The sequence below is a fragment of the Grampus griseus genome, assembly GCF_964374135.1.
Source record: "Grampus griseus genome assembly, chromosome: 5".
NCBI classification, from domain to species: Eukaryota; Metazoa; Chordata; class Mammalia; order Artiodactyla; family Delphinidae; genus Grampus; species Grampus griseus.
Genome location: NC_138998.1, coordinates 57,704,466 through 57,848,644, shown reverse-complemented (window position 1 = coordinate 57,848,644; position 144,179 = coordinate 57,704,466). Strand labels below are relative to the sequence as shown.

The following is a 144,179-nucleotide window of genomic DNA, read 5'->3' as shown; positions in this document are numbered from 1 at the left end:
TTGCCTTTCAGGTCTTGACTGGGGGTGCAAGAGGAATGAGTCCTTAAGATTCCACAGTGTACAGTGCTTTCTTAAGCTCACCCTTGTTTCCCTCCACAGCAGTGAACAATTGCCAGCAGCCCTCCCTCTCAATGTCTTTGTGCCCATATTCATCCATAAAAAGAACAGGACGAGAAAAAGACCCACAAAAGCACTTTGAAAAGAGAAAACTGCTACATGCATGCAAAAGATACAATAGAATAACAATCACAATTTTTGGGGTACCTACTAAGTGCTGCAATGTTTAAATACTTTACATACATTATTTCTAATCCTTACAAACCGCAGACAAGGTAGGCATTTTAATCTTTATTTTATAGATGAGGAAATTGAGTTTCCCCAGAAGTTAAGTAACTTACCATGATCTATGATTTGAATTAAAATGTCTGAGTCTAAAGCCCATAATTTAAATCACTGAACTATGCTGGCTCTAATTATTTAAATATCTCTATTTATATAATCATCATTATTTTAAAAATGTGTATTAAAATGAATGTTCCAAATTACGTGGACCGTATGTTATGTTATGAATTATGAAAACCAGGATTTTTAATCAATTCCCTGCCTTTCCAAAGGAATAAGATTTGAGAGATATTTATCTCTTGACCATATTAATTGGGAAAAGAGGGAAAGATGCAGAGGGCTGGAGTTCTCAAAATCACTCAGAGACATAATGGCTTTGGTATGATGTAGTGGTTGAATTTGCTGTTTTAGGTAGCTTCAAACAGACTTTTTTGAGTACAATATGTATTAATGATGTTTTCATCGAAAGTAGCACTGTCTTCCCTATGAATTTAGCAGTTCCAAGAGTAAATGGGCAGGTAGGGTACATCTGGATCCCTTGATACCATTACTTATAATGGCTTAGGAAATTTAGGAAGAGTACTATCTTTGAAGACTTGCCTTACCAGCAGCAAATGAATATATGCTACAGATATGCTAGCTAATATGCAAGGGGTAGTGATACAGGGATAGAACAAGTGATCTTGGGGACAGAATACAAAGTCTAGAAAAAGATCAAGGTACACATTGATGTAGTTATGATAAAAGCACATTTCAAATCAGTGGAATAGATGAACCATTCAATTCACGTGTTGAGCCAGTTGGGTTGCTCATTTAAAAAAAGATGCAATTAGATCTTTACTTTACATGAAAATATTCAAGGGAAGTAATAAAAATCCTAGAAGAAAATATAGGAGAATGTTTTTTATGATCTTTAACCAGGGAAGAAGTTTCTAAGCAATACATAAAGCTGCCAAGTCATAAACGAAAAGAAGTTTAACTACATAAAAGTAAAAAATTGTTTTACCCATTTAAAAATGTTAAAAGGCAAGCAATAAATTGAAAGAAAATATCTGCAATACATATAATATTCAAAGGAGTAATATCTACAATATGTAAAGTTCTCCTTCAAATCCAACAGTAAAAAGAAAAATATTCCAATGGAAAACTGAACAAAGGATATGGAGAGGCAAATAATTTTTGGAAGATGAAATACAACTAGGTAGTCAACACAAATGCATAATCTCATTAGCACTCAGGGAAATGCAAATGAGAGCAAGTTATCATTTTTCCTCCATTAAACTAGCATAAATGTAAAAGCCTGCTCATGTCTAGTTTTGGTAAAGATGTAGAGAGCACACATATACTATGGTGGAATGTGAATTAATACAATACCCATCAAAATTAAAAGTATACACACTCCCTGACCCAGCAAACCACTTCTAAAAACAATTCTATAGAAATATTTTGTACATGTGCTCAAAGATATAGGTATAAAGGTGTTCATGATAACATTTCTTGTAATAACTGAAAATTAGAAACATACTGAGTCCATTAACATTAAGATAATAAAGACGGTACATATATACAATGAAATATTAGACTTTAAAAAGAATGAAATAATGCCATTTGCAGCAATGTGGATGGACATGGAGATTATCATACTAAGTGAAGTAAGTCAGACAGAGAAAGACAAATATCATATGATATCACTTATATGCAGAATCTAAAAAAAATGATACAAATAAACTTATTTACAAAACAGAAACAGACTCACAAACTTAGAGAATGAACTTATGGTTACCATGGGGGACAGGTGGGGAGGAGGGATAGTTAGGGAGTTTGGGATTGGCATGTACTCACTGCTGTATTTCAAATAGGTAACCAACAAGGACCTACTGTATAGCACAGGGAACTCTGCTCAATATTCTGTAATAACCTAAATGGGAAAAGAATTTGAAAAAGAATAGATACATGTATATGTATAAGTGAATCACTTTGCTGTACACCTGAAACTAACACAACATTGTTAATCAACTTCCTCCAATATAAAAGTAAAAATTAAAAAAAAAATATGGTACATCCACACATGGAATATTATGCAGATTGAAAGAGGTCCATTGATTAGTGAAAAAAGGCAAATCTCAGAATAATATGTGTAGGGTAGTCCTATTGATGTAAAATCTCTCTATATATGTATATGTGTAGTGCATAGAAAAGTTCTGGAAAGATACAATTCCAAATTTTCAATAATGGGAGGTAGAGCAAGACTGAGATTGGCAGGTTGGGCAGTGTGTGTGTGTGTGTGTGTGAGTGTGTGTCTGTGTGTGTGTGTGTGAAGTTTTTACTCATTACACTCTGTGTTGTTTGAAAATTTTCTTACAATATGCTTTTTTTTTCTTTTGCAGTGAAATAGTAACAAGAAACCCACCATCAAATTCATATAAACAAGGCATATTGTAGGGAAGACAAAAATCCTTATTAATATTTCCTTTCATGTGCTTACATAAGAACTCTAGTTGCTGATCCTTTCCCACAGTTTAGAGAAAGTGTTTTAGAGCCAGATACATGCAGATTAAAGTTCTAGTGGAAAATTGCTGAACCTTTGGAAGCCTCAGTTTCATCATCTGGAAAATGGGGATAATGGGTTCTTATCTAACAGGACTGTTGTGAGGATTTAGGAGATAATGTACCTAAATCGCAGAGCTCGAAGTCTGGCCTAGAGTCAGAGTTTGATGAATGGTAGCTTTTATTTTTGTAGCTTCACAGCAACTTTGTGATGTGGTGAAACGTATTTTAACTCTAATTTTTTACAGATGGAGAAATTCAGGCTCGGAGAGGTTAAACAGCTTTTTCAAGTTGACAGAATCTGGGGCTAGCATCTGAATTTAATTATCATTATTCTGCCTTATGGTTCTTTTTCTTAGAAGCTGAAGAAATTGAAGGTTGGATAATTTTTACTTCAAAAATTGCCAATTTTTATCCATATTTTAGAAATGACTACTTTCACCTGTGAAACGAAAAAAACTAATTTGCGATGGAAATTGGTACTGAAGGAACAACAACAGAAAAACCCCTAGTAGCTCTACATAATTTCCTATGAATTGCCTGGCCTCTGATGTAGAAATATCTTTCATTTCTGGGACCCTAGGGACATGACAGAGACAGATTCCTGCTCCATTCTGATTCTAAAGATTTCTTCTCCCAGTCTCCCATTTCACTCCTTCTGGTCTGCCCCATTCTCAACCTCAGCTTTTCCCTGAAGTTGACAGAATCCTCTGGCCTCCAGCTTGCTGCTCTGTCACCCTGACTCCTGGGCAACTGTAATTCAGTGCCTGCTACTGTGTTCATGGAATGAATGGATGATTATGAAGTTTCATACGCTCTTTGTTTCCATCTTTCATTAATGAACAGAACGTTTAGTGCTACGGATTCCAGTTCAATAGAAAGAGGAAATAGCTGACAATGGGACAGGTTGTCTGGAAAGGTTTGAGGATCAACTATCAAGGATGTCTGCAGTTGAGTAGGAAGCTACAAGGTCACATATATGATCTCTCCTTGATTCCGGGATTCTGAGATTTTAAAATAAATGTTGAATATCTGCTATTGTGTGTTGGTTGGTTGGTTTTTGTTTTGTTTTGTTTTTGTACCAGATGCTTGAATCCTGAAGTAAGATAGAGATAACAGCTTTTCATTTTTTCCTTCCTATAACTAAAAACCTAAAATTGACAAGCTGATGGACATGGGAAAAACATGATCTTAAGGAGTCAGTGTGAGCACTAGAGGTTGGTGGGTAGCTGAGAGTCTGGCAAGGCAGGGCAGAGAGGATCTGGGAAATCTACATGCCTTTTGGGGTGTGCAGTGTCCTGGAGGAGTCTAGGTGGATGGATGACAATATCCAGCGAGAATGGAGACATACATCTGTGGTAGTCTGGTTAGAGAGCAACATTAGCTGATGCGGCAAGAGCTAGCTGTTCTCAAAGATCAGCAGAGAATCCCAGACTCGGAATTATGTGGACATTTAGAAAGAGAAGGTTGAGGCAAAAGTGGAAGTGGGTAGCTGGGCCCCCATCTCCAGACTGGCATTCAGGGATAAGCCTCCAGAGCTATGGACAACTGGGGAGAACCAAGCAGGTGTCAAGGTCAGAAAACAGTTCAGGGCAGGAAGTCAGGACCCAGTTCAAGGGTACAAGGGTAAGGCCTGTTCAAGGATGAAGGCTAGCTACTAGAAATGGGGCCCAAGGTCAGAGCACACAATTCTAAAGACAATGAACTAAGATTGCTCCTACCTAGACCAAACTTAGGGTGAGTTCTAATACAGGCTGAGCCCAATCCTGACCTTGGCCAGGAAGCATGTAAGCAACAAAATTTCTATAGTTGATAGCCAGGTGGGGCACTATATTGAGTGATAAAATAAACTAATACAAAGGCTGTGTTTTAAAAAATTGAAAGACACACAGTATGTCACTTAAAAATGCTTTGCTCGAACACCCCCTGCCCCATATTTGTTTATTAGGAGTATTTTTTTTTGCTGCTCCATGTGGCTTGCAGGATCTCAGTTCCCTGACCGGGGATTGAACTTGAGCCACGGCAGTGAAAGCGCCGAATCCTAACCACTAGACCACCAAGGAACTTGCTATTAGGAGGATTTTGGCAGGTAACATTTAATTTAGTTTTATGTTGAGAAAATTCAGAGAAGCAGCAGTAGCATTCCTTCTGGGTGTTCTGTTTGTTTGTTCATTTGGTTTTGTTTTGTTTTGCAGGAATTACATTCCAACTATTTTTTTTACTATGAAACTACTTATTTTCACGGAGAGTGATTTGCTCAAAAGTTATACTTATGCAGATAGAGAAAAAAATGACCCATTGGTTAGTAGTCACAAAATTGCCACTAGCATTATGCAGTTTTTATGAGCCATCATCTATTTTAAGTTAATATTCTTGTGATGTGAACCTAACAATACTATCATCACAGACGGGCCACTGATCAGGGTGGTTTGATCAGTGCAGAAAATAAAAATAAGATAGGGGTCTTCAGACCTTGCCTTTGGTCAGGCGACTAAAACTGGGTCTCTAATAAAAACATTTTGAAAGACCCAGAGGTGGTATGAGTTTTCCTTTGGTTGACCACCATGAGACTTCAAGGACTTGCCTCCCCTATGGAGACAGTTTTCTTCAAGACTGTGGTCCAGGCGGCCTCTCCAGGAAGCCAGCAGGTAGCATACAAGTTTTATGAGGGCTTTGATTTGCATTAAGTGTCCCGCACACTTCTGAGCAAAGGACAGGAGGGGGGATTTTCCACGAGGAGATCCATTGAGTTTTTGTGTCAGTTGAAGACTATGAATTAATGCTTTTATGATATTCCTAAAATTAAAACCCCATGAACTAACCATTTTAGGGTATTAAGCTTTGCTTCAAAATGCATTCTCCACAGATGAATCAAAGGGCCTAATGCATTTGCTATTTGGGAATAATAAAGCATGAAATGGGGTGCAGGACATATATTTACATAAGAAGAAAGAGCTGGAGAAATTTAGGAAAAACAACAACAGAGGAAGGTGCCACTGTGACACTTGTTCTGAAAAAGCAGACATGTAAACCGCTTCTCTTCAAACCACTACCCAGTTTATGACAATTCAGGTGCATAGAGGCTTCTGGAGACCTCACCCCTTCCTTTCCCTTGGTTTTCCCTGAACTTCCTCTAGATTTTGGCATTTCCCTTGCCTTGCTGTGCACTTCTGGGAGAAACAAAGGGCAAGGGGAAACAAAGAAAAAGAAAAACATTGGTGTTTTCCAAATTTTCCGTGGTGATCAGGTATCACAGTTAGGAAAATATATTTAAAATGCAAGAGAGAAAGTCAAGATATATGAACTTTAGGAATAGCAGTGATCTAGTTTTCTTTGAAAATTGAGTCAATCTAGACATTACACTTTACACAAGAAAAAGTTTTGTGAATCCCAGACACCCAGCCTCTTTTGCAATCTCCCATATCACCTTGAGAGCCTCGAGGTAATTCCATCAAAGAATCATGGAATCACATAGCTTTGTAGCAGCGAGTTGAATATCCTGTTAAGATAACTAGAATTTAAAAATTTTTAAACAAAAATATTAGTACAAATGGCATCTCTTTTATTTTATTTACTCACATGAAAATAAATTCAGGACCAGAGCCATGCTGTAGGCAGTCCCTGTGGGAATAGAGGCTGTGTCAGTTAGCCTAGGCTGGGCTGCATGTGATGGCGAGCCCAAAGTTATGGAGCCTTAAACCAGGTCAAAAGTTTCTCTTTCACGTGAAATTAATGTGGAGTTAATGATTCCAGGGCTGACGTGGTAACTCCATGGCCCTCAGAGACCACAACTCCTTTGTTCTTGCTGCTTTGCCTTCAGAGTTTACCTCATGTCGAAAACAGCAATTCTAGCTCTAGTCATCACATTTGCATTCCAGGGGATATAGAAGACTGAGGGCCAAAGAGATTCCCAGAAACTGCCACACAGCTCCTCCAGTTGTATTTCAAAAGCCATTGCTTAAACACATGGCTACGCCTGGCTGCAAGGAAGGCAGGGACTGTCTTCCTTATTCTGGGCAGTAGAGTGCTGGAGTTGTATTAATAAGGAAGAAGGTGAGAATGGATATCAGGGCAGAGAGCCATCAATCTGTGTCAGTATGTCAACAAGATGCCTATTCTAATAACTGTTCTCATCCTGGTTACTACATTTTCCTTCACTTTTATCTTCACCTAATATCTCCTGGATGAAAGTACAGAGCAATGAAACATCAGTTACGTTATGTGATGCCTGTAACAATAGTAATGAACTGGGAAGACAAGAGGTAAAGTAGAGATGGTTTCTAACTTAGAAACAAAAAGACAAGGGGGAAGAAGGACCTATTTACTCTCCTCCTCTCTCTCTCTCTCACCCCTGCCCCCTCCACACAAATTTGTACACACTCTAGCTATTTTTTCTTATTTCTTGGCCAGAGCACATCACTGTAGAGTTGAAATATTTCACATGATCCAGTGAAGAGAAAATGACAGTTACTTGACCTTTTTGTACTTAATGGCAGATCATTTAACAGAAAGGACTGCTGGTTTGTCTAGGGAATTAGTAAAGAGGAATATACTAATATATAAAAGGCATCAGCAATAAAAGAAGCAAAACCTTTTATAAATCACTCAGGAGAAGAAAGTCAAAAGCCCTGAGTTTCTTTGGTTATTTCAAACACTGCCTTTCTTTGGGTATCTTTTGCTCTCAAATTTTCGCCAATTGAGATTTGTTATTTCACTGGGATAGCCAGTTGAAGTGGGGAGTGCCTACATCATCAACAAAAACAATGCATTCAAAGTGAGAAGATCCATTTGTTGTCTCTTTCAGCTTCAGGGGATGGGTTGCCTTACTCAGGGAAAGCTATATGGTAATATTCAAAGACAATGTAGGATGGAGACTTGATTGGGCTGGACTTGAGAGTACAGCAATGTGAGTCAAGACCAACATTATAATGTGTTGATTGGTTAATTAGTTGGATGATGGTAGTGCAATGTGGTAAAAATAATATATAGCTAGAACTGTGGTTCTCAAACTTTAGTGTTAATAAACTGAGTAATAATCAACTGAGGAGCTTGTTAAAACCACCTGGTCCTTGTCCAGCCACAAAACTCTAATTTATTACATCTGGATAGGTCCCAGGAATCTGAATTTTTTTTTTTGGTCGCGCCTCGCAGCATGCCCTGCAGTAGAACATTTCCCTGCAGTGGAAAAGTTGAGTCTTAACCACTGGACCACCAGGGAAGTCCCCCAGGAATCTGGATTTTTGCTAAGCATCCTAGGACCAAGCTTTGAGAAATACTGACCTAGAAATTCAGGTAGTGTGAAAATGATAGAATATGAGATTTAATACTATAAGAACTGGATTTGACTCACCTTCGCCGTTTATAAACTGTGTGATATTGGACAAACTACTTAACCTCTGAGATCAGTTTCCTCATTTTTAAAATGGTAAACATATAACTACCTCATAGGATTGTTTTTTGAATTAACTGGAAAAAGATACTTGAAAACATATAGTATGTTGCTTGGCACAAAATAAAGATATAAAAAAGTTTCTCCATCATGACATAATCTGAAGCACTCCACAGAGACTCTTTACCCACAAGGTCTACCACAAGTAATCACCTGAAATTCCTACCAAAGCCTCTGGGTTAAAACACAGTCTTTAGAAAATACCTGTTTTGTTTTTTTTTTTTAATCAGGTGTAAGGCTCATAGGTTTTTCTTTTATTTTAACATTTTATTTTATATTGGAGTATAGCCGACTGACAATATTGTGATGGTTTCAGGTGCACAGCACAGTGACTCATCCATACATATACATGTATTGATTCTCCCCCAGACTCCCCTCCCATCCAAGATGCCACATCATTGAGCAGTAGGTCCTTGCTGGTTATCCTTTTTAAATATAGCACTGTGTACATGTCAATCCCAAACTCCCTAACTATCCCTTCCCTCCACCCTTCCCCCACCTGGTAACCATTTCTCTAAGTCTGTGAGTCCATTTCTGTTTTGTAAATACGATCATCTATATCATTTCTTTTTAGATTCCACATATAAGCAATATCATATGATATTTGTCTTTCTCTGACTTACTTCACTCAGTATGACAATCTCTAGGTCCATCCATGCTGCTGCAAATGGCATTATTTCATTCTTTTTTATGGCTGAGTAATATTCCATTGTATATATGTACCACATCTGCTTCATCCATTCCTCTGTCAATGGACATTCAGGTTGCTTCCATGTCTTGGCTATCGTAAACAGTGCTGCACTGAACACTGGGGTGCATGTATCCCTTCGGACCATGTTAGAAAATAACTGTTGTGATTCAAGTAAGTCGCTTGAACTGCTAATCCTTACCTGGTGCTTCCTTGGGTGTGTTCTGTGGAACAGGAGTCCTGTGGGACATTAAGAGGTGGTATTAAAAAAGCTTTCATTGACAAATAATTTTGGAAAATGCAGGATTAAAAAAATCAATATAGTTTTCCAGTGTAAGACTTCTCTAAGCCTTTAATATGTTAATGCACATTTTGTCCTCAAGGGTGAGGTTGTGTATAAACATTTCCTAAATTTAACAGGAAAATTCTTTTGAATGAAGCATCTCAGGGGAACACACTTGGGATACATAATGACATATTTCCACACATTGAAGTTTTAGGTTTGCTAGCAGAGAGCAGTAAGCTAAGAGAGAAACTAGAATGATGGATTTGGGGAAGAGGAAATAGGAAAAGGCGTGGGATATAGGATGAAGCCTGGGGAGGGCAAATCCAAGTGAAAAGCTCACAGCAGCTGAGGACATCATGGGGGAACCAGTGGTCCTAGAGGCTAGGCCCTAATACGAAGCCTTTAGGGACCTCCCTGGTGGCGCAGTGGTTAAGACTCCACTTTTCCACTGCAGGGAAACGTTCCACTGCAGGGCATGCTGCGACGTGGACATGGGTTCAAGCCCTGGTCCGGGAAGATCCCACATACCACGGAGCAACTAAGCCCGTGTACCACAACTACTGAGCCTGTGCTCTAGAGCCTGCAAGCCACATCTACTGAAGCCCACATGCCCTGGGCCCACACTCTGCAACTACTGAAGCCCACGTGCTCTAGGGCCTGTGTGCCAGAACTACTGAGCTTGTGTGCTGCAACTACTGAAACCGGCGTGCCTAGAGCCTGTGCTCCACAACAGGAGAAGCCACTGCAGTGAGAAGCCGGCGCACCGCAACAAAGAGTAGCCCCCACTCGCCGCAACTAAAGAAAGCCTGCGTGCAGCAACGAAGACCCAAAGCAGCCAAAAATAAATAAAATTAAAAAAAAAGAAAAGAAGAAACCATTAAAGCCAAAATGCCTTAGTCACGATTTAGTCTAGTACTGCTCCTCTAGGGGAAAAAATTTTGTGCTTCCTTTCTCTGTTCTTATTTTTACCTTCATAGCTTCTGATCTGCCTAATTGAGGTCACCTTGGTACTCACAGTGGAAGTTCATTCCTCTTCTCTTCCAAAAAACAGAAACTTTATTTAGATATTTAACATATGTCAGGCATTGGACTTGGAGCTAAGAATCAAAAGGTGAATAAGATATTGTTTATGTCCTTGAAGAACAATCATCTGGTACGGGAGAGATATAGGTAAACAGATGATTATAGTTGTGTGATAATGTTAATTAGGTTACTGTAAGGCCAACTGGCCCGAGGCAGGGGAACGCAATCAGACTCACAGGTTGCATCAGACCGAAACTTTCCGGACCACCCAGTTATAGAAACTGACCTGGAGACTTTCCGGACCACCCAGTTCCAGGAACTGACCTGGGGACTTTCCACCCAGCCCAGTCTTCCCGCCTTTCGAGGGGCGGGACTAATGGTCCCAAGACTGATGCGACCCGCACCAGATATTGCCACGATACCCGAAAAGACCACCAAATAAGGAATACCCTGCGCCCTCCCGGATTCACCACACCCCTTTCCCTTCTTCCCCTATAAATTCTGCCCAAACCCTTGCCCGGGCGCGACTTCTCTGGCCCCTTTCTCTCGGACCAGTGAACCTTGCCCGGGAGCGTTCCCAAATAAAGCTTGTTTAAGCTCTCCTCCGTTTCTTGGTGCCGTTCCTTACAGTTACATTATAATTAACATAGTGAATGTTATAGTGAATGAGGGGTAGTGTTTCAGAAATTGGAGGTATCACAAATATTTCAGGTATAAAGTTATGGTTGAGCTAATTCTTGAGGGGTAAGGGTTCCATGAAATGCAAAGGCTTAGGAGGATGAAGGATAATAGAGTTCTAAAGGACAGATTTTCAGCTGGAAGCAGGGAGCACACATATTTGATGGAGTTCATCGCTCTTTTATGGTGTAAAGGACTGGAGGTAAATTCGTAAAACAATGATGCTAAATCCAGCCTATAATTAAGAGCTATTTTCCGGGACTTCCCTGGCGGTCCAGAGATTAACTCCTTGCTTTCACTGCAGGGGGCACTGGGTTGGATCCTTGGTCAGGGAACTAAGATCCCACGTGCTGCGCCACACGGCCAAAAACAAACAAACAAACAAAAAGAGCGATTTTCCATCCATGACACAGTGATGTTTATGAAAGAAGTCAGCACTTAAAACACTATGGGTAAGGGCATATAATGGGCTTTGTGGTCATCCTGATAGATTCCCACTCAGGTGGGCTTTCCTGGGAACCTACATGATCACGGCTAAATCTTTCTTTTTTAATTGAAGTATAGTTGATTAACAATGTTGTGTTAAGTCACTGCTGAATCTTGAGTGTATCATCTATGCTCTTTGCTTACACTAGTTCTTGAATCAGATAACCAATCTATTTTCATCTGAAATTAACCCATCCTTCAAGGAGAAATTCACATCTCAGGCATACCCAGGGTGAAAATTTCCCTGACTACTGTAGTACATAGCACCATCTTTTTCTGAATTTATGAAGTGTTTATGGTCTAATGAGAACATTAGACACACAACTCAACTCATTCACTAGAGTTTCCTCTTATATGGAAATGATCCCTGAGAATTTCTTAAATCACCATTTAAATTGATAAGGTCTGACCTGCTCACGCTGAAATTCAAGAATTAGCTAGTTTTTTCTTTGCTATTTTTTTTTGCTGTGTCCTCTCTTCTGTGGAGCAGTCCACAGACCCCAACCTTGAAGGGGTCCAAGGTTTCAATTTGCACATTGACAAGAGAAAATGGAAATTTCTCCCTAAGCAGGGGAGACTATATGAAATTTGAGGTCAGGGGACATGTCTAATATTTCTTTTTATCCTCCCTGGTTTCCAATATTATTATTATTATTATTATTGGCCACACTGTGCGGCATGCGGGATCCTGGGATCGAACCTGTGCCCCCTGCAGTGGAAGTGCAAGGCCCTAACCCCTGGACCGCCAGGGAATTCCCTCCAGTATTATTCTTTGTTGGTTTGTTGATGAGCCTGGGGAGAGAAACACCTATATGGCATTAGAACTATGAAGATACTTTCCTGGACAAAAATGGCTACTCATTGTGGAGGGAGCCAGACAGAGAAGCTATCTCTCTGCCTGGAGGCAAGTGTCCCTGATAAACACCTACTTCTTTTCTGCAAGGCTCTATGTATTTAAATATTTCGTAAAAGAAAACCTCAATTTTATGAAATAAAACTGTTTTCCTCTAAAATTCAGGAATTAAGAGTTTTAAAATATGTATAGATAAAAATCTGTAGACATATTGATCATTTTAAGTTCTGGCAGAAAAAAAAAACAACTATGTTGTTAAAGAAATAACAATGTTAAGAGCCACTAACGTATATGCCTCCAGTGCTTTTTGACAAAACGTAGAAGAGAAAAGCAGAATGCTGTCTCCTTCAAAACTGCTATTACTTTAGGCAATACTTTGGCCACAAGGTCTGCTGCCTTGCCTCTCTGATTTTCTTATTTCAACAATTGCACTAAATTCTGGGTAAATTAATTTTCCCTCAAAGTGAAAGGTCCTTTTAATAATTTCTTGAATGTTCACATCATTGTCATTAATGGGCTTTGTTCTGTTCACTGTAGGATAACTTCTTTATATGCTTGTCTTTTCAAAGGCTTTCTTCCCATGAATAGACATCATAGTAAGTCACTTGAAAACAATCTCCTGTAAATATGGATTTTTTCAATATTATCAACCATTGTCTCATAATTTTCTTTCATAACTCTGACTTGGAATTACAGAAACCCTGGTCATGAATACCAGGTCAAATTCTATACTTCTAGCTTGAAAAAGCAGTTTAATAATAAATACAAAGCTTATTGTAGTTTAAAAAACAATAGTAAAGCATCAATATAGGTTAGGATTCTGAAGAACTTACTTTTTAAGTATCTTTTGTTCTCTATACTTTGAAGTTGAAACTGAGAATTCAAGATAAAAATATGAATAGTTAAGTGTTCAAGGAAATGTCACTTGGAGACCATATTCTTTTTTTTTTTTTACTTTTTTTTTTATATTGGGGGTATAGTTGTTTTACAATGTTGTGTTAGTTTCTACTGTACAGCGAAGTGACTCAGCCATATGTACATATATCTCCTCTTTTTTGGATTTCCTTCCCATTTAGGTCACCACAGAGCACTAAATAGAGTTCCCTGTGCTATACAGCAGGTTCTCATGAGTTATCTGTTTTATACATGTTAGTGTATATATGTCAATCCCAATCTCCCAATTCATCCCACCTCCCCTTTCCCACCTTGGTGTCCATACATTTGTTCTCTATGTCTGTGTGGAGAACATATTCTTGAGAAGATTTTTTTTTTTTTTAATTACCAAGAGAGGGATTCAGGGTAGTGCATTTTTAAGACCTGTAGGCTCCAATGAGTGACACACTAGACTGTGTGAGCCTCTTGGTTCTTCCACTAGTTAGCTGTGTGACTTTGGTGTCCTCATCTATAAATTGGGGATTACAGCAGCTATTTCAAAGGACTTTCATGAAAATAAATAAGGCAACACATATAAAGTGCTTAGCAGTGTCTTACACTTATTAAAATAACTATTATTTTAACAGATCGAGGTAGCGTTTGTTGTAAGATATGTGTAATCTAACGTTAACTTTGTGGTCTGAAGTGTTTAGCTATCAAACGGATTCTTTTTTTCTTGAATCCGTTTCAAGAAAAAACGGTGGAGGCGACACCCAGAAGAAGATTCTTTAGTAGATCAAATCTTTTGTCACTGAAATATATCTTGATGTTTAAAAAAACAGATTATTATTATTGTATATGTTTGCCTGTTATTTTAGCATTATATGAAATTTACAACTGGGAAACCAAATAACTCCAGGAATGAGAATTTAGAAACTTTCTTTTTTATAGGGCCCAAGGGGACCATTTTCAGGGGTGATAGTACTTTCATTTGGGACACTCAGGTAAGAACACAACTCTTCCAGGAAATCTATGTGATTGAATATTATTTTTGTGTCCTCCACGAGGGCGGCCAGCCGTGTAGAGCAGGTCAAACCCACAGGCCCAGTTCTCCACAAATCAAGTGGATTGAGAATAAACTTACAGGCCACACACCCAGGTGTGTCAAAAAGCACTTTATTCTTCTACAGGTAAAATTAATATCTATCTCTAGCTCTTATTCCTCTGAGATGCAGAGATTCAATTTCAATTTAATTCAGGTTTGCATCTAATCCTGGAAGGTTTAAATGGAACTCACCAAGAATTTCTGGGGCTTGGCTGAAAGAGTTGGGTGCAGGATCCACTCTCCAATCCATTTAAAACATCTAGCACAATTTCTTTCTTGTCTATCCCCTCCCCCTGCTTTACCTTCCCCCAGTCTGGACAACCTATGTTTAGCCTTCAGAGTAGATGTTATGTCTCCTCACCTAGTCTCCTTCCAATTTTTTTTAAATGGATAAACCTTATGTCCTGAATCCTCCAGAGACTGGATTTTTGAAATGCTTTAAGCCCAGATTTTGCAAGTAAAAAGTTGTGTGTTTCATTTAAGAGCCATCAGAGAAATGTGACTGACAAGATATTTGATGATATTAAAGAATTACTGTTTAATTTTTAAATGTGATAATGGTATTTATTGTGGTTATATTTTCTTTAAAAAATGAGTCTTTTCCAGCTAATATATCTTGTAGAACAAACAAACAGGTGCGGAAAAAGGGAATCACAAAAAAGTCTTTATCTTGGAGATATGTACTTAATATTTGTGAGTGAAATTATATGGTGTCCAGAATTTGCCTCTGAAACTTCAAGGCAGAAGCGGAGTGGGTAAGGGTTTAGATTAATTAGAACTGGCCTTGAGTTGATAATAGTTGAAACTGGGTGGTGCATAGGTAGGAGTTTATTGTATTAGTCTCTCTGCCTTTGTATTTTGTTTGAGAATTCCCATAATAGAAATGGTTTTTTATTTTGTTTTGTTTTGTTTTTTTTTAAAGCCATAAGTTCTAAGAGCCTCTTACAGCAATCAGAAAACAAGAATTGAACGTCTGTGTATTCTGAATTCTGGTCATCCCTCCTTCCCTGAGTAATGCCTAGCTCTGATCAATTGAGAAGAGTCACAGAATAACATAATATTCTTGGAAAGGGGAAATCTTGTTAATATATCAAAGTTTCATCCTATTACACAAACCAATCAGTCAATTCAGACTTTGGATATGGTCATATTTAATGATTAAAAATATGAATGACTGATACTTCCCTAATATCCTTTGGTTATATATTCACCACGTTAGATGTGCAAATTGATGCAGAAAGTTTGGAACTGTGAAAATATTTTGTAGGCTTGATGATTTATCAACCAGTTAGCCAGCTGGTTGGGGGGCAGGAGTAGGGAAGAGATTATACCACATGAGTTATTCTGCACAGTTCAGCTAATGGAAAATGTTTTCCAAATTATGGCCTCCATTGCTGAGAGTTTGTGTAAATTGATCTAACCACACTCCTGAAAATGTAACAAGCTCCTATAAGAGAAAGAAGTTAGTATGAGTAAAACATTGTATTAAAATAAAGTAGTGGTAACGTTCATGTCAATATAAAAAAAATGACGAAGGTAGCTACTGTGCAGGCTATAGAATATTTAGCAATATAATGGCTGATTTCATCCCTGATTTGTCCCCTATGGTAGAGAATTTATTCATAAAACATTTATTGAGCACCTACGCTATGCAAAGAACTGGACATGAGAAGACAAATAATACACAGACCCCAACGTGGAGCTCATGGTATGGTAGGTAGCTGGGGGTACAGCCTGGACTACTTCTGATTACCCTCTCATCCTCTCACTCTCCCAGCTTCTTTTAATAAGTATAAGATTAATACAAGTATTAAGATCAGAATTTAGAAAATTCTGCAAAACGATTACTTATAATTAGTTTGAAATATTTAGAAACACATAGATTTATTCTCCTTAAATGGCAAAGAGTAGCTAAGATGAACAACTACTGAATATTATAATTTAGTGCAATACTTTTCTTTGATAATCTTGAAATTCGGAGCTAGATGTCAGAGAAAAGGTGTTTTTCTTCTCAACTCATTTATTCTCCCACCCATTTCTTCTTTTCTTCACTCCCTATATCCCTGCTAGAGCCACAGTGAAAATTATTTTAATTTCTAAAAGGCACTTCTGTGGGAGAGAGGAAAAAAAATGTTACAGTGAAATAAATGTTGGAACAGGCAGAGTGTCCTCTATGAAGGACATTGAAGTAGCTAATAGTTCCCCTAAGAGATTACCAGTGAAGTGGTCTTGCATGAAAGAAAGGTGGCATGAAAGATCATTGCTTCAGTTATTATTAATGGAATGCTATTCCCACAAAGATCATCTGGGGAATGGTTCTGATTGGTCATCTGGTACCATCAAAGGTAGTTTGTTTAGCTGTGTGACTAATGCCACTGTTTTCAAGGTCTCCTCATGGCACTTCAATTAAATGGAAGCTGTGGCAGTTAGAGAAGCTTTCTTGAACTCTTTGCAGAGTTTCGGGAAAGGAAAACTTTTCCACTAACTGTGAAGTTAAAAAAAAAAATCCTATAATGTATTTCTTAACCAGATTAGAAACCAGAACCCTGGTAGGCTTTTGTTTAGCTATTTTGCTGAGGGTGTTCTGCTAAGGCCATGCAAAGAATGAATAATTCAGATTGAAAACCTTGGCATTTTACTTAAAAGCCTTATTTTCATTTTTGGAAAATGTGACAGCAAGAATTAGTACTGGCACTTCTGTTTCAATAATGGTGGTGATGTTTAAATGACAACAAATACATAATTGGACTTACATGCACATCTATGGACACAAAAAAAATGTCATTACCTATTTTGGTGGAACATTTTACTATATTATTCTATAAGCGACAAAAATCAGCTTAAGTTGTTTTTATCGATAAGCAATGAATCAATGTGAGAAACCCTTGTGGCATTCATACTTTGAGAAAAATATCTTTTTTCCATTCCCTGATTTTGAAAGGATGAAATTGTTTGTTTTAAATAAGATCCTTGATGAATCCTCCTTAAATAAATGTTAACCCATTTTCATAACATTCCTTAAAGTCCTGTGGAGATCAATAATTAGACTCCTCAAATTAAACTCCTCAAATTAGAAGATAGATTAGAGACAAACTGTAGCAGAATAATTCTATGCTTCCCTCAGTTTGATTGAGCTGAAACTGTCTAAATATCATAGGGTATGAGATTTAGCATTTTATGGTGAGAACAGAGAAAAGAGATTAGGAAATAGCATGTTGTGGGAAGAATCGGGGAACTCATTGATAGCACTTTGGGTACCAATCATTTCACCCATGGAAGACACAGGATAAATAATGATATAAAACAACAAAGAAAAATAACTACTCTTCTCTCAACTACTGCATAGATATTCATTTTAAGATTAAGAATGAAATAAATTTATGTATTAATAAGAAATATGGCTTTGAGCTCAAAGACTTGCTGTGAATTCCTGGTTTACTAAATCCCAACAGTGAGGTCTGAGTATTTCCACGCCTCCTTGAAGTTTCTGAGACACACAGAGTCACAAATAGTTTTTTTTTAAACCAATTTTTAATTGAAGTATAGTTGCTGTACAGTATTACATGTTAAGGTGTACAACATAGTGATTCACAATTTTTAAAGGTTATACTCCATTTATAGTTATTATAACAAATACTCATTACTTTTTGTCTGCCAATCTCTTGGCATTATACTGTATGATCCATTTGTTAACTTGAATTAAATTTCTTTTAAATATATGGTGCCTTGGTAGGTGTTTTCCCAGATGTCGCTAACCTTAAAAATTACACATGCATTCAACTTTGGAGTAGCCATTAAACATTGCTAGGTTTCTACTAGAGACCACTTTAGCCCACCTATTAGTCGGGACATATGGGTAAACTCTGAGAATTAAATATATAAAACAACGAGCTATAGATGTATTAAGATGACTGTCCTGTCTTTAGCATTTTTATAGGATTAATCTGTGTCTTCTCTTTTGCAGCGGCTCAATAAAAATGTGGCTGCTGCTGTTTGCTATTTTCGTTCCCTGCTCCTTTCCCTGGCTCAGGTAATTCTCCATACCTGTTATTTGACCAGGCTGCTCCACAATTCACCAGCCCTCCGTGGTTCTTGCATCAAATACAACTCACACTTCACCAACAGATGGTTCAGTACAATTTCTGTTTGTCTCAGATTCTGCCCAGGAATGCAAGCTGTTTCTAATGCAGTCCACAGTAGAATCCTGAGAGCTGGCTTCCCATCCCTCTCCAGTCTTATCCCTGCTTGGTCATTTAGTGCCCTCATTCCCTTTTTCTTCCTGACAAATCTAATCCCAAGGAAGATTTAAAACCCACAATTCATTCTAAATCAATGATATTGTTTAAAGGGTTAGATCTGTCAGGCACATCTACATTTACTAGCTGACATGAGTTTTAGATAATAAAATTATTCTTTATTGGTAGAATTTTAGGTCTCAGAAGACATATTGGAAAAGGTTTCTTGGGGGGTGCCGGGGGTGCAGGTGAGTCAAAGGGTCTCATCCAGCACCTCAGAAAATACTCCCAGTCTTTTACTTTGCTTACTTATGAGATTAGTTCTGGTGAGGCATAGCGTCCCTTCTCCAAACCATCTCTTTCCCCACCCTTATACTGCATATCAGGGAAACCTCTACTAAGAAGCTTTTCTTGATTAGTCTCACCATGCTTCATCCAGCCTGTTTAAATTCTGGCCTACTCTTGCACTGTTATCAGGCTGTTAAAGACCTCCAAGGTCCTGGGCCTAACACTTTTATAGACCCTACCCAACATCATATCATATCGAATTGTACTGACATCCCACTTCAACTATATATTTTTTTCCTGCAACAATAATTTAAAAGGATTGTAATACTTTTATGTCCAAAAATTTTTAGCTATGTATAGCTTGTTTATTTTAAGATTGACTATAGTTTCTCGGTAATCATTGTGCATCCTCAGAAATTTTGGTGATAAGAAAATATACCTTACTCTTTTTTTAATGTAATGATGTTTTATGAATATTAAATTTTACAGGTAGTGAAGAAGATATGATGGTGACAGTTTGTGGAAATTTAATTCAGCACTTAATTTACTTTTAAAGTTTTTTGTAATGACATTTATTTTCAGGTTTCAAACATTTTTACAAGTGCTCAAAAGGCTCATTGTTAAAAAATAAATTTATTTATTTATGGTTGTGTTGGGTCTCAGTTGCTGTGCGTGGGCTTTCTCTAGTTGCAGCAAGTGGGGGCTTCTCTTCGTTGTGGTGCACGGGATTCTCATTGCGGTGGCTTCTCTTGTTGCAGAGCACAGGCTCTAGGTGCATAGGCTCAGTAGTTGTGGCTCGCAGGCCCTAGAGTGCAGGCTCAGTAGTTGTGGCGCACGGGCTCAGTTGCCATGACGCATGTGGGATCAGGACCAGGGACCAGGGATCGAACCCATGTCCCCTGCACTGGCAGGCAGATTCTTAACCCTGCACCACCAGGGAAGTCCTTGAAGGCTCATTTTTTAAAAAATTTATTTTATTGAAGTATAGTTGATTTACAATGTTGTATTAATTTCTGCTGTACAGCAAAGTGATTCAGTTGTACATATATATATTCTTTTTCATATTCTTTTCCATTATGGTTTATTACAGTATATTGAATATAGTTCCCTGTGCTATACAGTAGGACCTTGTTGTTTATCCATCCTATATATAATAGCTTATATCTGCTAATCCCAAATTCCCAGTCCTTCCCTCCCCCTGCCCCCTTTGGCAACCACAAGTCTGTTCTCTATGTCTGTGAGTCTGTTTCTTCATAGACACTCATTTTAATGACATCTATATATTGAGTAATGCACTGGCAGAGAAAGTTAAGAAGTTGAAAAGACAGTCCCTGCCCTCAAAGAGCTCAGAGGAACATATTTAAGGAAATAATAGCCATGCAGGGTGATAAGTGCGCTAATTAAAATAGCATTAGGGACACACAGACGGCTGTGACTAACTCAACTCAACCCAGTTCTCAGAAGAGGTGACTTTTGAGCGTAACAGTGACTGACTTCAGTCATTCCTAGATTGAAGAGTCAGGATCATTCATGGAGGACTGTCTCATTAATTATTTTCACATTCTATTTTTTAACTAATACAATCTTGAGTTCTTGTAAAAATCTGGAACATCTACCAGAATTGGTCTGATAGGATTCTCAACCCATTGGGTCATCCTCTTTGCAGGAGCCTCCCTTCCACTGTAGAGATAGAATATGAATAGGAGGGTGATCCAGTTGCATGTGATCTTCAGAGAGAAACTTTGAGGTCAGTGCTATCGTGATCCCATCAAATAGGTGAGGAAATAAAAACTCAGAGAAGGGAAGGCATTTGCCTAAAGTCAGACGGGTAGTAAAGTAGCAGAGGTGGGGATCAACCTCCCATTGGTGTGACTCCACAACACTTAACCTCACCACTCTATAGACCGGGACACTGAACGCATACTCCCACCTCATTCCTATGGCTGCTCTTCTCTAGGTAACTTGGTGTGCAGTACATTTTTCTCAATTTCCTTCTCTGATGATGAAATGTAAAAGAACTTTTAGAAAGAAGGGGTAAAAAACCCTCTCCATATTCAGGAAGAGGTAAAAACTTATATCAGGAAAAGATAACTCAGAAAGGAAAAAATATTGAGCACAAAATCATTCTCCTGATACCCCCAGCTTTTCCCAAAGCTTCTTTTATAAAGTGACAAGCATTTCCGTCTTCACCCTACATTTCTGCCTACCTTAGCAAGAAATATTTTGCTTGATACATAATTTTTGATAAGGGAAGATGCATCAGAATAAAAAGGTGATAATATTTCATATACTTGAATGAATTTTAGGATGGAAGTTAAACAGAACAATAGGTGTAGTCATATTATAACCATTTTTAATGATCCCATTTTAAGATCTTGTTAGAGGCTAAGAATAGAACCCACACAAGCATTGAGTTAGTGAAAGGTACTAATAGCAAAAATTCCTCAGAGCCATGAAGATTAGTCTTTGCTGTAAGTTAGGATAATATTCTGTTAGAGGAGTTCTGATTTTAGTATTGTGTAAGCTGTTTTCTTAATACATATCTACCCTCTGCCTAGGTGATATTCATGAAATAAGGCATAGATAATGCATTTAGTAACACTGAGCTGAATCATGCAAAACATAATTTGTGTGCAATTTTGGGGAGTGTAAAATAAAAGTTGTTTTAAGTGTCAGAAAAAAAATCCATAAAAATAAAGCATTCTAATCAGAGAAAAAATTCAAAAGCTTGTGTCATAAAGGAAAACAATTTACTTGTGCCGGTACCCTTAATAAGTGCCCCAAAGCGTTCCAGTGCTGTTACATTCTCTAATGATATTACAGTATGTGGCACATCTCATCTAATCTGTTAGTAAAATCCTAAAGTCACTTATGTCAGTCTCTAATGCAAGCCAAATGAGTCTTTCCAGTAATAAGAAGCTTCGCAGAATTAGTTTTCGTTTTGCAGAAAATTGCCATTGGGGCTGGCACTTTTATCTAAAAATTTCACTCGTGCATAAGCAAAAAACTCATATATTATTTGGTTACATTCCATCAGTATGAGAAATAACATTGTGAGAATTCTATGCATGCTAATGATATATAGAAATCCACCTGCTTTCAGATAAAATGAGTTTAATTTTCTGTTGCCCACTGCCTGGTTGGCCTTTCATAAATTACTTATGCACAGCTATTATTAAAATAGAGGGAAAGCAAATTAGAAAGTCCTCCTATCTCTCCACTGGATTTAGCCAAGGCAGGACTGTGACAGCTAGAGTCAGCGTTTTTGAAAAAATTCTGCTCTCTTGAAAAATTTTGCATCTCTATACAATTCTATACCACTGTTGTAAACGTTCTGACCTGCCTTCTTACCAAATTAACCTAAATCCTTTCTATTTTTCAACATTAATGGAATCCTCTAGAGTCCTGCTGATATATATTAAAATATATTTATTGGTTAATTTGAATTCCAGCATTTTGTACCTCATTTCCAGCACTCCTGTTAAATCTGAACAGCTTTGAGCTTTAGCATTAAAAACTTACAAATTAAGATACATACAGTACATCTTACAATTATCAGATCAAAACAACTTAACTTTTATTGGAGTATAGAATGGTAAATTTAACTTTCTGATAAAATAGAAAATGAAGGTTGTCTGTGTGAAAGAGTTAATTGGATTTCAATGAGTGTTTTCTAGCTGATGAGGGGACGTCTTTATTGGCCAATGAATACTTGACCTCTTGGTTTTAAGGACAGGTGAAAAGTTTTTATTTCTAGAGGGTTTTGAAGTCCAAAGTTCCCAGTAACTGAAGACTAATTTCTGTTAATATTACTTTGCTCAAGTAAAGTAGATCACTAGTTTCTTAGAACATCTGGCTACCATGTCTTTGAAGCCTGAGTAAGTATTGATGAGGCTCTACCCTTTCATGCCATGGTGTTAAGAGAGTTATCAAAGCACTATTTTGAAAAGCAACTTCAACCACAGCTCATATTGTAAAAGATAAAATAAAGAACACTCCCAAGCCATTTCATAAAATATATTGATAAACAGATTTTTTTTTTTAAAGAGAATTGCATCCTGTGTTGGGGAGGATTGGTTATCATACTCAAATAGCATTTAACTTAGTTCTGAAAAATTAAATATGCTCTTTAGTTTCTGTTGTTAAGATCTTCATAGTGTTTTGATATAAGTTTTGTACATAACTAAATGGAGTTTTAAAAACAGCGTCTTGATAGTATAAGTTATTAACACAAATAAAATTACAAATAAGTATTTGTGGTGTATGTGTGGGGTGAAAGTGGAGCTGTCTTAGGAAAGTATGGTGGAATGGGGAAAGGAGACACATACCTCTTTTTTGCCCTCATCTTTGCCCTGAATCCAAACTAGCCATTTTTCTTTCTCTTTGGGAGAAATCTTTCAAAGTTAACAAACATACTTATGCTCACGTTCAAAATGGATGTTGGAAAAGAATACCAAGCAAACAAAACCTAGCATCACAACTAAAAGGCATACAAATGATTTTGGAAATTTGCTGCTGTAAGATACCAGAGGAAAGTATTATTTTCAGGTCCGTCCACAGCGATTTTCAAATGGGGTCATCTCTCCTCCTGTCAAAGTTTAATGACAAAGTGTTGTTCTCTCCTTGAGAGAACTGGATGAAAAATACTATTTGTGTATCCAGCATTATTAATTTTAAAATTCAGTGTGTAATTATATGGTGTTATGACGCCTTTAAAATAAATCTATTCGTAAACTTGCAAGGTGGAATTCACTAGTGAGGTGGAATTCACTAGCAATAGAGTTTTGTCAAATGTATCAAAAAGAATGCAGAGTTTGAGCTTTTGCCCTCCCTCACCAGCTGCAAAGCCGAGGACATGTGGAGCCACTGGGTTTGGCGGCTCCTGCGTTCATGAAGGCCTCCGGGTTTCAACTCCCCGCGGGCCTATTTCCCCGGCCCTGCGGAGAGATTTCTTCACCGCCACAACCAAAGAAGGATAATATATGAGGCGAGTGGACATAACTCCTTTAGGACAAAGGTAATTAACTTTTGATACCCGTGCATTGGTTCAGGACTTGGAAACTCATGGATTTGACAAAGCACAAGCAGAAACAATTGTATCAGCTTTAACCACTTTATCAAATGTCAGCCCCATACTATCTATAAGGAGATGGTCACTCAAGTTCAACAGGAAATAACAGTACAACAGTTAATGGCTCATTTGGACTCCATCAGGAAAGACATGGTCGTCCTAGAGAAAAGTGAATTTGCAAATCTGTGAGCAGAGAACCAGAAAATAAAAATTAAATTAGAACAAGTTAAGCAACAACTGATAAATAAAACCAGTCGAATCAGAGCAGATAATAAACTGGATATCAACCTAGGAAGGAGCAGAGTAACAGATATGTTTACAGATCAAGAAAAGAAACTTATGGAAGCAACCACAGAATTTACCAAAAATGAAACCAAAACCAGAATTATATTTCAGAGACCGGTAACAAAATTGACACTGAAATTGCTTATTTAAAAACCCTAATGGAGTCTAACAAGCTTGAGACAATTCGTTACCTTGCAGCCTCAGTGTTCACTTGCCTGGCAATAGCACTGGGACTTTATAGACTCTGGAAGTAACAGTGAAACTACTATATTATGCTCCTACTGCTGCTGCTGTTGACTTAGAACAAACACTGTGCCAGGATGGATTTACTCTGAACATTGAAAGTTGCAGTAGAAACTTAATACAAGATTATTTAAAGTACATATGGACTAAAGGAAATGTTTTAGAATGGGAAGGTGTATTTTGTCTTTGTTTTTTATATATGTCTTTATTGTATTATGTTGAAAAGATGCCGTTCAAAACCTGATGGATTTGAGATAGACCTTTTGTCTTTATCCTTTAGATAGCTCATAGAAACTGAAGCAGAGTTTTCTTGTTTGCTTGAACAACTGTAAATCATACAGGATTTCTTTGGTATGTGCTGCAAATTTGTTTAGTTATAAATAGGGAATCTAAAGTACAGAGTAGTCAAAAGACTGACCTTGTATGGTCCAGCAAGTGAGAATCAGAGGCTCTCCAACTAAATTTTTTTCAAAGAGCTAACAGCTGGGTTGTTTTCAAAACAAAACTTTCTGTATTTTGATTCAAAATATCTCAGAATCCTCTTGCCTAAGAAAATTCTTGGCACACTGTAGATAAATTTGTGTTGGATTAATAAATAAAGACCATATAGATTCCACGGTAAAAAAAAAAAATATAGAGTTTGAGATCAGTGAGCTACTTGAATCATGATAGTTAATCCTGTTTATAAAATACTTAACTAGCTGAAGTTTCTTAGATGTCTTGTTTTTTACCTTGGCAATGGTGGTTTAAGCCAAGAAATCCCACGGAAGACAAATAATTAGTGTGCCATTACTCCCCAGGCATCTGCATAAAGTCTAACACCTGCATGAAAAAAGAAGCATCTATTCTTTCAGACAGTTTAAGGTAACAGCATGGTTGGCATTTTGTAGACACAGCTTCCTATCAGTTCTAAGGGTTGTAGGCTGAGAAGAAACTTAAATTGAAAATAGAAGATGAATTAAATTATCAGGATAATTCAGGCAAAAAAGTAAAATAAAGTTTTGCAAATAAATCGGTCACATGCTATTCCTCAAAAACTATAGCTTGCTTTTCCTACAGACTGTTTTGAATTAACTCATCATTTAATTGATCAGTTGTTTCCCTGTAAATTGCTTGAAGAGCAGCATGAATAGAGTTGTGAAAAGCTAGGAACTTTTGAGTCTAACAGACTTAGATTTGAAACTTGGCTATAACATTACCTAGCTGGGTAGGTACATAACCTTGCTTAAGCCTCAGTTTCTTCTTTTGTAAAAATGGAATAATACCTTACTCACATTTATCAGGAGGATTGAATAAGGTCGTGTATGAAAAAGATTGACTTTTGAGTATGTAGGTGCTCAGTAAACATTAGGATTTCTTTAGTGCATTTAATCAGCTACAGGTATGTAAGACTTTTTTTTTTTTTTTTTTTTTTTTTGTGGTACGCGGGCCTCTCACCGCCGCGGCCCCTCCCGTTGCGGAGCACAGGCTCCGGACGCGCAGGCTCAGCAGCCATGGCTCACGGGCCCAGCAGCTCCGCGGCACGTGGGATCCTCCAGGACCGGGGCACGAACCCGCGTCCCCCGCATCGGCAGGCGGACTCTCAACCACTGCGCCACCAGGGAAGCCCTGTAAGACTTTTTAAAACAGGCTTCAGATCTTATACAGTTTTGGTAGTATTATAGGTATGATTTCCATATATAACTTCTCTTTAGTCAGTTGTAGGTATGTAAAAATTTTGTTGTTGTACTTTAGATATAATATATATCTTTGTAGTGTATTCTTATGATCTCCATAAAACTCTTCAGTATGTACATCCATGAATGAAGCAGAGAAGAGTTTGTTTCTTACAAAAGGACAAGAATTTTGAAAATACAAAAGATTTCAAAACATTCTTAAATAAGAAAATAATTGAGTTGCTCAATGTAGAATATTTGAGAATTATACAGTGATATAAATTGAAAAGTGAAAATATTCTTTCTTTCCATATTCCAAAGACATTTGAATATTTCTATACATATCCATATTTTTTAATAAAACTGAGATCATATTGTATTTGCTAAGATTTGATAAACATTTCATTTAATAACATATTAGTCCTTCCTCATGACAAATATTTTTATAAGCATAATTTTTAATGACTGCAAAATATTCAGGTGAATGATCTTACAATAATTTATCAAACCATTTACTATTTTTGGATGCTTAGGTTGTTTCTAACTTACGGCTATTACATAATTTTATTTAACTAACAAATTTTTGTCTACATTTTTTTGTTGTCTTCTTTGGTAACCTAGTTGTCAATGAATATAGGCATTTTTGACCTGTTTAGAATTTAATTCCAAATTCTGCAAGAGTTGTAGCACTTTATACTTCCACAAATAAAATGCAAGAATATACTTCTCAAATCCCCTTTGCATAAGTTGAGCATGTTATTTTTTAAAACTTTTGTGAATTTAATAAATGAAAAATTGAATTTCTATCAAAAGTGTATGAGTACCGGTTTCTGGTAAACCGAATCAGCACTGGATATTATCAACAAAACAAGGTATTTTATTTGTTTTGGCGAAATTTATTTTTTAAATTAAAGGACTTTTTAAATTGGTAGTGGGATTGGACATTTTTTTTCTATGTTTATTGGAATTTGAATTGTCTTCTTTGGTGAATCATCTTCTCTCATCCTTTTATCATTTATCTATTGGTGTGTTTATCTTATTCTTATTGACTTATAAGAACTATTTATATATTAAAATAAAAACCACTTAGTATTTTGCATTTATTTTTGGCCTTTTAACATTATGATGTTTTAAAATTAATATAGTTTTATGTTTTTATATTAAAAAATAAATGCTTTCCTTTATAATATTATAAACTTCAATACTTATATTACTTTCAAATATTTTACTCATAGAGTAGTAAAATTATTGCTTAAAATTAATTCTCCTTTTATAGTTTTTTTTACATTTATACAAACTGTCTGAAATTTATTTCTGTATTTATGAAGAGATAGGGTGTTAGTTTTATTTTTTTCCATACAGTAGGCCAACCTACTATCAGAGAGTTGGTCTTTTCCAGTCTCCTATATTGGTTAAGTCTCGTGGATTTATGACAGTTTTTGACTTACTTCTCAGTTATCGATTAGATCTATTTATCTGTAGATAGTTTTTCCCTAATATTATGCTCTTTTATGCAATACAAATCTTCATCATTTTATCATTGTTTTGGCAATAATAAAATAATAATTGCAATAAATGATAATTATGATTAGGACAAGAATGATCACTTTACTCAAGTCAGTGACTCATATGCAAGGTAACCTTGGGTAAGCTACTTATTTACCCATTGGGGTAAGTAAAGTGGGAAGCATCTGTAAAATGGGCAGAATAGTATCTAGTGAACATTATGGTTTACTCTTCAAAAGGCATTCCACTCCAACTCTTTAGTGGCCAGTTATGATAGTCTTTTCATGCTAAACAGTGATTGCTTTAGATAAGGTCTTGTCTAAGCCAATTGGGCCAATAAAACTTGAGAAAAGTCTTAGGGCTTCTGGGCAAGAAGCTTCCTGCACTTTAACAGTTGGGTAAAAGTGGTTTTGGTCTGTCTGTATCTCTCTCTGACACACATGCACATTTCCCTTACACATGAACAAGGAGTTCCATTTCCCTGTCTACTACTGGCAGTCGTCTTGAGATTATGAGGCAAGCAGCCTGAGGACTACAGCTGACTCAGAGAGAGGGAAAAGTTAAGAAAATAACAGAAGGTGGAGCCTGGAGCCCGTATCTCCCTTTGTCTGAAGCCCACACTACTTCTGGCAGGTTACTGTTACTTGCAACTGAAAGCATCCTGATTGATACATATTATCTCTTCCTAGTTTAGTGTGCTCAGCGAATACAAGCATGATTCCATAGTGCTTTAGAATATCACCAGGAATGCAGCAATATGTGGTTGTCAGGTATGAAATGTTGCTGTCATTATGCATGAGTTAGTTGATCACACATCTCTGTTAGCAGAAATGTTTGAGCATGCAGCTTCAATATATTTGTTTACCAGATGCATTACTGTAAATACCTATGTGATATATAAATAAAAATATATATTAGACATAATATATGTAACATTGAATATTATATACATTATAAAAATTCACAAAACAGGAAGGAACTCGGAAGAGATAAAGATGAAGTAAGTAATTTAAAAATAATTTTTTGTTCACTTATTAATGTTACAGAAAACCCTTCCCCACTAACAGCATCATTATTAAATATATTTATTTTATAAAAATATATACTGGATTGGGCTTCCCTGGTGGCGCAGTGGTTGAGAGTCCACCTGCCGATGCAGGGGACACGGGTTCGTGCCCCGGTCCGGGAAGATCCCACATGCCGCCGAGCGGCTGGGCCTGTGAGCCATGGCTACTGAGCCTGCGCGTCTGGAGCCTGTGCTCCGCAACTGGAGAGGCCACAACAGTGAGAGGCCTGCGTACCGCAAGAAAAAAAAATCTACTGGATCACACACTATTACCTAACCCTTATCATCTCAGAAAGGTCAATAAATCATGAACAGTTGTCTTAAAAAAAATGTCACAACTGTACTTTAAATTCAACCACTCTTTTAAGTACTTTTTGAAGAAGTTACCAGCAAAATCTGTAATATACCAGGCTTCTCTCCCAATCTAATGTCAGGTATTGTAAAGACTCTATTCTTTAAAGTAATATATGTAGGTATGTTTAGCCTCATGCACAAACTGCAATAGGCCATAATATGCTGAAAGCTGGTCGATGAATTAAGGCTTTTCTGTTGACCCTCGGCATTGCTAAAACCACATACCTCCCTCAGCCAAACTGACAAACCTTTTATGGTAGGTTGACCAATTTAGGGTGTCAGTGTCAACTGTGTATTAAATATTATAGGGTTCTTTTATTCCTTTTTAAAGATAAAGATAAACTCATTATTTCTCCCATATGTCAATAAATTGGCATGTCCTCCTGGCATATGAATGCCCTTCACTGGAATACATCGGTTAGATATCAACTGTGAGCCGCTAAAAAAAAAAAAAAATCTAATTTTTTTTTGGAAAGAGCCATCATGAGGTTACATGTCAAAACAATTAAAAACCAACCCTAAGAAATAGAATATTCTAGTTGATAAACTGCTATGAATGTAGAGGCTCTTGTTTTTATTGTGGCCCCAGTATTGATTATAAACCTTATAATCACAGTCAGAAGCACAAAACTAGAGTTGTTGGTGCTAATGTGGAAATTGAGGAATAGCAGTGTTAAATCAATGAGACCACTTCGCCAGTGAAGGGGGGTAGAACTAGGAATTTATCATAGTATAACAAAACCACATGAAGTATTGCCTTAAATGCTTTCAGCATCCAAAGAGAACCAGTAATATTATCATTTATTTGTATAAAGATTCAGATGGTTTTGAAAAAGGTTAAAATATAGTTATATCTGGGTACTCTGAACTCTTGGAAAGTGAGTTGTACTATATAGCCAAACTGTACTGCTTCTTAAGGATTAAACCCTCAACAATCAACACTTTTATTATATTTTAATTTTTCTAGTATGAGTTTCAGTCATTTATGTACTAAGCAAACATTTCCAAGAGTCTTCTGTAAATTCCTATAGACTGTTCCTGTGACGTGTGTAAGACCATTTGCCACATCTGTAAAGAGCTCTGCACCGCTGCCCTTTTTAAATTCGTGCTTTGCTTTTTATGGTGTTTCTATCTTTTCTTTTTCTTCTATACTGTCACATCTTGTTAATATACTAAGTTCTGCTTGTGGGAAATACCCTTCTACAGCCCTTCTCTCCCTTCCTAATTTGCTGCTTCAAATCGGTTTTGGTCCTGAAACAAGTTAGAAATGTTCATTAACAACTAAGTTGGCTTGAATTACTGACATAAGTTCTCTCCTATGAGCAGAGTGTGTCAGTTTTACTGCCTGTGTGTTATAATATACATTTCAATTACTTGATATTCTTTTCTTGGCTTTGAGATTGGTGAGGAAGCCACAGACCCATGCTTCAGAATGGGTAAATTGTTACTCTGGTGCTCAGTGTTTTCTGCTTTTGACCTGATGGCAGTGGATTCCTTGAAACCTGTCATGTCTCTGTGTTGATTGTTAAGCCTTCACTCATGAAGAATGATTATAATGCATTTCCTGTTACTTCAACTTCTTAAATGAGGTTTTCTCAGAATATAGGATATGAAAAAACATATAAACATCCTTAGAAATACCAGAAAAGAATTCTGCACTGAACACTAGTGACACCCTACTGAATTTTTAAAAATTCCTTTAATCTAAGACCAAATTGCAATGTATTAATTGACTTTGGATTGTTTCTTTTTGACTTCTGGGAACTCAGAGTCATTGTCTCAATTTTTGACTGAAATAAAGTAAGAAGTAAATAAATGGAAAATAAAATGTTTTTATTGTTTGTCCCACAATAAAATTTAATTTATTTGACTATTTACCAGAATTAGAATTGACGGTGTTCACTTGATATTTGAAGTGCATTTTATGATGGTGTTCACTTGATATTTGAAGTGCATTTTATGATAGATTTTTTTTGCAGTTTTAAAATTATTTAAGACCCTTTTTTGAGAAGTTACAGAAATGCATAAATCACACAGAATGAAGTCCAATAATACTACTTTCTGTATGCTTTGTATTTTACAATTTCCAAAGCATTCTCTCCATAACTTAATTTTTTAGTTCTCATGAACCATGTCAAGAGGTAAACGGGGCAGTTATTACAACTGTTTTACAGATGAGAAAACTGAGCCACGTTTGCAGCTAAGGGACTGACCAAGGAGGTCACATAGCTAGCTTGTAATTGACAGAACTTGGATGTGAATGTGAATATAGTCAGTGCTTTTTGCCCTTCAGATGTTGCCTGGGTGTGGTTCATAGAAGTACTGATATGAAAATGAATGCTTAATAAAAACCTGTTGACTGATGGATCGGTATGGAAGCAAGTCATGTCTAATGGAAGTGAGAAGAGGCTGACAAGAATGTCGGAATCGGCCTGGAGAGGGCCTGGCACGTGCCTGTGCATTTTGTTCTCAGTCACTGCTAGATCCTATTCCTACTGTCCATGAAATGACCCAGGAATCCTTCTTCCCTGGCAGCGTCTGCAGCTGCTATATGTGGACCAGCTCTCCACGGAACTAGGATTAAGGAAGGGCCATAGAAGAGTGATCTCCCCACTAAATAGGCTGATAAAATGTTCAAGAGTCACAGCTGTTAGAAACAGCAGGTCTTTTGTTCCCTGTGCATGTGGAAAAAGATCACTGGAACAAAGTTCCAGTTCTTCAAAATTCAAAGTTCTAGGACTTCAAAGTTTTGTGGGTTTTTTTTTGTTTTCTTTAATCTTGGGAGAGCACTTTAGAATGATGTGCCACATTATCAATACATACAGTATTTTACAAAAATCAGTCCTTTGTCCCCAGAAGCTCATTTCCTTTTTTATTTAGCTCAGGACATATCCTAGGAACTTAGTAAAGGGCATGCTACAATATTAAGAATTCTATAATTAATGTTGGCCAGGATTTGAATTTAAATCCTTTACTTTTCAGAGTCTAATTAAACTGAGACATTATTGTGAGTGGAATGAGACATTTTCCTGACCAACCGTATATTAATGGTTTAATGTGTAAGGATTTTATGTTAAAAGTTTAAAACATATTTGGAATAATGCGTTTTCCTTTGAAGTCAGGAAGAGTGAAAAGTTATCTTGCCTTAACATAAAAGGAAATCACCTTTGATAAAAGTGGCCTTATTAGGGCAAATATTATTTTATCTCTTTACAATTCTTAGTAGCTCTAAAATATACCACAAAATTGTAAATATAATTACAAACACTATACCAACATAACTGCTGTAGTTCAGTAGGTTTGGGTTCTAAATAACTAATTCATTTTAGATCAGGTTTTTAGCTGTGAAATTGAACTCTTTGGGGAATGATGTTAATATTTGCAGGTAGCTTAACTGCAAAACTGTCAATATAACAGAATAGTGTATTCAAGTGCTTAATTTCAGGTTTTACTTGGGCTGTAAAAGGTAGTTTAATATATGTCCTAGAAAGTCAGCTATAAGAAAATAATCATCTGTTGATGTTTACAATGTATTCTAGAAAGGAAATACTGTTCATTTTCTGGCAATCATTTTTCCCCCCAGAATTATAAATTATATGCATTAAGAGCATTAACATCTTAGATGTCCATAGCAACTTTTCTCTAATAATTCAAGTGCTTTTACTTCTATTATTTCATTGTATGTTAACATCACTATATATATGTACTTCATTCACAAATCAAACTCACAAATCAATATACTATATGTACTTCATTCACAAATCAATGTTAATTGAAAATAGCATTATAAAATTTAAACTTAAAAGAGAAATGCATAACCTGAAATCTATAAACTATAAAAATTATAAAAAGACAAACCTCCAAAAATGCTCTGTTCCAAAATAATATTCTTCAAATTTCACAAAGATGAAAATATTAGTTGGATTATTTAAAATACAACTAATATTGAATAAAATCATCAGGCATAAATAAAACAGTAAGAATTGGTGTAAAATAAGCCTTCAGTTTTTATGTAAAAATAAAAGTGTGTTTTCATGCTCATACAAGCTTATAATCTTTTTCTGCCCCACTTCTCTGATCTTAGGAAGAAAGGATCAAATTCTTTTGCTTTTTTCTCCGTTTCATCGAAATAGAAATCATAGATCTTAGGAGAAGGGGACAAGAAAGCGAAACAAAGGGCAAAGCTAAGGGCGAAGTGGACTGAAAAGAAGGCTTCATACATTTCCCCAAATCTGACTGCTCTCTGGAGTTGGCTTATCAATGTCTTGTGTAGTAGTAGTAATAATAGTGGCAGTGGTATAATTGTCACTCACATAGATATTCTTCCTGAAAATAGAGAAATAGCCTATTAATTTTAGGAAGAGTATAACTTTCACAAAGCCCTCAGATTTAGGCCCAGGGCACTGAAAAGAATGTCTGAGCACTAGGAAATGTTTAATTTAAGATTGAACTTGGACCATTTACCTTTTTTTTTTAAATTTATTTTTGGCTGCATTGGGTCTTTGTTGCTGCACGCGGGCTTTCTCTAGTTGCGGCGAGCGGGGGCTACTCTTCCTTGCGGCGTGCAGGCTCCTCATTGCGGTGGCTTCTCTTGTTGTGGAGCACGGGCTCTAGGTGTGCGGGCTTCAGTAGTTGTGGCGCGCGGGCTTACTTGCTTCACCGCATGTGAGATCTCCCCGGACCAGGGATTGAACCCATGTCCCCTGCACTGGCAGGCGGATTCTTAACCACTGTGCCACCAGGGAAGTCCCGGACCATTTACCTTTGATTGTCACCACCAGCAAATCCTGAAGTTGAATCTCTTGAAACTTACTATGGTTTCAGCAGCACAGGGGTTAAATTTCCTTCCAACCTGCCCTAGATTCTTCTCAGGAGCTGGGAAGGCAGTTCTCCCAATTCCCAAGTAAGTTATTCAACACAGCATAAGGCAGAGCTCAAATTCTTCTGTTGAGAACTTATCACTACTCAAACCAAAAGGAAATCTAAAGAAGGCTGCCAAAATGCTTCTCTGCTGCCCTCCCCCACCAAGGGAGATATAAAAATGGCAGAGTTACAAAGCAAACTACAGTGTATGGAACATATATATATATATATATATATATATATATATATATATATAAAAATATATATATATAAATTTAAAAAGCCCACCACTTTGTCTTATTTGCATGAGCACAAATCGCTTTCAACTTAATGCCAGAGAAAAAGGCAACATTCCCTGTGATGACTTGCTGAAAAGCTCACTGTATTTGTTTGATAATGGATTTTCGTTCATTGTCATGTACTTCACTCTTCATCAGCAGGAGCACTTCAGGGTAAAGAAACAGGCTTTTACCACACTGGAACAAAAGCTATATAAGGAAAAAAAAGTCCTGAGCAGATGGAATATTATTTGCATTTGCACAAATAGTGGTTTTTATCACAATTCATATTACTCCATTGTGAGCTAAAGTAAGCCAGATGTGTCTACAGCACGCTGCAGATGTAGAATCGGCTTTTTGTTTGTCAGACTCAGAGGTCCCAACCTTATGATCTTTGTACTTGTATATCCATTAGTTTTATTTCAGTTACTTATCAGGAGGGAAAAGAAGAAAATGGCACTATGTATTTAAGAGGACCATTGCAGAGAGGGCCAAATTAACTATTTTTTATTTTCATGAGTGAGGATCAAATAGGTTTCAGTTATCTGAATGTCCATCTAGAGGTCTAGATGATGATGTAAAATTAAAAAGCAGAATGTTAAGTGTAATAAAAATTTAGTTCTCTATGATTACATTAAATAATCCTTGACATATATTTTGTTCTTAAGTATCTCTTATGCAAAGTAGAAAGACAAGTTATTTGACATGATTGAAATAGAATTTTAGGTGTGAAAGGAATCTTTGACACTATCTAGACCAACTTCCTCATTTTACAAGTCAGGGAACTGAGGCTCTGGCACTGAAGTGAGTTGTCAGAACTGGTACAGATAGAACTGGAGCCTGGTCTCCTGACCTTGAATCCCATCATCTATCCATATATCAGCATTTTCTAAAATGTTTTAGTTGGGCTACAAGCTTGAACAGGTTTGATAATTCAGGCTTCTAAAAAAGTTAAGCTAACAATTTTTTCTCAGCCTTTAGTATATGTCATCTCTGTTGTACCTTTCTAAGAGCAGGAAATAATAAACAGTGTTTCCCAAAGTCTCTTGGCCCAGACCCCCATTTTCCAAAATACATAACAAGGGTCACTTGTGTAGAATGTTCTTTGGGGGGTTGCAGCAATGGAGTATTACATCTCCTTTTCCCTTCATTACAATGAAAAGACATTGAACAAGTTTAAAGAAATCACAAGGGAAAAAATCCTCGATGACATCAAATTCTGGTAAAGATAAAATAAAGGTATTCAGTTTAATTAAAAACAAGTGATATATTTAAAGCTAGCTAGACATTTTTGATCAGTTAACATTCATTTATTTCATTTCTTAAACAAACCTCTGCTTTCCATGTTATTCACTATGTCTTATTTAAAAAGAGTGTGCTCGTCCATCCATGCTGATAGTGGAATAGTGGCTGCTTTCCATCTGCGTTAACTCAGGGTCTAGTTGGTAACCCAAGAGCCATTTTTATCTGGCTTTGAGATGTTCTCATTCATTTGTCCATTTAATCATGTAATGATATGATTGAGCCCCTAGTATATATCAGGCACTGTGCTAGGCATTGAGACTGTTGAAGTAAATAAGTAGAGCACTTCTCCTCAAGGAGCTTACAGTCTAGTCAGGGAGAACCAAATAACAAACAAATAAACAATTATGAACAAGTTAACAAACATACAAAGAAAAAATAGTTACAATAAAATACATTATACTATATTCCATACCACATATTATCGTAGCATATTTTCTGATAGCATAATACACAAAAGTGCTTATAACAGGATGCCATGGATGCAAGTGGAAGGGCATATTACACAGACCAAGAGGTCAAGGAAAGCCTCCTGATAGAAAGAACTATCTCAACTACGACCTGGAGGATATAACCAGATGTCAGCTATTGTTAAGCACGATGGGAAAGGGAGAAAGAAAAAACATTCTAAGCATAGAGACTAGAATGTACAAAGACCAAGAGTTGAATGAGGACATGACATGTTCTAGGGATTCTGGTGCTACTGTTTGCATGTGCCGGGGCATAGAGTGTGACAAGGAGGCTAGAAGATATAAGGCTGGAGAATTAAGTAGACACCAGAAGATGAGGCTGTCCTGAACTGTGTTAAAGAGTTGAGACTTCATCCCCTGAACAGTGGGTATGGGAAGCCTCTGAAGGATTTTACTTTGTCAGACAAGTTAAAAGGCTGTGAAATAATCTAGGAGAAAAATGGTGGTGAACTGAACATAGTAGTGGTGGAGATGAAAACAAGTGGACAGTTTGAAGAACACTAAGGAGGCAGCATATACAGTTCTTAGGGATGGAAGACTTGTGTGGACTGGGAAGAGAGATGACTGTAGATGACTCATGTGGCTGGGGCATCGGTAGGCTACTTTACTTAGTTATATTTGGTTTAGGTTATTTCTTTAACTACCTGACAGCAAAGAAGAAAAAGTACCTTAACTTAGATTTGAAATGATATAGAGTCACAGGGATGCAGTGACCTTCTAAAAGCTGAGGTTAGAAGAAAAATGCTTTTAATCTCTTCTTATTGTAAAAATAGAAATGTTTGTATCATAATAACTTTTTAGCTATAAAGAAATCTTTTTTTTTTTTCTTCTGTACGCGGGCCTCTCACTGTTGTGGCCTCTCCCGTTGTGGAGCACAGGCTCTGGACGCACAGGCTCAGTAGCTGTGGCTCACGGGCCCAGCCGCTCCGCGGCATGTGGTATCTTCCCGGACCGGGGCACGAACCCGTGTCCCCTGAATCGGCAGGCAGACCCTCAACCACGGAGCCACTAGGGAAGCCCAAGAAAGCATTTTAATTTAGTAAATGTGCATAATCTGCAAAAGTAGATGAAGAAAATAATGTCATTTCTCACTTAGAGGTAGTTGCTACTCTAATATACGGATATTTCTAACTGTCTGAAAGCTTATTATCTGAATTCAGGAACTGAATTTTTATAGCATGAAATATTTGTATTTCTTTACAATCTTCTTATGTGTACATGTCACAAAATTGGCTTCATATTATATGTGTAACTGTGTCCCAATTTTTTATTTAACATTTTGTTGTATACATTTGTCTTGTGTCATCATATAATCTTTAAAAATGTGATTGTACTGACAGGACAATAATCCACTGTACTATAATTTTTTAACCATTTCCCTATTGAAGAACATTAGGGGTTTTTTTTTCACCATAATAAATGCTGTGGCAATGAACATTTTTAAATGTAATATTAGCCTTTGATTGTTTTTTAGGATACTTTCCTAGAAGTGGAATTGCTTAATCAAAAGTTACTCACATCTTGAAGTCTCTTAATAGATAATGCCAAATTGACCTTATACTTTATAACAATATTTTGAGTGTTCCCTGTGTTCCGGGAACATTGTGTTTGAGTGTTCCCAGAAAGCAGAAACATTTCAGAAAAAAATGTCTTTAAATCAGGAGTACATAACAGATATTTGAGTTATGGGAAAATGGGTTTTGTTATTCATTTGAAAAGCAGCAGTAGATATACCTGCCATAAAAAACAAGTACTTAGTGTCTCTTCACACCAACTGAACGTAGAGCATTTACCACAGCCTAACAAAAGTGGAGACAGTGAAAGAGCTCTAGTATGAAATGATCTTATCATTTTGTTATATGGTCAGTGGAGAGTAAATTAGACAATACATGATCAAATGTTTGACTTATATACTTCCACCAAGAAATAAGTCAGACAGAGAAAGACAAATACTGTACGATATCACTTATATGTGGAATCTAAAAAATATAACAAACTCATGAACATAACAACATCTCTCTGTTAGAGGATGAAGAATGGAAGAGCCAACCAAACCTCGAAGAGGTATTATGATTGTGTAATGTTGTTACAGATGACTATACATACACAAGGTACACAAAGGAGAAGAGCACTCCAGAGGGAGGTAGCAGGAACAAAGCCCTACTCTTTAAATGCTGATGTTTTCAAATCTAGAGGGTTCACCTTCTGCTATCTTTTATTTCTCACTTTATGGGCTATCTGCCAAGTCTTATCCACCCAGAGGCAAACACTGGTATAGATATACTAGTCTCAAGCCTATATATCTATTGGATCACCAGAACTATATTCTTAACTCACTGGATGGCTCCACTTGGATATTCAGCACACACTTTATTTTATTTTTAAAGTATTGTTTAATTGAATTATAGTTGATATACAATATTATATGTTACAGGTGTACAATATAGTGATTCACAATATTTAAAGGTCACGCTCCATTTATAGCTATTATAAAATATTGGCTATATTCCCTGTGCTGTGCAATATAACCTTGTAGCTTAGTTTATACATAATAGTTTGTACCTCTTTATCTCCTACCACTCTGTTGCCCCTCCCCCCTTCCCTCTCCCCATGGGTAGCCACTAGTTTTTTCTCTATATCTGTGAGTCTGCTTCTTTTTTGTTATATCCACTAGTTTGTTGTATTTTTTAGATTTCACATATAAGTGATATCCTATAGTATTTGTCTTTCTCTGTCTGATTATTTCACTTAATAACTCCAAGTCCTTCCATGTTGCTGCAAATGGCAAAATTTCTTCTTTTATGGCAGAATAGTATTCCATTTGTGTATATATATACCACATCTTCTTTATCTATTCATCTGTTGATGGTCACTTTGGTTGCTTCCGTATCTTGACTATTGTGAATAGTGCTGCTATGAACATTGGGGTGCATGTATCTCTTCGAATTAGTGTTTTCGTTTTTTTTCAGATATATACCCAGGAGTGGAATTGCTCGGTCATGTGGTAGTTCTATTTTTAGTTTTCTGAGAAACCGCCATACTGTTTTCCACAGTGGCTGCACCAGTTTATGTTTCCACCAACAGTCAACATACACTTTAAATGAAACATGATTTGTTCCCTTCCAATCAGCCTTTACTCCTATATGTACTTAGATTAACTGGATTCCAGAATCTTCTTAGATTTCTTACTGTTCCTCAACATTTAAAATTCTTTGAAAAAAAAAATCAATAGGAACTATTTTTTCTCTTTCTTGAATGTCTCTTGAATCTGCCTTTTCCTCCTATTCTTGCTGCTATTGCCTCAGTTCACGCCTTTATTATTTCTTATTGAGAATATTGCTCTCTAATGCTACAGAGCAATGTAGCATAGATATGGTAAAGTAAAAAGAATATAGGCTTTGGAGTTGAACAAACCTTTAGAATATCATTTCCAACTCTTAATATTTAAATAAAGTTTTTGAAGTTACTTAATTTATTTGGGTCATGATTTTTCCCTCTGTAAAATGAGGAATCATATTTACTTTCAGGGTTATTGTAAAGATTTAATATTATAATATACATAAAGTACCCAGTACCATGCCTAGTATGTAATAGCTGTTTAATAAATGACAGGTACCTTTTGTATGCAGTTGTAGTATGAAATAAATGCAATTAAGAGACAAACAAAAGAAGAATGATACTGACACATGTAACTGGGAATTTCAGGACACTGTCACCCAGGGCTGACACAATGTTGTAGAGCTCTTTTTTCCCTTTCACCTCTGTTTTTTCTCATATGTTGGCTTCTATTTTATACAGACTCTTTCTGTGTAATGGCAGGATGGCTGTTGGGAACTCTCAGCCTGCATCTTTAGACTATGTTTACTGAAAGGATCCATGGCTTAACCTCAGGAAAGAACTCAGATTGGCTCTGCTTGAATCACATGCTTATCCATGAACCAACTGTGCGTCCCAGGAAATGCAGCACTAAAATTGACCCAACCTTGTGGTTCTGTGGGACACTGATTGACAGTCCCACCAAGACTGCCCAGAGTGGAGAGGAAGTTCTCACGAGGAAATGAACACTTTCAGACAAAACAACATGCCCACCATACCTTCCCTACCCAATCTCCTTGTCTCCAGTATTTCTATCCAGCGTATCCTCCATGAGATAAGATTATTTTTCGAAAATGTAGAATGTACTATGTAACTCTCAAAACCTTAAAAAACTATACTCTGCTTAGAGAACATAGCACCAACTTCTTTACAGGGCTTCAAATATGCACACTATTTGACCTCAGCAACCTTCCATTCTTTCCCACTGTGTACCACCAATACCACCCAGTCCCTCAACATGCACTGAGTTTTCCCTCTTCTTGCTTTTGCTCAAGGTCTCTGCTTGGAATGACTTTAGTTTCCATCTTAGCATGGGGGTAGCCAATTTGTTTTTCTAGACTTCAATGGATTTAATTCTTCTGGTTTACCCAGAACTCCTCTTTCTAGGAGAACCTGCTTCTCTCCCTTTGCAATGATGCGTTTCTGAAAGCCTTGCCAATCACCGACCTAGGCCGTATACATCATCATGCTTGTGACCCCAATGATTGATCCAAGGGTGAGCAAGTAACCCCAGCTGGGCCAGTTGGAGTCCTTCCAAGGTTGAAGGTAGGTAAGGGACACCCTTTCCTTCTGAATCATTACTTTGGAATGACGTTTAGCCCAAAGCTGCCAGTGACCATGTTCCCTATGACAAGGAGAAAGCTCACATGTAGTAGGAGACAATGAGGCCAACATGCAAAAAGAATCAGATAAGAGAGCTGGGAGACTAAGGGAGTCAAGGTGGTCCAGCCCTTGTTCTAATAGTGGTAAACCATAATCTCCTTTTTCCCCTTAAACCACTTTGAATTGAGTCTCTGTCACTTGAAAGGAATAGTCTTCAGGTCCACATTAAATATTTCTTCCTCTATGCAGCCTTTCTAGACTGTAACCTTATAGACCTGCTTTATTATACAATTACCATCTGCTTTTTCCAAAGGTATAGTTAAGTATTTACTTATTCCACTAGGTTCAATCATTCAGTAACATTTGCCAAGTGTTACTGTGTTTCCCACTGGGCTAGACTGGGAGCTTGTCTTATACCCCACTCAGCACAGTGCCTAGTACACAGTAGAATTTTAAAAAATGTTTATTACTTTGAATTGCTAAATGTTGTTCAAAGAAGGGTTTTCTTCCCATTGTGTCTGATGACATGTATTTCTCTCTCCATTCAGGTTCTGCACTGGTAATAGAATCACAAATGATCTACAATATTTCACTGAAAATGTAATTTTTGAAAAATACGTGAACAAGTGGAGAACATAAGCTACATTCGAAGTAGAAAAGGTTAGTTTTCAAATAATGAACTTAAGCCATTTCTGTGTCTTACCTCTAAATAGCAGGTACAAATTGGTTTATTTGCATTTTCTTGGTTAATCACACATTTTGGAATAATCTTTCCATGTGGAAGTCATTGATAACAGGATCTAATGCCAGAGACCAAAGTGCCATTAGCTTCATTGAATTGAAGCATTTTCAGAGGTTGGAGTCAAAGCCTGGGAATTAGAAATTGTGGGTCTTAGTTACATCTTGGTCACAGATTGGTTGTTTTCTTAGAAGCATACAACCTCAAAAAATTCAAGTGCCTGTAAAATGAAGATGAGAATCTTTGCCTCCTTCAACATCAGGCTTCTACGTGGTTTAATGAAATATTACCTGTACACGCCTTTGATTTCCGAGGATGGTGTGCCTTACTTTCCTGAGCTCTTAAATAGAGTGGCCATGTAGCATCGTGGACGAACAGGTAAATTAAGGCCTCTGGCGTGGTGGAAAGCAAAGTCTAGGTGTTTGTAAGAAAGGCTCAGAAACAGGAGAGGGAAGGGAGCCACCCTGAATTGGTGGCTCCTCTCCACGAACTGCGTGTTAAGCAAGGGTCTTTACTTATCTGTAATCCTTCGAAAATTTTATGAGATAAATAGAGAACACATTTTACCCATAATGAGACCAAACTTCAGATACCTTAAATAATTTTCTTCAGGGTCACACAAACAACAACTGGATGATGGTCTGTGTGCTGGTCTTTGTAGAATTAATTATGCTGTCGGAAGGCTGTGCTTTTGGTGCTGGCATATTAAGCCATTTACTCATAACAGTTAATAAAAACTAGGCGCCTGTTTCGGACATTTTTTCAAAAGTAGTGCTATACATTTTATTATTGATTACTGTCAGCAATAAGAGGAACTTTGAGCTTCAGCATGTTTTGCTGTATCAGAATGGCTCATAAATTTAAAAAGTTAGCCCTTGAGTTTGTCTCTAGATGGGACTATAGGAATGCTGTGGGCATTCTTTCTCAAAGTACAGATTAGGCATCAGATTCACTTGTGAAGCTTGCTGAAAAAAAACAACCCCGGAGCCATTTCATGTAGATTCTCACTCTGAACAATGTGTGTGTGTGTGTGTGTGTGTGTGTGTGTGTGTGTGTGTGTGTGTGTGTGTGTGTGTGTGTGTGTGTGTGTGTGTGTGTGTGTGTGTGTGTGTGTGTGTGTGTGTGTGTGTGTGTGTGTGTTTACACGCTCTTCTCTGAGATAGGAAGATAGTGATCCAAGAATGACAGGTTTCCCTGGGAGAAGACTCAAGCCAGTCCAGGGGAGGTGCATGAGTGTGGGAAACTCTATGAAATCTAGGTTATCTGTAAGGTATCCTGGAGTCCCTAAACTCTCCCTCCAGATGTACACATTTCTAAATTGGCTTTGGAATTGACCCGTTCTTCATAAAACTTGTGTGGCAGAGACAACACCTGGTCCTGACAGGTTATCCTCTCTCATCCGGGAGCATGTTCAAGTCAAAACAGCTAACAGAGGGGAGGAGAGAGCACTCTGGGTGAACATGGGAAGCAGGGAAAGTGAGAATCCTTTGGCAACAAGCCCAAAACCTTACCATTAAGGAGGCTGCACCCCTTTCAACCACCAGATAAGACGGGATAATACCTTCATGTTTCACTTGGCCAGTTTATAATGTGGCACTCAAAGGGAAGCAAGAGTGTCAAGCTGGTGTCTGCATTATCTGATTTCCCCCACACTGCCCCTGCTGTCCCCCATTGTGTCAGAAGTGCATTACTTGTTGGAGCAGTGAGGCTCAGCAAACCTGGAGAGTGGGGCTGGGAGGATTATGGGGAAGAGCAGTGAGGCTCAACTAATGTGGGGGAGTGGAGAGAGGCAGGGACACATATAACAGCACAAGCTCTGCTTTGACTCACATGACCAAATCCAGCTGAAAAGCCGGTTCAGATTTTAGTGTAACAACTCTATTGGCAAAAGACAGCAAGGGTTTTCCCCAAGCTGTTTCTTCAGAATTCAGAGGAAACAGTGCTAGAAGGATGTAAATACTACTCTCTTAATTTATTTTATTAAAAAGAAGTTTAAGTGTGTGCATGTGTGTGTGTATATACACGTGTGTGCACTCATTCATTCCTCCCTACACTGGCATGGAAACATGGAAGGAGTCTCTCTTGGAAATGGCCATACAGTGCTATAGGATAAAGCTATTTCACTGATATTTTTCTTGTCCATAACACACAGAATTTAATCTGATGTTCCTTCCCCATGGAAACTGGCAATATTCAAACCATATAGCATGGGTGTCTGATGAGGATTAGGGTGTATGAGGGTCCACAGCTTAATTTGAGACTATATGCAAAATTCTATATGCAAAAATAAACAGTCTGTGGCATAGCCAAAACAAGTATAGATTGACTATGAATTCTGAACAGTTCATACACTCATTCTTAATCAATATAGGTATAGTAATCACATTGATTATGAAAACTGATCTTAGGGACTTCCCTGGTGGCACAGTCGTTAAGAATCCGCCTGCCAAAAAAAAAAAAAAAGAATACACCTGCTAATGCAAGGGACACAGGTTCCATCCCTGGTCCGGGAAGATCCCACATGAGGCGGGGCAACTAAGCCCATGTGCCTGCGTGCCTAGCGCCCATGCTCTGCAACAAGAGAAGCCACCGCAATGAGAAGCCTGCGCACCACAACGAAGAGTAGCTCTCACTCGCCGCGACCAGAGAAAGCCCGTGTGCAGCAACAAAAAGATCCAATGCAGCCAAATAAATAAATAAATAAAATTTTAGAAAAAGAAAACTGATCTTAGAAAACCATAGGGATCATTTAAAATATTGACGTTTAACAAGTCTAAATAGATCAGATCATAAGTGATGCCCTTTTCCTCATCTCCTTATGAAAGAAAAATTTAAATTCTTCAGGTGAGCATACCCGAAGAAAGTGCACAGTAACTTTTACTAGAGAATTCAACTGTACTTTTAAAATGAACATTAAGCAATAATAAACAGTAATAATAAAACAGCTACCCTTTACTGACTGACTACTGTGTACCTGACATAGTGGTGTTTTACATATATTATCTTAATTAATTCTCTCAAAAGCCATAGGACTTAATGCTTAATGCTGTTAGTATCCCCGTGAAGCCGAGAGAGTTCAAGTTCACACAGCTGAAATAAGTGGTGGATTTAGGAATGGCACCTATAAAAGCCTGATCCCTGGAACCTGGCTCTTAAGCATTACTCTATTCTAGAACCACAAACACCTTCAACATAACCCAGAGACGTAGCAAGAGGAGTTAAAAGACTAGTCATATTGGGCTTCCCTGGTGGCGCAGTGGTGGAGAGTCTGCCTGCCGATGCAGGGGACACGGGTTTGTGCCCCGGTCCGGGAAGATTCCACATCCCGCGGAGCGGCTGGGCCCGTGAGCCATGGCCGCTGAGCCTACGCGTCCGGAGCCTGTGCTCCACAACAGAAGGGGCCACAACAGTGAGAGGCCCGCGTACTGCAAAAAAAAAAAAAAAAAAGACATCATATTGATGGATCTAGGATGAGGTTTTCCAAATTCATAAATTGGGGTTGTTCAGTAGATCACATAACTTCATTAAAGTAAATCAAGTAATAAATTGGGGTTGTTCAGTAGATCATAAATTCATAAATTCATAAATTGGGGTTGTTCAGTAGATTCATAAATTCATAAATTGGGGTTGTTCAGTAGATCACATAACTTCATTAAAGTAAATCAAGTAATCCTCCTTGCTTGCTAGGCTGATATTTATAAAGGATGCGCCAGGGAGATAAATTTCCAGTTAAAGTTTGTTCCAAGCATGGCTGTTCCTATAAACTTATATAAGGTAACCACCATCCCACTGTCAAAAAGACCCCAGAGAAACCTTACTACAATCTCTTTAGGTTACTTTTAAATGAAGAACTGCTATTTAGAAAAGAAATATACTTTCACTGTAAATAAAAAAGAAAAATACAGATATATTCAAGAAAAAAAATCACCCATCCATAACTCCATCACTGTTTAATTTTGTTGTTATATTCTCCTAGTTTCTGTGTGTTCGTACATAAATTTCTATTGTTTTTTGTAATTTATTTAGTTATTTATTTAGTTTTGGCTGCGTTGGGTCTTCGTTGCTACACATGGGCTTTCTCTAGTTGCGGCGAGCAGGGGCTACTCTTCGTTGCGGTGCACGGGCTTCTCATTGCGGTGGCTTCTCTTGTAGCAGACCACGGGCTCTAGGCGCACGGGCTTCAGTAGTTGTGGCTCGCGGGCTTAGCTGCTCCGCGGCATGTGGGATCTTCCCGGACCAGGGCTTGAACCCATGTCCCCTGCATTGGCAGGCAGATTCTTAGCCACTGTGCCACCAGGGAAGTCCCATAAATTTCTATTTTTAAATAAAAATTAGATACACCATAATAATATTTCATTTACTGTCTTTTCCTGTCAATATATTAATATATGATTTAGCAGCCACAACCCAGCTTCACATCTTATGAATTGTGAAACTTCAGGAAAATTGTTTAGTTTCTAAGTGCCTCCAATTTTCTTTTTTGTAAAATAGAGATAATATCAATATAATGTTGCCATAAAGGTTTATTTTTAATATTTGAAAAATGCTTAGGGCAGTGCCTGGCACATAATATTATAAAATAAATACCGGAGAAAAGTATGTGTACCTTTTAAAGAATTCTTTCTGTATTCTTTTGTTACCTTCCAGAAAGAGTCTACCAACTGATATGCTTAGAGCACAGCATGTGAGTGGAGTACCCATTTTCCTGCTCCCGTGGCAGAGTGGTTAATAGTGTGGGAGGTCAGGCCAAAATCTTGCTCCATTGTCCAGTAGCCATGTTATCCTGGGAAAGTTGCTTGACCATGCTAAGGGTCACTTTCTTTTTCTGTAAAATGGGAATGACAATAAATATCTGCTTTTTAGGATTGTTAGGAAGCTGAAATGAGATGATATAAGTGATTAGCACAGTGCCTCACATAGAGAAAGGGATCAATAAATGCTAACTATTAGTCTATGTTTGCAGTCCCTCCACATTAAAGATAAGGAAAATTAGGACCAGTAAGTATGTCATCCATGGCTGAAGAACTAAAGTAATAAGCCAAAATGATACAGGAAATCCAATGAGAGGGATATTTCTGGCTCGAGGTGATAAATTGTTTTGTGCCTTGCTGACCAATATGGATATCTTTAAAAAAAAAATATTTCCAGGATGCCTTCCTGTGGTTAGCGCTCAGCATATATTCATTAGTGACATGGACAGTGGCACAGAAAGTATGCTCATTAAACCTGCTAGTGTGAGGGAGCGAGGGCATGAGCTTCACCTTGAAAGAAAGAACCAAGAAAATATGATTCTACCAGGAAATGTGATAGTAGTCTACTTGAAGAGAAAAATCGGTTGCCAAAGTACCACGTGCGAAATGAATGATTATGTTCAAACCAAGAAGAAAAAGCTCTATCAGCCAATCTGTGCAAAACAACTGTATGATGAATGTAATTCTACAGATTAAGTTAACCTGAAAGCCTTGAGCAGATAGACTGAGAACAGGGTGGTGTCCTGCTCTTTTGGGGCACCCCTGATCAGCCTTTCAGATAAGTAACAAGATAGGATTGGGTTCCCTAATGAGGGATGGTCTTGCAGAGTGTAGGACTTCATCAGAGGGGACCTACAATACAAATGGCTAAAAAAAAAAAAAAAAGAACAGCATTATTCACTTTGAGGAATTTGTCAGACATTTTTGTTATTTTTTTAAGTACAGGCAAGACTCTCTTAGGAAGTATACAGTTGTTTATTTCCACTGAGATTAGAACAATAGGAAGTGGATTTCAAACTGAAGCATGGAAGATTTAAGTTAGAATGATTGAAAAAAAACTTACAATTAGTGTGAAATGTAAAACACTGCAAATGATTACCAAGTAAAACTACGTAATCTTTCCAGAATTATTCAAAATAAGACTTTTCTGTATTAGTTTCAAATTATTTTCGTAGGTGTTAACTAAAGGCAGGAGAATAGGCTGGGTAGACTCTCAAGATTCCTTTCTATGATTTGATGATAAAAAAGACTTGATCCTATAAAGATTGCTCTGGCTTCTTTTCTATTGAGGCTACCCAAGGAACAGCTGTTGCCTTGACAACAAGGGACAGTCTTAGGTTCCTCATATGCTAGTAGGAAAATGGCCAATTTTCTTGTTCATAAGAGAAAACGGTTAATGTGTGCATTTCTTTCTCTCTCTCCCCCACCTGTCTCTCTTCCACTCTCTCTGTCCTACCATTATTAGCCACCCTTACATGAACCTCAGTGAAAGAGTTCAAAGAAGATGAGAAAAAGGTGGTAGAATAGTTTGTATTTTCAGAAATACCCACCGAAACTTCAGAAACTCATTCACAAAAGACTTTGGAGTAAGGTAATGCTATAGGAATACCAAGAGATCAGCCTTCAATGTGTAGAGAAGAAAAACAATGGATGACATAAAATTCTTAGAATGTGGGCAGACACACTGAACAGATTCCAAGAGGAAGGAATCAATACACCTTCACTGATGTCTCAACATGGGATGAATGACATAACCACCACTTCCAACTATCTAGATACACGTATATAGACATCACCCACTTTTGACTAAACTGAGTAGATTGTATACAGACCTAGCTTTACGTAAGATTTATGTGAATAATACTACAGAACATAGTAGAAGAACAGCAGTTACTTCACATACAATTCACTAAAGTAATAGGCAACAATTAGTTCCCCTAGGACAAAAACCTTAGGATAATACCTGCTTTCTCCTTTGCTACCTGAAATGTAGCCAAATGCAGGCTAGGAAACAGATTGACAACTGATAAAAAGTGCTTTGAGTAAACTTACCCATATATTATGTGGGGAGCTATAGCTCGTTGAATTAAAGTAAGCCAACTCTCTGCAGTGTCTCTTAAAGCCTCAACTATAAGAAAGCCAAGTTTGTTAGCCCAATGGAGTGGTGCTTTTTCCGTACAGAAGCATGGGAGGCTCATGCTGCAGCTCTGAACCAGCCTTGTTTTTATACTGCGCTCAAATGGATGGTGTGTTACAGTGTCATGACAACACACATTTTCTTGTATGTTTACCCTACCTTTTTCTACATAGTGATTATACGGTGGGTGTGTTTTTTGTTTGCTGTTTCCCCACTACCTCCCAAGGATTTTTTTTTTGGAGGGGTGATATTATTGTTGTTAAAAAGTATTTTTCTTCTGGTTATAAAAAAATTCAAGCTTGTTGTAAAGAATATGAAAAACGTTCACAGAATAACAAAGAAGGAAATGAAAGAATCTTGGTATTGTTTTGAAGAGCAGTACTGAAAGCAAAGAAAGCCAATACCAATATTTTTTTTACTAAATGCTAGGATAGCATAAGACACAGGATATTACTTCCTGCCTGTTTTCTTTATTTTTCTGTGTCTACCATGGTCCCGGGAGAATAACACTCTAATGATGTGCAAAAACATGCAGGTACCCGTAGGCGATGCTATATATTCTGATGACGTAGAGTGGGATTGTCAAGCACGTGAGAGAATATATAAGGTTGGAAAGGCTAAGCAAAACCACATTTACACTTTGATGAGATAATGTTAAGGATATTTTGAAAACTCTGCTACTTGTGGCACAATATTGCTGGTGGATTTTGGAGCTAGCTTTTCTCATCCCAAGCCCACTGGTCCCCAATATTTTTCACAGAATGAGAAGACCATCCTCTTGGTTGGTCCCACTTTTTTTTTTTTTTTTTTTTTTGCGGTACGCGGGCCTCTCACTGCTGTGGCCTCTCCGGTTGCGGAGCACAGGCTCCGGACGCGCGGGCTCAGCAGCCATGGCTCACGGGCCCAGCCGCTCCGCGGCATGTGGGATCTTCCCGGACCAGGGCACGAACCCGTGTCCCCTGCATCGACAGGCAGACTCTCAACCACTGCGCCACCAGGGAAGCCCTGGTTCCACTTTTAAACAGTCACAAAGTCTTATCTTCTGCCTTTTTTCTCTTTCCCTATTTCAGACCCACATTACTGATCCGCTTTCCATTCATCTCCCCCATTTAAAATTATTCAGTGTGTCCCTATTGTCTATAAGAAAATATCTTTGTGTTGTGGTACCTTTCAATTCTCCCTACCTCATCTCATGTTACTCTCCCAGGCAAATGCTATCCTCAAAAGTCACCCCATTTCCCATTCAGTAGTGTTGAACTACTTGTAATTTCTCACTTCTCTTCACCGCTCAGGCTCAAGATTTTCCATATTATTACCTTTTTATTGTTATTCTCTCTACCTGGAATACACTTTCACCTCAGCTTTTCTCCAGGAACATTTATATCCCCATCTTTGGAGTTTCAGATAAGACCTTATTCTTTTTTTTTTTTATAGAGTGCATACATTTTATTGCTTTCTCATTGGCTACATTATTTTTTTTAATTTTAATTTTATATTGGAGTGTAGTTGATTAACAATGATGTGTTAGTTATAGGTGTACAGCAAAGTGATTCAGTTATACCCATATGAGTGTCCATTCTTTTTCAAATTCTTTTCCCATTTCGGTTATTACAGAATATTGAGCCAAGTTCCCTGTGCTATACAGTAGGTCCTTGTTGGTTATCTATTTTAAATATAGTAGTGTATACATGTCAATCTCAAACTGCCAATCTAGCCCTCCCCCACACCCTTTCCCCCTGGTAACCATAAATTTGTTCTCTAAGTCTGTGCGTGTTTCTGTTTTGTAAATAAGTTAATTTGTATCATTTTTTTAGATTCCGCATGTAAGCAATATCATATGGTATTTGTCTTTCTGTGTCTAACTTACTTCACTTAGTATGATAATCTCTTGGTCGATCCATGCTGCTGCAAATGGCATTATTTCATTATTTTTAATTTCTGAGTAATAATCCATTGTATATATGTAGCACATTTTCTTTATTCATTCATCGATCGATGGACATTTAGGTTGCTTCCATGTCTTGACTATTGTAAACAGTGCTGCAATGAACAATGGGGTGCATGTATCCTTTCAAACCATTGTTTTTTCTGGATATACACCCAGGAGTGGGATTGCTAGATATGGTAGCTCTATTCTTAGTTTTTGAAGGAACCTCCATATTGTTCTCCAGTGTGGTTGTATCAATTTATATTCCCACCAACAATGTAGGAGGGTTCCCTTTTCTCCACACCCTCTCCAGCATTTATTATTTTATAGACTTTTTGATGATGGCCATTTTGACTGTGTGAAGTGATACCTCATTTGCATTTCTCTAATAATTGGCGATGTGGAGCATCTTTTCATGTGTTTGTTGGCCATTTATCTGTACGTCTTCTTTGGAGAAGTGTCTATTTAGGTATTCTGCCCATTTTTTGATTGGGTTGTTTGTTTCTTTCACATGAGCTGCATGAGCTGTTTGTAAACTTTGGAGATCAATCCCTTGTCAGTCGCATTGTTTGCAAATATTTTCTCCTATTCTGTGGGTTGTTTTTTCATTTTGTTTATGGTTTCCTTTGCGTACAAATGCTTTTGAGTTTAATTAGGTCCCATTTTTTTTTTTTTTTTTTTATTTTCATTACTCTAGGAGGTAGATCAAAAAAGATCTCGCTATGATTTATGTCAGAGAGTGTTCTGCTTATGTTTTCCTCTAAGAGTTTTATAGTATCTGGTCTTACATTTAGGAGGTAAGTCCTTATTCTAATGGTGTGACTGCTCTGCCCTTGATCCCCTCCCACCTGGAGACAGACATGCTTCCCTGATGAGTCTTGATAGCTTGCCATACTGTGTGCACTTGGTATGCTTTAGCTCATTTAACAAAGGTTCTGGAGGGCAGCATCCTACAAGTTTTTCTCACTGATACATATCACTATCACTTACTACAGAGAGCATGTCACACCTTAGGTGCTCAAAGACTATACAATGAGAATGAGTGAATAAAGGAATGATGAATGTCTACTGTGTGCCTAGTGCTGGGGAGCCAGTGTTAAATCAGCTAGACCTCTCTGACCTATGTTGCTTACAATGTAATAGGGGGGCTCAGGGAAGTAAACAGAGGAAATGTCATGATAGCCGAAATATGATGCCAGGGGAAATGTATATAGGTCAGGGAAGGTAGACATTAGCTGGAAAAATATGGGAAGAGTGCCCAGGCAGCAGGAACAGATGTGCTAAGGCTTAAAGTGAGAGAGAACTTGAAGAAAAGGAAACAAATTCACTCGGGCTAGAATTCCCAGTGTGAGATGAAGAAGAGTGAGAGACGAGAGCGGGGAGGGAGAAGGCCCAGTTCATGAGGGCCTCAGAATCCACGTTAGGGAGGCCTTGGAGAGCTGGGGAGGGATGATGTGCTAAGATCTGTGGGTTAAAAAACTCATTTTGGCTGAGGCGTGGAGATGATATTAGAGAGATCGATTATGGAGGCAGTTACCTGTTAGGAGATGGCTTTTGTTGGTGGTTTCTCCACTTGATAGTAAACACCTTGAGGGGAAGGATAATCACTTTTTCAATTTTGTAAATTAAGGGCTTAGGTCAATGTTTCTTTAATGAATGACAAACTCTACATATGTCAATTATCATACCTCAGAAAAACAAAAATAAAAAAGCCCCTTCTTTTAAGAAGTTGCATCCCCTGTGGCTCATCTAGTCATTGGGTCAATATAACTACCTCCAGGTAAGCTGGTTACACAAAGGAGATTTAGTGGCACCTCCACCCTGACCTTGCTCGTGATAGATACATAAGTTGATTTATATTACCTTACCTTGCCTATGTTATAACTGACCATTTTTTTGGCTTTTTCATGAAGATGTCATTCCTGGATTAAGATCATGGCTTTTCCATGTTGCATAATCTACCTAAGAATAATCCATGCAACTCTGCCTCTTTGTGTTTATTCAAAGACTGGTGAAAGAGTTAATGAAGATATGAATTAAGGAAAGCATAAATGATAAAATAGTCATCTGAAAGGTTACTTCTGACTTCCCTGTATTTGTATTAGAATCTAGTCATTAAAGTGATATAATTCACTGAATAAAATCATTTTATTAAGCCTTTGGTCAGCAGATTATTAATACCTATATTATATATAGAACTCATCTAAAATTAGTAATTATAGCTCTCATTTTTCTTTTGATATAACGAAAAGAGTAATAGAATTTTCAAAGTATGTGAGAGGACTCTGTGAAATAACATCACAGTTAATCAAAATTTAATACAATAAACTAATAAAATAGTAAAAATGTTCTAATTTAATATTAGTAGTAGATGTCTTCTTCTTATCCTTATTTTATATACAATGACACTTTCAAAGCATTATAAATTTGTGAGCTAATAACATATCACAAATCTACAAAAATATGAAAAGCCAAAAAAATTGATAACTTCTGATTCAGATTATATGTCAATTTTCATTATTGTGTTTCTAGTAAATAAGTAACATAAATGAACTATTTGTAGGGTGGTGGGTGATATGGATTATTTTTCCTGATACCTAATTAGAGTCCCTACTTTTCTAAAACTTTCAGTCTTTCACGATTCACAATGAAACATTAATTTGTATGGTTCACTTAATCAGATTCAATAAACTTTGTTTATAAAATTTCATATACCTAAGTTTTTTAGCATATGTTATCTTCTAAGTGGTTAATTTACATGTTGATCTATCCATGACAATCTTACATTTAAACTTTCATTGTTAATTATTATCATTGTTATGGTTGCTTCACATTAATAGCAACTAACAATGTTTAGAAGAATAAAAGGGACTCTGATTTTGCATCTGGATGTTTTTTAATGCAATGACACAGAGTTCTGTGTCACACCAAAGATTTTGTCATTTTACAGTGAGAATGAGCTGGGGGAAAATAGTTGTTAATAGATTGTTAGGTTGGTATTTGGGCCACAATTATTTCTGGGGGGTTTTCTCCTTAAGAACATCTTTAATACTGCACCCAGAGATTTGACTCAGATGTCAGGAATAATGAGCTTCATTATAAAGTAGACCTTGATGATAGTTCTGGCTAAAAAAGAAAGAAAAGATTGAAAAAAAGAGGTATTTGTGGTACTTTACATAGACAGACATGTAGCACCATCTACTGGATTAGAATAAATGAATAAAATCTGTATTTCCACTAGCAAAAGTATGAAACTATGAATATCAAAGCTTCCTATAGCTTGATAGGAATTGGTTTAGCCAATTCTTTTGATTCTGATGATTGTTTTACTAGTAGATGAGAGTACTTTGCTATATAGGGCCTTCTTTTCCCCTCTGTCTTTGCATCTAGGAAATTTTTTTTTTTTTGCATCATGTGTACACACACACACACACACACACACGCATATCCCATTGTACCCAACTAAATCATGTAATTTTTTTTACAAGGCAGTTGTTGCCATTGGCAAAAGAAATTTTGTGAATGTAATTTCCCCGAAAAGGATATTAGAAAGTCCGTAATTAAGGTCTTTCCTTTACTGTTTCTCTGCAGTAGAAAATGTTTTCTTTAAATATAGTTAAGGCCTCCTGTTATCAGAAGAAATAAATCCTTAAAAATAATCCATTCAATAATTCATTAATTAAACAAGTATTAATCAAGGGATTACTATGTTTCAGCAACAATGATAAGAACATTAAAAAACAGAACAGTGATTTCAGAAATATTGCATAATATTTGTCTGTGAGGTAAGTGTTCCTTTGTAAAGACTTACATCCATCCCTTTCATTAACTGAGCAGCCAATTATCCGATATAGCTTTGTAAAATGTACAAGTTTGCAAAATGTTATAGATACTGGTCAAAATATTCAGCACTAAAAACATGTTTTGTATAGGGAGGAAAACTGTGGAACAGAACAATTATAAGACCTTTCTGACCTTTCAATGAGACTGTTATCTCATTATCCAAGTCATTAACTATTTCATAATAAAATGAATTTCCTCAGGAGGGAGTGAGTACCTCAGCAATACAATAGCAGTGTAAAAGCACTGCATGTTGCTGAGGTGCATGTTGTAGTCAGGGGCTATCTTGGAAGTTTCTTCTAATTCTGAGGTTATATAAATGCTCTGAATCTAGTCATATGGAACTATATTAAGAATGAATTACATAAAAGAAAATCTGAGAAAATGGAGACATTTACCATATTTCTGGGTAGGAAGACAATACAATAAAAGTTTAATTTCTTCTTAAATTATTATGTATATTCAAGGAAATTTCAATGAAAAATCCTAGGGTTCTTTGACCTTTTTTGAACTTCACAACTTGATTGCAAGGAAGTGTTTGAAAATAAATAAGAGTAGTTGTGATGGTGGTGATAGATGGTGTGCTTGGCCCTACCATAGTAAGAAGCTATGCTACTCAAAACAGTGTGGTTCTTTTGTAGAGATAGATAAATAAGTCAATGAAATACCAGACATCTAGAAACATATCATTATATATATATGAGAATTTAGTATACAAAAGGACACATTTCAAACCACAGGAGTGAGACAGACTATTTAACAAATGGTGTTGAGAAAATTCCTATTTATTTTGGAAAAGAACTATGAATCTATGTCCTGTCATACACAAACATAAATTTTATGTGCATTAGAATTTTAATGTAGAATATATAATTATAAAAGTACTTATATAATTATAAAAGTACTTGGGAATTTGGGGTTACCAGATGCAAATTATTATATATAGAATGGATAAGCAACAAGGTCCTACTGTATAGCACATGGAACTATATTCAATAATCTATGATAAACTATAATGGAAAAGAATATATATAAAAAAGAATATATATAGGTATAATTGAATCACTTTGCTGTACAGCAGAAATTAAGACAACATTGCAAATCAACTATATTTCAATTAAAAAAATAAAGTTCTAGGGCTTCCCTGGTGGGTGGAGCAGTGGGTGAGAGTCCGCCTGCCGATGCAGGGGACACGGGTTCGTGCCCCGGTCCGGGAATATCCCATATGCCGCGGAGCAGCTTGGCCCGTGAGCCATGGCCACTGAGCCTGCGCGTGCGGAGCCTGTGCTCCGCAACGGGAGAGGCCACAACAGTGAAAGGCCCGCGTATCGCAAAAATAAATAAATAAATAAATAAATAAAGTTCTTGGGAAGCTGAAAAAAAGTACTAAAAAATATATAAATAACATCTATAAATATTTTAATGAATAAACAATAAATTTTAATGAATAAATACTAAATCTTAATATAAACTTTAATATTAAATATATTAAACTTTTAATAAGAGTAAAATTTAAATAAATAAAATATGTTATATATAATACTTATATATAAATAAATAATATATAAAATAGTTTATTTTTATAGTCTTCCGGGCAAGGCTTTCCTTAGTGAGATGCAAAACAAAAGTTATCAAGGAAAAGACTGACAGATTTAACTATTTAAAAAAACTCCTCTTTTCATTTATGTATTTATTCTCTCAGCAGATTTTTATTGAGCATTACCATGTGCAGATATTGTTCTAGTTTCTGAATATAGTGTGAACAAAATGCATATGGTTCCTATTGTCATGCATATTATAGTCTAGTGGCAAATATAGAAAATAAGTAAACAAAATAAAAATATAAGTACTAATTATGGTGAATTAGTCTCAATGTAATTACTAAATGTGAAAATTTTGCTGTAAGACAGAGTAACAAGTAAAAGCTATATTTGATTGAATGGGCAAGGAAGGCCTCTCTAAGGAGGTTATATATAAACTGAAGAATATAGAGCCCTGCAGAATACTCTAGAACTAGACATTATGGAAGAAAATATTCCAGGCAGAGGGATCAGTATATATGAAGACCCAAAGGCTGGGAGACTCCTTGGTTTTTTGAAGCTCTAAGGAAATAATTAAAACAATTCAAGGTGGCTGAAACATAGTGAATAAGGGGAAAGATGGCAAGAGATGAGCTTGGAAAAAATTTGTCAGGGATAAGATCACATAGGATTTTGTAGACCAGATTAAGGATTTTGGATTTAATTCCAACTAAACCAGGAATCCACTGAAGAGTTTTAACTTGGAAGAAATCTGATTTAAGTTTAAAAAAGCCTTTAAAATGGTACAACTACTTTGGAAAAGGTCTGGAATGTTTTATAAACATGCCCTGCTGTCAGCAATTGTACTCCTTGGTATTTATCCAAGAGAAATAAAAACATATGTCCTTGAAAAGGCTTGTCTTGAGAGTACACATTAATAATTCTGAAACACATTTAAATGTACTTTGGGGTTCAAAAAATAAGTAAATGGCTGATGGATAGTGGGAGCAAGGTTTCTCACTGTCAGGAGGGAAGTTTCAAATAAATAAGAAGGGAAGGCTAGAATAAACTCTGTGGTACTGGATTGGAGTCAGAGACATCAGTATGTACTAATGTTTAGCTTATACAGATAGACACAAAGATGATTATAGATTTGTGAATTCTTGGGTTAGTATACATCATATATTATCTAGTTTTGTCTGCTGAGAGGGCCCAGAAGCACTGACAACCCAGTAACAGCAAACATGCCCAGAGCCCAGATCTTGATTTCTAAATGCCATTCTCCAATAAAAGGAATCAGAGCTCCTTGGAGAAATGGCTAATTCTCAGGCTGTGTAAGGGAAAATACAAGATGGCCCGGAGTACTTTGTAGGCCAGAAAGTAAGGAGGTGCTCAAAAAACAAAAAGATGAAGGCATGTCAAAGATACAGGGGCCAATGGCCAGAGCTGGAACAAATTGGGTAACAAAATAGCATAGTTTGGATTATAATCCAAAGTATAAAATATATATGAGTCCACAGTAATATAAATAAATAATTGAATAAATAAATAAATAAATGGAGAGGATAGACTCCTACTTACAGAAAAGTCTCAAATAATACATGTAGATACTCTCTTTTTGGGAGGTAGAGTGTAATCTCTCTCCTCGAAGGCAGACCGAACTCAGTGAATCATTTAGAGTATGGAAAGGGAAATAGTAGCTTTACAATGGAGAAACCTGGCAAACACTATCTTAACAAAATGATCACAGGTAAAATCACCAGTAATGCCATGATGACATCACGAGCCCTCTGATAAGATGTGATGAGAAGTGTATTTCACCTCTGTGGTTTTCTTCCCCCAAACCCATAACTCCAGACTAATTATGAGAAAACCATCAGATAAAACATTGAGACATTTAGAGAACTTCTATATGAAATAACTGACCAGTACTTCTCAATACTGTTCAGGTTACAAAAAACAAGAAAAAACTGAGAACTTGTTACAGACCAAGGAAGACTAAGGAGACATGATAACAAAATGCAATGTGGTATGCTAGATTATATCCTGAAACAGAAAAAACATGGATGGAAAGACTGGAAATCTGGAGTTTAGTTTATAGTAATAGGCCAATGTTGGCTTCTTTCTTTTGTCTAATGTACCATGGTAATGTGTGATGATAATATTAGAGGAAACTGAAACTACATGAGGGATATATGGGATATTATCTTTGGGGAAGTGGTGATGTTCCACCTCTTGAGCATAGTTTAGGTTAACCTGGTGTATGCATTTGTCCAAACTCAAGATATGTGTATTTGTTTGTATATAAATTTTACCTATAGAGGGAAGAATGTAAACAAAAGTAAACATATGCATAGTGAAGTCTTTAGGGGGGAAGTGTACTGATCACTGCAATTTACTTTGAAATGCATCAATAAATAACATGAATTGATGAGTGGATGGATAGATGGGTATGTAACAGCAAGAATAGTCAAACACTCATGGTAGGACCTAGGAAACATCTAGATCACGGGAATAATGGTGCTTACTGTAAAATTATTTCAGCTTTTCTATATGTGGGAAATATTTCAAAATTAGATGTTGTAAGTAAAAGATTACCTTAACTGTTGAGGGAGAATGGATTTCGGGGGAAAAAGAGTAGAAGCAGATTGTTGAGGATGCCATTGCAGTAGTGCAGTGAGAGATGATGATTGTTTGGAGTGGTGGTAGTGGACTTGGAAGGGAGTCATAAAAGCCAAGAGAAGAAAATGTTTTAATAGGGAAAGAATAGTTGAGCTGAATGTAGCCCATAGATCAGGTAAGTTGATGATGAACGTATCCACTGGAATATGAAGCATACTGATGGCAATGAGAGCAGTTTCTGAGGTGTTGTATAGCAAAATACACTAAAAAAAGTTAAAAAAAAAAACCCAAAAATTAGGAGAAAAATACTCATACACACACACAAACATGCACAAAGAAACTATAACATAAAAAACACTGCCATAATTCAATAAGAAGAAACAACCTAATGGGAAAAAATGGACAAAGGATATGATAAAGAAATTCTTAGCAGAAGAAATGTGATGTTCAGTCTCACTCATAATTATATAATTGTCAATAAACAATGAAAAACCATATTTTACTCTTTAGGTTGTAAAATATTTGATACTTCATAAGAATACTGTCATATTTTGTAGGTATGCAAAGACATTTTGAAAGATAATTTAGTGGTATCTATCAAAATAAAATTGTTTATACCTGTTTTCCATTAATTTTACTTCTAAGAAAATGTCATGCAGAAATACTTACATAGGTGTTCAAGATTATATCTTATTCACCAAATATAACACTAACTGAAAGATGCATTCCAATTTTGGAGATATTAAAATGTGAAAATAAGTATAGTCTAGAATTGATGAAATACAGTATTAGAAAGGTGTTCATTATAGCATTGTTTATAAAGTTAAAATTGATTGATGATACTGAATTTTAAGCTGCTATTAAAAGACCAAAGATCTAATATACTGACACGGAAACATAGCCACTATTGTTAAGTGAAAAAATGAATTTGCAAAATATTTAGGTTTTTATTTCTATAGGAAAAAATTAATATATGTATATACTTACAGCTTCATTTAAAAAAATGCCGGTAGGGGCTTCCCTGGTGGCGCAGTGGTTGAGAGTCTGCCTGCCGATGCAGGGGACACGGGTTCGTGCCCCGGTTCGGGAAGATCCCACATGCCGCGGAGCGGCTGGGCCCGTGAGCCATGGCCGCTGAGCCTGCACGTCCGGAGCCTGTGCTCTGCAACGGGAGAGGACACAACAGTGAGAGGCCCGCGTACCACACACACACAAAAAAAATGCCGGTAGGATAAACACCAAAATGGGGCAAACTTTTGAGAATGAGATTGGCATGGAGCTGAGGATATCTTTTCCTTTTACTTCATACATATATGTATTTTTCTTTCTTATAAAACAAAGATCATGTTATTTTTGCAAAACCCCAAATCTCTTCATATTTTAGCCTTAACAACCTGATCTGGATGAAGTTATCTATTTGAGAATGAGATAGTAAAAGGGTAACATCTACCTTAGCATTTGGGGATTAAATTGATTATTTCATGGTTAGTGACAAGGCTTGTAAAACTTTGGGCTTTATTTCTAAATCTGAATGAATAATGATAGGGTTAGAATCTGGAAGCTGTAGAATTATAAAAGTGGGAGGAAATGGATGATAGGAATACTGTGGTGATGAGGGGGAGAAGCAGGGATATTGTTTAAAGGCAGAAAGGTAGAATTTAGAGGATGCATGGACATTTTGTCCAAAATTCAACATTGTATAATCATTATCCTGAAATTCAGGAAATAGAAGCCTTGAGATATGGGAAATGGGATTCTTTGCAGGGATTTGGCTGCCAAAGTTCTTATGTCCTTGGGGCCTACAGAAGTACCCAGCAAAGACAGCTGCAGTCATACATTTGGCAGCTACAGCTGACACTGAGAGGGGTGGATCAACAGATTGGCACAGGCGAAGGCAGCTGCCTCAATATTCACATTTTAAAATAATCATTAAACAAGGGACATTGCCATAACAATTTTTAAATATAAATAACAATATGTCATCTTAATATATGCTAGATATTAACATTTTCATTAGTAGTGTTGATTAAACTATTATAAAATAAAAGATGATCTCTATTAAGGTTATTTAAGCTGTAAAAGTCCATTATTCCATATAGGTCAACTTTCCCTCTACAAGCTCTCTTTCTCTTAACCACCTTGGAAATTTAGGCATTGTAGAACTGGAGAATAAAATGCCTTGCTAACTCTAGACTTTGAAGACACTATCTCTAAGTCCATAATGCTAAATATATGGAAAACCATGTAAGCACAAAGAGACAAAGCTACAAAAGATTTCAAAAGTATAGCGACAAACCAAGGGTAAAAAAAGACATTTTCAAGACATTTGAGGAAATATGAATATGAAAAGATACTGATCATGAAGAGTTATTTTGATACTGTTAATTTTGTCAGATGTGATAATGATAGTGTTTATGTTATAAAACGTAAAACATTAGTGATACATGCTCCAGTAGTTATGGGTGACATGTTATGTTTGTGATTTACTTTAAAATGCTTCAGCAAAAGATCCAGATGAAACTAATATGGCAAAAAAAAAAAAAAAGAAAGAATGTTAAGTCATGGTGATAAGTATATAGGGGTTCATTATACCCTGCTCTCTATTCTTACATATATTTAAACTTTTTATAATAAAAAAGGTTAACAATGAACAGGTAAAATAAAATTGAAAAGGGCAAAAAAAGCTACATATATTTGACTATTGGATAAGCAAAATTAATTGGTCCTCACAATGAAGTGGTAGAGTATTCCAGCCAACAACACCCCTCATTGCAGACAGCATAGTTTGAGACCTGTTTCCTAGTTTAGGTCCTGCTTACTTTACCCACTTCACCTCAGGGAGCTTCACTTCATTTATCTAGGAAATGAAAGAATTAGGTTAGTTCACTGTTTTGTGCTTTCCAGTTCTGAGAAGCGGGTACATAAAACACGGGTCATAAACTCAAACTCCTACCGGTGCCAAGCAGTTAATTCAAATGAGTGAATTGGTAAAGTGCTTGCCAGTCTAAAGCGGTTAGACTTTTTCGAGTTTAGGAAGAAATATAGGTTTCTGTGTGGAATTAAAGATGTGTAAATGCTAACAAATGAAAATGTAAAGAAAATAGGGACTTCCCTGGCGGTCCAGTGGTTAAGACACTGCGCTTCCATTGCAGGGGGCACGGGTTTGATCCCCGGTGGGGGAACTAAGATCCCACATGCTGCCTAGCCAAAAAAAAAAAAAAAAGGAAATAAAGGTGTGGGAACTCTGCGCTGCAGGTTTGCCATCTCGGGGCAGTTCACGACTGCGGTCAACTAGGACTCTGCAACCGGGCAGAAGACCATTGGGTGGGAGACCAGAAGTTAAAACAGACGAAGATCAAAACATCCAGCAATGATTCTAGGGAGTGAATTGTGCTTCAAAATACCTGTCTACTTCAGCCTACAAGATTTCATCTACTAATGAAACTCAACAAACGCCACTTGAAAGGAAAGCTAGGTTTATTCTTTTCGTTAGCGCTCATCTTCCGCCCGCGATCGCAGCTGCGTAGCGCAACGCAGGTCCGGTGCCCTGTGGTCCCCTGGAGACTGCAGGCGCCACCGATTCTATGCCTCCCGGGAGCGCCGAAGGGGCTAACCGGAGCCGCACATTGAAGGACTGTTATGCCGGTACCTGGCAATCCCAAGGAACCTCTGGAGGAGTAAGTTGATTCGCTTCGCTGGGTGCCCAAGAAGAAAAAGTTGCACTGGATCCTGGGAAGGAGTTCTCAACCGGAAGATATGCCTGGGCGCTTCCTGTTTGGTAACTAAGGGCGCGAAACGGTTGCTAGAGCTCCAGTAGCAACTACCCCGGAGCTTTGCGAGTTCCTTGGGTTGCCTCAGGTGCCGCTCACGGGCGATACGAGAAGGTGGATCTTACCTCTGCACCTTTTCTGAGGTCCCCTATCTGTTTGTCATCATGAGTAGTGAATTCCTGGCGGAGCTGAATTGGGAGGAAGGGTTCGCCATCCCGGTGGCGAACGAGGAGAACAAGATACTGGAAGATCTGGTAAGGATCAGGTGAAGAAGGCGGGGGAAGAAGGGGTCTGTTGGGGGACGTTTTCTAGTTGGCAGAAATACCCCAACCCTTTTATTTCTCTCCGTTCTTTCCCTAATCCCATCTCTTCTCGGTCTACCTCTCTCCGGCAGCATCTCCTTCTTCCCTCACCTGCTAGCCCTTTTCGGTACTTGCTAAAGCATTAAAATCAATCAATCAATCAATCAATCAAACTGAAACTATAATAGATATTCACAACTATAAAGCTTGAAACTTTACTCTCTCCTCCTCTTCCACCCCTTGCACTCATTTCTAGCCTCCTGAGCAGTAGAGGAAAGGCTGGTTCTCGCGCCCGCCTTTTCCTTCCTCAGAATTGAGCGCAGTTTGCAAAGGGACTTCTGAGGTTTGCGTAGCGACAGTTATTTGCGGATGTTTGTAAACAAAACATGTTATGGTTGACATTTCTTTTTGAGTTACTGCCTATGATGTTTAAAGTGACTCGAAGAAATGTTTTTAAGAGGGATGTTCTAGTAAGTACGTATAATGTGCAATTTACAGCTTTTCAAAGTGAGGATTAAGTTGTCACAGAAATATATAAAATATTTTTGTAAGGAGTATTTTACACCAGCTTGCAACAGTGCATGGTAGTTGTTAAAAATAAAATTGCAACCAGCTCAGGAAACTTTGAAAATCAGTTAGCAGTCAGTCTAAAGTTCCATCACATGGCAATGTGTTGTGTGGAAGAGGGTCCAAGAAGACCGATGATGTTTACACTACTTTAGAGAATGGAAGAGAAGGTTCCTCTGAGAAATGAAAATGAAAATCTTCCACTTTGTTTTTTGAAAATATGTTTTTCAAACTCTTCTGACTTATTTACTTATATCTAATGTAGATGGCTTCAGATTTTGTTTTTTGTTTTAAGTGAAGGGCAGCATTAGGAAATATAAGAGATCTAGCACTGAGTACTGAGGACTAATAATAAGTATCCAGTCTTGGGTTCTGATCCTGCTTACGAGCACTGAGTCCATTTCTTCTTCTGTAAACTGGAGATTAGTAAAATAATTATCTCACAGGGTTGTTACACAGCTCTAAGGACTTTAATATAGGTTAAGTTCCATTCAAACGTTAGTTTTTGGTATTATTGCCATAATATTTGTCTCACAGGACTTTATATACATATTACTTGTATTAGCTATTTAAAAAAATATTAAAGAGCAATAAAAAGAATAATGAGGGCCATAATCACTTCACCTGAATAAACTCCAATATTAAAAAAGCAACTCTTGAAAGTTTAAGATATTCAAACAGAAGAGAAGGGTATAAAATAAAAAATTCAAGATATTCCCTCCCCAAAGTACTCACTGTTGACCGTAGAAGTGGCTATCATGGCTTTAAACAAATATCCCAGACATCATGGTCTACAGGTATACAGATAGAAAAGACAGGAGTATTATAAAACTGGGATCCTATTACATGTGCTGCTTTTAACATAGAAATTTAAATTTAATTTTACTTGTGTTTAAAAGGAGAAAATGAACGGAATTGTTGAATTTCAGTGAGTATTACTTGGTTATAAGAGATAATGGTTGCTAAAGATTTCTTTAACATTAAGAAAAACTAAATGGTTAAATTAATTGTTTTTAAAAAACTTCTTTGCTTCATTTGTAGACAGTATGGGTTGACTTCCTGATCTTTCATTTCTCATCTTTGAAATGAAGAAATTAGCTCTCTTACCCTTCCTGCCACCTTCTTTTCCCCATTAAAAATAGTGGTTTTATTATTTTTATAATATCAAGGTTTATTTTATTTTCATTCTATTCAGTGCCCTTAATTTACTGCAAGTGTTTAGTCTTATATTTAAAATGATTTAATGGTTGTTCATGCAGCCACTTTTACTATGTTTACCTTTTTTTGAATTTTTCACTTTGATTCATCTTTTGACTGGTTGGGTACTATCCATGTGTGGGTTTCAAGAAGGACCCACAGTACTGTGCTTTCAATTCCTCACATCCCTGGCTGCCAGTCTGGTTCCTTGCATTGCCAACTTTACATTTATAGTCCTTAAATCGTAGTATCAGATCTTCAAGATACTTTCTCTCTCCCCCTACTCCTTCCTCCTGGAGTCCTGTGTTTCCCAGTATGGACTATTTTCCCACAGACCTATTTCCCAGCTGTTAACTTGAGAATTCCCTTTCCTTTACTGGGTTGACGCTCTATTTCCTACATCACATAGCTTCTTTTTTCTCAGATTATTATTCTCTTATTTTAATGAAATACTTTCTTGTGTCTCCCTAAGAAGGGTCTATGGGAGGTAAACACTGTGATTATCTTCACATATGATGGTCATTTGGCTGGGTAGAAGATCCTAGAATAAAAATAATTTTTCCACAGAATCTGGAAAGTATTGCCCTATTATCTTCCAGCAGTGTTGTTGTTGGTGAGTAATCTGATATTAAAATGATTTTCATTTCTTTGTAGCTTACTTTTTTAATCTCTGGAAGCTTTTAGGGTTTTATTTCATCTTTACATAGAAATTTTAATTTTGGCAACTGTATCAATCATATTTTTAATTTTCAGGTTATTTGCTTATTGCTTTTTTGTATCACATGGTCGTGTTTTAGGAGTACATTATCATTTACAATCTCTGAGTGTGTATGTGTCTGTGTGTGTGTGTTTAGTTCTTGTCTTTTGTGTCCTGAATTATCTGTTTTCTTTGGGATCTTTTTGTTTGTTTATCTTGATGTCCCTCACATTATGTAAGTTTTCAATATATATCTGGTGGTCCTTGCATGTCCTTTTATATTGAAGAAAGAGGCAATAAAATGTTGTTTGGGAACTCTATGGGGAAGGAATTATCAAGTTGTGGTGAGTTAATCATTATGCTTTCATTTAAAAAGCAGATGCTTTTGCTCTGGGTTCATTATGCAATGATAAAAATCATAATTGATGAAGAAAATAAAAGTGATAAAGCACCAAACAACACAACAGCTAAATATGTAAAAGTAAAAGCTTTTATAAATGCAAGTAGGCCTTGACAAAAATATGTAGTGAGATACTTCAATATTTACTTCCTCAGAATTAGACAACTCTAATAGACAAAAATAAAGATATAAAAGATATGACTAATACAACAAAAATAAGAACATAGAGAACATATATCCCTTAAGTAGAATATGTTCATAAAGCATTTACAAAGGTAGATTATGTACTAGACCAGAACAAAAACCTGAAAATGAGTGATCAACCTTAAATACAGTAGGCTAAGTGAAATAAGCTGGACACAAAAGGACATACTGTATGGTTCCACTTATATGAGATAACCTAGAGTAGTCAAATTTGTAGAGACACAAAGTAGAATGGTGATTTCCAGGGGCTGGGGGTAAGGGGAATGGGGAGTTGGTATTTAATAGGTACAGAGTTTCAGTTTGGGAAGATAAAAGATTTCTGGAAATTGATGGTGGTGATGGTTGCACAACACGTGGATATACATAATGCCACTGTACTTAACGGACACTGAGAAAGGGTTAAAATGGTAAATTTTATGTTATATATATTTTATAACAATTTAAAAATGAGTGATGGAAAATTTTTAGGTCACATTTTCTGATCATAAGCCAATAGAATTTATAATAAACAATTAAAAAAATTATCTGCCATTGTTAGGAACTGAATACTTGCGTGCCTTCCCCACCCCCCCCACCCCTGCCCCATTCATATGTTGAAGCCCTACTCACCCACCGCAAACGCCTCCCCCCCCACCGTGTGATGGTATTTAGAGGTGGGGCCTTTGGGAGGTAATTAGGTTTACATGAGGTCATGATGGCGGGGAAGGGAGAGCATGGGATTACTGTCCTTATGAGAAGAGGAAGAGAGACCAGGGCTCTTTCTGTCATATGAGGACTCTGAGAAGGCAGCCATCTGCAAGTCAGGAAGAGAAATTTCACTGGAACGGAATTGTCTGGCACCTTGATTTTGGACCTCCTAGCCTCCAGAACTGTGAGAAATAAATTTCCATGTTTTAGCCACCCAGTCTATGATATTTTGTTATGGCAGCCTGAGCTGACTAAGAGACCCATCTTAAATATTGATACTTAGGTGAGTTTCTCAGAAATATATTTCTGGGTAGCTTTATATCAAAGAGAAATTGAAAGGAAAAAAATCACCTTTTAGAGAACAGTAAAAGGGGACTGCTTCATACCCACACCCACGGGAAACGGCAAAAATCTTAGAGAAAACTTATAGCCTTAACTGCCTTTATTTTAGATCAGTGTCTTAGCCTGGGTTACTACACCAGAGTAACATAGACTGAGTGACTTAAAAAACAGACGTTTATTTCTCACAGTTATGAAGGCTAGAAGTCAGGATCAGGGTGCCATCACAGCTGAGTACCTATGAGAGCCCTCTTTCTGGCTTGTAGATGGCTGCCTTCTGGCTCTGTTCTCACATGGCTAAGAGAGAGAGTGAGCTCTGGTCTCTCTTCCTCTTCTTCTAAGGACACTAATCCCATCATGAGGGTCCTACCCTCATGTCATAGTTTAAACCTACTTACCTCCCAAGGGCTCCACCTCCAGATAATATCACATTGGGGATTAGGGTTTCAATATATGAATTTGGGGGTGACAAATATTTAGGTCATAAAAATCAGTAAGACAAAAAGTAAAGAAACTAAGAACTCCTCTTAATAAGTTTTAAAAAAGAACAATAGGGCTTCCCTGGTGGCGCAGTGGTTGAGAGTCCACCTGCCGATGCGGGGGGCACGGGTTCATGCCCTGGTCCGGGAGGATCCCACATGCCGCGGAGCAGCTGGACCCGAAAGCCATGGCCGCTGAGCCTGCGCGTCCAGAGCCTGTGCTCTGCAACGGGAGAGGCCATGGCAGTGAGAGGCCCGCATGCCGCAAAAACAAAACAAACCAAAGAAAAAGAACAATAAAGTAAAAAAAAGGGAATTAAAATAAAAACTTAAATTAATGAAATAAACAGCAAAAAATACATATTTATTATTGCAGTTGACCTTGAACAGTGTGAGGGTTAGGGGGTGCTACCTGCCCCCCTGCCCCCGGCAGTGGAAAATTTGAGTACTGTTATCTCTGTCTCAAAAACAGGGAATTGATAAATGATTCACCCAAGGTCAGGAAGCTGAAACAGTTTGGATAGAATCAGGAATCAAACCTTAGTTCTTTTGATTCCCCATATTGTGATCTCTAAGCAAACACAAACTTTTCCCCACACTTAAAGATCTGTAAAATGAAAATATAGGTACTATATTTATTGAAAAAAAATCCCCATATAAGTGAAACCACAGTTCAAACCCAGGTTATTCAAGGGTCAACTGTACTTAGTAAGTTTAATAAAATATAGGACATAACAAATGAGTAAATTAGTATTTATTTTCTTTCTTCCTTCGTTAAAAATTCAAATATTTCTTCTGCGTTTTAGTGGATGGTGTTGTGTACCTCCTGGGTTGTAGCCCCAACATGCGGAACCACAGCTCCAAACACTAAGGAAGCATATTTTTTGTTGTTGAGTTTTATACTGCTTCGAGGGGGTGACATACTCTAGTGGTCCTGAGAATGTGTGTTATAATTTCCTAAAGGTTTGTTTGCTTGCATTTACAATGTTTTGTTTCTACTCAGGGTTCTTATTCAAAAGACACACAAAATTTATTAAGAAACAGGTTTTAAGCATGTGAGAGTTAGTTGTTCTGTTCTGTTAAGCTTAGCCTAAGTTTGTTGGTTTTGAATAGGAGTTCAGGGATGAGCTATTATGCTGCGTGTACAGCTACTTTTCAAATTTATGTTCCATGCTGTGTGTTTTTGTTACATCTTGTTGCTATGCTCTGTCTACTTTAGCTATCTTGTGGTTTAATTACAGAATAGAATCTTATTAAAGTGCATTTTAGCAGTGGACCTGCTAACGCTGTAAATCTGAGAGAGATTTCTCTTCTCTTTTAATATAGTGCTAATTTTCCCACAGAGCTATTTTATAATATTTAAAAGATTAGTAGATTTTAGAAGTTTAAATGGATATTGCAAGAAGTGAAGTAAATGAGGATTTAATTTTCTTTTGATTTTAGATCCTTTTAATATGGTAAAAACTTAGTAGGACTTTGGTTAATCATAGAATTTATTATTTACAGTTGTCAAAGCTGCGGAATGAAAGGTCAAGCTTTCAAGATCAGCTACGTGACTATGAAGATCGAATTAATGCTATGACTTCTCACTTCAAAAATGTTAAACAAGAGTTCTTATTTACCCAGGTACAATAATGTTGAAATTCACATTGATTATATCATGTGTAGTCATGGAACATTTCACATTGCATTTACATCTATGATTTGATTTTAGAGATATTATAGGAAACTTCATATAACTCAATAATTATGAACATAACCTTGATCCTGAAAGTAGGTAGAAAAAAGACTTTTAGGAACTCTACTGCCACCAAATTCAAGGAATAATTAGTTCATTTGAAAACAGAAATCCTCATTCAAACAGTCTGATATATTAGTCAGCTGATTATATGAGAAGGATACAGTGATGGCAGTGAGAAACTATGGCGTTAAGTGGAAGCAGACCTAATAAAACACATAATAGAGTTTCTGTCTACTTTTAAATTTTTCAGCACAACCCCCTGGAGCCATTTTGAGTGGAGGTAAATAGTCCACACACTTCAGTAGCCCTTAGGACACGACGGTATTTTAGCATAGTTTAAGAATTGAATTTTATAATGACGATTCTGAGGTAATAGAAAAGTTAAATTATATTCAGGAAACTAAGGTAACTGGGAACAGTACAACGCATTTTAGAAATATTAACACAAATAATAAAAACTAAAACTTAGAGTGATTAATTAAGTAAACATCTGTTTTATGGACCATCTATTCATGTGTAGAATCTCTTTCCCTGATGATGCCCAGGAAATCAGAAAGCTCTGTAAATCAGCATTGGAGAGTTTACTAACTTCCATCTGAAACAATTTTTCAAAAAATGCATCAACTTTCCTTTGAAGAAGTATGTAATTCTTAAAAATGAAAAAAGTCATGTTTTTAATACTAATTTATACTTAATATAGGTAAGTAACTGTTTTATGGGTTTTTACAAGTCTTATTAGAAAGTTATAAATTTAATGAACTTTTAAAAACAATCTCAAGATTTTTGTATCCTGTTGTGATTTAGTAACTAATAAGCAGTTTGGAACAACATCTTTTCTTCAAGTTGTTAAACCACTGAGTTGGGGAATTGAGAAACAGAGATTTTCTGTAGGTGTATTTCATTATAGCCAAACCTCAATTAAGTAGGACAATAGAGACAAAAGACAGTAAACTTCCTTCAACACTAACAGCCTTAATAATGTAAAAATAATACATATGGTGATAACTTTGAAGCCCTACAAGATCAGTAGTCAACAAATACGATTTTATTAAGTAAAACTTAACACAAAGTCATCATTGTATATTAATATACTCTAGGGCATATTTATAACCATCACTGTTTACATAATTACTTTAAAATTATCTCTGTTAATTAGAATATGTGATCAATTCTTATAAACATACCATTTCCTAAGTATTTTTAATTAGTTTCATTTTTTATTTTTAAATAAATGAATTATATCTTTTAAAAGTCTTAGTATATAAATTTTGGTTTTCAGCAGTTTCCTTAGACCAACATAAAAACTGAAAACTGCTGACAACATTTTTTCCTAGCACATTCCATGAACTGACTTCTTACAACTAGTAAGCAACACCGACTACACTGAATCACAAAGTCTAATGTGGTGTAGGTTTCTGAGAAGTGGAATTAATAGTACTTGATCTAAGCATTTTGTGGGAACTTTGTTATTTTCTGTCTAGTGGATTATTATGAATATTTTATAATATTAAAATTTAAAAAGTCTTTCTGTCTTGTATATTATTCTGTAGTCTCTTTGCAAAGCCAGGGAGCATGAGATTGAAAGTGAAGAACATTTTAAGATGATTGCTGAAAGAGAACTGGGACGAGTGAAGGAAGAAATGCAACGACTGGAAAATGAGATAACTTCAATACGGGAAAAGAAAAGTGATAAGGAAGTATGTGTTGAAATGTTACTTAAAATTGTGTGCTATTGTTCCTTCTTCCCTCACCAAATAAACTTTTTTTTTTTCCATACGGCAAAGGCATTCTTTAGTTTCCTGACATTCACTTACGTCATTTTTTGGACAATGAAACTCACGTGGAGCTGTAATTTGAATCAACAGTGATAGAATGTTACATTTATTTTCTCAATATTCATTTACCAAAATAGTCATTAAGCCTTACTATGTGCGAAGTACCATGCTGGCTGCCTGTTATATACCACACTAGGCATAATTTATAAGTGCTACATTTTTAAAAGCTACATTAAAAAAGTCACTTGTAATTTTGAATTTCATTTTTCAGTTAAAATTTTTACTTTTCATATTATCAGCTGGTGATTCTAATATTAAACTACTGTAACCTATTTTTTTCTTTCTTAGTTTTTAGTTACCTGGCTGGGAGCTCTTTCCAAATTCAATTCTTATCTTTACATATGCATATACTTATGGAAATGTATATATCTGTATCTCTATATGTATACATGTATGTATACATATGCATACATATCATATTAATTTGTATGTGTTTGCATATTGATCTGTTTTCTTCTTGTGAACCTAGATTTGTTAAATGAATACATTGACAGAAATATTTTTATCTGCTTAACTACTATATTTATTTTAATTAGACATGCTTCCAAAATTTCTATATAAGAGGTCTTTTAGAGGAAAGACCTCTGATTGGAAATGGGGCTGAAGGGGACTTGTCTTGGGCTTGAGTTAGCATATCAAGTACATTATTTTTATTAAGGTTGTGTATCAGCTTGGGGTAGTTTTGGTGGAGTGACTAATGAGATTGCTCTAGGGGAGCTACCCTGAAGCCTTTTTTTTTTTTGCGGTAAGCGGGCCTCTCACTGCTGTGGCCCCTCCCGCCGCGGAGCACAGGCTCTCGACGCGCAGGCCCAGCGGCCATGGCCCACGGGCCCAGCCGCTCCGCGGCATGTGGGATCTTCCCGGACCGGGGCACAAACCCGTGTACCCTGCATCGGCAGGTGGACTCTCAACCACTGCGCCAGCAGGGAAGCCCATGTTTTATTTTAATTTGTACAGTAAATAATGTTTTGTAATTTCCCCATGCCCCATCTCTTTGGAAATTAGAATTACATATTTAAAACTACTCAAAAACTGGATGATTTGAAATGTCAAATGAACTGGGACCAGCAAGCACTGGAGGCATGGCTGGAAGAATCGGCTCATAAAGATAATGATGCCCTCACTCTTCAGAAGTATGCACGACAAGATGATAATAAAATTAGGGTGAGATATTATAAATTGTAGTGTTAGATTTTCTCTGAATCTGTAATATATCAACCATTTAATCTAAATTGTACTTATAATTTTAAAGTAGTTCTTAAACATTTTGGGTCTAATAAAGCCAATTATCCTGTCTCTAGATAAATGACTATACTCAAATATCCACAAAATTTTGCTGCAAGTTTTACAGATCCTCTGAAGCCCTTTGTCCATTTAGGGATCTCTGGACTCCCGGTTAAGAATCCTGATTGAGAAGGTTTCTCAAAAGCATTTCAGAAAAGAAAGTTTTGTACTAGAACTATGTATAAGTATTTTAACTTCTTTTGTGTAATAGTTTGAATGTTACAGATAGTTTTTGCTGATTTGAGACTATAGTGCTATTGATTATTTAATATATTATTTTAGCCGTTACTTAAAAATCTACTTGTAATTAAATCTGGTAATATTTTAGTATCATGAAACATGCTATTTTCTAATAGATTAATACCACATATGTTAGTTAAAATAATTTTAAATGGAAAATTATTGTTTAATCTTTTTTCTAACTTACTTTAAAAAGTATTAAAAGTCTTTTTAGAAACAATTGGGTTATCATTGCAGCACTATGGGTCTAGAAGATAAAGAATATATATATTATTTTGTAGTTATTTTAGATGTCAAATAAATATGTATAATATAATATGTATATATATAATATAATACTTAATGTGAGATATGCTAACAGCTTTTATGTTAATAAAATGATAATTATGAATATTTTTGCATGTAATTACATCATAGGCACTGACCCTTCAATTAGAAAGACTGACTGTGGAATGTAATCAGAGAAGAAAGGTACTTGACAATGAACTCACAGAGACTCTAAGTGCACAGGTTGGTTTAGTAAAGATTTTTGTTTTGTTTTGTTTTTATTTATTTATTTTTTAACATCTTTATTGGGGTATAATTGCTTTACAATGGTGTGTTAGTTTCTGCTTTATAACAAAGTGAATCAGTTATACATATACATATGTTCCCATATCTCTTCCCTCTTGCGTCTCCCTCCCTCCCACCCTCCCTATAGTAAAGACTTTTATTCCTTAGTTGTCAAAGTGATGTTTAAAAAGCACTTAAATTCACAGAAATACTATTTGGTCTTCATTTGACAGTTAGAATTGGATAAAGCAGCGCAAGATTTTCGTAATATTCATAATGAAAGGCAAGAACTCATTCAACAGTGGGAGAACACAATAGAACAGATGCAGAAGAGAGATCGAGACATTGATAACTGTGCCTTGGTAAAGTAGTTGTTTGGTCCTTGCAACGTTCAGCTGTATTTATCTCTTTTGTATTTAACTCATTCATTTCAAATGTAAATCACACTGTTATTTGAAAGTCACTTTTGTAGCAGGATTCAGTAGTTTTGGTAAATGTTTTTCAAAGCTGACCCTGTATCCATTTAGAAATGAGATTTTATGAAGATTATTTACTTATGGATATAATGCCGAAGACTGGATCCTGACATCTCTGAAATGTGGGACGAGAGAAGATCAACAGATAATGTTATTGCAGTAAAACCAATGCCCTGACTTATACATGGTTGTCCAAGGTGCCTTGGATTTAGCATGTGTGCTATTTGTGTGCTAATCAAAGGTGTAGGGAAAGGAGCCTCATGGATAGCCAAAAAAGAAGGACTGCAACAAATTTTCCCTTTTGAAACTGAGGTACCCATGATGGGGTGAAAGCTCAGAAGGGGAGGAACACCACACTGATTAAACACAGACCTAGTGTTATCTTTTGCTACTTTCAGAGGTAATTTAGGAGAACTTTTTTGGGAAATCATTAAGGGGTAAAATAGTAGTGAGTGAAAATGGGAAGATGATGGAAAGCTGGGAAGGAGAAGGAATTGAGGAGGAAAGAAGGCAGATGAGAAAATGGGTGAACTTCCATTCTGAATATACTCCATGGAAAGGCATTGGCAAGCAGCTCAGGTCACTGGGAGTTTGGAACTCCCAGGGAGTTTGGAACCACATCCATATCTGGATGTGGTTTACTTGTTAAATGTAACTTATATGTAAAATGTGATTTCTTTATTTTAAACTTCTGTAAGTAATCAACATTTTGTCAACAAAATGGCCTACACCTCCCTAAGGAGGGACTTGGGAGACCCAATGTTAACTATGAGTTCCTCTTATTTCTTAATGCTGATGTTGGTTTCTCTTTCTTGGCTTCATACTGCTTTCAAGCATCAAGTCCTGACTGCTTCCTCTGTGTAAATCAAATGTGTCAGATCTAAGACTGCAGATCCATAATCAAATTCTCATACAACCCTGCAGCTAAATTGACTCAGCCTGCTGATTTGGCGGAATCCACAGCTTGTAGCTCTCTGGTCATATCCTCAGTGGTTCCTTATTTATGGGGTGACATTTCCTGGCTGTATGTATTGAAAAAGACTAGGAAGGGAAACAAGAAATTGTTCCATAGGTAGTGGGATGCTTCTAAGTGTTTAACAGCTGGCTCTCAATTTGTGGTATTTCTGATTTCTGTGGCATCACCTGTATGAAAACTTAACTGTGAATAGATTGCCCTGTTAAAAAATGTGAATGCTGAAGTAGGAATTAAAACATCTGATTAAGTGGTAGAAAAATTAATATAAGGCAAGAAATTCTAGAATAATCATTTGACACATATAAACTTAAGAAGTTTTGACCTCCTAAGATTGAATGAACATAGTAGATAGATGGAATGTTACAATTATAGAATGTTAATTGTTATATAGATGGGAATACTAGATTAAACAAATTTAAAATGTTTTTTAAAATGCAGTAAATCTCAGATATATATTGATTTAATATGCTAATATGTACAATATTACATGCAGCATTTCTAAAACTTACTGATTTTAGAACACATACTCTCCCCTGACCCAGTCTCCTGGGATTAGTTGTTTGATGGGACCCTATTTCAGAAGAATTGGAAGAAATATATTTTAGGGTAAATTTTCCTTCTCCCTCCAATTCAGTTAACATATTGCCATCAGAATCACCCGTGAAAACCTCATATGATCTTTTTATTCCCCAGCTCTAAAATCTTTATTCCATGTTGCTTAAAAGCTGACCCTCTTTAACATGGCAATTGAAAAATTGAATTCTTCACCATTTGGCCTTAACCTCTACCTTTCCAGCCTAATCCCTATCATCTGTCTCCAACCTTTCTTATTATGTCCCCATTCCATACCCGCCCTCCCACCCTGCACCTTAACCATGTTAGAGTATTTATGCATCCCCATTTATCTTTTTTTCTGCGCTACACGGGCCTCTCACTGTTGTGGCCTCTCCCGTTGCGGAGCACAGGCTCCGGACACGCGGGCTCAGTGGCCATGGCTCATGGGCCTAGCTGCTCCGCGGCATGTGGGATCTTCCCGGACCGGGGCACGAACCTGTGTGCCCTGCATCGGCAGGCAGACTCTCAACCACTGCGCCACCAGGGAAGCCCCCCATTTATCTTTTTAGGCCCGGTTCAAATGAAGGCTCTTAGGTAAAGCCTTTTAATGATTTCTCTTGGGTAGATTTCATTATCTCTTTGCTCCCATAGTATTAATACTTTGTCCATACCTCAGTTACTACGTTATATACTCTAGTTATTTTGTATCCCCAAGACTAGCAAAAAGCCTGCGTGAAGACATTCCTACAGAAACCAATAACAAAAATAAAATTCTCAAAAAATGAAAGAAACTGGTCTTGTGAAATATTTGGAAAATTTCATTGAAATCCAACTTTCCATGTGAAAACTATTCAATACTGTTATATTTTTTACATGTCACCTTTTGTTGATGAAAAATTGACATTTTTCTCATCCCTTTAGCAAAGTACCAGATGGATGAAATAAAATACAGAGATCTTTAAAAAATGAGCTTATAGATATTAGTGTGTGGCATATTAATATTTTATTTTATTCATATAAATCAGTCTGTCTTTAAAAAACATTTTCTTAAGTTTTGGTAAAATAAATGCTATAGAAAAACTAAATTCCTTTTAGTTTTAGTTTTGTTTGTTATATTAAATATATATTTAACATTTTTAAATATTTTAAACATATTTTAAATCCTAGGCACTAGCAAAGATAAAACAGGAAATAAGAGAAAAAGAAAATTTGGTTAAGGAAAAGATCAAGTTTTTGGAAAGTGAGATTGGGAATAACACAGAGTATGAGAAAAAAATTTCTGTGGCTGATCGTGAAGTTTTAAAATGTAGAACGGAATATCAATGTCATGAAACTAAGAGAATTCAGCTGAAGGATGAGGTATGTCAACTAAAAAGACTGGTTTGTGTGTTTATAACAAATTACTATACAAATAAGCATAAAGCCTTTCCTTTGATTAAGAAACTGTCTTCTAGTTCTTTTTGTTACATCCCTTCATGTTGTGGCACTTTTAGGATACTCTAATGAGACCTTGCTTGGATGAAGGCAACAGGGGGCTGTCATTCACATCACAGGTGGTGTGAAGGGCTCCCTCTGGAGTTGTGCAGTGACCAACTTGACTGTCACACATAGTGTTCTGTAAGTGACCCAAGGCAAAAGGCTCCTGAAGGGTCTAGGCTGGAAATCATAATTATAAGATAACCGGCAAATGAGCAAATGTGAAGATGAATTATTGACATCGGTGGTAACTTGAAGTGTCCTTCCAGTGCTACATGTGTATGGTGGTTTTAACTCTCAAATTCTAGGTGGAACTACCTGCTGAAGTTCAGTTTCTTACCTTGTTAAGGGAAAATATTTCAATGTGGTAGTGGGACAATGTAGTGGTATAATGTCTTTAAACAGACTAAGAGAGAATAAAATTCTCCTGCTTTGTTCTTTTCTTTTTTTGAGCATACATGCCAACTAGATTATTCCATAGGGAGAGTTAGCAATCCCCTTAGTTAGGAATAAAGGGATCTTTATGAAATTTGTGCCTTGAGGCCATGTTATCTGAAGTTACTGCTATTTGGGTGGGAAATTGGAATATTGCAGAGCTTTTTATTCTATAAGTTGTTATACTTTATATTCCTGATAAAGAAGGAAAGATTTTTTTTTCTGTCTGAAGAGAATTATTAAGATCTTGAAAAAGTAAAATAAGTGAATTTCTTGCATAAATTAAATGTCACTGCTAATAGCTCATTCTCAACAATTTTTAAGTTTAAACCAATTACAGAAAAGAATGCAGGTATTCATTCATTTATAATTTGCTTATTGAGATAGAATTCACATATCAAATACACCCTTTTGAAGTGTACAATTCAATGGTTTTTAGTATTTCACAGAGTTGTGAAACCATTACCACTAACTAATTTTAGAATATTTTTGTCTTTCAAAAAGAAATCCCATACCCATTAGCAATCACCTTACTTTCTCCCCTCCTACCAGGCCCTGGCAACTCCTGATCTACTTTCTGTCTCTATGATTTGCCTATTTTGGACATCATACAATATGGTGCATTTTGTGTCATGATTCTTTTACTTACACAATGCTTTCAAGGTTCATACAAGCTGTAGCATATAAGAGTACTTCTTTTTCCTCAAAATTTTTTTATTGTGGTGAAATACATGTAATATAACACACATTTACCATCTTGACTGTTTTCAGGTATACAGTGGTATTAAATACATTCCTAATGTTTTACAACCATCACCATCACCCATCTTCATAACTCTTTTCTTGTAAAGCTGAAACTCTGTACCCATTAAACAATAATTTCCCATTTCCCCCTCCTCCCAGCCCCTGGAAACCACCATTCTACATTCTGTCTCTGTGAGTTTGAGTACTCTAAGTGCCTCATATAAATGGAATCATAAAGTATTTGTCTTTTTGTGACTGGCCTATTTCACTTATTTTACTCAGCATAATGTCCTTAAGGGTCATCCCTGTTACAGTATATGTCAAAATTTTGTTCCTTTTTAAGGCTGAATACTATTCTATTGTGTGTATATACCACATTTTGCTTATCCATTCATCTGTCAATGGCCTTGGGTTGCTTCCATGTTTTAGCTATTATGAATAATGCTGCTGTGAACATGGGTAAACAATTATTTCAGAATTGCTGATCACATGGTAATTATAGTTTTAATTTCTTGAGGAACTGCCATACTGTTTTCCACAGTGGCTGTACCATTTTACATTCCCACTAACAGTGCACAAGTGTTCCAATTTCTCCACATCCTTGTCCATACTTGTTATTTTGGGTTTTTTTGATAGTAGCTGTATGAATTGGTGTGAGGTAGTATTTCACTGTAGTTTTGATTTGCATTTCCCTAATGATTAATGATGTTGCATGTCTTTTCATGTGCTTATTTGCCTTTTGCATCTCTTCTTTAGAGAAATATCTATTCAAGGTCTTTGCCCATTTTTGAGTCAGGCTGGGTTTTTGTTGTTGTTGTTGAGTTTTAGAAGTTCTCTATATATTCTGGATATTAATCCCTTATCAGATATATAATTTGCAAATATTTTCTCCCATTCTTTGGGTTGCCGTTTTGCTCTGTTATTGTTTTTGTTGTACAAAAGTTTTTAATTTAACGAAGTCCAATTTGTCTACTTTTTCTTTTGTTGCCTGTGCCTCTGGTGTCATATTGAAGAAATCATTGCCACATACAATGTTGTGAAGCTTTTGTTCTATGCACTTTTAACTCATATATGTAGTTCTCTATAATATGCCAGGATTTACAAGTTATTCAAAATTTAATATCAGATCAAAAAGAAAAATTGTTAAATATGTATTACAGCAACATGGTTATTATGTTTATGGTTGTGATGTAAGTTAGAAATTAATGTGTTCATAATAGAACTTCTCAGAAATGATATTAATTTCTAAGATGTAGAGTAAATATATAATTTCTCTCTGTTAACTAATAAATAGCTGGATACTTTAAAAGCCACTGTGAATAGAAGTTCTAGTGATTTAGAAGCTCTGAGGAAAAATATTTCCAAAATAAAGAAGGACATTAATGAAGAGACAACAAGGTAAGAAAAAAGGTATTTAAATATGTTTATAGTTTTTGACTATTTCTAGAAAAATTATTGAATATTTGATTTTTTGGTTAAATAACTGTAAAATTATAGCTACTAAATTATTAAACTTAAAAAAATTTTCCTGGGTTTTTCAGTACAAAGGCTTAGGAACAATATTTTTATGGCTTATTATATACGCATTGATAATAAAAAGATTTATGGCAAAAGAAATTTTCAAGTTATATGAAGAAATCTTAGGATAAACTATTCCTTATTTGTTTGCATTAAATATCTTTTAGACATGTTTTCTATTTTTTCCTTATAAATTCTCTATAGGTTACACAAAATTAAAAATCATAATCAGATTGTAAGAAAAAAATTAAAGCAGATAACTGAGAAAACTACGTCTGTAGAGGAGAAAGCTACCAACTTGGAAGACATGCTAAAGGAGGAAGAAAGAGGTGTGAAAGTAAGTTTAGTTTCGTTTTTTTAAAAAAAATCACAGCAGGGCTTCCCTGGTAGCATAGTGGTTAAGAATCCGCCTACCAATTCAGGGGACATGGGTTCGAGCCCTGGTCCGGGAAGATCCCACGTGCCGTGGGGCAGCTAAACCCGTGTGCCACAACTACTGAAGCCTGCGTGCCTAGAGCTGGTGCTCCGCAGCAAGAGAAGCCACTGCAATGAGAAGCCTGCACACTGCAACAAAGACCCAATGCAGCCAAAAATAAATAAATTAAAGAAAAAAATCACAGCAAATTTAGCAATAGTGAATAAATTAGACTCTTGAGATCAGAGGAGAAGGAGGTCTTTTACGAGGCTCTGATTTCTGGGGTGATTGCATTTGTAATTAGATTGTTAAGTTGTTGGACCTCTTTTTATCTTCAGCTCCTAATTCTCCATTTGCTTCACTTTCAGCATTTAACTGTGTCTTCTTTTAGAGGTATAGCCCTTCTATCTTAAATTCCATGTCTTCTCAATGCCTACTGTGTCTCTGTCCCTGTTTGCCATTCCTATACTTTTTTTTTGGCTGCATTGGGTCTTTGTTGCTGCGTGCAGGCTTTCTCTAGTTGCTGCGAGCAGGGGCTACTCTTCGTTGCGGTGCTCGGGTTTCTCATTGCAGTGGCTTCTCTTGCTGTGGAGCACGGGCTCTAGGCACACGGGCTTCAGTAGTTGTGGCTCACGGGCTCTAGAGCACAGGCTCAGTAGTTGTGGCACACAGGCTTAGTTGCTCCGCAGCATGTGGGATCTTCCCGGACCAGGGATCAAACTCCATGTGTCCCTGAACTGGCAGGTGGATTCTTAACCACTGTGCCACCAGGGAAGTCCTTGTATATATGTTCTTACATTGCAAATGCATCTTGAAAAATGCCCGTGTTTTACAACTTATTTCCACCTGATTATCATCTTTTTTGTTTGTGATCAAGTTCCCCCCAGTGGTCTACGTTCATTGCATGTATTTCTTCATCATCTGCTATCTCTTTAACCTCTTCCAGGCTGGCACCATTTATTGGTAAACAGACTTTTAAATGCTAACACTTTTACTAACTTCACTGGCATACCCCTTCTACCTTAACCTCTTTGGCATTCTGGTAGAATTAAAGCCGATTTTTAAGGAACTGGAAAAGGCTGGTTCACCGTTCCCTCTTTGAAAACTTCAAAATTATTTGTGTGACCTATCACTGTAGGCACTACTTTCTGCTTTTACTCTTTTTTTTTTTTTTTTTTTTGCGGTACGCGGGCCTCTCACTATTGTGGCCTCTCCCGTTGAGGAGCACAGGCTCTGGACGCGCAGGCTCAGCAGCCATGGCTCACGGGCCCAGCTGCTCCGCGGCATGTGGGATCTTCCCAGACCGGGGCACGAATACGTGTCCCCTGCATCGGCAGGCGGACTCTCAACCACTGCGCCACCAGGGAAGCCCTGACTCTTTTTTTTGATGGGGGAAGAGGATGGGTAGCTGAAGGTGGTGGTAAAATCCCCCATTTGCTGAGGCTTATATCAAGTATGGTTGCATTTATATTTGGATAGAATCCAGCTTCCTCAGTGTGCTGTTGTATGTTTAAAATTCCTGAGTAGTGAAGTCATGCAACAGTCTTGACTTGAGTGGTATTTGAGTCCAAATCATACAACATTATTAAAAAAAGAAAGTTGTGGATTTTTTTTGCCCCTAAGAGCATGATTTTCTGTAGTACATGGAACGGGATAGTATTAGAACTTATTAGAAGTCTGTAAATACTGTGAAGTTTGTATGAAATACACCTTCTGAAGACATAATTAGCTGAATTAGGAAACAATAAGATTGGCAGCATGTGTACTGATTGTGCTGTAGCAGGGCTGGGTTCATAATCTCGTTTTTTGTAGTTATTGGGGTTTTTTGTTTGTTTGAAAAAAATCTCAACTCTATCTATTTTTCTGTGTTATTCACCACCAAGCACTGACTTTAAAACTCTGCCAAGCAGTCTCAGAAGGTCTTAAACCCAGTGAAAATTGTCTATTATATGAAAAAGAATGCATTTTATAAGGTTATATTAGATTATATTTCTTGATTTGTGAAAATTTAAATGTGCCAGTCACAGACTTCTTTTGTTTCATATTGAGGTTCATTGAATGCCAAAGGGAAATATGCTTATCTGGGTATAAGAACACAGAGGGAAATTATTTCAACATTTTAAAATGAGAGCTTTCAATAGATCTTGGCGTGGGAGATCTGTTCGAAACCTAGAATACATTGATGTGACACTGTGAGATCAAGACGGACCTGCCTCCTGAGAAAGGAGAAGTGGGAATAGGGTACCGGTTTCTATTTGCTAGAGGGCTGCACATGTAGGGAAGTCAGCTGCAGGCAAGGTGTAAGGGATAGTGATAGTGCCAGTAGTGTGTTGGGGCCAGCTCTCACCAGCTCACAACAGCTGATAGTTAAATTTTCTGGAATTTTTTAAGTCAGCTGCTAAACATAGCTACTATTAAAAATCAAATTATATAGTCTTACAATTAAATAAATTATATTAAAAATAAAATATGTACTCAGCACATATCACTTCCAAATTATTTTACTGCATTTTACTGTTATCTATGCTTTTAAGGTTACTTAAGACTATTAACATCTGTTATATCTGTCTAGTAGATATACTGCATAATGGTCTGCTATGGCATATCTCTTCCTAGCTCTGCATTTAGAGGAATCATGTTAGTAGCTTGAAACTGGCCATAGTGGGAATAAAATAATCATAGAAATCAGCCTCTTCCCCGTAACCTCCCATCTACTAGAAAGCTGATGGTTAAAATTTATGTGCTCACCACTGGATAGTACCAAAAAGAAGGTGGGAGATTTCTTCCCTTAACACTCTCAAGACTTTAGTAAACTCTGTGAGCTTAGAAGCTGTGTGTCTTCAGTATATTTTATGTTCTAAGGAAACCAGTGGAATGGTCAAGTTCTAAGGCTAAGGTGACATAGGATAGAATTAAGATGACAGATCAAGGTGCATGACACAGGAATAGAAAACTACTATTCTAGTCTACTAGACTGGAGTAGACTACAAGCAATGTTGGGGATTTGTTGAAACTGTGGGAAGGGCTTTATATTCTTAAGGGCTAAAATGAGGGTTCATTTATGACCCCCAAATTATAATATTCATGCAATAAAACATTACAAGGTATTATATTTCATTAATCATTGTTATTCTTATTATCAGGAATTAGAAGTTCAGTTGAACATAGTGAAGGATGTGCTATTTAAGAAAGTTCAGGTATTACAGACTGAGACAATGAAAGAAAAAGCTGTTGTATCTGAAATTGAAGGAACCCGTTCTTCTCTAAAGCACCTCAACCATCAGTTACATAAACTGGACTTTGAAACCTTACAGCAGCAAGAAATTATGTACAATCAGGTAGATGTTACTCTTATGAATGTCTTCATATTGATTTGTTATAATTGTGATGGTCAAGATACTGCAGTGTCCTAAGAAAACAAAGATTTCTAAGAACTCTTGGGGTGGGGGGATAGACAGATGCTGAAGATGGGATACCATGTTAGGTCAGCGAAGGGTGAGGGGACCTTAAAAGCTATTTTTTTTCTTGATCTGAAATAAATAGAGAAGAGGATCGACAGCTCTAGTGAGGGAGACCATGCTTTAAAGGAACCTGGAGCAATTGGACCTGGAGTAAAACAAAACAAGGAATGGGATGTCTGAAACCTAGAAAAACTGTATGTTGGGAATTCCCTGTCAGTCCAGTGGTTAAGACTCCACGCTTCCACTGCAGGGGGTGCGGGTTCAATCCCTGGTCAGGGCACTAAGATCCCACATGCCACACAGCGTGACCAAACAAACAAACAAACAAAACCCCAAACCCCTATGACTGTATGTTGTGCAAACATCGGTATCCCCATCCCCATCCCCACCCCCACCCCCAGACCAAAAAATGTTTTAAATTTTTTTGTTCTATTTATATATTGTCTCATGTTAATTTCTTAATGTCCTCCCTCTCTACGTCTTAATTTCCCCATCTAATGTGTTCTTAGTTTCTCAAAATTAGACTCTAAAGTATAATTTTCAGAATAATTCTTTAGAAGTTCATCATATTTGAAACCTTCATGGCTAACAATTTGTGATTCTTTTTTTGTACTCCTTAGAAAATGTACCCTCAAAAAATCCATATCCATGTAAATCCAGTGGATTTACTGATGTTCCATCATGGGAGTATGATAAATGACCACCTAGCTGCTTTATTATATTTTCAGATTAGTTCTGTGTTACTATCACGTACTCTGGTTGTTGAAGAATAGTTTGCTCTTTCTCCCCTTACAGTAAGAAGGATTTCATCCTATAAATCACTGAAGGGTGAAAGTGACTTTAGTAAATGGTGACATCAGGCCAAATTCATAAGAAAGTATTTACAGTGTTTTTGCATTTATAGAAATGGTTTTAACTGTTTCTTCTTACTAACTTATCTTTAAAACCTGTAACAGGATTTTTACATTCAACAAGTGGAACGCCGAATGTCACGGTTAAAGGGAGATATTAACTCAGAAGAAAAACAAGCCCTTGAAGCAAAAACTGTTGAACTTCAAAAGACATTGGAAGAGAAAAAATCTACATTTAACCTTTTGGAAACACAGATCAAGAAGCTTCATGTAACTTAGTTAAAATACTTTTTATGCTTCAAATATCCTAGTCATCATTTTAAGTCAACATGTTCCTAAGACTTGACTTTGGATAGGATAATTGCCAAGCTACCCATATATATAACAAGTGTATGAGCTAATGCTTATATTTCTATACTGACTATGAGAATGTAACATTACCATTGATTACGCATTTACTGTATGCTAAGTATATGCCTTTAGTATCTTATTTCATTTAATCCTTATAAATGTCTTGTGATGAAGATAATACTTGTTTTACAGATTAAGTAACTTGTCCATGATTACAGCTAGGATTTGATCCGTGGTCCATGTGACTTAAAAATAGTCTTAAATAGTACATGATTTAAAAAAATTGATAAATTCCAGTTTTCTATTATGTATCTGCCATAATAACTTGATTGCTTTTTATGTCTGAAGTGGCATCTAAAAGAAGCTGCTCTTTTATGGGTCATCTATTGTTATTCAAATATTTACTTAGTTACATATTTCAGATGACTCAGTTTTGTTAATAGGTAAAAAATGTTCTTCATCTTTAGGTACTTTAATGTTTATGGCAATATAAAACCTGTGTTAGGGGAATCTATGTAATATAAAACCTATGTTAAAGTGTAACTGGGAAGTAAGAGTGAAGGAGTGAAAACATGGACCTGAATAGGGGGAGAACTACAAAGGTTTAAAAATGTTAAACAGCTGGAAAGGCTAGTGATGAGTGTCCTCTAGTGGTTCTAAGAAGAATTGCCCTGAATTCCTTCAGGGCTACAAAGGTGAAAGGGAGCTACTACTTTTTTAAATTAGGGAAAAAACAAATTAACATGACAAAATATTGGTTTGGTAGCCAAATTGGTAGCCAATATTGGTAGCCTGATTAAATTTTTAGAAGACTGTTTCCTTGGTTTAGTGGAAAAGAGCAGAACCGGTTTTGAATGTCAAGGTTACACCACTAACTGATATTTTAACTTTTCTGAGTCCTAGTTTACTCATTTTAAAATGGAAAACTATATTTAATATTATTTTAGGGCATTTGGGAGAATTAGAAGCAATGTATGTCTTAACACAGTGCTTTTAGTAGGTACTCAATAAATGGTATTTTTTTAATTACATAGAATATGAGAATATTAGTGCTACAGAATAATAGGAGGGTGACATTTGTATCTGGACATGTTTTTTGACCCTAGCCTGAATTGTGTCTGTTTTCCTGTGTGAGGATGGTTCTAGTGTTCCTCCTTTTAGCTACCCTGGGGCTCTGTCCATTATGCAGTTGGCTAGTACTTATGCCTATTCCAGCTGGTTTTGACAGAGAGGTAAATAAATTAATAGAAATGCAAGTGAATTTTTAAAGATATTAAAGCTAGTTAAGCTTCTAATGAAGGTTTTCTCTTCTCAATAGTAGCATTAGATTGTAAAGTCATTCTGCATTCTCTTTCCCATGCCACTCCATCTATTATTTTGAATAGTAGAGACAAATTTCTTCTGGTTGAAAATTACCTTAAATTAAAAATTTCATTCTAAAAGTTAATTTTATGAAATCACATCTTTATGTGAAAAAAAATTCTTAATGTCTTGCTTCAATCTTAAGTCCTGATAGTTCAGAGAAATACAGGCAGTGAGAAGGGCAGGGGAGGGAAGAAGGAAGGGACAGAGGAAGAGAGAGAGAGAAAGAGAGAGAGAGAAGGGAGACAGATCTTGGCAATAGAAACTTTTTGCTTTATGTCCCCTAAGAGGGGCTAAGGGGGACAAAGGGAACAAACCTTGTTCTGGTTCTGAGTGGGAGGGAGGATACAAACTGGTATAAAGCTAGAAAACTAATATCTGAGTATGTATGACCCATTTATTCATTCAGTGGAATTAGATCTTATCTAGCATTTTTCTCTCCAGCAGTATGTGATTATATATGTAATAATAATAATAATAATAGACACTTCCATGTGTCAAACATTGTTGCACATATTCTTTGACAGTAAATTCTTTAACCCTCACAACAACCCAGGTAGGTAGGTATAGTTATCATCTCCATTTTGGAAATGAGGAAACTGAGGAAGAGTATGTTGCCCACTGGGGTTGGATGGCTAATATATAATTAAGGCTGTCTGATTCCAGAGCTTGTAGTTAACCAAGACCCTATGCTTTCTCAGACTGTTAATGTTTTTACCTTCTGAGACTTGGGTTGAATCAAATAATGAACTCCAGAAGGTGAACCATGTATTTAACCAAAGCTTGAACTCCACCCTCCCATTTCTCCCTGTAAATGGCAACGACTTAATAGTTCAGTTTGAACTGTAATCATACATAATATTTCCTAGAATTATTGAACTCAAACTGAACCCAAACATCAATAGATAATAAAAATGAAAATGCTTCTATGTGAACATCCATGTATATTCTATTAGAGACATAAGACCATGAAGGGTGAGATTTATAATATTATATTATTATAAATATTTAATGGAGCATATAGTTTAATGTAAGTCATGTTTAGTAGTATGTATTTAATATTGTTATTTAAAATATGTATTTATGTACCGTTTTTTCCTCTTTACAGAATGATCTTTACTTTATCAAGAAGTCAAATAGTAAAAATCGTGATGAAAAACAGTCCCTCATGACCAAAATAAATGAACTAAACCTCTTCAATGACAGATCAGAGAAAGAACTTAATAAAGCCAAAGCTTTGAAACAGGTGCAATAAAATCATATGTATATATAATATTAAAAAACACATATTTTCATGCTAATTGTAGAAAAATTTAAAATACCAAATTATAAAGAAGAAAATAAGTCACTATAATCACTGTACAGAAGATAAAGTGTTATAGTATATTATTTTCTTTCAGTCTTTTAAAGAAAATTGGCTTTATATATTATATTCAAAAATTTAAAAGTATATTGCACATGTCTTCTAAACATTAATTATCTTTAAAGGCTTCCTACAGTCCATTGCATGAAGTTACCGTAATTTATTTAACCATCTCCTATTTTTGGATATGTGTTTCTAGTGTTTGGCTATTCTAAGTGGTGCTATCATGTACTGTGCACATATTTCGTTGTACAGTTCATGTATCTCCTTAGGATAAATTTCTAGCTGTATAATTATGGTTCAAAAAGTGAATATTTTCGGTGTCTTGAAACTATTTTCAAGCCAAATTGCCTTCTAGAGGGTTCAGTTAATACTCCTACCAGCAGTGTGTAAGCATTCTATTTTACTCACCACCACCAGGGCTGGATAATATAATTTATAAAATTATTGTTAATTTGATGGGCAAACATGGTATCTCATTGTTTTTAGTCTGCACTTTAGAAATTGGTGACATTTTAAAACATTTTATGTTTAAACATAAAATTTAAAATACTTATGTTTCAGTTAAAATGTATAAACATTTTTTTCTAGTATGTTATATTCCATAATTTTTCTTTTGGATTTCTAGTTCATTTTCTTGCCCATATTTCCATTAGGAGGTTTATATGTTTATTTATTTGGTTGTGCTGGGTCTTAGTGGTGGCAGGTGGGCTCCTTAGTTGTGGCTCGTGGGCTCCTTAGTTGTGGTATGCAAACTCTTAGTTGTGGCACACGTGTGGGATCTAGTTCCCTGACAAGGGATTGAACCCGGGCCCCCTGCATTGGGAGTGCAGAGTCTTATCCACTGCGCCACCAGGGAAGTCCCCAGGTGGTTTATATTTTTTAAATGCTTGGCAAAATATCTTCATATGTTAAAATATTAACTCATAAATATTAACTCATAAATATTTGTCCCATTGTCTTTAAATTTCTATTCAGTTTTTTTTGACATAAAAACTTTTTTTAACATTATATGTTTAAGTGTTTTTCCCTGTATAATTTTTATGCTTAGAAACTTTTTCATCACACTAAAAATCAAACAGATATTTACATTTCTAGTGGCTGCACTGGTTTAATCTCTTACATTAAGTTCTTTCATTCATCTGGCATTTATTTTTGGTACATATGAGATATGGGGATCTAATCTTTTCTCCAGCTAACAAGCTTTGTTTTGAATTTGTAAAATATTATATTCTAGAGTGTTTTTTCTGGGCTTTCTATTCTGAAAATTGATCTATTAGTGTGATCTTGTGTCAGCACTCTACTCATGACTGAACTGTTTTAAAATAAAAAGGTATTTACACATTATTTTGTAAGATTTAGTTTAGAATATAAAAATGCTCATCCATTGGGTTTCATATATTTGCTGGACATTGTAACTTTCAATTTTATAAGTTCTTCTTTTTGTTATTTTAGTAAACTTGAATTTAAAATTGAATTATAATAAAAGACTTGGAATAACCATAAACCCTTTCCTTAAAATAAAAATAAAAGGAAAATCAGTCATGACTCAGAGCAATCTAAATTTAACCCTAATTAATATCTTGGTCAATGGTCAAATTAGAAAATGTTATATTTTCAAGTTTGACTTTTGTAGCAATAAAAAGGAAATATATTTTGGTTTGGATATGCAAATTATTATTTCAATATTTGACGATTTTGTTATGTTGATAGGATTTGATGATAGAAGACAATCTTTTAAAACTTGAGGTTAAACGTATTCGAGATATGCTTCACAGTAAGGCAGAAGAAGTTCTTTCTCTGGAAGAAAGAAAACAGCAATTACACACTGCTATGGAAGAACGGAATGAAGAAATTAAGGTTCACAAAAAAATGCTTGCATCACAAATAAGATGTGTTGATCAAGAACGGCAAAATATAAGGTAACAATTAGAGTTTTAAAATCCTGCTCACGAATTTTGAAAACATTAAGAGTAATGTCAGAAGAACTGACTGCTCCCTCCACCACCCTGGATGTCCATCTTTTTCTTATTTGTTTGAAAAAGCTTTTAATATAATACATAGGCCATATTTTAGCTACAAAGCTATGCTTTTCCCTCTCTTTCCTTAGGCTAACTCCTCATTCTTTAGAGTTATCCTTTTACCTTAAGATCATTAATCTCCTTGGAACTGATTTTTGTGTATGGTTTGTGGTAAGGGTCCAATAACATGCTTTCCCTTATGGATACCCGACAGCTGCATTTATTGAAGCAATTTTCCCCTAGAGATTTCGCATTTCTTTTATAAGATTTATTCCTGGATACATGCTATTTTTTCTTAATGTTACTATCAGTGTTATCTCCTTTTAAAGCATTTCATTTTTGGTTTGTTGCTGGTGTATAGAAATGCAGTTGATTTCTGTATATTAAGTATTCAGCAGCCTTGCTTAAATTTTTATTAATTCTGACAATTGATCTGTAGATTCTACTTTCTAGGTATTTCACTGACATCATTTGCAAATAACAGTTTTGTGTCTTCCTTTTCAATCTTTATAACTTTTCTTGTTCTTACTTTATTGTCCTTGTTATCTAACCTCCAGTTCAATGCTGAATAGCAGTGGTGATTGCAGGTACCCTTGTCTTGCAGGTGGTTGATCTTAAAGGGAAAGTTTTAACTGTTTTATCTTTAAGTATCAAGTTTACTATAGTGTTTTTTTGAGATTCTCTTTATAATATTAAGTGAGTTCCCATCTATTTTCATCCTTTGCTAAGAGGTTGTTTTAATTTGTTTAATCAGGAATGAATGTTGACTATTATATGCTTTTTTTGTACTCACTGATATGATGTAGCTTCTTCAGTCTGTTAATATAATTGAATATATTGATGCTTTTTCAAAGTTAAAACAAACTTACATTCCTGTAATAAATACAGCTATTTGTTACATATTACATTTTGTATGTATCTAGATTTGGTTTGCTAATATTTTAATACAATTTTTGCATCTATGCTTATAATTCTCTTTTTCTCTCCTGCCCTTGTCAAATTATCAGGTTATTAAGGTTACATCTACTTTTATAAAATGATCTTTGTGCTTCTTATTTTTCTACACTCTGCATAAGCTTGTAAAAGAGCAGAATTATATCTTTCTTGAATTTTCAAATACCTCACCAGTAAAGCCATTGGACATCTGGAGTTTTTTGAGGGGGATTTTCAACTGTTGGTTTAATCAATTTATTGGTTATAGGACAATGAAGATCTTGTATTTTTTTCTTGAATCTATTTTAGTAAGTTATATATTTTTCCTAGGAAAAAATTTCCATTTCTTCTAAATTTTCAAAGTTATTACCATAAAGTTGTTCACAATATCATTTTATTATATGTTTAATAGCTGCAGTGCTTGTAGCTTTTCATTCCTGATATTGGTTATTGTGACTTCTCTTTTTTGGGTGGGATAAGTCCTGCCAGTAGTTAATGAATTTTATTACTTTTTGAAAAGAATAAACTCTTGCTGATTTTTTTCTATTGTGAATTCATTTTCTATTTTATTAATTGCTGCTCTCACATTTACTATTTCTTTCTTCTATTTTTGTGGATTTATTTTTATGTTCTTTTCCTAACTTCTTGAGATAAGATGCTTAGCTAATTAGTTTTCAACTTTGAAGGCTAAAGCAATTCCCTGAAGTATTACCTGGCTGTATCCCACACAATTCTCTGTAACGGCCAGATAGTAAATATTATAGGTTTTGCTGGCCATACAGTCTCTGTTGCAACAACTTGACTCTGCCACTATGGAGTGTAAGCAGCCCTAGACAATATGCAAATAAATGAGTGTGGCTGTGTTCCACTTTATGGACACCGAAATTTGAATTTCATAGAATTTTCATATTTCATGAAATAGAAACTTTCTCTTGATTTTTCAACCATTGTACATTAAAAAATGTAAAAGCCATTCTTTGCTCATGGGCTGTACAAAAACAAGTAGCAGGTATAGGATGGTTTGCTGACCTTGGCTTTTTATCTCTAAGTGGTACCATTCCACTGTATGTGTCTACCCTAATTTATATATATATTTACCTGTTGATGAATATTTCAGTTGTTTCCAGTTTGGGGCTATTACAGATAAAGCTGCTATGAACATATGTGTTCTTGGTATGGACATATGCTTTCTTTTCTCTTGAGTAGATACCTAGAAGTGGAATAGCTGGATCATATGGTAGGTATTCTCTTTGTCTTTCTGTTCTTTCATTGGTTTTACTGAATTTCCCTTTTTTCCTCTTTGTTTGTAGTATGTATATTCTAATTTAAATTATTTTGTTTATTTTTAAATTCAAAAGAAATTCTAATCTTCCTATCTCTCTGAATACTGAAGATTAGTTACTATTATTTTTTCCTTCCTAAAATAGTTACAACTTTTAGCGTGTTTTACTGCTGTATTTCCTTTCTCCATCTTTCATTTATTATTGAAATCACAGATTATAGTTTCGGGTTGTTATTTGTTTTTAATATTATGTCTCTAGTTTGAAAAGAACTCTTTCTTATAACTTGCATTAAACTGTACAGCCAATTGCCAGCAATAATTTCAACCTAGCTTCATGTTTTACTTGTTTCTTGGTTTAATATTCTTTCATGTATCTTTTGTTATTCTATTTCCTTGGATTCTTATTTCATTTCTCTGGAATATGTTTTGAAACTTTTTCTCAAGAACTGATGTTTTCTGAAATTTTCGAGTCCTTGTATGCTTAAAACATATTTATTCTTCCCCATGTTTGAATTACAGTCGAAGTTTGAAAGTGTTTCATATTCTTCCAGATTAAAGTGTTGTTTATGGGAGATCTGGTTCCAGATAGGGAACCTGGTTTTTGTGTTCTTTCTGGAAGCTTTGGGACAATGTTTTTATTTGGGGGATTTCAGAACTTTCATGGGTGCGTCTGGGTGTTTTATCCTTTTTCATTTTTCTTGTTTGACCCTTAGTGAGCTCCTTCAATTATTTCATTCAAGTCTTTCTTCATATCAGGAAAATATTTTTCTGTTAGTTTTTCAATTTTTTTTCTCACAACACTCTCTCCATCTGTTGCTTATTTTTAGTGGATGCTTAGTCTTCCAGATTTCTTAACTTTTCTCTCATTTTAATTTTTTATTCTCTTTATTCCACTTTTTAAGATATTCCCTCTCGCCCCATTACAATCCTTTCTGTCTTCTCCCCATCCCCTGCCCCTCTGTCTTTCTCCTCTCTCTATATCATTGATTCAGTCTTTCGACCTGCTTCGTTTCCGACCTGGGCCAGTTCACCCTTCCTTAGGCAACCTGGTGGTCCCCCTCTCCCGGGAGGTCACCATGTCGAGGCCCAACTTAGTGCGGACACCCAATTGGCATAGCACACTACAGTACAGAGCTCGTGGGCTCAAGAGATCCTCCTGCCTTAGCCTCCTGAGTGGCTGTCACTACAGGCGTGTGCCCACCATGCCCAGTATTATTTACTACTTTTAAATTAAAAAGTGGAGATTATTTGAGAGAACTCTTATTCTTTCATTGGTTCTTTCTTTTCATAGCAGCCCATTCTTGTTTTACGGGCATTTTTGGATGTAATATCCTTTCATGTTTTAGAAGATACTAATTAGAATACTTTGAAGGTTTTTTTCTATCCCATACATTATCTTTGTTTCTCCTAGGGTCTATTCTGTCTTTGCTCATTTTGTTCTTTTCATTCATACCGTTAGCTTTTCATAAATGCTGATAATCTTTGGCTCTCTGTTATATTTATTAACAAATGCTTAATTGATAATCATGGTGATTGGTATAGCTGGCTGGTATGGGTTTCTTCTGCAATTAGGTAGATTGCTTTTTCTAACAGGTCTCTCCCCTAACTGGGAGGGCTGACTGTAAGCTCTGGGCTAGTCTGTCCTGTAAGGAGCATAAGGGGTTTATTTTGGGCAACGAAAGGTTTCATTTCTGGCTGGCACTGCCTTTCTCTTTTATTAACCTCCATTGTTGTGGAAGCCTGGAATTACTTCATGCTCTTTTTTGCTTTTCTCTCCAGCTTCAACATACAATGTTAGGAACTCTGGTAATTTTGAGGGTTATCACTGGAGCATAAATAATTCCTGCCAACATTTCTATGTACTTTGAGGGGTTGAGGAGAGTGGCCCAGATGTTCTATAGGCAATCCTTTTATTAATTACCTTGACAGTAGCCTCAGAGATCACTCTTGCTCTTTTTATTTCTTATTACTGAGTTTGGATTTTCTCCAGACTTCTTTGGTGAAAAATGGCTCTTATTACTATATAATCTTCTGAATCTCCATTTTTTTTCATCCTGTCAATCATATCCCATTTGTTTTCCATTTTTCATGAATTCATGAAAAAATTTTCTTTCTTTTCCCAGAGCTGTGGTGGGTTTTTTGGTTTATTTTTCTTTTAATCTTTTCCATTTTAGGAAGGAGGAGAGAGATTCTTGTGCTCAGTCTACCATCTTAAGCTAGAAGGCCAACAAGACTTGTCTTTTAAAATCACATAAAGGATGAGTAAATATTTTCTGATGAAACAATAATAATACTTAAAAATAAGCAAAGCTGTAACTTCTGATACTTAATATATTTTACCATAAACTTTCTTTAGGAGTAGGAACCTGGTATGTTGAAGATTTCTTTTCACCATGATTGGAAGGCTTATTTTCATGAAGTTGTAGCAGGCAAACAAGTCACTGTCCATGTTGCTGTGCATATATTAACATTCTTAGTATTATTATTATATAAGTTAAAAAATAGTTTAAAAATATAAATTTACTGGAATAGAAGGAAAAAAGTAACAAGCAGATTTAAAAATCAAAATCTTAGTAGACAGTTCTCCAAAGGTTTCTCATATTTCTGCATGCCTTGCAAGGAGAGGCACTGGCTTTCCTGTTCTGGAAAGACAAAGGAGCAAGGTAAAAACCTACAAGACCAAATAAATGAAGATGAAATAGGTAACCTACCTGAAAAAGAATTCAGAGTAATGATAGTAAAGATTATCCAAAATCTCGGAAACAGAATGGAGAAAATACAAGAAGCATTTAACAAGGATCTAGAAGAACTAAAGAGCAAACAGTGGCAAACAACACAATTACTGAAATTAAAAATACTCTAGAAGGAAACAATAGCAGAATAACTGAGGCAGAAGAATGGATAAGTGACCTGGAAGATAAAATGGTGGAAATAATTGCCAGGGAGCAGAATAAAAAAAAAAGAATGAAAAGAATTGAGGACAGTCTCAGAGACCTCTGGGACACCATTAAATGCACCAACATTCGAATTATAGGGGTCCCACAAGAAGAAGAGGAAAAGAAAGGGTCTGAGAAAAAATTTGAAGAGATTATTGTTGAAAACTTCCCTAACATGGGAAAGAAAATAGTCAATCAAGTCCAGGAGGCACAGAGAGTACCATACAGGATAAACCCAAAGAGAAACACACCAAGACACATGTTAATCAAACTATCAAAAATTAAATACAAACTATTAAAAGCAGCAAGTGAGGGCTTCCCTGGTGGTGCAGTGGTTGAGAGTCCGCCTGCCAATGCAGGGGACACGGGTTCGTGCCCCGGTCCAGGGAGATCCCACATGCCGCGGAGTGGCGAGGACCGTGAGCCATGGCAGTTGAGCCTGCACGTCTGGAGCCTGTGCTCCGCAACAGGAGAGGCCACAACAGTGAGAGGCCCACATACCGCAAAAAAAAAAAAAAAAAAAGCAAGGGAAAAGCAACAAATAACATACAAGGGAGTCCCCATAAGGTTAACAGCTGTTCTTTCAGCAGAAGCTCCACAAGCCAGAAGGAGTGGGAGGACATATTTAAAGTGATGAAAGGGAAAAACCTACAACCAAGATTACTCTACCCAGCAAGGATCTCATTCAGATTCGAAGGAGAAATTAAAACCTTTACAGATAAGCAAAGTTTAACAGAATTAAGCACCACCAAACCAGCTTTACAACAAATGTTACAGGAACTTCTCTAGGCAGGAAACACAAGAGAAGGAAAAGATCTACAAAAACAAATCGCAAACAATTAAGAAAATGGTAATAGGAACATACATATCAATAATTACCTTAAAGGTAAATGGATTAAATGCTCCAACCAAAAGACACAGAATGACTGAATGGATACAGAAACAAGACTCATACATATGCTGTCTACAAGAGACCCACTTCAGACCTAGGGACACATACAGAGTGAAAGGGGATGGAAAAAGTTATTCCATGCAAATGGAAATCAAAAGAAAGCTGGAGTAGCAATTCTCATATCAGACAAAGTAGACTTTAAAATAAAGACTACTAGAAGAGACAAGGAAGGACACTACATAATGATTAAGGGATCAATCCAAGAAGAAGATATAACAATTGTAAATATTTATGCACCCAACATAGGAGCACCTCAATACATAAGGCAAATGCTAACAGCCATAAAAGGGGAAATCGACAGTAACATAAAAACAGTAGGGGACTTTAACACCTCACTTTCACCAATGGACAGATCATCCAAAAGAAAATAAAGAAAGAAACCCAAGCTTTAAATGACACATTAAACAAGATGGACTTAATTGGTATTGATCGGGCATTCCATCCAAAAACAAAAGAATACACTTTCTTCTCAAGTGCTCATGGAACATTCTCCAGGATAGACCATATCTTGGGTCACAAAATCAAGCGTTGGTAAATTTAAGAAGATTGAAATTCAATCAAGTATCTTTTCTGACCACAACACTATGAGTCTAGATATCAATTACAGGAAAAAAATCTGTAAAAAACACAAACACATGGAGGCTAAACAATACACTACTAAATAACCAAGAGATCACTGAAGAAATCAAATAAGAAATCAAAAAATACCTAGAAACAAATGACAATGAAAACACAATGACCCAAAACCTATGGGATGCAGCAAAAGCAGTTCTAAGAGGGAACTTTATAGCAACACAATCCTACCTCAAGAAACAAGAAACATCTTGAATAAACAATCTAACCTTACATCTAAAGCAATTAGAGAAAGAAGAACAAAAAAACCCAAAGTTAGCAGAAGGAAAGAAATCATAAAGATCACATCAGAAGTAAATGAAAAGGAAATAAAGGAAACGATAGCAAAGATCAATAAAACTAAAAGCTAGTTCTTTGAGAAGATTAAATTGATAAACCATTAGGCAGACTCATCAAGAAAAAAAGGGAGAAGACTGAAATCAATAGAATTAGATATGAAAAAGGTGAAGTAACAACTGACACTGCAGAAATACAAGGGATCATGAGAGATTACTACAAGCAACTATATGCCAATAAAATGGACAAGCTGGAAGAAATGGACAAATTCTTAGAAAAGCACAACCTTCTGAGACTGAACCAGGAAGAACTAGAAAATATAAACAGACCAATCACAAGCACTGAAATTGAAACTGTGATTAAAACTCTTCCAACAAACAAAAGCCCAGGACCAGATGGCTTCACAGGCAAATTCTATCAAACATTTAAAGAAGAGCTAACACCTATCCTTCTCAAACTCTTCCAAAATATAGCAGAGGGAGGAACACTCCCAAACTCATTCTACAAGGCCACCATCACCCTGATACCAAAACCAAAGATGTCACAAAGAAAGAAAACTACAGGGCTTCCCTGGTGGCGCAGTGGTTGAGAGTCCGCCTGCCGATGCAGGGTCACGGGTTCGTGCCCTGGTCCGGGGAGGATCCCATATGCCACGGAGTGGCTAGGCCCATGAGCCATGGCCGCTGAGCCTGCATGTCAGGAGCCTGTGCTCTGCAACGGGAGGGGCCACAGCAGTGAGAGGCCCGCGTACTGCAAAAAAAAAAACAAAAAAAAACTACAGGCCAGTGTCTCTGATGAACATAGATGCAAAAATCCTCAACAAAATACTAGCAAACAGAATCCAACAGCACACTAAAAGCATCATACACCATGATCAAGTGGGGTTTATCCCAGGAATGCAAGGATTCTTCAATATATGCAAATCAATCAATGTGATACACCATATTAACAAACTGAAGGATAAAAACCATTATGATAATCTCAATAGATGCAGAAAAAGCTTTCGACAAAATTCAACACCCATTTATGATAAAAAATTCTCCAGAAAGTAGGCATAGAGGGAACCTACCTCAACATAATAAAGGCCATATATGACAAACCCACAGCCAACATCGTTCTCAATGGTGAAAAACTGAAACCATTTCGTCTAAGATCAGGAACAAGACAAGGTTGCCCACTCTCACCACTATTATTCAACATGGTTTTGGAAGTTTTAGCCACAGCAATCAGAGAAGAAAAAGAAATAAAAGGAATCCAAATCAGAAAAGAAGTAAAGCTGTCACTGTTTGCAGATGAAATGATACTATACATAGAGAATCCTAAAGATGCTACCAGAAAACTACTAGAGCTAATCAATGAATTTGGTAGAGTACCAGGATACAAAATTAACACACAGAAATCTCTTGCATTCCTATACACTAATGATGAAAAATCTGAAAGAGAAATTAAGGAAACACTCCCATTTATCACTGCAACAATAAGAATAAAATACCTAGGAATAAAGCTACCTAAGGAGACAAAAGACCTGTATGCAGAAAACTGTAAGACAATGATGAAAGAAATTAGAGATGATCAAACACATGGAGAGATGTACCATGTTCTTGGATTGGAAGAATCAACATTGTGAAAATGACTATACTACCCAAAGCAATCTACAGATTTAATGCAGTCCCTATCAAACTACCAATGGCATTTTTCACAGAACTAGAACAAAAAAATTGCAGAAAAGATCCTGAATAGCCAAAGCAATCTTGAGAAAGAAAAACGGAGCTGGAGGAATCAGGCTCCCTGACTTCAGACTATACTACAAAGCTACAGTAATCAAGACAGTATGGTACTGGTACAAAAACAGAAATATAGATCAATGGAACAGGATAGAAAGCCCAGAGATAAAACCAGGCACATATGGTCACCTTTTCTTTGATAAAAGAGGCAAGAGTATACAATGGAGAAAGACAGCCTTTTCAATAAGTGGTCCTGGGAAAACTGGACAGCTACAGGTAAAAGAATGAAATTAGAACACTTCCTAACACCATACAAAGAAATAAACTCAAAATGGATTCAAGTCCTAAATGTGAAGCCAGACACTATAAAACTATGAGAGGAAAACATAGGCTGAACACTCTATGAATAAATCACAGCAAGATCCTTTGTGACCCACCTCCTAGAGAAATGGAAATAAAAAAAAAATAAATGGGACCTAATGAAACTTAAAATCTTTTGCACAGCAAAGGAAACCATAAAAAAGATGAAAAGACAACCCTCAGAATGGGAGAAAATATTTGCAAACAAAGCAACTGACAAAGGATTAATCTCCAAAATATACAAGCAGCTCATGCAGCTCCATATCAAAAAAACAAACAACCCAATCCAAAAATGGGCAGAAGACCTAAATAGACATTTCTCCAAAGAAGATATACAGATTGCCAACAAACACAGGAAAAGATGCTCAACATCACTAATCATTAGGGAAATGATTAGTGATGTTGAGCAAATCAAACAAAACTACAATGAGGTATCACCTCACACCAGTCAGAATGGCCATAATCAAAAATTTACAAACAATAAATGCTGAAGAGGGTGTGGAGAAAAGGGAACCCTCTTGCACTGTTGGTGGGAATGTAAATTGGTACAGCCACTATGGAGAACAGTATGGAGGTTCCTTAAAAAACTAAAAACAGAACTACCATATGACCTAGCAATCCCACTACTGGGCATATACCCTGAGAAAACAATAATTCAAAAAGAGTCAGGTACCACAATGTTCTTTGCAGCACTATTTATAATAGCGAGGACATGGAAGCAACTTAAGTGTCCATCGACAGGTGAATGGATATAGAAGATGTGGAACATATATACAATGGAATATTACTCAGCCATAAAGAGCAATGAAATTGAGTTATTTTTAGTGAGGTGGATGGACCTAGAGTCTGTCATGCAGTGAAGTAAGTCAGAAAGAGAAGAACAAATACCATGTGCTAACACATATATATGGAATCTAAAAAAAAAAATGGTTCTGATGAACCTAGGGGCAGGAAAGGAATAAAGACACAGACATAGAGAATGGACTTGAGGACACGGGGGCTGGTGAAGGGTAAGCTGGGATAAAGTGAGACAGTAGCGTTGAGATATATACACTACCAAATGTAAAATAGAGAGCTAGTGGGAAGCAGCTGCATAGCACAGGGAGATCAGCTCCGTGCTTTGCGACCACCTAGAGGGGTGGGATAAGGAGGTTGAGAGGGAGACGCAAGAGGGAGGGGAGATGGGGATATATGTATGCATATAGATGATTCATTTTGTTATACAGCAGAAACTAACACAACATTGTAAAGCAATTATATTCCAATAAAGATGTTAAAAAATTTTTTTTGGTAAAAAAGAAAATTTATCATCTTAACCATTTAAAAATGTACAGTTAGTAGTGTTAGTATTTTCACATTTTTGAGCAATAGATCTGCAGAACTTTTTCATCTTATAAAACTGAAACTATCTTTTAAAACTTTTTGGTAAAAAACACATAAAATTTACCATCTTAACAATTTTACAATGTACAGTTAGTAGTGTTATATATTTTCACATTGTTGAGCAACAGATCTTCAGAACTTTTTCATCTTGTAAAACTGAAACTCTATACCCATTAAATATTACCTTCCCATTTCCCCCTTCCCCCAGCCCTTAGTAGCCACTATTCTTTCTGTATGAATTTGACTACTTTAGATACCTCACATAAGTGGAATCATGTAGTATTTCTTTTTGTGACTGGTTTATTTCATTTAGCATAATGTCCTCAAGGTTCACCATGTAGCATGTGACAGAATTTCCTCTTTAAGGCTGAATAATATTCCATTTTATGTATCTTATTCATTTGTCTGTCCATGGGCATTTGGCTTGCTTCCGCATCTTGGCTTTTGTGAATAATATACGAACATTGGTGTGCAGATATCTCTTTGAGAACCTGCTTTAAATTCTTTAGGATATATACCCAGAAGTGGGATTGCTGGATCATATGGCTCTTCTAAGTTTTTGAGGAACTGCCATGCTTTCCATAGCATTTGCACCATTTTACTGTCCCACTAATAGTGCTTAAAGGTTCTGTTTCTCCACTTCCTCACTAATACTATGTTGGGGTTTTTTTTTTTTTTCTTTTTCTTTTTGATAGTAGCCATTCTTATGGGTGTGAGGTGACATCTCATTGTGGTTTTGATTTGCACTGGACCATCTTTTAAAAGATGTTTGGATAGTGAGCAGCCTTGGGAGCTAGAGATAGTATCTCCCTCTGCAGCAAAGGTTAGGTATGTTTGCTTACTTTCCATTATAAAATATTTGGATTAACTAAGCTTGAGGTTCTTCAGTTGTGACATAAACCTGCTGTATGTGCAGCATCCATTTGAGCTCCTCCTCACCTGCATGGCACTTTGGGAGTGAGGGGAACTAATGCAAATAGGAAGCTCATGCTACTTGGTGTGCCATCAGTGATAAAGGCCTTTTCCTCTGACCCAGAAATCTTGTGTTTTTTTGCCAGCATCCATGAAACTGTGGCAGGCTAACTTGTTAGCTTTCAAATTGGGTGAAATCTGAGACCCTTCACACTGAATTATAAAATTGCAATGTGAGAATATATTTAAACTGTTTGAGTTCAGTAGTAACAGAAAACTGTTTTCTGTAAGAACAGTAGTCCTTTAAAAGTATATTGTTTTTCAGTGTTTAGTTTTTCTTTTCTTTTTCATACTAGTGCTGAGTTTCATGAGCGGCTAAGTAAAATTGATAAGCTGAAGAATAGATATGAAATTCTTACTGTTGTTATGCTGCCTCCTGAGGGAGAAGAGGAGAAAACGCAGGCCTATTACGTAATAAAGGTAATCTGAATGGGTTTACAGTTGTGATAGAATGAAGTATTCATTCTTTCTTAGCTCTTTGTTAAAAACCAAAATGGCAAATTTATTTTTGCCATGAAATTTCAAATTTCATAGCACTCCAGTAGCTATTACACTTAATTAGGTCATAAAACATGAGTTGCTAGATGGAGGTACTGAAGCATTATTAGTTTTATACACGAGGTCAAAGAGAGGTCTGGACCACTCTGACACTGTTTTTTTGCTATCATTTGTGTCATGTCTTTTTCCCTCATTTATTCAAGGTTCATAATCTCTTTTACTCTAAGACCCACTGTCACTCTGGGTGTCCTTAACATGTTGTGACAACCTGTTTAAAACCTCAGGCTCAAAGCTTTACTTCACTGTAGTCATGCACTCATGTGACCACAGCCTAGACTTTATTGTTACCTAGAGCTACACCACCTCTGAATCTTACACTCCAGTTTATCATTGCTGTCCTGGTATGGCAGATAGCTACAGAGGAAGAGGGCTGTTCCTTTGCTTTCGTTTTAGGTGGGAGACAGATCAGGTGAATCTACTGTTTTTTTCTGATGTTTTGAGTTGTCTGCCATCTCGTGATTATCTGTACCTTGTAACCCTAAAGGGAAATTTAGAAGTGATCAGGAGTTGGATGCAGTTTCCTTCCTGACTACTGCTATATTCATCTTTCACTTGTAGAAAATACCCTGAACAGGTGTGATTTCCTTTGCAGAGAGGTCTGGGAAGTTACTCTAAACAGTTCAAAGAAGGAATGGAGATTGTAACTTTAGGTCATTTTTCCTGTATCATACATGGATAGGAGTGGGAAAGAGATCTCCAATTCACATCTTTAGAGGATGGCCCTTGTGGATGCACCCTCCATTTGGACTTCTACTTAATCTTCTAAGTTTTCTTCTGTAGCCCTTCTTTAAGGCTGCCCCTAACCTACTACACTGTGTGATATGTCTGCCACTTTGCCTCAGGAAGTTCCACCCAACCTATATGAGAAATGAGTCCCAGCTCTCAAACCCTTCTTATAACTCATCAGTCTTTAGTACTTGAGGCTTCTGCCCACTATTAACAGGACTTTCCTCCTCTCAGGTTTTGAAGGTTCCCAAGGGGTGAATTGTAGGCTCTAGTCTGTTAAATGATGGGAAGTAGATAGATGTTGCAATTCCAGCTAAGTTTCTCTACCAACAAGGGCTTTGATGAGTTACATAAAAGCACTGGTGTTAGAGTGCTTTTGTCCATGCCTTGGTTCTATCACTGATTAGGTAGGTGACCTTGAATAAGTTATTTAACCATTTGGGGTCTTAGTTTACTCACTTAAAAAATTAGGGTAATATTGTTACTTTTGTTTTAAGAAGTAAATATATGTAAAGCCCTTAAACAGTGTCTGGAACAAAATGAGCTCTCAGTGAATATTAGCTATCATTACTGTTATTGCTGTTATGATGATGATGATGAAGTATACACTTCTCAGGAAAACAGGCAAATTTTATGAGGAAGAGTATTCCTTCTGTGCCACTATAGTGAATATGTGAAATTAATCAAGGCTATCAGTTGCCCTTAATTTCCTGATGTCATACTTCACTTTCCTCCAGGGTCCATAGCTTGCCACACAGTTATTCACACTTTTTGTTGTCAGCATATTTAAATGTTTTACTCATAACACTTCACATGTGCCAGATGTGTAAAATGGAAACTTTTCTTTATAACTAAAGTCAATCTGGCTTATGTTGAGAAAAATTATCCATGGTCTGAAAATGGGCAAAAGCAATCAGTAGGTGTACAATGATGCCACTGCATGGTGACACCAAAGACCTGGCATTTTCTAGTGGGCCCTCCAGGGATTATCTGATTCTACAGGAGTGCACACCTCTGACTGATTTTCTATTTACCACTGTTTAGAAGTCTAAGGTATTTATGGAATTAGATCAGGATTTTGTATAAATGAACAAATTCAACTCATTTATTTGACAAACAAACTGACCTTGGAGTAGGGAAGTAAATGACTTAATGTTACTCAGCTTACTAGTAGGAAATCCACAACTAAAATCTAGCTGTTTTGATTCATTCTAGCTCTTTCTCCCTACACTATATTTTGAATGAAATGTTTGCTAATTCTAGACTCAACCTGAAAGAATTAGATGTAATTTACCTAAGAACGTTATTTTCTTTGCTAAGCTTAATTTTTTATTATGTACTATTTGCTATAAAAATGTGTAACATATCTTGAAGCATAATAAAAAAAATAACTGAAAATGTTAAGAATTAAAACATTACCAAAAAAAATTCCAGTGACCACATTCTGGTTTAAATATAGATACTTGGGATTGAATAAATTTACCAATGAAATTATTAGTTGATTTTGACTAAAAATGGGTTTTGGCACTTTATTTTTTAAAATTTTATTGAAGTATAGTTGATTTACAATGTTGTGTTAATTTCTTCTGTATAGCAAAGTGATTCAGCTATATATATATATATTTTTTTTTTTCTCAAATATTCTTTCCCATTATGGTTTATCACAGGATATTGAATATAGTTCCCTGTGTTATACAGTAGGACTTTGTTTATCCATCCTATATGTAATAGTTTGCATCTGCTAATCCCAAACTCCCACTCCTTCCGTCCCCCACTCCCCTCCCCCTTGGCAACCACAAGTCTGTTCTCTGTATCTGTGAGTCTGTTTCTGTTTCATAGATATGCTCATCTGTGTCATATTTTAGATTCCACATATATGTGATATGATATTTAGCTTTCTCTTTCTGACTTACTTCACTTAGTATGATAATCTCTAGGTCCATCCACGTTGTTGCAAATTGCTTTATTCTCTTTTATGGCTGAGTAATATTCCATTGTATACATGTACCACACCTTCTTTATCCTTTCATCTGTTGATGGACACTTAGGTTGTTTCCATGTCTTGGCTATTGTGAATACTGCTGCTATGAACATAGGGGTGCATGTATCTTTTTGAATTATAGTTTTGTCTGGGTATATGCCCAGGAGTGGGATTGCTGGATCATATGGTAGCTCTATTTTTAGTTTTTTAAGGAACCTCCATACTGGTCTCCATAGTGGCTGTACCAATTTACATTACCAGCAACAGTGTAGGAGAGTTCCCTTTTCTTCAAACCCCCTCTAGCATTTGTTATTTTTAGACTTTTTTGATGATGGCCATTCTGACTGGTGTGAGGTGGTACCTCACTGTAGTTCTGATTTGCATTTCTCTAATGATTAGCGATGCTGAGCATCTTTTCATGGGGGCACTTTTAAATATATATGCATGCTATCCCTCTCAAACCTTAATTGCAGTTCTTTGGAACTGTTTGGGTACAACTCTAGAAGGCTTAGCCCAGTGACAGTTAAGCTGGAAAAAGTCACTGAGTATGTTCACTCACTGAGGAATTTTTGGTTTTCAGCAATTTACAGACTTCATTTTTCTAGCCATATTTATCACAGTTATCTAATTAAAACTTTTAAAAATGTGATTATACATAAAATTTGCTGTTTTAATAATTTTTAAGTGTACAGTTCAGTGGTACTAAGTATATTCATATTGTTGTGCAGTCAACACAAGAGCCATCCCCAGAACTTTTTTTATCTTTCAAAACTGAAACTGTACCCATTAAACAATAACTCCCCATTTCTCCCTCTCCAAAACTCCTGGCAACCACCAACCTACTTTGTTTTTGTGAATCTGACTACTCTAGGTACCTCATATAAGTAGGATCATGCAGTATTTTTCCTTTAAAAAAATGTGACACTTTATGGGTATACTTTGTTCACCTCTTTTACCACTAAGACTTAAAATGAGAAAGTGTGCCAAGCCGCTTTCAGGTGAGAAGCATACATTCTTTTTATTTAATATCTAGTTTGAAACCGCTTCTAGCTAACCTTATTTCTCTTCTCAGTAAAGTTTATACCTGCTTAACTTTTCGTTCATTTTTGTTGGAGAGTTTTCATCTAAGCTTTGGTTGGTTACTACACTGCCATCATGCTTTTGTAGCCTATGTGCTATATTTGGAAGGCCTTGAGGATTTGGTCTTTTACTTTAAATCAGGTGCAAGAAATAAATGCTTGGTGCTGCATGTAGGCCCCACGGCAAATTGGTATTGTTGTGAGTTAACTATTTCCTGCCCTGAAAACAGACATTCTCCCCCATGATACTTTTAACCAATCTATTCCATTTTTCATAGGCTGCTCAAGAAAAAGAAGAACTTCAAAGGGAAGGTGACAGTTTGGATGCTAAGATCAACAAAGCTGAAAAAGAAATCTATGCTCTAGGAAACACCTTGCAAGTGCTGAACAGCTGCAACAACAATTACAAACAATCTTTTAAGAAAGTGACTCCATCTAGTATGTGGGAATTATTAAAACTTTAAAAATATACATGCAATGAAAGCTGTAGAATTATTTACCTTAAAAAGAGGAACACTATGAGACAAGGAAAACAAAAGTGTATCATGTTTGATTCAGCTGGAAAAACTAATCCCCCTCCTTTAAAATAAGTGCTAAGGTGTTATTTCCATTATTACTTCTAGTGATATGGCATATCACTTCTCTAGGGAATTAATTTCAAATCTGAAGAGAACAGCATATTGGCTGCTCTATGCTGACAAAATAAAAATAGTTATTTCATGTCCTGTTTTTCAACAACTAGACATAAGGAATTTAACCTTTCATAAAAAAAAGTTAAAAGTTTAACTTATGTAAGACTTTAAGCTTGCTTTCTACACAGCATGTTAAAAATTTAGAGCAAAAATTCTTTAAATTCTAGGTGCTGAGTATGAGGTAAAAATTCAACTAGAAGAACAAAAGAGAGCTGTTGATGAAAAACACAGATACAAACAAAGACAAATCAGAGAACTACAGGAAGATATCCAGGTAAATTCTACAGGCTTTAGTAATAAGACCTTAGTAAAAGTTAACTATCATTATTCTTTCTTGTTATCTTGTACAAAGACAATTTTTTAGAGAATTAGATAGTGAGAGATGTCTCATTTAAATGAGAAAAAAAATAAGTGATCAAAGTATTAACTAAATTAGTTAAAATCCCAGTGCTAAAGTGTAGGTTAGACTCCTGACAATTACTTGTTGATTAGCTGATGAATCAGAGCTAGCTAATTATGATCTATCCACTAACCTTTTATTTAATGAACTTTATTTCACTTAAATCCTTTAATATCACCTTAAAGATTGTTCCTTAAAAGTCTGAAAGATAAGAAAACAACGTGCTTGGTAATAAGCAGGCTCTATAAACATTTAGATTTTTTTTTGACTAATAAAGTTGAAGGAACAGGTGATATGAATTAGGAATCTTTGAAAATTGTATGCTTTCAACAGTCATTGTTTGAATTGTTTATTTTTCTCCCAAATACCATAAAAATACTTTCCAGTGTAATTATATATAAAACTTAATCCATAAAGCCATTATACTTATTATCTACCAACAGAATGTACATTGTACACAAAAATAAATGAATCGAAATTAAATGAATACTTGGCAAGTTATAAAAGTTATTTCTGATCCTAACCAATAAGTATGTTAATACCTTTATTTTCTGCAGAGCATGGAAAATACTTTAGCAGTTATAGAACATTTAACAAATAATGTCAAAGAAAAAATATCAGAGAAGCAAGCTTACACACTTCAACTAAGGAAAGAAACTGAGGAGCAGAAGCCAAAATTAGAGAGAGTAACTAAACAGGTATTGATAACTTTTAAAAACTGACCTGTCATATTTATATTTTTTTGGAGTTCCAAATGGTAACCCCAAATCCTCCTTCACCCATTAAAAAATATTAAGTTCTAGAAAACAGGTTTAAATAATAACTGACTACTGTTGACCAACAGTGTGCAAAACTCATCAAGGAAATCCGTCTTTTGAAAGACACGAAAGATGAAACACTAGAAGAACAAGACATCAAACTTCGTGAAGTGAAACAGCTTCACAAGATCATTGATGAAATGTTAGTTGATATCACAGAAGAAAATGCTGAGATTGGTATTATCCTTCAAACATACTTTCAACAGGTAATAAGAGTATCTTCTAGTTAAATATATTTCTTAAACATTTCACAAAAAAATTTATGGTATTCATCATAAAGTGAAGTCTAATGAAAAATATTCTAAAATGCAGTGGTACTGACTGCTATTGACTATCCTTCCAGAGTGGTTTAGCACTACCTACGGCTAGTACTAAAGGGAGTCGTCACAGTTCTAGATCTCCTTCCCAGACTTCACTGGTATCAGCAAGGTAAGTGGAAGGAGAAAACACCGTCTCCTTACTTACTTACCTACAACTCTCACAGCTTCCATCCTAAGTGAACTCAGCTACTTCCACATGCTACAGCTATGGCATGTGTCAGTGTCACATACACAGAAAACAGCCAGCAGGGCAGGACTCTTTCCTTCTGACTTCTGGTGTTATTTTCATTTTGGCATAAGTGCTTTGTGACTAGCAGCTATCTCAGTAGGATAAAGCAGGGTGAGATTTTGGAGGGTACATTTAGCATGGTCATCCCTGAGTATGGGGAGAATTTATTAAACCATAAAAGGGCAACTTGGTTGTACAGACTTATTATTAAAATCCATTGTAAAATCTTCAGGAGTCAGAATTTTATTTATGCTGCTTAATTTTGCTAAAAAGGAAATTATTCTTTACTTCTGCAGTTTAGTTTTATACAGAATTCTATCATCAAGTAGACATTTTGTCAACACAGCAGCCATATTACTTTTCATTACTCTGCGAAGAGATGTCATGAAAGGATTTCCTAAGACAGTGCTTAAGTAAAACAAAACAAAAACACTTTCTATGTAAACACGGTGAGCAGCCACTTGAACATCCCAGTACTTTCATAAAAATATATATTTAAAAATCTTAGTATTTACAGTTGTATGGATAGTTACCACCACTTTATCCTGTCAATAGGCCCTTCACTTTCTTTTTGGTTTAAATTATATAACCTATCATATTAATTACTCTTGCCAGCACCCAACTTCCCATGCCTGTTTTTGTTACCTTTTGTTTAATGATTTTTGCAAACTTTTAATACCTAATGATTTTATCTCTAAATTGGTTATAGTTGAAAACATTTTTCATGTATCAATAGAAATATATTTGTTGAACTATTTTTCTACTGGTTTGAAACTTTATCAGCTTTTCCTTTCTAAACTAATTTCTTGATATTACTAATGGTGATGCTTTTAAAATTATTAGCACTATTAATAGTATATCTTTTTTGATCTCTTTAATTACTTGTGGGATTATGGCATCTTTTGCCATTAATGAGGGGGTCTCTACTAAAATAAAAATTTTGAATTAAGTTACAGTAATTCTGGTTTTATTCTAGGTCATCTAAGAGTACAAGTACTTCTGCTTCTCAGACTTCAATTAAAGTATTAGAGCTGAACTTCCCAGCCTCTTCACTAACTGGCAGCACTTCTAGACCACCTAGTGCTAGCAGTGGCTCCAGTAATGGTAAAAGCAAAAAGAGCAGCAAATAAACATTTTAATCTCTCTTTTGAACAAATTGTAAACACAAAACCAAAAATCTCATAATTTAAAAATAGTATATCCCACTCTATGCTTTTGGGTGCCTTATACTGATATACAGGCCTACTGAAATAGTGTTAGAAATACAATATGACCAGACAAAAGTTTTATCCAGTGGAAAATATAAAAACTGTTAAAAAAAAAGTCAAGCTATTTGGGTCCAAATAAGCCAAAGAAATGTTTAATTTTCTTAGCTTTTTGCCTACTATTTTTTTTCACATAGAAGGAAAGCAGTAAGAACAGATTCTTAACAAGGATATGTGTTATACAAGCATAGGGTTATGATATTTTCCACTGTTATTTTGTTTGTTATATCTCTTTTACCCTGGAAGATCCTGAATTTAGGTTTTATTAAAAGAAACATACTTCCCAGACTTTGGGGGAAGAAAACTGTTAGCTTCTTCCTTTAGTATAATTAAAAAATTTTTAGTCAAAAAATGGCATTACCTCTCCCCTCCCCCCACCAAGAAAACAACTGATAGGAAAGAGAACCACTGTATCAATAAAAGTGCAGCTTAAATTTCTAGGAAGTAGTCCATTCTGATCTTGAAAGAAGTCAAACACATTAAAGATTTTGCCCTCAAGATACAACCAAGAATGTGTTTTCAAGATTTCCTTGATTTAATAAACAATTTAAAGAAAGCTAAGCGTAATTAGATTTGCAATAGGAATTCCATAAATTTGCAGTGAAGGTAGACTACCAGATTAAGAATGTTATTTCAGTCAATACTTTATCATAACATGTGCCCAACAGTTTGAACTCCTGAAGTATGACTATGATGTTATAAAACTGGTTTTCAAATAAATTTATCAGGATCTATGAACCTAAATGAGTATTGTCTCCTTCAAACCTTGGAAAAAAATATTTGTTATACAGACAATTGTCATTGTTTAGAACTGTCACTTGCAATTCCTTCTGAAAGGCAGTAGTGGTTTCTCCTGATCACTAGAATATTTTATTATCATTTTTAGTAATAGCCAGCAAAAGGCATAGCCAAGTCCAATGAATAAGATGGGTAAAAAGCTGAATATTGTTTCATAAAACACTGTTCTGCTAAGTGAGATTTATAAGATCTAAAAACTGATTGATCTTATGGTCACTTCAAATGTTCAGAGTTCTCATTCTCTGCCCTTTTTTACTTTGTAAATTACTTGGAAGTTGAAATATTAAACACTGTATTCTATGAAGGCAGGAATTGTATCTTACTAGTTCTCTGACCTTGGGAAAGTTACTTTATGCTTTTTTCCTCATTTGTAATATAAAGACAGTAAGAGTTATCTATATCAAAAGTTTATTGAAATAATCAGATAATATATACAAAGTGCACAGGGCCTGATACATCGGAATTGCACAGTAACTTCTACCTATTATTGAGTCACCAACCAAAGCCTAGCACAGTATTTGTGGAATGGTTAGGTTCTCAAGCCAGCATGCAAGTCTACATTTAACTCTTAAATAAAGTAATAGTTCCAAGTTCAGTGTAATAATGTTAAATGGTGAAACAAGGGATCAACCCTATTATCTCCAAATCTAGAGTTATCCTAACATTCACCTGCTGTGTTAGAAAGTCATCTACTTATGCAAACCAAGATACTGCCTGGGTACGTACAAACTATAGACATATAATGTTCAGGGAAAAAAAGTGCTGAAGATACCACTAGGGATTCTTCACAAGTAAATCTCCAATAATATATTTTTTTTCTGTGATGGGTTTCCTGAATATATCCTTATAAATTGTCTTATATAATCTGCTTAATATATCCCAGGAAAGAAGCTTTGGGGAAAATGGAATTTCTAAATTCAGGCAGGCTGTTGTATAAGATACTAACCTAATTTTTTGTAACTGAATGTAACATTAAGCCATAAAAACGCTTTGGAAAATGACAATGCTGGTTGATAGTGATGCTCAAAGAGATTTTATTAAATAAAGTGTGTGTAAAATCCTGAAGCTGTGCTAGCAATTCCTAAAGGTCAAGGCGTAGTATGTCAAAAGAGTTTCCACTCTAAAAACACCACTATGTAGGATTACATAGGGATGATACCAGAACTATTAATACACAGAAAGAACTAGGGACTCTTTTCAGATAAATTTCTTGGTGCAAAGACTAATGCCCAAGTGACTGACTGATTTCTACTGCCATTACCTATTGTTTTTGACCAGAGTTTCTTTTTCTGTTCCATTGCAAAACAAATTTTAGCTTTTTCATTAGGCTCCCATCACTGAAGTCTGAAGGTCACAAATAGTACACATCCAGTTATACTAACTTTTGGTATTTTACTGTTGGCAGAAACTCCAAGACAGAACAAGGACTGTCTTCTTCCTCTATCATTCTCTGTCACTTAGACCTTTGTAGATGGATACTCACTACCCTCCAACCCACCCATCCAGTGTCATCATGAGTTGGAAAGATTCTAAAGCCCATTATAAACACCTATGACTTCTATTTATATCTATCTCTATCCCTATTTATACTGTTTTCAATAATTCGAGGAGGATCCTTATGATCCAAGTCCATTCCTTCTTCAGCTCTAGTTGCTGAAATTTATTCTAAGCCCAGGCTCTGTCAGCCTAGTCATTTATTCAGACTCTAAGAAAGGAGGTATCAGAGGAGAGGTGTTAAGGAAGAAAAGCAGAAATGCAGGCCAGCTCTAGGCTATTCAGAAACAGGCCCAGTGCCTTCCCAACTGGACATTTGCAATACTAGGACAGTTTCCTAACTTCCTTTCCCGTAGTGGAAGACCAGATTTATAGTGTTTCACTTGCCACTGCTGTTTTTGCTAAAAGAACTCTTTCCTACTCTGATCTATTTTTGCCTGGAATGTAGTCTCTTAAGGTCTTGCCAATATTTAAAGAAATTTCTTAGTGCTATATTGCTAGCAAGAAGGGGGGAGAAAACGAGAAGTAAGTAAAATGGGCCCCTAGTCAACTTTCATGGCTTTATTCCTAAGGTACCTGTTAAACAGCTGATACATAAACCATTTTAATTAAATCAGGGTTTAGAGGTCAATTAGACAAGACAGATAATCTACCATTTTAAGATAAAAGTTATGCAAAAAGCTTAATATTTAAAAATGAATATAAAATGGTACTTATGAAACATTCAAATATATTTGTTTCAAAAGTCAAGAGCTTTTAATTTAACAGAGGAGAGAATGAAATAAGTTTTCATAAAAACGATCCAAGTGTTCACTGCACAAATTTAATATTCTCTCAAACAGCAGGATAAGGTGGACCCAAGAAATTCTCACACACCATAATACAATGAAGAAACAATACTTTGAGAGTGTTATCTTCAGGTGAAGAAGTTTAAATCATCAGAGTAAGAAATAACTGTACATAAACATACACAAGAAAAGCCTGAAAAAAATCAAGCTATGAAAAGGGGACCTACAACTGAAACAAATACTTTGAGGATCGCTATAAAAAGCACTTGATTTCTGTAGTCTCTACAAATAAAATAACTGCAGGAGCAGATATTTCTGCACTGGACTGTTATTACTAAAAGACCAAAACCTTTTATTAAAAGCCTTTAGTGTTAATGGTGCTGATCCCCTTGGCATATTAATTTTTTGGCTTATTTCCTTTTTCTTTCTCAAATGCAGCTATCTGATTAAATATATTGAGTAAATTTTGAGGTAAATTTTTTTTAACTCCACTTTCTGAATGCTCTTTGCTACTCAGTCCCTCTTCTGGAACCTCTGTTTTAATATCCTCCTCATAATTACCCTCTCTTTCATATTCTCCTTGATTTTTATTTAATTGATATCTTTGCTCACGTCTACTGAAATCACGTGATCCAGAATAAGTGTATTTTTTATATTTTTCAACTGACTTCCAAGAGTAGTCTGAGCTTGCTGGTGAAGTGGAATATCTCATGGAACCTGGCTCCCACCTTCTATAATGTTCTTTTCTTCCTTCTGTATCTTTCTCAAATTTTCTATAACCATAAATTTTTATCTTGTCCTCTGAATTCCTATAGAAGGAATCTGAGGAATCTCTTCTACTGGAAAAATGTCTTTCTGATTTATGTGGCTTTTCTGTTTTGCTACTACCTGTCTGAGTTTTATAGCTATTATAAAAATCTCTTGGATCTTCAGACCTACCTCCAAAATCATCCGGAATTTCAACTGAAGATGAAGAAAGAGGGCATCTATCTTTTTCTTTTACCTGTTTCTTTTGATATGGTAACCTATCCTGCTTTTCCAGTAGTTTTTCCACTTCTTGTTTTTGGTTAAGAAAAGATGCTGAAGTATTGGCTGGAACTGGGAAGCACTCATCTTTCTTATTCTGATCTACCTGATTTGAGGATGCCTTAGCTGAATGCCTTTTGGAACTTCGAGAAGACTCTGAGCGATTCCTCTTATGTTTCTTATGCCTTTTGTGACCAGAAGAGGAAGAGGATGAAGAAGAAGAAACTGATTCATCAGCAGAAGAAACACTTGAAGAGGAAGAAGTTGATTTTCTTCTTTTTTTCTTTAGCCTAAAAAAATGTAGTTAACTCATCAGATATGTTGAGTATAAAAGTGTTTAATTATCCATAAAGATTTTAGTTCTATTTTATTCTAAAGATTTTCATAAAAGTTGTGGCTTAGATAAGGAATTATAATAATAATCCTAGCTACCACAAGATCCAATTTTACCATGTCATGACTTTTGGAAAAAAATACTTGTGTAGACAGTTGTCACTGTAAGCAAATCCATCATTTCTGAAAGACACAGTGACATTTCCCATATTACCTTAAAAATTTAAGACCATATGAATACATAAAGGAGAGAATTGAGGTTTTATATTTGGCTACCTCTAGTTAATAGTTTTTCCACCTCAGTACTATTAACATTTTTGGCCAAATAATTCTTTGCTGGGAGGGTAGGGTGGTGGTGGGGGAATCCTACATCATTGTAGAAAGTTTAGCAGCATCCCTGACCTCTATCCTCTAGATGCCAACAGTACTCTACCAGTTATGACAACCAAAAATGTCCTCTGGGGGACAAAACCGCTCCCAGTTGAAAATTACTGCTCTAGTTCTAAAAAATTTCTCCCTAAAATACAGATAATTAAAATGACTTACATATTTTAATTCTAAGGTTAAATTTTTCTTTTTTTTTGCAGAATTCTAGCCTTCCATTCCACTTTGCTTTATCTCTTTTATAGAAAAATTTATGGTATACATACTTGCTAAGAATCATTGATTACAACTTGAAACACTTTTATGTTTTACTTACTTTACCTCCCATATGGCACTTTGGTTCAACTCAGTACTTGCTTTAAGTTTAAGAATACTGAATATCATAGTTTACCTTTTCTCCTCTTTTAAAAGCTTACGTAACTTTTCTGCACTTGTTTCTATTTTCCTTGTTTTCTGCTTTTCTTCCTTTTCAGCTTGTTTTTCTCTTAATTCCAAAGATTTCTTTTACAACCCAGATATCGGAAAAAACCACACGTTAAAAATAGCAGAACATATAAAACCCAGTTTTCAAAAGACCAACCCCCCAACCAGAAACCAAATGTGGTATACCCAAATCACCATATATCCAGCATTAAACAAATATTTTTAACATATAAAAATTAATCACACAGGTGTTTGGCATTAATCATTGGAACAGCCAGAACAGTATTGAGGACCAATTGCAGTTGGTATTCCATGAAAAAAGGGGAAGCCATTGCATCGAAACCCATGACCCAGAGTGCAAGAAAGGGAAAAAATAAAATACATGAAAAATTATTAAAAAACATTAAAAATTTAAACAGGACACAAATTTTATAAATAAAATTCAAATAAAGAAATTCCATTAAGATGAATTGAGGGGGAAATCACCATGTTCAAATACAAACCATTTAAAAAATAGCACAGCCCAGTTGGATGCATGATTATATAAGAAATCATTTTCCAGTTTGAGGATGGGGATGAGCAGCACCAGATGTCACAGACACAGCAGCAATGGTCCAATTCAGAAGAAAATGCATGAGAAAACATCATCATCAGTATTACAGGAAAAGACAGTTTAAAATATTTCTCAAAAAGGTTTTTTAAAATTGGCTCAATTACAGTAACAATACTGAATTCTGTAACCACCAGGAAAGCTCACTACAAGGACAGTTCTCAAATCCACATACCAAATTTAGGCAATGGGAATCTTCTCACAGGGCTATTTTTACTTTTGAGTATTAACAAAACTATGAAGCAATGTCAAACCCAATTAAGAAAAGCTATTATCTAAAAAACTTTTCATAATGCCTTAATTAAATGATCTAGAATAGTTTTCCCTAGAAAAAAGTTAAGTTTTGGCATTAATTTCAAATCTCATTAATATTTCTAAGAGGAAATAAAGAATCACCTGCATATATTTATGAAGCTTCTGCAAAGCATCCTCTGCATCTTTAAAAGTTTCATCCAAAGCCAAAGCTTTCTTATAGTAACTTTCAGCATTTAAAAACTTTTCTTCTTCTTCTAACCTAAATCAGAAAGGAAAATTTAGCTTTTTTTGGGTAAAAATTAGAAGTCCTCAAATATGCATATAGGGCAGAGGCGTATATGAGAGAATTTATTAGGGGAAAACCCACGTTCAGCAAATTATTTTCTTTTTTTAAATAAATTAATTTATTTATTTTACTTTTGACTGTGTTGGGTCTTCATTGCTGTGTCGGGCTTTCTCTAGTTGCAGGGGCTACTCTTTGTTGCGGTGCGCGGGCTTCTCATCGCGGTGGCTTCTGTTGTTGCAGAGCACGGGCTCTAGGCTCGCAGGCTCTAGAGTGCAGGCTCAGTAGTTGTGGCGCACGGGCTTAGTTGCTCTGCGGCATGTGGGATCTTCCTGGACCAGGGCTTGAACCCATGTCCCCTGCATTGGCAGGCGGATTCTTAATCACCGAGCCACCAGGGAAGCCCAGCAAATTATTTTCAAATTGAACAACACTTAAATATTGTGCTTTTACAGCTGTTTTTTTTTTTTGGTAAAAAGACAATATAAAACCACATAAAACAAATCAGAAAAACTGAACTCAAAGATACAGAGAACAGATTGGTGGTTGCCAGACGTGGGGGTGGGGGGGTGGGGGCAAAGTAGGTGAAAGTGGTTTATCTTATAAACTTCCAGTTATAAGATAAAGTCCTGGGGATGTAATGTACATCATGGTGATTATAGTTAATACTATATTGTATATTTGAAAGTTGCAAAGAGAGTACATCTTAAAGTTCTCATCACAAGAAAAAAAAATTTAACTATGTATGATGATGGAAGTTAACCAGACTTACTGTGGTCAATACTTCACGATATTTACATATATCTAATCACATTAATGCACATAACCTGAAACTAATATAAAGTTATGTGTTAATTATATCTTAATTAAACAAACAAAAATACGAATAGGAATCTATTACTGATAACTAAAGCCATACTGTAGGTCAAGCATTGGCATTTTAGTATAATACGTGAAAACACATGATCAACTGATATCCTCTGTAAATTTATTATGATCTTGAGCTTTAGTACAGAATTATATAGGCTGGCTTTTCCTAGTAATTTATGAAGAATTTTCCTTTCTACAGAAAAATTTTCCCAGAAAATTCACTGCTAAAGTTGGAAATACCAAGGCATACGTGTATATCACAACCAGCCTGTAGACAGGATAATTATTAGATGATGTTCACAAGTCTATGTTGTGAAAAATGAGAATTAGAAAGTTTAGATACACAGCAGTGAAAGGGTTTTGCAAAATATTTTCAGGTTTTGGAAAGTAGGAACAAGTAATTACTATAAAACAAATTTAAAAACCAGTGGGTTCAATGGAATCACTCGTGTCAGACTGGATGAGGGGAGTAAGGGACGAAAGACGATCAACATTTTTGGCCTGGATGATGGAATAGATGGTGTTGTCATTCACTGAGCTAAAAATCACCAATATGTGAAAAATGAGACAACCACATTTAAGTAGGTACTAGCTTATGTACCTAGTGAGAAAGTAAAAAGCTGCTCCAAACACTTGGGTCCAACTAGAAGTTCGTTATCAGTTAAAAACAAATATTACAAAATTTCATTTATATGGAGTTCTGGAATGATCATACAAACTGGAATGATCAGGCAAATTCATGAAACAGAAAAGAGATGATTCTATTTAAAAAATTAACAGCAAAAAAATGCTATTAATCATAAACTGGTCTTTAATTATTAAAGCAGACTGTTAGCAAATTATTTATATTTATATTATGTTTCTTCAAAATATTTTATAAATTAGACTAGTCTATTAGTCATTAAATATTTATGATAAAACTACTATGCCAAGTATTATGCCAGTATCTCAGGACAGTAAGATAGGTTATAGGGTTTGTTCTTAATGTTTTGCTCTTCGTTTAATCTAAGTTTTGTGGATTTCACTGGACAAAGTAGAGCAATAAGCTGAATACAATAGTGAGATCTAATTCACAATTAACTATAGAGTTCTCAACTTATATTTCTGGCATTATAATTACTAAAATGATGAAATGAATTAGAAATTTCTGTCTATTAAACAAAAACTTCTAGTGTATGTCCAGGAAAAGAATATTTACCTAATTTCTTGTATCTTTACATTTATATTTCTGTGTAATGAAAATATTCAGAAAACTGAAGTCAAGACACTAAAATATCTCCAATCTTAAAGAACCTAAGTAATAAGGAAAAAAAGAACTAGAAAATGTATAGAGGACTATATTTAAAAAACATTTTCAACCAAAATTGAAACTAAGAGTGTCTGAACTGAGTTAGAGATGCTATTTCCTTATGTTAAGTTCAAGATTTTATCGTAGCTGGTTGAATATTAGATCTCTGCTGTTTAACAAAATCTGACACTTACTGCCCTCCTCTTTCTACAAGGGTCTGGCAGAGGTATTTTCTTGCATTCCTGTGAGTTGGACAGTTTTCCAATGCAAGCTCAAAATCTTCTATTGCTTTGTTCAGACTTCCTTTTGTTGCATATCTATAGATATGAGACAAAATTAGAGGAATTTATTTTGTGAGCTATTCATAAATCTTATACACATTTACCTTGTAAATATTCCTTAAAACCCATTATCCACTTACAATGCTCCACGAGCTACCAAAGCTTCCACATTTTGTTTATCTATTTCCAGAGCCTTATTGTATTCATTCATAGCATCCACATGGCGTCCAACCTTAAAATAATCAACTCCAATCTTCACACTAAAAAGGTGTTTGTAAAGCATACATAACAAATATTTCACAGAATATCCAAACAAAATGTCAGCACGAATAAAATTTTAAAGCAAATCAAATTTGGTTAATATTTAGTCTTTGATATTCTCAATATAACTAAGAAGTATTGTCTTTGGATAATTTCATAACAAATACTTATGAAATCCAGATATCGATATACTAATTCCTTTTTAAAAAAATTAAAAATATTGGCTAAAACTTAAATCTTTAAAGTTTACAACATAACACCATTTACACCTTTAAAAAAGCTAATGTCAAAAAGGTATCATTTAAATTCATTTATAAACAAATTTGGTCTTAAAGATGACATAAGCATGCTTGCCTTAACCTAACTTTTAGACTAATGTAAGTGTTGAAAGACAGTCTTCATACCATTTTAAAGCCCAAGATGCAGACTGCTTCTTTCTTAATGCAGAAGCAAAATCGTCTTCAGAGAAATTTTTGCTATTAAAGAAAATAAAAGTCAAACTGTAAATACTTTTTAGGGTAACTATATCTCTCCACCTGACAGATAAAAACTGAATCCCAAGCAAGCAATTTGTATTTTATTTACAAAGCAAAATTCTTGAACTCTCAGGAATGACTATTATTGTTAAATATTATTTTTTTCTGCATCTTTTTCTGCATCTATCTGGTCACATGGCACACATCAATCACTGATAAAAGACTCCATTCCAAAAAGAGGGGATCACCTAGTTCATTCAAACATTGGCAGCAAGCTTAGGATAATTGAGTATTTTCTTCAGTTATGCAGCTTTTGACTTCAGCACCACTGACCTCACCACTTAATATAATAATCTGATTTACTATACCTTTGCAGGCCTCGCATTAAAGATGGTGGATTAGATTCATCTATTCCTAGTTTTCCTAAAAGGAATTCAACTACTCCTGGATTAACAAATCCCAAAGAACTCTGCATGATATTCTCATAGGAGTCTGAAGAATTGCTATTTAGTTCAACGCTTCTCCTTAAAAAAAAAAAAAAAAGTCACAACAAAAATATAAAAATGATTAACATGATTAGCATGTCCCATTTTAATTAAGGAAATAACATTATCACATGGGATTTAAATACTCAAACCATTTTTGTACATGAAGGTGTGGCAATAATGACTTGGTTCCTTTTGCCAAGTTTGAAGAAATTTAAGAGTTATAAAAATAAAATTAGCATATTTTGAAATAAGAGAAACTACAATTCTACTTTGTTAGAAGTTGGGCAAAATTTGCTATTTTTTAGCAAAGAAATTGTTTTCCAATTAACTTGTTGAGACAATGTGGATAAATTACCTGTAGTACAAAGGAAGTTCTTCGGAACTAATTACACCTAATTTAATACCAGATAGGTGTGGTGGAAGAGATGAGCTATATAGAGATACAGCAAGCTTTTCATGATATCTGTCAATATCCTTGATTCCAGCTTAAAAAATAAGAAAATTGAGTTGATTAACAAGGCAATGCAAACTAACATAAATATGACAACCGTTACTTTTTTATTAATATGATGAAACTGATTACCTCGAACAATGTCACCAGTTTGGTAATATGATAAAGGATCCCCATGGTTACTGAGAGAAGGCACGTCTCTTAGTGGACATAGAGCCTGCAATGAGAAGTATTGTAAAACACCAGACATTCTATTCTTTGGTGAGAAGTGTCTTCTTTTATTCTAGCTGTTCAGTATAAACAGCTAATAGCTGACAGGAACATTAAGAAAACAACTAGCACCCTAGAGTCTAAATTTAAATAAGGACTTTAATAATTTCTGTGCCTAAACATAATAAAACAAGTTTTCTGGTTCAGGTCAAAAACTAAAATCTCATGAAATTTGCAATTAGTTTTAGAAACCACATATAAGTATGGATGATGAAACAAAAAATTATTTTGTGCTTGTTAAATATAAAACTAAAAGCTTGTCCAGAAAGTAGACTGGCTTCATTGCCCAATCGGGTCTGTCCTAAGCTCTTGGCCGTACATCCTCCAAAAAAAAGTTTTAACCAAGGATTCCCTCATTCCCCTGTCTGTAGGTGGAGGGCGCAGAAACTTAAAAAGGGACAGCCGCGGCTGATACACAAGTCCAAGGGATTTTAGCTAAAGAATCCGCGCCTCTGTGTTCCAAAGAAAATGAAATGTGAATTCTTCAAAGTTTAGGTCTGTTATCCAGTTTGTGATACCTTCTTCCCTTTCTACCTGCCTTAACACACAGTAAATATCTAACCTTTTAAATTAAAGTGACATACTATTTCAAATTTAGGTCTATTCACCTTGGGCAAAGCATCTTATTATAATGTACAAACCACTTAATTTAATTATTGTAAATGCATATTGAATAAATAAGAATTTGTTTCTAAATTATCCACATACAAGTATCTAATACTAAATAATTAAAGACATGTTCAACTAGAAGAAATAACTCCAGTCTACTAATCAATCTCACCATCTCCACTGATATCTCTTTGAGTGTTTAAAAAAGGACCCCACCCCTGCCACCCAAAGGGAGCAAAACCCCCCAAAACTAGAAATGGTGCTGGAAACTGTAAGTAACTCTATTACTGCTGATTATTTTTTAAAAAGAAAAGGTGCTTTATATTTATACTTTTTACTTAATACTTATTTACTTAATTAATTAATTCTCAAAACTAGGTCTGTAGGGTACACTTAATTACAACTGGATGCAAAGACATAAGTTTTGCATTGAGATGACATTTTATCCAAAACAGAAACAATCAAATAACTGAAAAGTGAATAACTTACTGTGATTTCTAAGTGGGATATATCTCTCATAATGCCACTGCCTAAACAAATCAACACCATGAAAAACCCAAATTCCCGAATGGAACTAATTCTTCCAATCACTATATCACCACGCTCAATATCTCGAAAAAAGAGCTCTCTCCGGTCCATACTAGGTATCTCCATGAATTGCTCTAAAGGTGGCATGACTGCATAACGCTCTGAAAAAATAATTAACAAAATTACTAACAATAGTTTTGTGTTCATCTGAAGTGCTGTTAAACCAAACCGCAATCAAACGACTTTAAGATTAAACTCACCTTCATCGTCTTCATTAACTTCAGAAGTTGTAGGTGCATCTGATTTCCAGGAAACTGCAAAAAGCAGATCCGCTTTTTTGGAAATGAATTTTTGTATTTCAATGTTTTCAACTTTCTTCTCTTTTCTTAAAAAGAAACAAAATTTATGAAAACTGGTTTACCTGCAAAACCTTTTAGTAAGTCCAAGCTTCTGCTCAGGGCTTTTTCATCGCCCAATCGGGTCCGTCCTAAGCTCTTGGTCGTACATCCTCCGAAAAAAAGTTTTAACCAAGGATTCCCTCATTCGCCGGTCTGTAGGTGGAGGGCGCGGAAACTTAAAAAGAGACAGCCGCGGCAGATACACAAGCCCAAGGGATTTTAGCTAAAGAATCCGCGCCTCTGGTAGTGCAGTACCAGATTTAAAAAGTTCAGCCCGCATCCTGCATTGCCCTCACACCAGGAGTGGGCACCCTCCTCCATCCTGCCCTCGGAACTAGCGCCGCAGTTCTCACGGGCTCACGGCCTCGGCTCTGCTCCTTCAGGACTCAGCCGCCCGACTGCGGTAGTGGAGCCCGCAGCTGCCTCCCCTCCCCCGTCTCGCAGCGGCGCCGCCGTCCCATTACCTGCCCTGTAACTGCTGCTGGGGCGCCGGGCCCCGGGCAGGCTCGACCACCGACCCCAGGAGGCTCCGGAAGTGCGGATTGTCCTGCTGTTCGCTCCTGAGCAGGGAGAGCAATGACGGCCCGTGGAAATTCAGTGACTGCCGCATAAGGTCCCGGTCCATGGCTAGAGACTGACGGGCCCAACGACCGGGGGTTGCCAGCCCCCCGTCCCGTGCCCACTACTTCAGCCCGATGGTCCGGGAGGCTGAGGAAGCAGCCAGGAAGCCGCCGGAAGCAAACACCCAGACACTTCCCCACAGGAGCCTCCCGGAAGTGTTCTGGAGCCGCCGCCAGCGGCAGTGCCGCGGAGCTCAGCCTTAGTCTCGCGGAGCTCAGCCTTAGTCTCGCGAAATTGAGCGAGGTTACGGAAGCCGAAAGTATTGGGCCAAGCTTTTCTGGAGCTAAGGGAAGACTGCGGATTTGAGGTAGTGATGTGTGTAGCAAGTTTGCTTTGTAAAATTTCCGAGGTATTAGTACATTGAAATGGCCCGAGCTCTAATCTGTGATAGATAATAATTCATCCTCTTATTTAGCGAGGCACTTCAAAGTGCGAGTGTTAGGAGGAGAACTCCAAACGGGTTACAAAGTTTCTTCCCTCGAAGTATTCGCTGCATAAGTCATTACCTGCGCCTCAGGCATAATCACGTTAAAACGACTGATCTAGGAGATTTCCTGATAGGTTAAGGGCAGAAGAAAGGCAGGACACTAACATTTACTAAACTCTGTAGCTGTGTTCTCTAGCCATACCCTGTTCACTATTAGTGCTTTTAGAGTTAAAACCAGAATGGCCTTAATGCCTACATGTACGCATATATACATTCTTTTTTATTTCTTCAGTTTAAGTGGTTTCTCAAAATTTAGTGCCCATAAGGTTTACTGTATAGTGGGTACACTAAAGTCAATATGCTATACTTAGGGGTAATTAAAGTGATTTTTCAGAGGTAATTGTGACAGGCTTCCCCCCTCCCCCCCCCCCCTTACTTACTGACTTGGGAACCTAACCACTGTACCTCATCGTACTCTCATTTTGGAGATTGAGGAAACAGGCCCAGAGACTCTCAATATATTTGCTCAATATCACCAACTGGCAAAAGGCTAGTTTGAATTTCAACCTACGACGGAATGGATCTTCACTGACAGAGTTGCTGGAGGAAGTATTTTTATCATATAGAAGGTCAAACTTTAATATTGAAATAATGTGGCTTTGTTTTATTACAATATATTAAAGTCTGTATTACTTAAGTTGTGTAGTTTAGCCTAGTCCTCTTGAACAAAAATAAATAGCAGTTATTCTGTCACCTTCTGCAGCTTTGCATATTTGGGGAGATTAGTTTGCCTTTCGTTGTCTCCCCACCCAGCCAAAGTATAGTGAATGCCTTCACACTATTTTGGTTTACAATTACAGGTGTATTTGAATTCATTTTCTGCTGGGATAGGTACCTTTGACTTTAAAGGGGACAGGGTATGGGATCTTTGAGGTAGGACTGGAGGGAGTGAGGAGAGAAAGTGAGGAACTAGTTTTGCTTCTTATCTTGGAGAAACCAGTCCCACAGATGGAGCTTCTCAAGGTGGACATAGAAAGAAGACACTTTTATTTTCACTTCTTGATTTAAGTTTTTTGGTTACTGGTTTGACTGTTAAAAGTATTTAAAAAATATTTTCCAAGTAATTTTTCCACATTAAGCAGTACGAGTGATTAAGTGAATATATGGGAGGTAAGAGAGGGCAGGGCATTCAAGACAATCATATCTTTGGTGTCTTCACCCTGGGCCTATTTTTACTGTGATGTCAAATTCCATTTCTAAATAAACATATATGTACATCTTTTAACAAATGCTCTCTAGGCCCTGGAGATATAAAGATAAACAGAACAAAACAAAACAAAAAAACCCTGGTTCTTGGCTGGCACACAGTTCAATGGAGGAGTAGACATAAGAAGAAACAAATATGGCACAGTGGTAAGTACTACTGTTGTGGATACCTGCTATGTGTCTGCTTAGTTCCCCCTTTTTTTTCTGGGAGATGAAGTAGTGGGAACTGATGAAGGTAAGAGAGAAGAGGAGGAGGCAAGTATGTGCACTTCAGGATGAGGGAGCAATAGGATTAGAGGAGTAGAGATATGAAAAAGCAAAATGCTTTCTGGAGACTGCAAGATTGAAATTGAGTTAGGTAGGGATATTTTAGTTACGGACATTTTGGTTGTTTAAGTGTGTCGTTTCAGGTATTTTTCCTATAATGAGGCCACTTGGTTTCATTCATAAGTATGAGGTGCAAGAGGTTTAGATTACAGCTTTGTTACCGTATAAGGTAGCTTTGTTCTATTCAAAGTTCTATTCGAGGGACTTCCCTGGCAGTCCAGTGGTAAGACTCTGAGCTTCCAGTGCAGAGGACATGGGTTTGATCCCTGGTCAGGGAACTAAGATCCTACATGCCTTGTGGCACAGCCAAAAAAAAAACCAAAACTAAACACCCTCTCCCAAAAAAATCCCAAACTTCTATTCAAAGTCCCCCTAAATTGACTCAAGAAAGAGTGAAGAAGACTAAATGGAAAGTATGGCTAGACCAGCCAAAAATCCATCCTCGTTATTAAAGAAATAATTTAAACTACAAGCCCTTGTGATGAGGGCTGGTACATCTTCATTCATTCAGTAATCTTTGTTTCCACCACCTTCTCTTTTCATTTTTTTCTATCACAGACCAAGACATCTCTTTAAGAAAAACATTGCTAGTCTAGTATTTATCCACTTGAGTGTGCTCTAAGATCATTATGTGTATCAGATTTTCTACCCTTTACCAGAAAACCAACTGCCAATTAAACAAAGATTCAGGGATGGGAAACTGTGACCTATCATATAAAGTCATTTTAAGATAGTTGTGTCTCTTAACACCTTCTCCATTTTTTAATTACTGGTAAATGTTTTGAGGATATTATTTTAATGTAAATCAGCTCATATATCATTGTCTAGGATTGATTAGCTCAGTCATTTTGAATTACTTTTTCCAAGAGGAAAGATCATTGGTTTTAGTTCCAGTCTGGGCTGGTTAGATTGAACAGACCCATGGGTGAATACTGCACAACTCCAGGGAAGGGTGGTGGTGGTGGTACTGATGCATTTACATCATAATCCATGTACAATACACATGGCACTTGCAGAGATGTGCATGCAGTGCTTGACCATACACAGTGGCCACCTGCATTGCTATTCTCAGCCAGCTATTTATCCATGTTTGTTTACAAAAAGGACTTGGAAATAGAATGAGGATATTTAAGAAAAAATCCATCATGATTGTTGAAAAAACAAACCAGTTGAAAGATGTGTAGAATACTTGCATGGAATAGATAGGTCAGTATGCTTACTCTCAGGTACTTTGTCATGACTGCTTATAAAGATACGTGCACACACACACACACTTCTTAGATTCTCATTTTGTGGCAGTTTCTCAGAATACTGTGCAAGAGAACATGTCAAGGTTATAACCAAGAAAAATTGACAGCTTAATTGATGCTAAATAAATAGTATTCCTTGTCAATACATTCTGGGTTGGTTTGATACTCATTTTTAATGCATTTGGGTGTTTCTTTGAAAAAGAGTAGTTGATCATCTTTTTATTAATTTTTTTCTTTTTGGCCCCACTGAGCAGCTTGTGGGATTTTAGGTCCCCGACCAGGGACTGAACCCGCGTCCTTGGCAGGGAGAGTGCAGAGTCCTAACCACTGGACCTCCAGGGAATTCCCTGATCATCTTTTTTAAAAAATTTATTTTATTTATTAAACTATAGTTGATTTACAATATTGTGTTAGTTTCAGGTGTACAGCTTGAGATTCTTTTCCATTATAGGTTTTTACAAGATATTGAATATAGTTCCATGTGCTATACAGTAAATCCTTGTTGTGATCATCTTTTAATTATTGAACAGTAACTCCTTTTCATTTTATTGATGGCAACAACAAAGAAGAATTTCAGAGACGAGAAATGTATTATTGCGTTAGTATATTTCCCTCCTTAATGGAATCCATTGGAAGAGCCAGCCTATCTGGGTAAAGATTCAACTTTGATCCTACTCACTTTAGATATGACATTTTATTATTGGTAGACATAAAGTGGTCAAATTTCCAAATGCAATTAATTGAATGAATGAATTAATTCATCCAGCAAATATTTGTTGAGAGTTAGGCACTCTTTCAAATGTTAGGGATATAATAGTGGAAAAATACACCAAGATTCCTGCCTTCATGGAGCTTACATTCTGGTGGAAAGAGACAGACAATGAGCAATAAACATAATAAGTAAATGTTAGACGGTGTTAAATCCTATAGAAAAAGAAGAAAGTCAGGGTTAGGGGCATTGGAAGTGAAGAGGGTTGGGTGTAGTACTTTTAAATAGAATGGTCAGTGCAGGTCTCATTGAGAAGATGACATCTGAGCAAAGACTTGAAGGAGATGAAGGAATTAGTCATTCAGCTTATTTGGGAGAAAAACGTTCCAGGCAGAGGGAACAGCCAGCACAGAGGTCCTAAGGCAGGTGAGTACTTGGTATATTGGGAACAGCAAGGAAGACAGTGTGGCAGGAACAGGGTGAGAATGGAGGTGCAGGATTTGTAGGCTATTGGAAGAACTGGCTTTTACTCTTTGTGGAATAGGAGTTGTTTCAGGGTTTTAAGCAGAAAGGTATTATGACTTTCATTATAAAAGTTTTGGCTGCCATATAGGCTGGAGTTAACTAAATACCTATTGCTCTTAATGGAAAGGAAAAAGTTTTATAGAAGGCTATCTTTGATTTCTTGGAAAACATAATTTCTTTTTAAAGTTTACCCATGATTGCATAGAATGAGAATACGAATTCTTGGCTGCAAGAAGATTAAGAGTGTGAGCAACTATTACCACGATGTAGGGAGTTATCATAGGGGGAACAGTTTAGCCCAGGAGTCCTGGTTGTATTTTGGGAGCAGACCATCTAATCTCCCAAGCCTCTCTTGTCACCTTTAAAACTCAGGGGTTGGACACAATGAACTTTCAGATCTAACCTTTAACATTCTCTGTCTGTGATAAAAACAGTCCAAGTGCTAAAACTGCATATCTGTCTTTAAGCCACTATGCTTCTTTTTCTATGAAGAAGGTAGGAAGTTCTTTTCCTATCGTATTGCATTGCTGGTAAGTGTGGGTTCCTACTGTGGATCGTCCCTTTAAATGGATGAGATTCTCTAGTTCCAATTGGTTGTGGATAGAAAAGAGACCAGCCACAGAAGTCACAGACATTGGTTGGTCACTCTCAGGAAACCTGAGTGTGACAGTTCCATGAGGTAGTCATTGCACTGGGGGATCCTGTTTTTCAAGTGCAGAAATTAATTAGACACTGATTTAGAAACCTCATTGATGATGTTTAATGTCATGTGCACCAGAAAGTCATGGAGTATCAATATATTCTCCCATGAGAAGCCAGCTCTTGTCAGTAGAAGTTTGTTTGTGAGCCTGGAATCAGAGCAAAAGCAGGCTGTTGGGTGATGTTAATGACTAATCCCATCAAACTATGTAGTCTTATGCATTTATTTCCTCTATATGAGTATTTCTGCTAAGGCTGTCTGATACTCTGCTCACCTAGGAACCCCCTCTGTCTCTTCCTCTTTCTCTCTCCCCCACCCTCTTCCTCTCTCCTTCTCTCCCTGTCTTTCTCTCCCTCTCTCTCTCTCTCTTCTTGCCTCATATATATATATATATATATATATATACATATTTATAGTTATAGTCTCCATATATATAATATCTATTAGTTATATTCTCCATATATGTCATTATATATATGTAATTATAGTTTCTGTTTTTGAAGCAGTTTTCAAAGATTTTTTTTAACCTTTTTTGAAATGGAAGCCCAATGTACAAAACAGGTAACAACAGAACTATCTTTGTTGGAACAATTGACAGGAAGATATTGAGCAATCTATTAACACCTCCCCCATTTCTCCCTGCCTTGCCATGGCTGGAGAGGTACCTTTAAGGAATATCTCAGACTTGTTAGCAGATTACTCCTTCAGGCAGGGTTCAGTATCATTGATTATGTTTCAGCTTAAGTTATAATCATATTCTACTCATTGTTCTCTATATCTATACTGTAGTCTCTCTGAAATTGTATATTTTTCAAATTTGCCAGCCATACACACACTTTCTTTTCTGCTTGTAACCACTTCCACAGGTGGTGATTCTTGTTCATTGTGCTTTGATTCTTCCTGGTTTCACTTTTTGAGAAAGTAATCTGGTTTCCAAGTTCAGGAGTGTTCCATTGCCCTAATAAATTTCACTATGAAACCCTTTATGATCTGGTCTCTGCCTACGTATCCTACCTCATTTTCAATCCTTTCTATCATCATCGGGATTCAACCACATGGATTTTCTGATATTTTCTAAACACTCCCAAGTTTTTCCCAGTTCAGAGCTTTTGTACTTGCTGTTTTTGAAATGCTTTTCCCTAAATTTTCTTTATTTTGTTTTTTTAAATATTCAGGTCTTAGTTTGAAGGAGACCTCTTCTGTCTCACAGCACTCCATTTATTTCCATCATAACAGTTATCATAGTTTATTTTCTTACCGATTATTTGTCTTACCCACTAAAATATAAGTCCATGAGGACAGGGCCATATCTATCTTGTTCATGACTGTGTACTCAATAGCTAGCTCAGTGCCTGGCACATATGAATGAATGACAATATACAAATATTTACATGCAGATATCACACTCAGAGTAAGGGATGAGACATAGTTTGTCATATATGTCACATATATGGCTGAGCAAGGCTAAATTAACCAGGTTGCTGAAGGGGACCTGGAAATAATTTCCAATTCTGGGCCATGGGACCACCTTTTGCCTTGGGAGGTAGTTACGGCAAGCAAAACATGTCATCTGGAAATTATAGCAAAAGACAAAAGGTGGTATTCCAAAAAAGTGGTTCATATTATTGGTTCAACATGGAATAAAAGTGTTTTCTGGACGGGTGAAGGGAGCATGGTAACTGGATACTCCAGAAGCAGATGGGTTCATTTTTTAAAAAAACTTCAAAGGAGTTCTTTTCTCCTTTTGCTCAATTATGAGTTACTTGGTGTGATAACTAAAAAAGCAAATGTAATTTTCTTTCTTCCTCCCTTTATATTTTTCTTCTCCCTGGTTTACATTTGGTTATTGTCTTTTATCTTGTATTAATCTTTGTTGATTTCATTGTATCTGTGATTAAGGACTGCCCTCTCTGAGGTGTGACTAGGAATAATCGCTCTGCAGTATTCTGTGCATATAGGACAAATATCTGCATGCGTGTTATATTAGTCAGGGTTCTCCAGAGAAACAGAAACAGTAGGATGTGTGTATATATATAGAAAGTGATTTATTTTAAGGAATTGGCTTATGTGATTATGGCGTCTGACAAGTCCAAAATATGCAGGGTGGGCTGGCAGGAGAGCTGATGCTGTAGTTCAAGTCTGAAGGCAGAATTCTCTGCTGGCAGAATTCTCTCTTGCTTGAGGGAGGTCAGTCTACAGTGTTAGTCTGGCCTTCAGCTGATTGGATGAGGCCCACCCACATTATGGAGGGCATTCTGTTTTACTCAAAAATCCACCAACTTAAATGTTAATTTCATCCCAAAGCACCCTCACAGAAATATCCAGAATGTTTGGCTACATATCCAGGCACCATGGCCCAGCCAAATTGACACATAAAATAACTATCACAAATGTGTTGTACTTCAGTGCCACATTTTAAGACAACGATGCTTAATTGGAGTAGTACAACCCCATGATGGCAAAGCAGCTAGAGACCATGTTATGTGAAGAACAGCTGAAGGGATAGGAAATGGTTAGAAACTCAGCATCGAATAAAGAAAAAAGAACGAAGAGAATTGAGGACAGTCTCAGAGACCTCTGGGGCAACGTTAAACACACCAACATTCAAATTATAGAGGTCCTAGAAGAAAAAGAGAAAAAGAGAGGGTCTGAGAAAATATTTGAAGAGATTACAGTTGAAAACTTTCCTAACATGGGAAAGGAAATAGTCAATCAAGTCCAGGAAGTGCAGAGAGTCCCATACAGGATAGATCCAAAAGAAACATGCCAAGACACATATTAATCAAACTATCAGAAATTAAATACAAAGAAAAAATGTTAAAAGCAGAAAGGAAAAAGAAACAAATAACATACAATGGAATCCCCATAAGGTTAACAGCTGATCTTTCGGCAGAAACTCCGCAAACCGTAAGTGAGAGGCAGGACATATTTAAAGTAATGAAAGGGAAAAACCTACAACCAAGATTACTCTACCCAGCAAGGATCTCATTCAGATTCGACAGAGACATTAAAACCTTTACAGATAAGCAAAGGTTAAGAGAATTCAGTACCACCAAACCAGCTTTACAACAAATGCTAAAGGAACTTCTCTAGGCAGGAAACACAAGAGAAGGAAAAGACCTACAATAACAAACACAAAACAATTAAGAAAATGGTAATAGGAACATACATATTGATAATTACTTTAAATGTAAATGGATTAAATGCTCCAACCAAAACACAGGCTGGCTTAATGTATACAAAAACAAGACTCGTATATATGCTGTCTACAAGAGACCACTTCAGACCTAGGGACACATACAGACTGAAAGTGAGGGGATGGGAAAAGGTACTCCATGCAAATGGAAATCAAAAGAAAGTGGAGTAGCAATTCTCATATCAGACAAAATAGGCTTTAAAATAAAGACTATGACAAGAGAAAAAAAGGACAGTACATAATGATCAAGGGATCATTCCAAGAAGAAGATATAACAACTATAAATATTTATGCATCCAAAATAGGAGCACCTCAATACATAAGGCAAATGCTAACAGCCATAAAAGGGGAAATCGACAGTAACACAATCATAGTAGGGAACTGTAACACCCCACATTCATGGATGGACAGATCATCCAAAATGAAAATAAGGAAACACAAGCTTTAAATGACACATTAAACAAGATGGACTTAATTGATATTTATGGGACGTTGCATCCAAAAACAACAGAATACACTTTCTTTTCAAGTACTCATGGCACATTCTCTAGGATAGATCATATCTTGGGTCACAAATCAAGCCTTGGTAAATTTAAGAAAATCGTAATCGTATCAAGTATCTTTTCCGACCACAATGCTATGAGACTAGATATCAATTACAGGAAAAAAACTGTAAAAAATACAAACACATGGAGGCTAAAGAATTCTTATGCTACTAAATAACCAGGAGATCACTGAAGAAATCAAAGAGAAAATCAAAAAAATAAATAGAAACAAATACAGTGAAAACACTATGACCCAAAACCTATGGGATGCAGCAAATGCAGTTCTAAGAGGGGAGTTTAGAGCAAAACAATCCTGCCTCAAAAAACAAGAAAAATCTCAAATAAACAACCTAACTTTGCACCTAAAGCAATTAGAGAAAGAAGAACAAAAAAACCCAAAGTTAGCAGAAGGAAAGAAATCATAAAGATCACATCAGAAATAAATGAAAAGAAATGAAGGAAACAATAGCAAAGATCAATAGAACTAAAAGCTGGTTCTTTGAGAAGGTAAACAAAATTGATAAACTACTACCCAGACTCATCAAGCAAAAAAGGGAGAAGACTCAAATCAATAGAATTAGAAATGAAAATGGAGAAGTAATAACTGACCCTGCAGAAATACAAAGAATCATGAGGGATTACTACAAGCAACTATATGCCAATAAAATGGACAACCTGGAAGAAGTGGACAAATTCTTAGAAAAGCACAACCTTCTGAGACTGAACCAGGAAGAACTAGAAAATATAAACAGACCAATCACAAGCACTGAAATTGAAACTGTGATTAAAACTCTTCCAACAACAAAAAAAAGCCCAGGGCCAGATGGCTTTACAGGCGAATTCCATCAAACATTTAGAGAAGAGCTAACACCTATCCTTCTCAAACTCTCCCAAAATATAGCAGAGGGAGGAACACTCCCAAACTCATTCTATGGGGCCAGCATCACGCTGATACTAAAACCAGACAAAGATGTCACAAAGAAAGAAAACTACAGGCCAGTATCTCTGATGAACATAGATGCAAAAATCCGCAACAAAATACTAGCAAGCAGAATCTAACAGCACATTAAAAGGATGATACACCATGAACAAGTGGAGTTTATTCCAGGAATGCAAGGATTCTTCAGTATACGCAAATCAATGTGCTACAGCATATTAACAAACTTAAGGGGAAAAACCATATGATCACCTCGATAGATGCAGAAAAATTTTTCGACAAAATTCAACACCCATTGATAAAAGCCCTCCAGAAAATAGGCACAGAGGTAACTTACCTGAACATAATAAAGGCCATATATGACAAACCCACAGCCTACATCATTCTCAATGGTGAAAAACAAACCATTTCCTCTACGATCAGGAACAAGACAAGGTTGCCCACTCTCACCAATGTTATTCAACATAGTTTTGGAAGTTTTAGCCACAGCAATCACAGAAGAAAAAGAAATAAAAGGAATCCAAATTTGAAAAGAAGAAGTAAAGCTGTCACTGTTTGCAGATGACATGATACTATACACAGAGAATCCTAAAGATGCTACCAGAAAACTACTACAGCTAATCAATGAATTTGGTAAAGTAGCAGGATACAAAATTAATGCACAGGAATCTCTTGCATACCTATATACTAATGATGAAAAACCTGAAAGAGAAATCAAGGAAACACTCCCATTTACCATTGGAACATGAGAATAAAATAAATAGGAATAAACCTACCAAAGGAGACCAAAGACCTGCATGCAGAAAACCCTAAGACACTGATGCAAGAAATTAAAGATGATACAAACAGATGCAGAGATATACCATGTTCTTGGTTTGGAAGAATCAAGATTGTGAAAATGCCTATACTACCCAAAGCAATCTCCAATTCAGTGCAGTCCCTATCAAACTACCAATGGCATTTTTCACTAGAACAAAAAATTGCACAATTTGTTTGGAAACACAAAAGCACCCAAATAGCCAAAGCAATCTCCGATTCAGTGCAGTCCCTATCAAACTACCAATGGCATTTTTCACAGAACTAGAACAAAAAATTGCACAATTTGTTTGGAAACACAAAAGAACCCAAATAGCCAAAGCAATCTTGAGAAAGAAAAACGGAGCTGGAGGAATCAGGCTCCTTGACTTTAGACTATACTACAAAGCTTCACTAATCAAGACTGTATGGTCCTGGCACAAAAACAGAAATATAGATCGATGGAACAGGATAGAAAGTCCAGAGATAAACCCATGCAGATATGGTCACCTTATTTTTGATAAAGGAAGCAAGAGTATACAGTGGAGAAAAGACAGCCTCTTCAATAAGTGGTGCTGGGAAAACTGGACAGCTACATGTTTAAGAATGAAATTAGAAAACTCCCTAACACCATAACCAAAAATAAACTCAAAATGGATTAAAGACCTGAATGTAAGGCCAGATATTTTAAAAACTCTTGGAGGAAAACATAGAACACTCTATGATATTAATCACAGCAAGATTCTTTTTGACCCACCTCCTAGACAAATGGAAATAAAACCAAAAATAAACAAATGGGACCTAATGAAACTTAAATGCTTTTGCACAGCAAAGGAAACCATAAACAAGATGAAAAGACAACCCTCAGAATGGGAGAAAATATTTGCAAACGAAGCAACTGACAAAGGATTAATCTCCAAAATATACAGGCAGCTCATGTAGCTCAATATCAGAAAAGCAAACAACCCAAACCAAAAATGGGCAGAAGATCTAAATAGACATTTCTGCAAAGAAGATATACAGGTTGTCAACAACCACATGAAAGGATGCTCAGCATCACTAATCATTAGAGAAATGCAAATCAAAACTACAATGAGGTATCACCACACACCAGTCAGAGTGGCCATCATCCAAAAATCTACAAACAATAAATGGAGAGGGTGTGGATAAAAGGGAACCCTCTTTCACTGTTGGTGGGAATGTAAATTGATGCAGCCACTATGGAGAATAGTAAGGAGGTTCCTTAAAAAACTAAAAATAGAACTACCATACAACCCAGCAATCCCACTCTTGGGCATATATCCTGAGAAAACCATAATTCAGAACGGGTCTTGTACCACAATGTTCATTGCAGCACTATTTACAATAGCCAGGACATGGAAGCAACCTATGTGTCCATCGACAGATGAATGGATAAAGAAGATGTGGTACATATATACAATGGAATATTACTCAGCCATAAAAAGGAACAAAACTGAGTTATTTGCAGTGAGGGGGACCGACCTAGTCTGTCATACAGAGTGAAGTAAATCAGAAAGAAAAAACAAATACCATATGCTAACACATATATATGGAATCTAAAAAAAAAAAAAAAGAGGTTCTGATGAACCTAGCGGCAGAATAGGAATAAAGATGCAGACGTAGAGAATGGACTTGAGGACATGGTGATGGGGAAGAGTGAGCTGGGACGAAGTGAGAGAGTAGCATTGACATATATACACTACCAAATGTAAAATAGATAGCTAGTGGGAAGCAGCTACATAGCACAGGGAGATCAGTTTGGTGCTTTGTGACCACCTAGAGGGGTGGGATAGGGAGCGTGGGAGGGAGATGCAAGAGAGAGGGGATATGGGCATATATTTATACGTATAGCTGATTCAGTTTGTTGTACAGCAGAAACACAACATTATAAAGCAATTATACTCCCAATAAATATGTTAAAATAAACACAGAAATTCTGCATCTTTCAAACTACTGGGTTCCACACTTGTCCATACCCAGTGTCTTTCTGAGTTGAATCATTATGTCTTACTTATATCAGAGTTACAGTATGAATTGTAGACATTTCACTATCCTTTGGCTTGAAATTGCTTTAATTTCAGTTAAGGGCCTTTATCAACAAAACATCTAAGCTAGTAATGCTTTTATTTTACTATTTCTAATATCTAGAACATAAGGAGATTTCTTATCCAGCCTGGTGATTTCTGCAAAATAACTTCCATGTTGAGCATTGAGTAAAAAATTTTCTGCCTTTTGCATGAATCATTGACCCCAGGTGACTTCCGTTTTTAAGCTATAAAACATCTCTCCTAATTGTAACAAGCTAAGGATTTACTGTTAACTGTCTCATGCCCATTTCTGTGGCCATATTTCAACCCCTTCCCCAGCAATAATAAACAAAACCAAGCATCATCCTGTTAGGAAAGTTTTTTGGTTTTGTTTTTGTTGTTATTTTTCTGTGACACTTAGACCTTTCATTAGCTGTTGGTCCAGATTTTATTGTATTCATTTTTTGTATTGAATTAATTTATTGTATTCATTATTGGCATCATGGTGACTAGTATGAATGTAAGAGTTGTAATTCATTCATTCATTCACCTAATGTTTACTGAATATCTACTTGTGCCAAGCACCTCTAGGTGCTGGGAATTCAGTGGTGAACAAGTCACAGAAACATCATAATTGAAAAAGGTAGCATGAATGGTTATTGCCGATATTTTGCTTTCATCCTGATGAATCTTCCTTAATTCTATAATTCTGGATATGAAAGAAAAGTGAATTATTTCTATAGCTTTTATCAGTTATACAGAATAAAAGCACTAGTACTCTTGTTAAAATTTAGAGAAGAATAAAATCCACAATAGTATAGTATAATTTTACAATAACACATATCATTATGTTGATTATCTCTGTATAATTAAAATGTTTCCAAGCCTTTGCCGTTGGCTTTTATTTCTGGCCAAATTAAGGATAACTCATTTCCTGAACTATATAACAAACGAGTATCTGTAGGATCCTTGGAATTAGTGGAATAAGAACTGAATTGGTGAAATTTTTATACCATTTACTACGAAATTTATTTTATGGAATAGTCTGAGTTGACATAGCCCCCTTTCCCAGTGTTCATGGAGAGAGAGAGTGTTGAATTTTGAGCAAGTGTTCTTATGATAGGTTTTATTAAAAATGACTAAACAAAAATACATTTTATGGGGCTTCCCTGGTGACGCAGTGGTTAAGAATCCACCAGCCAATGCAGGGGACACGGGTTTGTGCCCTGGTCCAGGAAGATCCCACGTGCCACAGAGCAACTAAGCCCATGCACCCCAAATACTGAGCCTGTACTCTAGAGCTTGCGAGCCACAACTATTGAAGCCCGCATGCCTAGAGCCCGTGCTCTGCAACAAGGGAAGCCACTGCAATGAGAAGCCCGTGCACCACAACAAAGAGTAGCCCCTGCTTGCCACAACTAGAGAAAGCTTGTGCACAGCAACAAAGACCCAACACGGCCAAAGATAATAAATAAAATTATTTAAAAAATAAGAATAGTAAGAATCTGAAAAAGAATTTATTGATGTCTCTCTGTAAGTGAATCAAGTGGATGTACAGCAGCAAGAAACACAGCATTGAAAATCAGCTACACACTGTTATAAAAATAAAATACAAAAAAAAGAAAAAAAAGACAAATTCTTACAGAATTCGTTCAGGGGCTGTGATGCAACCTGGACAGACCACATCTAGACCCACACCTGGATGGGACCTAAGGCTGGACACTCATGGGGCTGAGAGGCTTGGTGAGGATGGGCCAGCAAATGCAGCCCCTTAAGAGTAATACTGCCTGGTCCCCATTCCTTGGGTCCCAAATCTCCAGGTGCAGGGGACCCTTCCTACAGCTAAAACATGCATGGGACACCTAGAGGATGGTACACCATCTGATCGGGAAGAATTTGGAAAAGGCACCTCATCTCCTCATCTCCGGGTGGTCGGGTTCCCCCCTCCAGCCTCTTCCCTTACAATCTCCCCACTTGGGGAAGTCAGCACCTTCAACATCCTTTTTCGTACAGTTTGGAATTTGTCCGGAGCATGAAGCGGAAGGGGGTAACCAATGAGAGACAAGCCCTAGGTGTTTGGACAGGCATGTGCCACTCTAATTTCCAATCAGGAAGAGGAATTGACCAAGGGCTCAGCTTGCCCCCGTAACCAGAATAGGGCTTGAAGCAAACATGCTGTTTTGTGGCCAGTTCCCAAAAAAACAAGTTGAAAAATGGAGCTCGGGACACTACAATTCACAAACCTGCAGGGTTGTAAATGATACCTATCAACGAAAAATGTCTTGAGGTATGTCATCGAAAAGGACTTGTAAGCAAGGCAGAATTGCAGGAAAGGGATTTCAAGAGGTAGATTGGACTCGCCATTAAAGCACATGAAAAGCAGCTGAACTTCGCCAATGACGCACAGGCAGGCAATGCAAATCAACACTACAAAGAGGTATCACGTCCCACCAGTCAGAATGGCCATTCTCACAAAGAGTAAAAACCAGAAATGGAGGTCAGGGCATGGAGAAAAGGGAGCCCTGTTATGCTGATGCTGGGAATGTAAATTGCCAATGGCCACTCTGGAGAAGTGTATTGTGTTTCCCCAAAAATCTAAAAAACAGAGCTACAGAGCATACGGCACTTCCATTCATGGGCATATATATTGGGAAAACCAAAAATCGACAGGACACAGGTACCCCAACGTTTAGTGCTGCTCTGTTTACAAGAGCCTTGACTTGGATACAACCTAGATGTCCTTGGAAGGAAAAAATGGATAAAGAAGATGTGGTACTTATGTACAATGGAATATTACTCAGCCATGAAATCAATGAAATCAGGCCAGTTGCAGCAACTTGGGTGGACTTAGGTACTATCATTCTAAGTGACATAAGTCAGACAGAAAAAGAGACTTATCATAAGATATCACTTATAGGTGGAATCTAAAAATGGCTACACGTGCACTAAATTACAAAACAGAAACACAGTCACATCTTTAGGGCTTCCCTGGTGGCGCAGTTTTTAAGAATCCATCAGCCAATGCAGGGGACACGGGTTCGAGCCCAGGTCCGGGAAGATCCCACATGTCGCGGAGCAACTAAGCCCGTGTGCCTTAAATACTGAGCCTGTGCTCTAGAGCTCGCGAGCCACAACTACTGAGCCCGCGTGCCACAACTACTGAAGTCTGCACGCCTAGAGCTCACGCTCTGCAACAAGAGAAGCCACCACAATGAGAAGCCCATGCACCACAACGAAGAGTAGCCCCCCGCTCGCTACAACTAGAGAAAGCCCGCACTCAGCAACAAAGACCCAACACAGCCAAAGATAAATAAATAAAATTATTAAAAAAATACATTTTATACAAGAAATATTGCTACTAAATGGATTAATAGCATGTCAATGCTGAAATTTTCTGGGCAATCTCATTATTTACAGCCTGTTTACCTATTTGTCTTTTTTCAAACCTTGAGCTCATGTGTGAGACTTTTTGGCATGCTTGCCCATTTAGGTTGTATACCCTCCCAGTTTTCCTGAAACTCTGTCGTAAGTGTTCATTTCAGTTCCATGCAAGACCCATACTCACCTTTGGCATGTGATACACTTCTCTAAGGCTAGCCTAAACTTATCACATCTTCAGTCTTTGAGGGAACCATGAAAATCCTCTTAGATCTTCGTCACTTGGGCCTCTACTTGCACTCTTCCAATGGATTATATTTTATTCTCCCAAGGCCATGCAGTGAGCAAACACCAGTTCCCTATCCTGTCATTGACTGCAGACTCCTGTATTATTAAATTCTGAAACTTTTCAATTTTATTAGAAAAGAAGAGAACTTAATCTCTCCTTTGTTCTCTAGGAAATTGCTTTTCCTTTGTTCTCCAGGAAGTCATTTTTAGTTCCCATCTTCTTCTCTTCCAGTAACTTCTCTTTTGTCCTCTTTTATGAATAAATCTTCTAGCTGATCTCCCTATGTGAAGTATCTGAATTATAGTCATTACAGTGGTAATAAAATTTGACTATACAATCTAGTTTACATACCTGTAGAAATTTGAGATGTTTTGATAGTATGATTTATGAATTATTAATTGATTTTTTTCCTGGTATAAATGATTAAATGGTGATCCTCTTCTCAGTTGACACCTACATAGAAGGATATCCATTATATTAGGGATTGTCAATAATAGTATAAATGGAGAAAATCAAAAGCCTTGACTTGTATTACAGCTATGACTGATTAATTGGTACCAGACTAACGCTTATGCAATAAAGAACTAAAAAAAAGAAAACGTGAAAACATATATGAAACAACTGTTTTCAGACATTGTACAGCAGGCAGTGCAAGACTACAGTGTCTGAGAGAAGGAAATCAAGCTAGATAAGCCCTACAATTGCCCAGTTTTCTGGCTGGAGGCACTTCGTAGACAGTGGTGCATAGAGGTAGAACACAGACAAAACAGGGCAGCCTTGCTAAACTGAGGGGGCAAATATCAGAGTTAGAGAGGCTTAAGAAAGTTAATTTATGGTGGAGAGGACCAAAAAGAAGGGAGCTAAGCAGGGTAAGAACTCCAGAAATTTGCATGGATGTCCCTTTGAGTATTTGAATATTAAGCCGTACATATATGGGGTGAGACCCCGCAAGACCAGATAAATGCCTACCAGGGAGGGAACAACTATAGGGAAGCTGTAAGCTGAAAATCCATCAGAGTTTCACAGCGTTGGAGATGTTTGAATTCTGACCAACTAGGGTGGAAAGGCCTGTTCACACTCAGGGAATTCAATAGAGATCCCCAAAGGGCTATACCATTAGTTTTACTCCTAAGAAGAAGGGCTAAAACTATCCCTAGAGTAAAATCTGTTCTAGACCCACCTTAATAAAGTTGAAATAGAAGCTGCAAAATGATCATATTACTCTTCAGGTACAGGCATACCTCGGAGATATTGTGGATTCCATTCTAGACCACTGCACTAAAGTGAATATCACAATAAATTGAATCACATGCATTTTGGGGTTTCCCAGTGCATGTAAAAGTTATGTTTATACTATACGGCAGTCTATTAAGTGTGAAATCTAAAAAAAACTTAAAAAACCACGTACATACCTTAATTAAAAAATGCTTTATTGGGCTTCCCTGGTGGTGCAGTGGTTGAGAGTCCGCCTGCCGATGCAGGGGACACGGGTTCGTGCCCCGGTGCGGGAAGATCCCACATTACACAGAGCGGCTGGGCCCGTGAGCCATGGCCGCTGAGCCTGCGCGTCCGGAGCCTGTGCTCCGCAACGGGAGAGGCCACAACCATGAGAGGTCCGCGTACCGCAAAAAAAAAAAAAAAAAAGGCTTTATTGCTGAAAAAATGCTTCCCATCATCTGACAATGCAGAGTTGTAACAAACCATAGTATCTGTGAAGCACAATAAAGTGAAATGCAGTAAAACAAGGTATGCCTGTAAATTAATTGCCTACCAGAACAAAACTCAATTCCCTTTAATGAAACACAAAAATCACTCAACAATAAAATTCATCATATTCAACATTCATCAAAAATTGCTAGACATGTGGAAAATCATGAAAATGTGAGCCGTAGCCAGGTGAAAAAATCCATCGATAGAACCAGACCAAGAAATAACAGAGATGATGGAATTAACAGACAAGGACGCTCAAAGCAGTTATTATAAATATATATAAAGATTTGTAATGGTAATGGAGATAGAGGCAAGAAAAGGGAGCTTTGTCATTTTCTATGTAAATGAAATGAATTCCCTTGGAATGAATTCTGGGGCAAGTATAGGGAGAGGAGAGAATGGTGGTAAATCCTTCTCCCTGTCTTCCTCTGATGGGTTTACTCTCTATGAATCACCCTTTCTTTCTGGGACTTTGGTAGGTTTGCTGAGGTTCACCACACTATGACAACTGGAGAGCAATGGAACAGAGAATTCTGAAGAGACGGTATGGCACAGCAAGTGCCTGCTGACAGCCATAGAACCTTTGTGGTCCAAGAGGTATATGAAAAAACAGTGAATTTCTCTGTGTCCACAAGAAAGAAAGGGCCCAGAATATAGGTGAGATAGAAACACTCAGCAGACTTGCAGGAGGTTTACCAGTCTTTCAGCCTGGGTGAGAAGAATCCCAGGGAGATGGGAGAAGATAAGAAGAGGATGCTGCCACATCCCAATGGATTATCAACAACACAATGGTGAAACATGATCTCCAAGGATACCAGTTTCCAAAAATGAGACCAATTAAAATACAAAGTGGATAACCCTTCTACCCAGATGTCATAGTGGCATATTTAAGTTCCCCAGCTCAGCAACAGCCAGGGTAGAGGAAGAGGACAAAGGGAAAGTAATCTTAAATAGGAATGAGTTTTCATTTTGGTACATCTTAGTTTTTTGTCAAGCAGGCTAAAAAAATGATTTCCTGCTCCCCAGTTGCTTTTCTAATCATCTAGCTTTAGATTTGTCACTGGATAATTTTAGAGATGTGCTCATTTCTGTAGAGGAATAAATGTGAAGCCAGCCTATAAACCTATGAGAAGTTAATGTGCTTTGTGTAGATAAGCAATTTAAAAACTAATATGTAGGTACATTATTGAGAGGAAAGGTAAAAGGGCACAGTAGAAAGCTAAAAATAGATGATTTTCTGTATCATTTTCGAGATGTGATGATTAAGTACTTGCATTCTTCGCTTTGTCTTATCAGCAAATACACAGCTGCAATAAAAAAAAACTCCATTTACCCTATAAATGTGATCTGAAAGAACTAAATCCTGTGTCTACCTGGTTAAAGCTTTTCTTCCTTAAAACAGGATGATTTAAGAGGAATATACATCTAGGCTCAGCCTTAGTAGTCCCTTGCCACTCACATGGTTAAATTTACTGTGGATTGCACATTCATGTAGTGTCCCTGGCTAAAATATAGAAGCTCTACTAATATTACCTCATCATACTATAATTTCCCTGGGACATAGACTTTCATTTCTTCAAGATTTGATTTTAAAATGTTATCTAGTTTTTAGGTCACTTGAACTTTGTTGGTTCTCAGCTTCTAAAATAATCCAGGCCTTTCCAGCTTTAAATTTCTGTGATAGTGTGATTTATGTTTGAAAATAAAAGTACTTCCTTTTCAAAGAAAAATACCCCAAAGTATAATTTTATCATTATTAACACCAAATTGGAACTTCCCTGGTGGCACAGTGGTTAAGAATCCGCCTGCCAGTGCAGGGGACACAGGTTTGAGCCCCGGTCCTGGTAGATCCCACATGCCGCGGAGCAACTAAGCCCGTGCGCCACAACTACTGAAGCCCATGTGCCTAGAGCCTGTGCTCCACAACAAGAGAAGCCACTGCAGTGAGGAGCCCTTGCTCCGCAATGAAGAGTAGCTCCTGCTTGGTGCAACTGGAGAAAGCCTTCACGCAGCAACGAAGACCCAATGCAGCCAAAAATAAATAAACAAATAAATTAAAAAAAAAACCAAACACCATATTGACTCATTAATTCATCCTTCTATGCCAATAGTTTGGAAAGAAGTGACACTAACAACTAAAAAAGAAATGTCTCCCTTTTTTTCAAGAATTGGTGACCTAAAGAGAATGCTTATGTTGGGCACACTACTTATAGATCTAGAAAGCTAATATATTTATATTTACGTTTAATAGCACAACAAATCAAATTATCGCAAGATGAGAAGTTTTATATACATACATAGATAGCAGTATCTACATATATGTTCATATAAATATATATATATGAATAAGTGTGTCATGGCTTCATTGGCATAAAATGTGGAAATTGGAAGAAAGGTGGAAGTTTTTACCATATTTTTCTAATGCTACGTGGTCAGCCTAAACTGGTAGATTCATATATTCCTGAACATCATGATAATTAGAGCTAAGAAGTGAATTAGATTACCAAATAGGCCTCAGTGGTCATTTGTTTTCTTTTGGCTGCCTAACATCCATTTTTCCTAATTTTGGTAACAGTACCCACTTTTTCCCCACCCTCTGTCCTTGGGCTTTGTGTGGCCTAAACAACTGAGTCTAAGAATAGGCATGTGATTCAGTACAGGCCAATCATCACGTTTCATTCCTCTGATTAAATTGATTGGTTTAGGAATGGGCAGGTGACTTGATTTAGTCCACTGAGAGTTAAGCCCAGGAACTCTGATTAAACTGTTGAAAGGACCTTGTGTTTTTTACTTTATTATTTTTATTTTATTTTATTATTCTTTTAGTATTTTTTCTGGACTTCAACCTGAAACTGCTATCAGATATCTTGACACTTCGAATAAAGTCTACACATAAGAGAACAGAGCTGAGAGATGGAAAGATGCTGAATCCCAATGACATCCTTTGAAATGCTGGGTGAAGCTGGGCCTGAAGATAAAGCCACCTCTATAGTTTTCAGATACTTATGTCAATAAATACTCTTGTTTGCTTAGATAACCTTGAGTTAGATTTTATATTACCTCCAAAAGAGTACTATATTGGATATTTTCCATTTGCCCTCCAAATTCACTCTCTACTCTTCTCTACCCTCTCTGTGCCCCAGGGGACTAACCTATCTGAATTGCATCAAAGAGTTCTGTTGCCCTCTGGTTTCTGGTTGTGTTCAGCCAATGGAAGTCTCTCTGGAGACTGAAGTCAGGGCAATTATTCCCCGTTTATTCCTAGGGGCTCTCACTGGTAGATACGAATAGGTTGGCTGGTCCTTCTTGCAGAGGCTGTAGATCCTGTCAAGTGTCCTTCTCTCTCCAGGTTTGAGTAGCTTTTTTCTCCCTTCACACCATCTGATGTAGGGGAGTAGTACCTCCCTACAATTGCTAGTCCTGGATTAAAGCATTATGCTTAATTGATTTCCTGTAACCTTCCCATACTTTTGTAGTCTCTCTATTAAATTCTCCTCAGTTATCCAGTTTGAGGCTAATCCAGAGCCATCTCTTTCTGCCAGAACCTGAGTGATACATACTCCATTTGGTCTTCAAAATAGAGGAAAATGAGGTAGTTTTAAAAGACATAATCAGACTTGCCATTTGAATAATTTATTGCTTGGTGGTGAATGCTCAATTGAATATCACAGCAAGGCTTTAGACTTTTTGCAATGCATTAAAGAAAGTCTTTGGTAAAGGGAACTGAGGCCTGTTGGCATCTATATGAGCTAGGACTTACTTTAAGATTTTGGATTCTCTTCCAGTCTGTCACTCCCAGAAACTACCTTTTAGTGCAACCATGGTGGGATTCTTCTTTGTTATCCATAGTAGCTCTAAGTAAGCATCACAATGCTCTCACAAACTTACATTTTCACTTCTGCAGGTCTAAAAAGAGGGCTACTTGAATTTCTGTGAATAAATGAATAAAGAAATAATCTAGAAATGCACACCAAATTAAATGACAGCAATCTATATGCAAGTAAAGCATTCATTTGCATTCATTGAATTTATATCCTGTGATTATTTGCTTTAATTTTTTTTGTACCATCTATGTAAAAAGGGTTTCCTGAGAAAATTAACAATATTAATAAAACTAACAGGTTTATGTTAAAAACTACTCAGGAGAACAAACCTTCCATGGGTCTTTATATACTTCAGAAGGACATAGCTGTAAATATGCCAATTTCAAATTATTCATTGAAGTAATTTCTCAACTAGGTATCATATAATTACTGCATGTATTTTAAGTAGTAAGTTTACTTTAATGTAATTTATCTTTTAAACTTTTTACCACGTTAGCCTTTTCTTCAGTTAGTCTGAATGATGAGCACTGATGAGCTTTTTTAGTGATAAAGTGTTAAAAGAATTAACCATACTGAATGTACATAATAGAGTTATAGCAGGTAGATATTCAGTATTAACCTGAGGGTATGGAGTATATTCAGTAGTCAAGATGAAGCAAAATATTATTTATACTTTAAGTTGAGAACACTTTACTAAGTCAATCAAGATACTTTCCACCTCATCTAGGTTTTCCTGACTCTCTACTTACAGCACAATTTTTACACTGGACAGCAGTTCAAACTAATAATAAGTATATGGTTGTTATATGTTTTCAAACTATAACATCTGTTTATGGTGATAATGGAACAAAATATTTGAAATTGCCCCGACCTAAGGAAAAAAATCAAAGCCATAAGGTTGCTATGTGTACAATGTTTTACGTGTAACACATTTCCTCTCAATCTCTTTTGTGAAAGGAAAATCAAAATGGAGTCAGTATTGCTAAGAGAGCTTTCTAAAATGGAGCTGGGAGACCATTGAGGAAGTGTGACTTATGTGCATCTCAGCCCAGATGGAATCTCACCTTTTGAACACTTATTGTCCTACTCAAGATACTTATCCATCATGTACCCTAAAACAACTTGTGACAACCTATCTGCTTATTGAATCCTTACCCTAAAACAACTCATGATTCCTTAAGCACAAATATCCCCTGACTTGCATCAGAGTCAATCACAATTCTCTCGCAAGTTAACAGCCTTGTGGCTTTTGTCTTTTTAAACTCCTGACTGATTCTCTTCTTCGGAGCAGTCTTTCGGTTTCATCCGAATCTGTGTCTCC

General features: G+C 36.4%; 2 protein-coding genes, 2 long non-coding RNA genes and 1 pseudogene across 9 annotated transcripts; 3 read left to right on the top strand and 2 right to left on the bottom strand.

The window, feature by feature from the left end:
* The first annotated feature begins 23,708 nt into the window (after nucleotides 1–23,708).
* Nucleotides 23,709–24,463, top strand: LOC309823416 (coiled-coil domain-containing protein 90B, mitochondrial-like; annotated as a pseudogene). Its single transcript has one exon. The product of its transcript is annotated as a coiled-coil domain-containing protein 90B, mitochondrial-like (transcript).
* Nucleotides 24,464–41,378: 16,915 nt separating this feature from the next.
* On the bottom strand, nucleotides 41,379–61,923 carry LOC309822426. Of its 3 annotated transcripts, XR_014296731.1 has the most exons (4): nucleotides 61,830–61,923; nucleotides 59,168–59,342; nucleotides 46,024–46,208; nucleotides 41,379–41,513 (listed from the first exon to the last, which is right to left on the bottom strand). It is a non-coding gene; the product is annotated as an uncharacterized lncRNA (long non-coding RNA). The 3 variants fall into 3 exon arrangements; XR_014296732.1 differs by lacking the exon at nucleotides 46,024–46,208 and having other exon boundaries at nucleotides 41,438–41,513; XR_014296733.1 differs by lacking the exons at nucleotides 41,379–41,513; nucleotides 46,024–46,208 and adding an exon at nucleotides 53,190–53,324.
* Nucleotides 61,924–62,114: 191 nt separating this feature from the next.
* On the top strand, nucleotides 62,115–108,704 carry CCDC39 (coiled-coil domain 39 molecular ruler complex subunit; the record flags this gene model as incomplete). Its single annotated transcript, XM_082654506.1, has 20 exons — nucleotides 62,115–62,204; nucleotides 68,329–68,448; nucleotides 70,114–70,260; nucleotides 71,404–71,562; nucleotides 72,340–72,432; nucleotides 72,708–72,836; nucleotides 75,649–75,840; nucleotides 78,431–78,534; nucleotides 78,859–78,991; nucleotides 82,213–82,407; nucleotides 83,487–83,651; nucleotides 86,203–86,340; nucleotides 88,171–88,379; nucleotides 100,226–100,349; nucleotides 104,552–104,711; nucleotides 105,133–105,239; nucleotides 105,923–106,063; nucleotides 106,210–106,389; nucleotides 106,527–106,612; nucleotides 107,709–108,704. The coding sequence occupies 20 exons, from the start codon at nucleotides 62,115–62,117 to the stop codon at nucleotides 107,860–107,862; spliced, it is 2,826 nt and encodes a 941-aa protein (XP_082510632.1). The 3' UTR covers nucleotides 107,863–108,704.
* TTC14 (tetratricopeptide repeat domain 14) lies at nucleotides 88,157–121,088 on the bottom strand. Of its 3 annotated transcripts, XM_082654509.1 has the most exons (13): nucleotides 120,776–121,088; nucleotides 120,174–120,298; nucleotides 119,875–120,074; nucleotides 118,639–118,723; nucleotides 118,411–118,540; nucleotides 117,936–118,091; nucleotides 117,496–117,567; nucleotides 116,971–117,090; nucleotides 116,744–116,866; nucleotides 114,250–114,367; nucleotides 113,212–113,321; nucleotides 112,017–112,393; nucleotides 88,157–88,257 (listed from the first exon to the last, which is right to left on the bottom strand). In XM_082654509.1, exons 1-13 carry the CDS (start codon nucleotides 120,934–120,936, stop codon nucleotides 88,208–88,210), a joined length of 1,827 nt encoding a protein of 608 aa, XP_082510635.1. In that variant the 5' UTR covers nucleotides 120,937–121,088; the 3' UTR covers nucleotides 88,157–88,207. The 3 variants fall into 3 exon arrangements, with proteins under 3 accessions (XP_082510635.1, XP_082510633.1, XP_082510634.1); XM_082654507.1 differs by lacking the exon at nucleotides 88,157–88,257 and having other exon boundaries at nucleotides 111,354–112,393; XM_082654508.1 differs by lacking the exon at nucleotides 88,157–88,257 and having other exon boundaries at nucleotides 111,354–112,393; nucleotides 113,242–113,321.
* Nucleotides 121,089–121,195: 107 nt separating this feature from the next.
* LOC309823430 lies at nucleotides 121,196–142,008 on the top strand. Its single transcript, XR_014296830.1, has 3 exons — nucleotides 121,196–121,239; nucleotides 122,659–122,772; nucleotides 141,861–142,008. It is a non-coding gene; the product is annotated as an uncharacterized lncRNA (long non-coding RNA).
* The last annotated feature ends 2,171 nt before the right edge of the window (nucleotides 142,009–144,179 follow it).

Excerpts from the sequence above, each read along its gene's own strand:
- TTC14 (XM_082654507.1), bottom strand. The coding sequence starts at position 120,936 with ATGGACCGGGACCTTATGCGGCAGTCACTGAATTTCCACGGGCCGTCA. Across the intron at positions 120,299-120,775 it reads CAGCAGCAGTTACAGGGCAG|AAAAGAGAAGAAAGTTGAAA; the intron begins GTAATGGGACGG and ends TTTCTTTTTAAG. Across the intron at positions 117,091-117,495 it reads GCATCTTGGGCTTTAAAATG|TGTGAAGATTGGAGTTGATT; the intron begins GTATGAAGACTG and ends ACACCTTTTTAG.